General features: G+C 38.5%; 6 protein-coding genes across 6 annotated transcripts; 5 read left to right on the top strand and 1 right to left on the bottom strand.

Annotated features, from left to right (window-relative positions):
- Positions 1–8026: 8026 nt before the first annotated feature.
- On the top strand, positions 8027–9010 carry LOC308244240 (olfactory receptor 6C2-like; the record flags this gene model as incomplete). Its single annotated transcript, XM_080660212.1, is given in 2 exon segments — positions 8027–8434; positions 8438–9010. Coding segments are annotated over 2 exon segments (981 nt in total).
- Positions 9011–26650: 17640 nt separating this feature from the next.
- Positions 26651–27634, top strand: LOC308244239 (olfactory receptor 6C2-like; the record flags this gene model as incomplete). The annotated part of the gene is made up of 1 exon (XM_080660211.1): positions 26651–27634. The coding sequence occupies one exon, from the start codon at positions 26651–26653 to the stop codon at positions 27632–27634; it is 984 nt and encodes a 327-aa protein (XP_080516337.1).
- A 16293-nt stretch (positions 27635–43927) lies between these two features.
- Positions 43928–44896, top strand: LOC308244238 (olfactory receptor 6C2-like; the record flags this gene model as incomplete). Its single annotated transcript, XM_080660210.1, has 1 exon — positions 43928–44896. The coding sequence occupies one exon, from the start codon at positions 43928–43930 to the stop codon at positions 44894–44896; it is 969 nt and encodes a 322-aa protein (XP_080516336.1).
- A 15055-nt stretch (positions 44897–59951) lies between these two features.
- On the top strand, positions 59952–60902 carry LOC308244237 (olfactory receptor 6C2-like; the record flags this gene model as incomplete). The annotated part of the gene is made up of 1 exon (XM_080660209.1): positions 59952–60902. One exon carries the CDS (start codon positions 59952–59954, stop codon positions 60900–60902), a length of 951 nt encoding a protein of 316 aa, XP_080516335.1.
- A 13741-nt stretch (positions 60903–74643) lies between these two features.
- On the top strand, positions 74644–129472 carry LOC308244236 (uncharacterized protein; the record flags this gene model as incomplete). Its single annotated transcript, XM_080660208.1, has 3 exons — positions 74644–75574; positions 127283–127342; positions 128517–129472. 3 exons carry the CDS (start codon positions 74644–74646, stop codon positions 129470–129472), a joined length of 1947 nt encoding a protein of 648 aa, XP_080516334.1.
- On the bottom strand, positions 123009–123947 carry LOC308245266 (olfactory receptor 6C70-like; the record flags this gene model as incomplete). The annotated part of the gene is made up of 1 exon (XM_080662225.1): positions 123009–123947. The coding sequence occupies one exon, from the start codon at positions 123945–123947 to the stop codon at positions 123009–123011; it is 939 nt and encodes a 312-aa protein (XP_080518351.1).
- Positions 129473–144179: the final 14707 nt, after the last annotated feature.

Below are 144179 nucleotides of genomic sequence, written 5' to 3'. Positions count from 1 at the left end.
AGAGTAGCCAGAAATCTTTCCATCATACAACTATTGTTCTGCACTTGCAATGTGTCTCTTGAAATTGTTACGTCTTATTGTCTCCAAGGACATTATTCCCACTGCTCCCTCTAGGTATTTTGCCAAAATTCAGTGCATATTAAAATCATTCGTCATGTTTGAACTTGGTCACCAAGGGCCCTTTACTTAGCCACAAGAGGGCCCCTGTACATCCCTAAGAGTCTGAGATTATAAAAGTCATCTCAATCTTCCTTCACTGTGTAAAAATCTTTCCCAGAGAAATCAGAAATCATCTCTTTCAAAAAAAATACCTTATATTTCTCAGACATTTAAAATACATGACTTTTTGTTTCAGCTTTCCAATATAAGAAATTGTTCTCTAGGTTTAAAATGAAATGGAATCTTTAGTGAGAATCTTTTGGCACTTTCTACTAGAAAACAATTATCCGTGAATGCGTATGTCTTCATAAGAGGAGCATTTGGGCACGTTAACTGACCCCACTTATACTTTCAGTTTCACCTTCGGGACTACCAGGATTACACAGTCAACTGAAGCCTGGATTACCCTCTATAAGAGTAAGTATGTTCTTGTTTGGCAATTTCAGTTTCTTTCGTCATTCAAAGTTCTAGTTCTTTAGTCCTAGAAAATATGATTAATCAGCTTAAAAATCAGAGATGGCAATATTGGGTACCTCTGAAAAATAAAATAGATATTTCTAATGTTAATTTGTATTATAAAAAAGAAATCTGAGGGGGTTGTACTCATTTGAAATATTTATTACATGCATCACTAGAGAGTGGTCAGTACCTGCTCGCCCTTTGTGTTTGATATCTGTAGCACTACCTGTCATATCATAGATTCTCAATAAATACCTTCTGAATGAATGCATAAGTATTCATAGCAACATTATACACATTACCAGAAATGTTCTTATTAGAGATCAATGATTTCATCATATTTGAAAATATTCCTTTAAATATAATAAATACAAAATTCACCAAATGAAAGTAGTCTAGCAGAACATTCACTTAAATATTGGTATGATATGAGGTAAGTTTTGGAAAGGGAGAAGAGTTTAGGAATGTGGACAATGCTCTGAGTTAAAATGCCACAGTGAAGTATTGAGAACTGAAGAATTTTCTCAGTTTGGTTCAAAAGTTCAATTCCTCTATAACCCTATCTAAAAAGGTACCTGATTAACAGCTAATTATATCTCCCCCTCAGACTAGATTAGTGCTCCTTTTCTGCAGAGTTGCCTGTAAACCCTAGGTCAATGGTTGGCAAACTCATTAGTCAACAGAGCCAAATATCAACAGTACAATGATTGAAATTTCTTTTGAGAGACAAATTTTTTAAACTTAAACTTCTTCTAATGCCACTTCTCCAAAATAGACTCGCCCAGGCCATGGTATTTTGTGGAAGAGCCACACTCAAGGGGCCAAAGAGCCGCATGTTGCTGGCGAACTGCAGTTTGCCGACCACTGCCCAAGGTAATTCTCTGTCTCCAGCACTCTAATGCTGTTATTTGTTACTGCCTTGATTGAAACAACTTGCCTCAATTCACCTGACCTTAGGAAAACACACCTGTAGCTTTCATATGGGGTAGGATTGCTAGAAATAAGTGAAGCCATTAATATACCAAACTAATTAAATTTCTCATGGAAAATTTTTTCCTCTTTGAAATGCAGAGAAAACCAAAGACATAGACTCTTTACAGCTATTTACAAATGGAAATATCTGCCCATGTGATTAAGTATTAATGGGGGTTGAGAAAGAAATGTGAAGTGCCTATTGGCTCATGTTCAAAATTGCAGTCTCTAAACTCTGCCCTTAGTATTTCTTCACAGGACATTGAACAGGTTATAAGAGGCACCAAAATTCACAAGCTTTATAAAGAATGCAGGAAATCTCCTAGTCATTGTCGCTCAGCGGTTAGAGTGAAGGGTCTGGGGTTTGATTCCTGGTGAAGGGTGTTATCTGGGTTGCAGGTTCATCCCAGGCCTGAGACAGAGCACATGCCAGAGGCAACCAATGCATGTGTCTCTCACTCACTTCCCACCCCTCCCTCACTTCCACTCTCTCAACAAATCAATGGAAAAATATTCTATGGTGAGGGTTAACAAACAAACCAAAGGATGCAGAAAAAACAATAGTGTACTGGTCACTGATTAGTGCCCTCACACATTACAATAAGTATTACAGCAGGTTATGGGGGGTGGGGGGCTGAGGGGCGGAGGAGGAAGTCAAAGGAGTGAGAGCTTTAACTTCCTATCTGCCAGGGACTTTGCCTGGACTATAGCAATCAACAATCACAAGGATTCCATGAACTAAATATTATGGAGGAAACTGAACCCGAAGAGAAAAAGGGAAATGAGAACTCCACAGTCTAATTCCAGAGACTAAAATACCTTTAAAACACATTTTTTAAAAAATAAGGCAAATGTGATAGTCATTCTTTCTTTATTTCCAAAAACTTTTAAGGAACTCTTACTTTGCCCCTGGAGATAGGCTGGCTGCTTGGGACAAAACATTGTCAAAATAAGATTTGTTTGTACAGTTTGACAATTTAGTCATCAGAGGATAATAAATAATAATCATAGGCTACAATGGGAAGAGTAAGAAGAAAAGGTACATCTTTTTTAAAAAGTTATAGATTCTTGGTGGAATTAATGCCTAAACTAAACTTAAAATAGGGAAAGAGCTCTTAGAGACTACCAGTATAGAGATCTGTAAAAACACAGGGACCAACATCTGAGAATCTCCACAGGCAATTTTAAGCATCACCTTTAATGGAAACTGCTAGTAGATAAGTCTAGGGAAGCAGATTGAATCAGGAGAGATGACACCAGCAGCCCCACTCTATAGGTCATACTCTTAATCACTATGACATAGTGTCTCTTGCTGGTATATGGTATGAGCCAATGCAAGTACCCTAGTAGGAAAAAACAAGAAATGAGGGAAATTTTGTGGATTGATAGCAGAAATATTAGAAAGCTCTTCATATGCTAACTAAGAAGCTTAATTTTTATGAGGGCAAAAAGTGATTGAAAGAATTAAAATTAATGTTTCAGTTACAAAACTCCATTTCACTGTAAAAAAATAAATATTTTTATTAACATAATATGTCTTCCCCTCCTACCAAACTCCACCACCTCACTCTAGTGAATCATCTTCATGTATTTGTGCTGCCTCCCTAAACCCAGGTTCAGCTTGGTTCTGGAGCAATTACATCATTTCAATGTGATAAGAAGTAAAGATGTCAGTATCCATCCTCTGTTCTGGTCCTCAAACATCTATTCATGTACATCACAGCCTTGGATCTTTGTTTCCCTTGCCCATATTACTCTTAAGACCTAGTAGTTCTCTGTATAAGGTATAAAACACCGATAGTATTACTGTGTCAAATTGCCGTGCAGGAAAATTTGTCAGGTTTCTAAGGTTTGTCTTTAGTTTCACGTCACACTAGACAGGAGAACACCCTTTTGCTAATTCTATACCAATCTTTAGAATGGGACGACTATGTGACTTTCTAAGGCTTTTTTGCCTGAGTTCAAGGAGCAACTTAATTATCGTTCCCCTTAGATCTCTACAAGGAGAAGAAATTGCAGAAATCTATCTCATTTTTCTCTTTCTGCTATTCCCACTCCATGTTAGTGGATGACAGTAAAGGTCCCCAAACATAGAGATCCTATTCAGAATCACTAAATCCTCTAACCTATTCCTCAACTCTCTTATCCCCTGATACAGAATTTTTATAAATTCTCTAAGGATGAGAAATTTTGTTCTTACTCATTACTCTGGATAAAATATTTATTGCCTGGAATAGTTCATTAACCTAAATGGTTGCTGCATTTGAAACTCAAACCCATTAATGCATTCCTCTTTCTCCGCTTCTCAACTCTTACCTAAAGCCAAATTAATTAACTTCCATTTAACTGAGAGGTAGATCTAGAGTTTCAGAGAAATATATAGTATAGGGTAAATGTCAGTTCAAAAATATTGTCCACAACACATAGGGGAGAGTTAATCACATCTGGGCTTTAGAAAAATGATTCTGATTGCATTGATTTTAAAATACTGAATGGGAAAAGCAAAGATATATGTTAACCATATATTAACATGTTTCTGCAATATTTCAGCTATGAGATAAAGACACTGAGAGTAAAAGTAGTGTTGTGAGTGAGAGAATAAAGGGAACAAATTAAAAAGCAAACAGAAATGGCAAGACATGCCGACAACTGAAAATGGGAGTCAAGAAAATAGAACAATAAACAATGTATTTAAATGAGATTTATTGTTGGCAAGGAAGGGAACACAGTCATGAGTGCCACATGAAAAATCTTGAAAGATGCACAACTAGAGGACTCTCAATAGGAAATCATAAGATAAAATAAGAACGCCCAATGCTGAATAGTAATGAATGGTCGCCTAATTTCAGATGCAGTTGTACACATTTTATCTATGTAATCTAAATTTTTCATTATAACCCTAAGATGTACATATTATTTTATCTGAAGTTTGCGCACATACACACACAAATAAAAGACACAAGATAAAGAAATTAATCAAATTGCTCAATGACTCTCAAATAGAAAAAAGGAAAAGTGTAAGAAAAATGCATCTAAGTGATCTAGATGTCTAAGAATAAGTTGAAGTCAGAATAGTGTAACATTTTCCTGCAGATATAAATGCAGAGATCATCAGCCTACTTGAAATCACCTCACTTACTAGAACTTCCTAGAGAGAGGGCAGAGTAAAAGAGATATTGCCTAGAAAAAATAGTTCAGGTGCACCAACAAATTAGAAAAGGAAAAGGAGCTATGAAGGAGATTGGGGAAAAAATAGACAAAATGAGAGGAAGAAATTCAGGATCATGTGAGATGGTAGTTATTAAGCTGTAAAGACTTTCATAAGTTCACGGTTTTTATGCAGAAGAGAACTTGAGTTAAATCAAGTCTAAAGTTTGCTTAATGATTGAAACAAGAGGGAGGCTAGTGGTGATATTGGCTAGAGTAGTTTAAATGATGCAAAGACCTCATGACCTGATGTATAAGTCGTTAATAAGACAGAGAAAACAATTATCAAGCAGGTAAAATTTAAGAGAGAAAGTTGAAGTATGTTTGAGAAATTGCTAAACCTTGTTAAACCTGCTATTGCTAAATGATATTTAAAATGGGTGGTAGTGTGTATTTCCAGCTGAAATAGGCTGACCCAAAACATTAAAAAATCAAGATATTGCTCTTCAGCTCTATAAATATACTTCAAATGTTCCCTTATTTGTCTGTCACAAATTTTGAAGTAAATATATACAACAAAGAATGAAAATATGTCATTGTCAAAAGTGTTTAGAAAGAAATAATAGAAAAACATAAATAAGAAAAAAATCAATATCAAAGCTCTGGTCTTAACTCTAATGCTTTGATGGGAAAAGGACTCTCAAAATCTAGAGAATAATGAAACTATAGATGTACCACAGTTTTTTAATCCCCTCATCTGCTGATGGGCACTTAGGCTGTTTCCAAATCTTAGCTATTGTAAATTGTGCTGCTATGAACATAGGGGTGCATATATTCTTTCTTATTGGTGCTTCTGATTTCTTGGGGTATATTCCTAGAAGTGAGATTACTGAGTCAAATGGAAGTTCCATATTTAATTTTATGAGGAAAGAAAGCAGATAGTTAAAGGGAATTAGGGTTTTCACTGTCAAAGGAAAGGAATTTAAAAGGAAATTAATTAACCAGAGTATACAGTTCCAGATTTCTGCTTGCAAGCTGGGAAAATTTCTTTGTAGCACTAGGATAACTTAAAAAGCATTTAAATGTATAACACGGGTATTCTAACAGTAGAAGTAAAATATAGCCAGGGGTAATATTAATGATATAAAATACATATATTTGAAATAAATTTCCTGTGAGGATAACCCCAAAAGTTTGGATTGTAATATATTTAATGAATCTTTGAGAGCATGTATCCAATAAAAATATTTTAAACACACCTCAGAGAAACTCCACTGGATAAGTTGCAACAGAATAAACTATGTGATAAGCATTCATTCTTAGTTTAATTGTTAATACACATGTAAATTTTAATGCAAGGATTTTCTTAGCAAAGGCCATTGTTAGGTTTTTTTAGGGACTTTTCTGCTAGAAGCATTTCTGGAGTTCAGAAGTAGAGGAAAGTCAGAATAGTAGATCCAAAGCAACTTCTAGAAAGTAGGGGGAAGTAAGAATAGTAGATCCAAAAGCCATTTTCAGGACTTGCTTTCATTGATGTTTATAATATAACTAGAGGCCCAGTGTACGAAATTTGTGCACAGGGGGGTGTGTCCCTCAGCCCAGCCTGCACCCTCTCCAATCTGGGACCCCTCTAGGGATGTCCAACTGCCTGTTTAGGCCCAACCAGAATCGAGCCTAAATGGGCAGTCGGACATCCCTGTCACAATCCAGGACTGCTGGCTCCCAACTGCTCGCCTGCCTGCTTTCCTGATTGCCCCTAACCGCTTCTGCCTGCCAGCCTGATCACCCCCTAACCACTCCCCTGCCAGCCTAATTGATGCCTAACTGCTCCCCTGCCAGCCTGTTTGCTCCTAACTGCCCTTCTCTGCCAGCCTGGTCACCCCTAACAGCCCTCCCTTGCAGGCCTGGTTCCACCCAACTGCCCTCCCCTGCTGGCCATCTTGTGGTATCCATCTTGTGTCCACATGGGGGCAGCCATCTTTGACCACATGGGGGCAGCCATCTTGTGTGTTGGAGTGATGGTCAATTTGCATATTACTCTTTTATTAGATAGGAATAGAGGCCCAGTGCATAAAAATTAATGCACTGGCAGTGGGGGGGGGGGCGGCCCTCAGCCTGGCCTGCCCCTCTCACAATCCAGGAGCCCTCAGGGGCAGGAAGTGACCTGGCGGTCAGGGGAAGGCGATGCCCCCATCACACCTCTGCTTCTACCACTGCCGGCTTTGCAAGCCTCGGCCGGCCCTGGTTACCTGAGCCTCGGGCGGCCCTGGGCGCCTGGGCAGCCGCCATCCGACACTTGCCTGCACCTCAGACCTGCCCGGGGTAGCTGAACAGCCGATATCAGAGGCTTGCCTGCATTCAGGCTGGCCCTAGGTGACTGGGAAGCCGCCATCCGAGGCTTGCCAACACCTCCTGCCAGCCCTATGTGGTTGGGGGGCTTACGGCAAGTCTGGCCACACCTTGCACCTGCCGCCCCCCCGATTGGGCTGAAAGGACTGTGGAACTCCAGTGGAGCTGAGGGGACTGGGAGCTGCCATCTTGAGGCTATGGGCGCTCCCATCAGTGTGATGATCAATTTGCATATTCCCTCTTTATTAGATACTAGAGGCCCAGTGCACGTGCACAAGTGGGGTGTCTTGGCCTGGCCAGTGATCAAGGCCTATGGGGGGTGGGGGGCCGGCGGGCAGGAGAAAGGAACCCCGGGGTATTGGAAGGCCACAGGAAGGGGCCGTGGAGGTTGGCTGGCCAGTAGGGGAAGGGGCTGCGTGAGAGGGAGCCAGCTGGGTGGAAGGACCATGGGAGGGGGTTGGCCAGACTGGGGGTGGAGCCATGGGAGGCTGGCCGGCCGGCCCCCTCTATTGGAACCAACCAGGGAGACGAGCAGGGGGAGTGCACTGACCATTAGAGGACAGCTCCTACATTAAGCATCTGCCCCCTGATGTTCAGTGCACGTCATACAGACTGGTTGACTGGTTGTGCCAGTTGTTCCGGTCATAAGGGTCGCATACGCTTTTATATATATAGATTAGATAGGATATGTCAAAGCGACACCAACTACAGTTAAATTGTAATTACAAGCAGCAGTGCAAATATGTGATTTAATTATGAACAGTCAGTTTATGTGACACAAAGAGATAATCAAACATTGATATGTATCATATGCTAACTTCCACACTGATTTGGAATTACTCACTGATTTACTTCTCTTGAGGTTAGAAGATGACCAGGACTCTGGAGTTCCTCATATAAAGTCTTATTATTTGAAGCAGAATGAGCAAAATAATCAAGGATGAAAAACCAAACTACGCTAACAACTTTCATCTTGCTGGGACTGAACTATGACACGCCACTGAAAATATTGTTTTCTATCTTTCTATTTCTTTCCTACATGTTGAGTGTATCTGGAAACCTAACCATCATCACCCTCACTCTGATTGATTCCCACCTAAAAACACCTATGTATCTGTTCCTTCAAAATTTCTCCTTCTTAGAAATTTCTTTCACAACTGCCTGTGTTCCCAGATTCCTATATAGTCTATTATCTGGAGACAAGTCCATTACCTATAATGCTTGTGCCAGTCAACTCTTGTTTATAGACCTCTTTGCAGTAACGGAATTTTTTCTTCTGGCTGCCATGTCCTATGATCGCTACGTGGCCATCTGCAAACCCCTGCATTACACCACCATCATGAATAGCTGAGTCTGCAAGAACATCATTTTCTCCTGTTGGGTAGCAGCACTGATGATCATTCTCCCACCAATCAGTCTGGGTTTGGGCCTGGAATTCTGTGATTCAAACAACATTGATCATTTTTGCTGTGATGCATCTCCTCTCCTGAAGATCTCTTGCTCAGACACCTGGTTGATAGAACAGATGGTTATCGTGTGTGCCGTGTTGACATTCATCATGACCCTCATATGTGTGGTTCTTTCCTACATTTATATTATCAGGACTATTCTAAGGTTTCCCTCTGCCCAGCAAAGGAAGAAGGCCTTTTCCACATGTTCTTCCCACATGATTGTGGTTTCCATTACTTACGGAAGCTGCATCTTCATTTATGTCAAACCTTCAGCCAAAAATGAGGTAGCTATAAATAAAGGTGTTTCACTCCTTATTACTTCCATTTCACCCATGTTGAACCCCTTTATTTACACACTGAGAAACAAGCAAGTAAAACAAGCTTTCCATGACTCAATTAAAAAGATGGCATTCCTCTTAAAGATGCAGAGGAAAAAGGAGTCAGTGAATCCAATTAAAAGGAGAGATAAATAGGCAGAAAACCCCAAGATTCTAATATTATTTGTCTCTGCACGACTTATTCTCTAGTCATATGGGCATTCTCACTTTGTTGTTAGACTTGTTTACTGTGAATTCTGACTATTCAAATTTTTACTCCCCATTAAAATTAAATTCTAAGGTATTTATGCTTACTATCTGTCAGAAATTTCTGTTTTGCCAAACATTTTGGTTGCTATCCCTTGAAACACAGTAGAACACATTTTCTGCCATATTTGTACATTGTAAGATGTGACTATGTAGCCTATATTAAAGCTAACAGGATGGGTGTGGAAGCACTGTGCACTGTTTCTAGACCTGCACTATGCAAATATTCTATAGGTGATCCACCACCTATTTTACCCACCTACTGGTCAGATGTTCCTATTTCAATACCGTTGTAAGCTTCATGTTGATAATGAATGAGCTTGATCTTCTATCTCTGGTATAGTCTTCACCCAAAGGACAGGCTATCACAGCAAGTTTGATAAAACTTCTCCTCTAGTTCAACTCTAGTCAGTTTTCATCTGACTTGACAGGTAAAGTATCACATAGCTATCCTTGCCACTTACTAAGGGAGCAATACTCAGAGTTAGTTCTCATTTGGCTACATGAGTACAATAATGACCCATCCTCAAATAATGTTAGAAATACATTCTGTTAACATTTTTTAATATGCTTTCAGAGATCTGAAAGGAGACGCAGAGAGAGAAATGTCAATGATGAGAGAGAATCATTGACCAGGTGCCTCTTGCACGCCCCCACTAGGGATGGAGCCCATAACCCTGGCATGTGACCTGACCAGGAATGAAACTGTAACCTCCTGGCTCATGGGTCAATGCTCAACCACTTAGCCACACTGCCCAGGCCATACTGTTAAATTTTATGGTATATACATTATGTCTTGATTAATGGCATACTCCTACTCAGGAAGCCATAAATTCAAACCTGGCCCAGACAATCATATAAGGAAAAATTGTATTAGAAATAATATACACAAGTTTGTAATACCACCCACCCTTCTTCAAATCTCCTGTCTTATAAACCTTTCCAGTGAAGTCCCTTTGTTACTTCCTCTCATATTCACTGAGGTAGAAATTAGCTAAATAAAATTTTAGCTATTTAATATTTCTTAAATATATTTTTATTGATTTCAGAGAGGAAGGGAGAGGGAAAGAGAGATAGAAACATCAATGATGAGAAAGCATCATTGATAGGCTGCCTCCTACACTCCCCCTATTGGGGATCAAGCCCAAACCATGCAAGTGCCCTTGAGCAGAATTGAAACTGGGATCCTTCAGTCAGCAAGCCAAAGTTCTATCCACTGAGCCAAACCAGCTAGGGCTAGCTATTTAATATTTTTCAAGCACTGTTTAAAATAACCAGTGTTTACATTACCCTTTTCACTTTCTGATGAGTCTATCACTTTGAGAACATTATGGGGGTGGGAGGGAATGGCTATGTAATATTTTGTTTTTCTTGACCTTTTATGTACATTGGTAGAAGTAAAGGATGTGACTTTATCAGAAGAAGTATATTGAAGATACCCCACAAAGGTTTGTTCATAAAATATTGTTCCCGCTGTCAATCTCTTTCAGATTCCATGAGCTTAACTCAGGGAGTAAATTTAGCTCCCATGTACAAATATTTCCTATTTTATAGCACAATAACCAATACATCTGAATGCTTATAGACTGGGATAAATGGAATAAATCTGAAAATGTGTATGTGGAGCAAAAGTAGCTTTCTCACACCCAACAATTGATATTTCACTATTAAATCTTTGGTGACATCCTAATAAATAATTTATTTTCATATTATTCTGAACAAGTGTGTTTCTGTGGAAGTCCTTCAAATACAAAACTTCAAATAAATACTTTGCAGCCTTTTTAATAAAGAGTTTTTAAAATATGCAAAAACATAAATTATTTTAAAAAGTAATGAAGCATTCATAAATTAAGAACTATACCCAGGAATTTTTATGCTAAAGCGTTCAGTTCCCTGTGTTTATAAAGCTAAAATATAGAATTTTATGTTTTACTTTTTTAAATTGATCCTAGATTTTAAATATGCTTAATGAATATGCTCATGGATATACAAAATGTGTGGATGTACATATTCAAAATACTAGCAAGAGAAGAGAGAAACCAAGATGGCAGCATAGGTAAACACTTGAACTTGCTGCCTTGCACAACCACTTCAAAACTACAACTAAAAGCCAAAACGGACATCATCCAGAACCACAGGAAGGCTGGCTGAGTGGAAAGTCTACAACTAGAAGGAAAGAGAAAAGCACACTGAGACTCAGAGGAGGTGCAGAAATAAAGTGTAGAGGTACAGTGGCGGGTGCACCAGCAAGGGCTAGCAACTGAGTACACGGTTGTCTTTGTCAATTGGGAGGGAGACACAAGCTCCTGACTGCTCTGAACTACAGTTCCAGGCAAGACTCTGGGGACCCATACTCATACAGGGAGAAACTGGACTATCTGGCTTTGGGCGGAACTTGAGGGTGGCGTTCTCTCAGAGGTGCTTGCAGCGATTACTGAGACCCTGGGGCCACTTAGGGCAGTGCTGAGGATCAGCCATAGCTGTTTGCTCTGCCCTGTTGATTCCCTGAGACCCCGCCACACCCAAGCTGTGCACAGAGGCTTTTGCATATGAATGGCCTAGCCCAGTGGTCAGCAAACTGCAGCTCTCGAGCCACATGCGGCTCTTTGGCCCCTTGAGTGTGGCTCTTCCACAAAATATTATGTGCGGGTGCACATATACAGTGTGATTGAAATTCCGTGGCCCATGCGCAGAAGTCAGTATTCGGCCTGGGTGAGTCTATTTTGAAGAAGTGACTTTAGAACAGTCAAGGGACCAAAGAGCCGCATGTGGCTCACAAGATGCGGTTTGCTGACCCCTGGCCTAGCCTTTGCAATCTAAAATTACCTAACAAACTGCAGCTGGGTCATAGAGCGCCAGAACTTCCAAAAGAAGGCCCAAGGCCCCACAGCAGCTTGCATTGATTCACAGCTGGGCCTCATCTGGGCATCTGCAAACTGCAAACAAAGAAGAGGAATCTGCAGATCTCTCCATAGCTCCTGCTGGGTGGCCACAGGCAGAGGCTAAATTTGCACCTCCTTGGAGATCCAAGAGCCAGTGTACCCAGGGGTCAGAGTTGGACCATCCAGATTACAACTCCTCAGATCCATAAGGGACACACTCAGGGGCAGATTCAGTGAGCAACAAAGCTCCACTGAAGCAAGTCTTCCCCATAAAGGTGTCTCCAGCACAGAAGTTCTCCCATTGTAGACACAGCTGATCCTCACAGCCAATTGGCCTGGAGGTCAATTCCTCCCAGTGATACCAACAGCAATCAAGGCTTAACTACAACAAGACTGTGCACACATCCCACAAAGGGGTGCACCAAGAGTGTCCACCTCAGGTAACTGGGGAGGCTGAGCCACTGTGCCCTAGAGGACACCTAGCACACAAAGCCACCCTATCAACACAGGGAAGCAGCCAAAATGCGGAGACAAAGAAACAGGTCACAAATGAAAGAAATGGAGGAAAGCAAATGACTGGATATAGAGTTCAAAACCACGGCTATAAGGTTTTTCAAGAATATTCTAGAAACAGCTGATAAATTTAGTGAGACACTCGAGGATATGAAAAAGGACCAACTAGAAATTAAGAATACACTGACTGAAATAAAGAATAATATACAGAGATCCAACAGCAGACTAGAGGATCACAAGAATCAAGTCAAAGATTTGAAATATGAAGAAGCAAAAAACACCCAAGCAGAAAAGTAAAAAGAAAAAAGAATCCAAAAATATGAAGAGAGTGTAAGGAGCCTCTGGGGCAACTTCAAGTGTATCAATATCCGAATTATGGGGGTGCCAGAAGAAGAGAGAGAGCAAGACACTGGAAACCTATTTGAAGAAATAATAACTGAAAACTTCCCCCACCTGGTGAAAGAAATAGACTTACAAGTCCAGAAAGTGCAGAGAACCCAAAACAAGAGGAATCCAATGAGGACCACACCAAGATACAACATAATTAAAATCCAAGGGCAAAAGACAAAGAGAGAATATTAAAAGCAGCAAGAGAAAAACAGTTAGCTGCCTATAAGGGAGTACCCATATGACTGTCAGCTGATTTCTCAACAGAATCTATGCAGGCCAGATGTGAGTGGCAAGAAATATTCAAAGTGATGAATAGCAAGAACCTACAACAAAGATTACTCTACCCAGAAAAGCTATCATTTAGAATTGAAGGTCAGATAAAGAGCTTCACAGATAAGAAAAAGTTAAAGGAGTTCATCACACCAAACCAGTATTATACGAAATGCTGAAGGGTATTCTTTAAGAAGAGGAAAAAGAAGAAAAAGGTAAAGATAAAAATTATGAACAACAAAGTGACAACAAATACGTATCTATCAATATTTGAATCTAAAAATCGAGTGAATAAAAAATATGATGGACAGAATAAACTGGTGAATATAATAGAATCAGGGGCATAGAAAGGAAGTGGACTGACAATTCTCGGAAGGAAAGGGATGTGGGGGGTGCAGGAAGAGACTGGACAAAAATCATACACCTATGGATGAGGACAGTGAGGGGGTGGGAGGGAGTGTAAGGACAGAGGGTAGGGTGGGAACCGGGTAGAGAAGATCTATAGAGAGGATCTATGAGGGGGGGGGGGGAAGAGGAACAACTGTAATAATCTGAACAATAAAGATTTATTTTTAAAAAATACTAGCAAGAGCTATCTCTATACCAGTGGTCGACAAACTCATTATTCAACAGAGCCAAATATCAACAGTACAACGATTGAAATTTCTTTTGAGAGCCAAAAACCGACTTCTGCTCATGGGCCACAAAGTTTCAATCGCACTGTACGTGCGCGCACGTGGTATTTTGTGGAAGAGTCAAACCCAAGGCGCCAAAGAGCGGCATGTGGATCCCCGACCGCTGCTCTATACTATGTATGATTTTTACATGTATTTTATTTTTTATTATCATATTTATTTTTAACAATTAAAAATATGTATTTATAAGAACTGATAAATAAGGAAAATAACTCAGTATTAATTTTGAAAACCTATGGTGATGTGATTTTGCATATCTTCTGTTTCTGATGCTCAAGTCTACATCTGTGCCAAGAACACAGTTTCCACTGCTGCCTTTGGAACATTTCTTATGCCCACAGTTATTTACAAACTAGATTTTTGGTGACTTTTGAATCAGAGTCAGCAAGCATATGAGTATTTATTTACTTATTTACGGACTGAGTACATTTTTTTAAATGTTGTAGTGTGCCAATGGCACCATATCTTCAAATTCTCTTAAAAACCAAAAAGAGGTCCTACACACACTAGCTTTTTTACCCCTTTTTTCTTTTCATTTTTTATTTAAATTTATTGGGTTGACAGTGATTAATAAGATTGTATAGGTTTCAAGTGCACATTTCTATAAAATGTGATCAGTATGTTGCATTGTGTGCCCACCACCCAAAACCAAATCATCTTCCATCACCATATATTTGTCCCTTTACTACCCCACCCGCACCTCCGTTTCCTCTGGTAACCACCATACTGTTGTCTGTGTCTATGAGTTTTTGTTTGTTTCTCTGGTTTGTTCACTTGTTGCTTTCAGTTTTATATCCCACATATGAGTGAAATCTTTTGGTACTTTATCTGACTTATTTTGTTTAGCATAATATTCTCAAGATCCATTAATGTTGTCACAAACGGCAGTATTTTATCTTTCCCTATGCCTGAATAGTAATCCATTGTGTATATGTTCCACATCATCTTTATCCAATCATCTGTCAAAAAATACTTTGGTTGTTTCCATGTCTTGGCCATCGTGAATAATGCTGCAATGAACATGGGGGTGCATATGTCTTTGCAAACAAATGCTTTCAAGTTTTTGGGGTAGATATCCAGAAGAAGAAACTCTGGATCATATGGTAACTCTACCCTTAATTTTTTGAGAAAATGCACTGTTTTTCCATTGTGGCTATTCCAGTTTACATTTAGCAATGAGCAAAGGTTCCTTTTTCTCCACAACCTCACCAACATTGTTATTACTTACCTTGATGATAATAACCATCTAACAGATGGCTATTATGTGAGATGGTATCTCATTGTAGTTTTGATTTGCATTTCCCTGATAACTAGTGAAGTTGAACATGTTTTCATATATCTGTTGGCCATTTGTATGACTTCTTAGGAGAAGTGTCTGTCAGGTCCCCTGCCCATTTTATAATTGGATTATTTGTTTGCTTTTCTGTTTAACATTTTACTTAAAGGGAGTACAAGAAGATATTGCTTAGATTTAAAGTGAGATCAAGATCTTGTTGAGAGAGTCTGTAAAAGATTTTAGAGATAAAGAAATCCTGCCTGTGAGGTTGAGTGAGGCTTCAAAAAAATATGTGACTGGCCGTGCACCTACCTATCTCCGCTGACACATTCAGCTTAGTTTTTGTCACCCTGAGGAATTTTGGGATTAAGTGACTATCAAGACTATGATTGTCAGAAGAGTACTTTCTTTGTTGATTATTATCTACATAAATTATACAATAATGTTTTGCTTCTGAAATCTAAGGTGAGGTGATATTTCGTTTAAAATTCCTTAATAAATTAGGACAAATAACTGTTATTATTGTTGTTAATTCCCTTCTGTGGACATTGCTTTTCAAAGAGATTAGGAGGACATAAAGAAGGCCAAGAGACATATGAAAATACGCTCAAAGTCACTGATCATCTGAAAGATGCAAATCAAAACAATAACGTGGTACCATCTCACACCTGTCAGAATGGCTATAATCAACAAATGACAAGTGTTGGCGAGAATGCGGAGAAAAAGGAACCCTCGTGCACTGCTGGTGGGAATGCAGACTGGTGCAGCCACTGTGGGAACAGTATGGAGTTTCCTCAAAAAACTAAAAATGTAACTCCCATTTGACCCAGTGCTCCCACTTCTAGGAATATATCCCAAGAAAACAGAAACACCAATCAGAAAGGGCATATGCACCCCTATGTTCATGGCAGCACAATTTACAATAGCTAAGATTTGGAAACAGCCTAAGTGCCCATCAGCAGATGAGTGGATTAGAAAACTGTGGTACATCTACACAATGGAATACTAGGCTGCTGTAAAAAGGAAGGAACTCCTGACATTTGTAAGAGCTTCGATGGAACTAGAAATCATTATACTAAGCAAAATAAGTCAGTTGGAGAAAGTTAATATCACATGATCTCACTCATTTGTGTAATATAATGAACAACATAAACTGATGAACAAAAACAGATCCAGAGACAGAGAGGCATCTTTAGACCATCAAACCTCAGAAGGAAGGTAGGGGAGGTTGGCAGTAAGGGGTAGAGATCAACCAAAGGACTTGTATGCATGCATATAAGCCTAACCAATGGACACAGCAACCGGGGAGGGAGGGCAAGAGTAGGTGGGTTGGGGGCAATAGGGATATAAGGACACATATGTAATACCTTAATCAATAATATAAAATAAAAATTTACAGATTTTTTAAAAAAGAAGATATATGTAATATTTTAAACAAACTAATTAATTAATTAGTAAAACGAACATAATACCCAAATCAATCTATACATTCAGTACAATCTCCATTAAAATACCAATGGCATTTTCACAGATCTGGAACAAATACTCCAAAAATGTATGTAGAACCAAAAAAGACCCCAAATAGCTGCAGCCTGCTTAAGTGAGAAGAACAAAGTTAGGGGGATCACAATACCAAATATCATGTTATACCACAAAGATATGATACTCAAAATAGCCTGGTACTGGCACAAGAACTGGCATATAATCAATGGAACAGAGAAGAGAACCCAGAAGTCCACACAAGCCATTATAGTCAATTAGTATTTGACAAAGGAGGCAAGAGCATACAATAAAGACAATCTCTTCAATAAATTGTGTTGCAAAAATTGGACAGGTACCTGCGACTTCCACCATAAACAAGAATGAACTCAAAATGGATAAAAGACTTAAATGAAATACATGAAACCATAAAAATCCTGGAAGAAACCATAGGCAGCAAAATCTCAGACATCTCTCCTAGCAATAGGTTTCCAGATATATGTCCAAGGCAAGAGAAACAGAGGAAAAAATAAACAGGACTATATCCAAACAAAAAGCTCCCACACAGCAATAGAAACCACAACAAAATGAAAAGGGAACTCACTACATGGGAGAACATATTTGCCAATGAAATATCTGATAAGGGGTTAATTTTCAAAATAAATAAGGAACTCATACAAGTTAACATCAGGAAGACAAACGTTCCAATTTAAAAATGGGCAAAGGACATAAATATACACTTCTCCAAAGTTGACATACAGATGGCAAGGAAACATATGAAAAAATACTCAAATCACAAATCATCAGATAGATACAAATTAAAACAACAATGAGGTATCACCTCACACTTGTTAGAATGGCTACCATCAATAAGACAACAAATAACAAGTGCTGGCAAGGTTATGGGGAAAAGCAAACTCTAGTACACTGCTGGTGGGAATGCAGACTGGTGCAGCCATAATGGAAAACAGTATAGAGTTTCCTCAAAATATTAATAATGCAATTGCCATTTGAGCCAGTGATCCCACTTCTAGGAATATATCCTAAGAAACCCAAAACAACAATCAGAAAGAATATATGCACCCCTATGTTCATAGCAGTGCAACTTACAATAGCTAAAATCTAGAAACAGCCCATGTGCCCATCAGTAGACAAGTGGATTAAAAATGGTGTACATTTACACCATGGAATATTATAGAGCTGGAAAAAGGGATTTCTTACACTTTGAGACAGCATGAAGCGACCTGGAGAATATTGTGCTAAGTGAAATAAGCCAGTCAGAGAAAGACAAGTGTCACATGATCTCACTCATATGTGGAATCTAATGAACACAATAAACTGATGAACCATATAGATCCAGAGACACAGAAGCATGGAACAGAGTGATGATTCTCAGAGAGAAGGTAGGGGATATTTTTTTATAAAAAATTCAGACAAAGCAATTTTGTTGTCTTTTGTTAACACTGTTAACTATGAGTTGAAGAGTAGCCAGAAACTTTTCACCATACAATTATTGTTCTGTACTTGGAATGTGTCTCTTGAAATTGTTACATCTTATTGTCTCCAAGGACATTATTCCCACTGCTCCCTCTAAGTATTTTGCCAAAATTCAGTGCATATTAAAATCATTCGTCATGTTTGAACTTGGTCACGAAGGGCCCTTTACTTATCCACACAGAGGGCCCCTGTACATCCATAAGAGTCTGAGATTATAAAAATCATATTAATCTTTCTTCACTGTGTAAAAATCTTTCCCAGAGAAATCAGAAATCATCTCTTTCAAAATCTTCTTTAAAAATTACCTTATATTTCTCAGACATTTAAAATACATGACTTTTTGTTTCACCTGTCCAATATAAGAAATTGTTCTCTAGATTTAAAGTGAAATAGAATCTTTAGTGAGAGTCTGTTGGCACTTTCCACTAGAAAATAATTATCCGTGAACGTGTATTTCTTCATGAGAGGAGCATTTGGGCACGTTAACTGACCCCACCTATACTTTCAGGGTCACCTTCGGGACTACCGGGATTACACAGTCAACCGAAGCCAGGATTACCTTCCATAAGAGTAAGTATGTTCTTGTTTGGCAATTCAGTTTCTTTCATCATTCAAAGTTCTAGTTCCTTAGTCCTAGAAAATATGACTAATCTGCTTAAAAATCAGAGATGGCAATATTGGGTATCTCTGAAAAATAAAATAGTTATTTCTAATATTAATTTGTATTATAAAAAACAAATCTGAAGGGGTTGTACTCATTTGAAATATTTATTACATGCATCACTAGAGAGTGGTCAGTACCTGCTCACTCTTTATCTTTAATATCTGTAGCACTACCTGACATATCATAGATTCTCAATAAATACCTTCTGAATGAATGCATGAGTATTCATAGCAACATTATACACATTATTATCAGAAACGTCGTTATTAGAGATCAATGTTTTCATCATATTTGAAAATATTCCTTTAAATATAATAAATAGAAAATTCACCTGAATGAAAGTAGTCTACCAGAACATTCACTTAAATATTGGTATCACATGAGGTAAGTATTGGTGATTGGAAAGGGAGAAGAGTTTAGGAATGTGGACAATGCTCTGAGTTAAAATGCCACAGTGAAGTATTGAGAACTTAAGAATTTTCTCAGTTTGGTTCAAAAGTTCAATTCCTCTATAACCCTATCTAAAAAGGTACCTGATTAACAGCTAATTATATCACCCCCCTCAGCCTAGATTAGTGCTCCTTTTCTGCAGAGATGCCTGTAAACCCTAGGTAATTCTGTCTCCAGCACTCTAATGCTGTTATTTGTTACTGCCTTGATTGAAATAACTTGCTTCAATTCACCTGACCTTAGGAAAACACACCTGTAGCTTTCATGTGGGGTAGAGATTACTAGAAATAAGTGAAGCCATTAATATACCAAACTAGTTAAATTTCTTATGGAAAATTCTTTTCTCTTTGAAATGCAGAGAAACCAAAGACATAGACTCTTTACAGCTATTTACAAAGTGAAATATCTGCCCATGTGATTAAGTGTTAATGGGGGTTGAGAAAGAAATGTGAAGTACCTATTGGCTCATGTTCAAAATTGCAGTCTCTAAACTCTGCCCTTAGTATTTCCTCACAGGACATTGAACAGGTTATAAGAGGCACCAAAATTCACAAGCTTTATAAAGAATGCAGGAACTCTCCTAGTCATTGTTGCTCAGCGGTTAGAGTGAAGGGTCTGGGGTTTGATTCCTGGTGAAGGGTGTTATCTGGGTTGCAGGTTCATCCCAGGCCTGAGACAGAGCACATGCCAGAGGCAACCAATGCATGTGTCTCTCACTCACTTCCCACCCCTCCCTCACTTCCACTCTCTCAACAAATCAATGGAAAAATATTCTATGGTGAGGGTTAACAAACAAACCAAAGGATGCAGAAAAAAACAATAGTGTACTGGTCACTGATTAGTGCCCTCACACATTACAGTAAGTATTACAGCAGGTTATGAGGGGGTGGGGGCTGAGGGGCGGAGGAGGTAGTCAAAGGAGTGAGAGCTTAAACTTCCTATCTGCCAGGGACTTTGCCTGGACTATAGCAATCAACAATCACAAGGATTCCATGAACTAAATATTATGGAGGCAACTGAACCCGAAGAGGAAAAGGGAAATGAGAACTCCACAGTCTAATTCCAGAGACTAAAATACCTCTAAAACACATTTTAAAGAAAATAAAGCAAATATAATAGTCATTCTTACTTTATTTCCACAAACTTTTAAGGAACTCTTACTTTGCCCTGGAGATAGGCTGGCTGCTTGGGACAAAACAATGTCAAAATAAGATTAGTTTGTACATTTTGACAATTTAGTCATCAGAGAATAATAAATAATAATCATAGGCTACAATGGGAAGAGTAAGAAGAAAAGATACATCTATCTTAAAAAGTTATAGATTCTTGGTGGAATTAATGCCTAAACTAAACTTAAAATAGGGATAGAGCACTTAGAGACTACCAGTATAGAGATCTTTAAAAACAAAAGGACCAGCATCTGAGAATCTCCACAGGCAATTTTAAGCATCACCTTTAATGGAAACTGCTGGTAGATAAGTCTAGGGAAGCAGATTGAATCAGGAGAGATGACACCAGCAGCCCCACTCTATAGGTCATACTCTTAATCACTATGACATAGTGTCTCTTGCTGGTATATGGTATGAGCCAATGCAAGTACCCTAGTAGGAAAAAAGAAATGAGGGAAATTTTGTGGACTGATAGCAGAAATATTAGAAAACTCTTCATATGCTAACTAAGAAGTTTAATTTTTATAATGAGGGCAAAAAAGAGTGATTGAAAGAATTAAAATTAATGTTTCAGTTACAAAACTCCATTTCACTCTAAAAAAGTAAATATTTTTATTAACATACTATCAGTCTTCCCTTCCTACCAAACTCCACCACCTCATTCTAGTGAATCATCTTCATGCTTCCCTCAACCCAGGTTCAGCTTGGTCTGGAACAATTACGTCCTTTCAATGTGATAAAAAGTAAAGATGTCAGTATCCATCCTCTGTTCTGGTCCTCAAACATCTATTCATGTGCATCACAGCCTTGGATCTTTTGTTTCCCTTGCCCATATTACTCTTAAGACCTAGTAGGTCTCTGTATATAAGTTATAAGACACCAATAGTATTACTGTGGCAAATTGCAGTGCAGGAAAATTTGTCAAGTATCTAAGGTTTGCCTTTAGTTTCACGTCACACTAGTCAGGACAACACCCTTTTGCTAATTCTATACCAATCTTTAGAATGGGAAGACTATGTGACTTTTTTATTTATTTACAATTTTTATTTTTTTAATTTAATAAATCTTTATTGTTCAGATTATTACAGTTGTTCCTCTTTTTTGCCCCTGTAGCTCCCCTCCACCCGGTTCCCACCCCAACCTTTGCCCTTACCTCCCCCTCCACTGTCCTCATCCATAGGTGTACACTTTTTGTCCAGACTCTTCCGTACTTCCCACACCCCTTTCCCCCCAAGAATTGTCATTCCACTCCCTTTCTATGCCCCTGACTCTATTATATTCATCAGTTTATTCTGTTCATCAGGTTTTTTTATTCACTTGATTTTTAGAATCACTTGTTGATAGATATGTATTCGTTGTTCATAATTTTTATCTTTACCTTTTTCTTCTTCTTCCTCTTCTTAAAAAATACCTTTCAGCATTTCATATAATACTGGTTTGGTGGTGATGAACTCCTTTAGCTGTTTCTTATCTGTGAAGCTCTTTATCTGACCTTCAATTCTGAATGATAGCTTTGCTGGGTAGAGTAATCTTGATTGTAGGTTCTTGCTCTTCATCACTTTGAATATTTCTTGCCACTACCTTCGGGTCTGCATAGTTTCTGTTGAGAAATAAGCTGACAATCGTATGGGTGCTCCCTTGTAGGAATTTAACTGTTTTTCTCTTGCTGCTTTTAATATTCTCTCTTTGTCTTTTGCCCTTGGCATTTTAATTATGATGTGTCTTGGTGTGCTCCTCTCTGGATTCCTTTTGTTTGGGGTTCTGTGCACTTCTTGGACTTGTAAGTCTATTTCTTTCACCAGGTGGGGGACATTTTCAGTCATTATTTCTTCAAATAGGTTTTCAGTACCTTGCTCTCTCTCTTCTTCTGACACCCCCATAATTCAGATGTTGGTACGCTTGAGGTTGTCCCAGAAGCTCCTTACACTATCTTCATATTTTTGGATTCTTTTTCTTTTTGCTTTTCCGGCTGAGTGTTTTTTGCTTCTTTGTATTTCAACTCTTTGATTTGATTCTTGCGGTACTTTAGTCTGCTGTTAAGGCTCTGTATAATATTTTTTATTTCAGTCAGTGTGTGTTTAATTTCTAGTTGGTCCTTTTTCATATCCTTGAGGTCTTGCTAAATTTATTGGCCTTTTCTAGGATATTCTTGAAAAACATTATAACCGTGGTTTTGAACTCTATATCCAGTCGTTAGCTTTCCTCCATTTCTTTCATTTGTGATATGTTTCTTTGTCTCTGCATTTTCATTGCTTCCCTGAGTTGGTAGAGTAGCTTTGTGTGCTAGGTGTCCTCTAGGGCACAGTGGCTAAGCCTCCCCAATTACCTGAGGTGGACACTCTTGGTGCACCACTTTGTGGACTGTGTTCTCAGCCTTGTTGTAGTTAAATCTTGATTGTTGTTGGTATCACTTGGAGGGATTGACCTCCAAGCCCATTGGCTGTGAGGAACAGCTGTGTCAACGCTGGGAAAACTTTTGTGCTGGAGACAGCCTTATGAGACAAGACTTGCAAAATGCAAAAGCCTCTTTGCTCAGCTTGGATGGGGCAGAGTTTTAGGGAGGAGCAGACAGCCTTGGTTTCCCGTCAGCCATGCCCTATGAAGTCCCTGAGTCTCAGTGTCCTTCGGTAATCACTGCAAGCACCTCTGAGAGAGAGCCTCCCTCGAGTTTCACCCGCTGCCAGGCAGTCCAGTTTCTCCCCAAATGAGTTGGGGTTCCGAGAAACTTGCCCAGAACTGGAGTTCAGCACAGTCAAGACCTTCTGTCTCCCTCCCACTTTAGAAAGCCAGCCGCACACTCAGTCTCCTGTGCATTCAGCAGTCAGTCCTCTCTGTGAGTGTGCGCCTCCAGACCGCTGCCTTCCGCAGCTCCCGAGTCTCAGTGTGCTTTCTCTTTTCCTGACAGTCCAGATACCCCCCGAATGAGTCTGGTTTCCCAGCGTCTAACCCAGGACTGGAGTTCAGTCCAGTCGGGAGCTTCTTTCTCCCTCCCACTTTAGAAAGCCAGCCACTCACTCAGCCACACGTGCACACAGCCGCCCATCCTCTCTGCGTGCGAGTCTTCGTCCCTCAGCCTTTTGCAGCTCCTCTGAGTCTCAATGTGCTTTCCTCTTTTCTTCAAGTTGTAGAATTTCCACTCAGCCAGCTTTCCTGTGGTTCTGGATGGTGTCCGTTTTGTATTTTAATTGTAGTTTTGATATTGTTGTGCAAAGCAGCAGTTTAGGTGTTTACTTATGCCTCCATCTTGGTTTCTCTTTGACTATGTGACTTTCTAAGGCTTTTTTGCCTGAGTTCCAGGAGCAACTTAATTATTGTTCTCCTTAGATCTCTACAAGGAGAAGAAATTGCAGAAATCTTTCTCATTTTTCTCTTTCTGCTATCCCCACTCCATGTTAGTGGAAGACAGTAAAGGTCCCCAAATATAGAGATCTTATTCAGAACCACTACATCGTCTAACCTATTCCTCAACTCTCTTATCCATTGATAAAGAAATTTTATAAATTCTCTAAGGGTGAGAAATTTATTTATTACTCATTACTCTGAATAAAATATATATTTCCTGGAATAGTTCATTAACCTAAATGATTGATGCATTGAAACTCAAACCCGCTAATGGATTCCTCTTTCTCCTCTTCTCAACTCTTACCTAAAGCCAAATTAATTAACTTCCATTTAACTGAGAGGTAGACCTAGAGTTTCAGAGAAATACATAGTATAGGGTAAATGTCTGTTCAAAAATATCGTCCACACACAAAGGGGAGAGTTAATCATATCTGGGCTTAGAAAAATGATTCTGATTGCATTAATTTTAAAATACTGAATGGGAAAGCAAAGATATATGTTAACCATATAATAACATGTTTCTCCAATATTTCAGCTCTGAGATAAAGACACCGAGAGTAAAAGTAGTGTTGTGAGTGAGAGAATAAAAGGAACAAATTAAAAAGAAAACAGAAATGGCAAGACATGCCACAACTGAAAATGGGAGTCAAAAAAAAGAACAATAAACAATGTTTTTAAATGAGACTTATTGTTGGCAAGGAAGGGAACACAGTCATAAGTGCCACATGAAAAATCTTGAAATATGCACATCTAGAGGACTCTTTATAGGAAATTATAAGATAAAATAAGAATGCCCAATACTGAATAGTAATGAATGGTCCCCTAATTCCAGATGCAGTTGTACACATTTTATTTATGTAATCTAAATTTTTCATTATAACCCTAAGATGTACATATTATTTTATCTGAAGTTTGCACACATACACACACAAATAAAAGACACAAGATAAAGAAATTAATCAAATTGCTCAAGGACCATTGGATAGAAAAAAGGAAAAGTGTAAGATCAAACCATCTAAGTCTGATCTAGATGTCTAAGAATAAGTTGAAGTCAGAATAACATTTTCCTGCAGATATAAATGCAGGGATCACCAGCCTACTTGAAATCACCTCACTTACAAGAACTTCCTAGAGAGAGGGCAGAGTAAAAGAGATATTGCCTAGAAAAAATAGTTCAGGTGCACCAACAAATTAGAAAAGGAAAAGGAGCTATGAAGGAGAATGGGAAAAAAAATAGACAAAATGATAGGAAGAAATTCAGGATGTGAGGTGGTAGAAATGAAGCTGTAAAGACTTTCATAAGTTCACGGTTTTTATGCAGAAGAGAACTTGAGTTAAATCAAGTCCAAAGTTTGCTTAATGATTGAAACAAGAGGGAGGCTAGTGGTGATATTGGCTAGAGTAGTTTAAATGATGCAAAGACCTAATGACCTGATGTATAAGTGGTTAATAAGACAGAAAAAACAATTATCAAGTAGGCAAAATTTAAGAGAGAAAGTTGAAGTATGTTTGAGAAATTGCTAAACCTTGTTAAACCTGATATTGCTAAATGATATTTAAAATGGGTGGTAGCATGTATTTCCAGCTGAAATAGGCTGACCCAAAACATTAAAAAATCAAGATAGTGCTCTTCAGCTCTATGAATATTCTTCAAATGTTCCCTTATTTGTCTGTCACAAATTTTGAAGTAAATATATACAATGAGAAGTGAAAATATGTCATTGTCAAATGTGTTTAGAAAGAAATAATAGAAAAACATAAATAAGAAAAAAATCAATATCAAAGCTCTGGTCTTAACTCTAATGCTTTGATGGGAAAAGGGCTCTCAAAATCTAGAGAATAATGAAACTATAGATGTACCACAGTTTTTTAATCCTCTCATCTGCTGATGGGCACTTAGGCTGTTTCCAAATCTTAGCTATTGTAAATCGTGCTGTTTCTTGTTGGTGCTTCTGATTTCTTGGGATATATTCCTGGAAGTGGGATTACTGGGTCAAATGGGAGTTCCATATTTAATTTTTTGAGGAAAGAAATCAGATAGTTAAAGGGAATTAGGGTTTTCACTGTCAAAGGAAAGGAATTTAAAAGGAAATTAATTAGCCAGAGTATACAGTTCCAGGTTTCTGCTTGTAAGCTGGAGGAAATTTTTTTTGTGGCACTAGGATATCCTAAAAAGGATAAAAATGTGTAATAAAGGTATTCTAACAGCAGAAGTAAAATATAGCCATGGGTAATATTAACAGTATAAAATACATATATTTAAAATAAATTTCCTGTGAGGAAAACCTCAAAAACATTGGATTGTAACATATATTACTGAATCATCAAGAGCATGTATCCAATAAAACTATTTTAAACACACCTCAGAGAAACTCCATGGATGAGTTGAAACAGAATAAACTATGTGATATGCATTCATTGTTGGTTTAATTGCTAATACACATGTAAATTTTAGTTCAAGGATTTTCTTAGAAAAAGCCATTGTTAGTTTTTCTAAGGACTTTTCTGCTAGAAGCATTTCTGGAGTTAGGAATTAGGAGAAAGTAAAATAGTAGATCCAAAGCAACTTCTAGGAATTAGGGGAAAGTAAGAATAGTAGATCCAAAAGCCATTTTTAGGACTTGCTTTCATTGATGTTAATAATATAATATGTCAAACCAACACCAATTACAGTTAAATTGTAATTACAAGCCACAGTGCAAATATGTGATTTAAATATGAACAGTCAGTTTATGTGACACAAAGAGATAATCAAACATTGGAATGTATCATATGCTGATTTCCCCACTGATTTGGAATCACTCACTGATTTACTTCTTTTGAGGTTAGAAGATGACCAGGACTCTGGAGTTCCTCATATAAAGTCTTATTATTTGAAGCAGAATGGGCAAGATAATCAAGAATGAAAAACCAAACTACGCTAACAACCTTCATCTTACTGGGACTGACCGATGACACTCCACTGAAAATATTGCTTTCTATCTTTCTATTTCTTTCCTACATGTTGAGTATATCTGGAAACCTAACCATCATCACCCTCACTCTGATTGACTCCCACCTAAAAACACCTATGTATCTGTTCCTTCAAAATTTCTCCTTCTTAGAAATTTCTTTCACAACTGCCTGTGTTCCCAGATTCCTATATAGCCTATTATCTGGGGACAAGTCCATTACCTATAATGCTTGTGTCAGTCAACTCTTGTTTACAGACCTCTTTGGAGTAACAGAATTTTTTCTTCTGGCTGCCATGTCCTATGATCGCTACGTGGCCATCTGCAAACCCCTGCATTACACCACCATCATGAACAGCAGAGTCTGCAAGAACATCATTTTCTCCTGTTGGGTAGCAGCACTGATGATCATTCTCCCACCAATCAGTCTGGGTTTGGGCCTGGAATTCTGTGATTCAAACAACATTGATCATTTTCTCTGTGATGCATCTCCTATGCTTAAGATCTCTTGCTCAGACACCTGGTTGATAGAACAGATGGTTATTGTGTGTGCTGTGTTGACATTCATAATGACCCTCATATGTGTGGTTCTTTCCTACATTTATATCATCAGGACTATTCTAAGGTTTCCCTCTGCCCAGCAAAGGAAGAAGGCCTTTTCCACATGTTCTTCCCACATGATTGTGGTTTCCATTACTTATGGAAGCTGCATCTTCATTTATGTCAAACCTTCAGCCAAGGACGAGGTAGCTATAAATAAAAGTGTTTCACTCCTTATTACTTCCATTTCACCCATGCTGAACCCCTTTATTTACACACTGAGAAACAAGCAAGTAAAACAAGCTTTCCATGACTCAATTAAAAAGATGGCATTCCTCTTAAAGATGCAGAGGAAAAAGGAGTCAGTGAATCCAATTAAAAGGAAGGATAAATAGGCAGAAAACCCCAAGCTTCTAATATTATTTGTCTCTGCATGACTTATTCTCCAGTCATATGGGCATTCTCACTTTGTTGTTAGACTTGTTTACTGTGAATCCTGACTATTCAAATTTTTACTCCCCATTAAAACTAAATTCTAAGGTATTTATGCTTACTATCTGGCAGAAATTTCTGTTTTGCCAAACATTTTGGTTGCTATCCCTTGAAACACAGTAGAACACATTTTTCTGCCATATTTGTACATTGTAAGATGTGACTATGTAGCCTATATTATAGCTAACAGGATGGGTGTGGAAGCGATGTACACTGTTTCTAGACTTGCACTATGCAAATATTCAGTAGGTGATCCACCATCTCTTTTCCCCACCTACTGGACATTGTAAGCTTCATGTTGATAATGAATGAGCTTGATCTTCTGTCTCTGGTATAGTCTTCACCCAAAGGACAGGCTATCACAGCAATTTTGATAAAGCTTCTCCTCTATTTCAACTCCAGTCAGTTGTCATCTGAACTGATAGATAAAGTATCACAGGGCTATCCTTGCCACTTACTAAGGAGCAATACTCAGAATTAGTTCTAGTACAATTATGACCCATCCTCAAGTATTGTTAGAAATACATTCTGTTAACAATTTTAATATGCTTTTATTTTTATTTTTTATTTTATTGATTTCAGACATCTGAAAGGAGACACAGAGAGAGAAATGTCAATGATGAGAGAGAATTATTGACCAGGTGCCTCTTGCGCGCCTCCCACTATGGATGGAGCCCATAAACCTGGCATGTGACCTGACGAGGAATGAAACTGTAACCTCCTGACTCATGGGTCAATGCTCAACCACTTAACCACACTGCCCAGGCCATACTGTTAAATTTTATGGCATAGACATTATATCTTGATTATTGGCATACTCCTCCTCAGACAACCATAAATTCAAACCTGGCCCAGGACAATCATATAAGTAAAAATTGTATTAAAAATAATATACACAAGTTTGTAATACCACCCACCCTTCTTCAAATCTCCTGTCTTATAAACCTTTCCAGTGAAGTTCCTCTGTTACTTCCTCTCATATTCACTGTGAGGTAGAAATTAGCTAAATAAAATGTTAGCTATTTAATATTTCTTAAATATATTTTTATTGATTACAGAGACGAAGGGAGAGGGAAAGAGAGATAGAAACATCAAAGATGAGAAAGAATCATTGATAGGCTGCCTCCAACACTCCCCCTACTGGGGATCTAGCCCACAACCAGGCATGTGCCCTTGAGAAGAATGAAACCCGGGATCGTCCATCAGCAGGCCAATGCTCTATCCACTGAGCCAAACCAGCTAGGGCTAGCTATTTAATATTTTTCAAGCACTGTTTAAAATAACCAGTGTTTACATTACCCTTTTCACTTTCTGATGAGTCTATCACTTTGAGAACATTATGGGGGTGGGAGGGAATGGCTATGTAATATTTTGTTTTTCTTGACCTTTTATGTACATTGGTAGAAGTAAAGTATGTGACTTTATCAGAAGAGTTTATTTTATTCAAGATACCCCACAAAGGTTTGTTCATAAAATATTGTTCCCGCTATCAATCTCTTTCAGATTCCATGAGCTTAACTCAGGGAGTAAATTTCGCTCACATGTACAAAAATTTGCTATTTTATAGCACAATATCCAATACATCTGAATTCTTACAAGCTAGGATAAATGGAATAAATCTGAAAATGTGTATGTGGAGCAAAAATAGCTTTCTCACACTCAACAATTGATATTTCACTATTAAATCTTTGGTGACATCCTAATAAATAATCTATTTTCATATTATGCTGAACAAGTGTGTTCCTGTGGAGGTCTTTCAAATACAAAATTTCAAATAAATACCTTGCAACCATTTTAATGAAGAGTTTTTAAAATATGCAAAAACATAAATTATTTTTAAAAGTAATGAAGCATTCATAAATTAAGAACTATACCCAGGAATTTTTATGCTAAAGCTTATGTTTAGTTCCCTGTGTTTATAAAGCTAAAATATAGAATATTATGTTTTATTTTTATAAATTGCTCCAAGATTTTAAATATGCTTAATGAATATGTTCATGGATATCAAAAATGTGTGGATGTACATATTCAAAATACTAGCAAGAGCTATCTCTATACTATGTATGATCTTACATGAGTTTTCTTTTTTATTATCATATTATTTTTTACAACCAGAACCATGTATTTATAAAAATTAATAAATAAGGAAAATAACTCACTATTAATTTTAAAAGACCTATGGTGATATTGATTGCATATCTTCTGTTTCTGATGCTCATGTCTACATCTGTCCCCATGAACACAGTCCCCAATGCAGCCTTTAGGACATTTCTTACGCCCACAGTTATTTAGAAATTAGATTTATTGGGTAGTTTTCAGTCAGAGTCATCAAGGATATGAGTATTTATTTACTTATTTATGGACTGAGTACATTTTTCTTAAATGTGCCAATGTGCCAAAGGCATCATATCTTCAAGTTCTCTAAAAACCTAAAAGAGGTCCTACACACACTAGCTTATTTACCCTTTTTTCTTTTCATTTTTTATTTAAATTTATTGGGTTGACAGTGATTAATAAGATTGTATAGGTTTCAAGTGCACATTTCTATAAAATGTGATCTGTATGTTGCATTGTGTGCCCACCACCCAAAACCAAATCATCTTCCATCACCATATATTTGTCCTTGTACTACCCCACCCGCACCTCCTTTCCCCTGGTAACCACCACACTGTTGTCTGTGTCTATGAGTTTTTTATTGTTTCTTTGGTTTGTTCACTTGTTGCTTTCAGTATTATATCCCACGTATGAGTGAAATCTTTAGGTACTTGACTCTATGTGACTTATTATGCTTAACATGATATTCTCAAGATCCATTCCTGTTGTCACAAATGGCAGTATTTTATCTTTCCCTATGCCTGAATAGTAATCCATTGTGTATATGTTCCACATCATCTTTATCCAATCATCTGTCAAAAAATACTTTGGTTGTTTCCATGTCTTGGCCATCGTGAATAATGCTGCAAAGAACATAGGGGTGCATATGTCTTTGCAAACAAATGCTTTCAAGTTTTTTGGGTAGATATCCAGAAGAAGAAATTCTGGATCATATGGTAACTCTACCCTTGATTTTTTGAGAAAATGCACTGTTTTTCCATTGTGGCTATTCCAGTGTACATTCAGCAATGAGCAAAGTTTCCTTTTTCTCCACAACCTCACCAACGCTTGTTATTACTTGCCTTGATGATAATAACCATTATAACCGATGGCTATTATGTGAGCTGGTATCTCATTGTAGTTTTGATTTGCATTTCCCTGATAACTAGTGAAGTTGAGCATCTTTTCATATATCTATTGGCCATTTGTATGACTTCTTAGGAGAAGTGTCTGTCAGGTCCTCTGCCCATTGTATAATTGGACTATTTGTTTGCTTTTCTGTTTAGCATTTTACTTAAAGGGAGTACAAGAAAATATTGCTTAGAGTTAAAGTGAGATCAGGATCTTGTTGAGTGAGTCTCTAAAATATTTTAGAGATAGAGAAATCCTGCCTGTGAGGTTGAGTGAGGCTTCAAAAAAATATGTGACTGGCCGTGCACCTACCTATCTCCACTGACACATTCTGCTCAGTTTTTGTCATCCTGAGGAATTTGGGGATTAAGTGACTATCAAGACTATGATTGTCAGAAGAGGAAGCATTTTCTTTGTTGATTATTATCTACATAAATTATACAATGATGTTTTGCTTCTGAAACTAAGGTGAGGTGATATTTTGTTTAAAATTCCTTAACAAATTAAGACAAGTAATTGTTGTTATTATTGTTGTTAATTCCCTTCTGTGGACATTGCTTTTCAAAGAGATTAGAAGGACATACAGAAGGCCAAGAGACATATGAAAATATGCTCAAGGTCACTAATCATCTGAGAGATGCAAATCAAAACAACAATGAGGTACCATATCACACCTGTCAAAATGGCTATTATCAACAAATGTACAAATGACAAGCGTTGGCAAAGATGTGGAGAAAAAGGAACCCTCGTGCACTGCTGGTGGGAATGCAGACTGGTGCAGCTACTGTGGGAACATTATGGAGTTTCCTCATAAAACTAAAAATGTAACTCCCATTTGACCCAGTGCTCCCACTTCTAGGAATATATCCCAAGAAACTAGAAACACGAATCAGAAAGACCAATAAGAAAAGATATATGCAACCCTATGTTCATAGCAGCACAATTTACAATAGCTAAGATTTGGAAACAGCCTAAGTGTCCACCAGCAGATGAGTGGATTAGAAAACTGTGGTACATCTACACCATAGAATACTACGCTGCTGTAAAAAGGAATGAACTCCCGCCATTTGCAACAGCATGGATGGAACTGGAGAGCATTATGCTAAGAAAAAGAAGTCAGTTCGAGAAAGTTAATATCACATGATCTCACTCATTTGTGTAATATAAAAACAACATAAACTGATGAACAAAAACAGATCCAGAGACAGAGAGGCATCTTTCAGACCATCAAACCTCAGAAGGAAGGTAGGGGAGAGTGGCAATAAGGGGAAGAGATCAACCAAAGGACTTGTATGCATGCATATAAGCCTAACCAATGGACACAGACAACCGGGGGGTGAGGGCATGAGTGGGTGGGTTGGGGCAATAGGGAGATAAAGACACATATGTAATACCTTAATCAATAATATAAAATAAAAATTTACAGATTATTTAAAAAAGGAGACATAATTTTAAACAAACAAACATATTAAATAATTAATTAATTAATTAATTAATTAATAAAATGACCATAATACCCAAATCAATCTATACATTCAGTGCAATCCTCATTAAAATACCAATGGCATATTTCACAGATCTGGAACAAATACTCCAAAAATGTATATGGAGCCAAAAAAGACCCCAAATAGCTGCAGCCTGCTTAAGAGAGAAGAACAAACTTAGGGGGATCACAATACCAAATATTATATTATACCACAAAGATATGATACCCAAAATAGCCTGGTACTGGCACAAGAACTGGCATATAGATCATTGGAACAGAGCAGAGAACCCAGAAGTCCACACAAGCCACTATGCTCAATTAATATTTGACAAAGGAGGCAAGAGCATACAATAAAGACAATCTCTTCAATAAATGGTGTTGGAAAAATTGGACAGGTACATGCGACTTACACCATAAACAAGAATGAACTCAAAATGGATAAAAGACTTAAATGAAAATATGAAACCATAAAAATCCTGGAAGAAACCATAGGCAGCAAAATCTCAGACATCTCTCCTAGCAATAGGTTTCCAGATATATGTCCAAGGCAAGAGAAACAGAGGAAAAAATAAACAGGACTATATCCAAACAAAAAGCTCCCACACAGCAATAGAAACCACAACAAAATGAAAAAGGAGCCCACTGCATGGGACAACATATTTGCCAATGATATATCTGGTAAGGGATTAATTTCCAAAATATATAAGGAACTCATACAACTTAACAACAGGAAGACAAACGTTCCAATTTAAAAATGAGCAAAGGACATAAATAGACACTTCCCCAAAGTTGACATACAGATGGCAAGGAAACATATGAAAAAAAATGCTCAAATCACTAATCATCAGATAGATGCAAATTAAAACAACAATGAGGTATCACCTCACACTTGTCAGAATGGCTACCATCAACAAGACAACAAATAACAAGTGCTGGCAAGGTTATGGGGTAAAGCAAACCCTAGTACACTGCTGGTGGGAATGCAGACTGGTGCAGCCATTATGGAAAACAGTATGGAGTTTCCTCAAAAAATTAAAAATGCAATTGCCATTTGAGCCAGTGATCCCACTTCTAGGAATATATCCTAAGAAACCCAAAACAACAATCAGAAAGAATATATGCACCCCTATGTTCATAGCAGTGAAACTTACAATAGGTAAAATATAGAAACAGCTCATGTGCCCATCAGTAGATAAGTGGATTAAAAATGGTGTACATTTACACCATGGAATATTATGCAGCTGGAAAAAGGGATTTCTTACACTTTGAGACAGCATGAAGCGACCTGGAGAATATTGTGCTAAGTGAAATAAGCCAGTCAGAGAAAGACAAGTGTCACATGATCTCACTCATATGTGAAATCTAATGAACACAATAAACTGATGAACCATATACATCCAGAGACACAGAGGCATGGAACAGAGTGATGATTCTCAGAGAGAAGGTAGGGGATATTGGGGGGAGGGGAGGAGTGATAAACCAAAGAACTTATATGCATATATGCATAAGCCATGGATACAGACAATAGTGTGATGAAGGTCTGGAGGGTGGGCAGGGCTAGGTAAAGGGGGTCAATGGGGAAAAAGAGGGGGACATCGATAATACTTTCAATAATAAAGGTAAATTTTTTAAAAAAGAGGACTGCTGTTCAGTATCTGATAGATATTGAATTGGCTAATATCCAATTGTGCCCTAAAACTATGATCTTTAGGGTATGTTTTCTACTGAATACAAATCTATAGCTACTGTTTCACTTCACAGTGTCTGGAGTTTAGGCAAAAGCACATAGCCAAGTCAAATGCCTGAGCATTTTTCTGCATAATTAAATAATTTATTTATAGCTATTTTCTACAGCTATTATACTCATTAAGTCACTCTTCTGATTTATTTCTAAAATTTGGAAGACTTTTATCAATAATTTATTTGTGTAACCTCCTGGCCACTCTCCTACTATCCTTCCCCTGGGGTTGAAAACAGACTTACCCGAAAGGTGGATTGTGAAATACAATATTCCCTCTTCCTTTTTATATTGGGGTTTTTTCTACAGATAGATAGATGTCTAACTGTTCAAATTCATAAAACAAGAGTCTGCCCCAGTGGTGGGGTAGAGTTGGGTTTCTAGAACTGTCTATCTGAGACATAATGGCTAACTCGGGAGGTTCTTATCAGGATGTTCAAAGCCACGTTTTAAATATTTCTATCTATAATAAAATTGGTATTTTAATCTCCATATACTTGTCTACTTTTTGCTCTCTTCTTGACTCAAAACTCAAGCAAGGAGTAAGTGTGAAATTCCTTCAGATCCCACAGTGCCAATAGTGACACAGAGAGACCCAAACATAGTGTGTATATCATGCGGAATTATACATTGGAAGCAAAATGTGGCAATACACTTCAAAATTCTAATAGGTAAGTGGGTTTTACATCAGAAATTCCCCTTGTGATCATTTAAACAGGAAAAAAAATGATGTTTATTAAAAATAAGATTTTTTAATATATAAATATTAATAATGATTTTTGGAAAGCTTTATTATATAATGGCTTACACATAAAAAGAGTACAATACAGAAAAATTATGATACAAACATATATTTTTACTCTGGGAAAGTGTGAACAGTCGTCGGACTAGAAATTGTGTCTATATTACTTTCAAGAATTTTTTTTACTTATATTTTATTGATATTTTACAGAGAGGAAGGGAGAGGGATACAGAGCTAGAAACATCGATGAGAAACATCGATCAGCTGCCTCCTGCACACTTCCAATGGGGATGTGCCTGCAACCAAGGAACATGCCCTTGACCGGAATTGAACCTGGGACCCTTCAGTCCGCAGGTCGAAGCTCTATCCACTGAGCGAAACCGGTTTCGGCAAGATATTTTTTTTATAGAAAAAGCAGACAGACAATTTTGTTGTCTTTTGTTAACACTTTGTTAGAGTAGCCAGAAATCTTTTCACCATACAATTATTGTTCTGCACTTGGAATGTGTCTCTTGTAATTGTTGCATCTTATTGTCTCCAAGGACACTATTCCCACTGCTCCCTCTAGTTATTTTGCCAAAATTCAGTGCATATTAAAATCATTAGTCATGTTTGAACTTGGTCATGAAGGGCCCTTACTTATCCACACAGAGGGCCCCTGTACATCCATAAGAGTCTGAGATTATAAAAGTCATCTTAATCTTTCTTCACTGTGTAAAAACCTTTCCCAGAGAAATCAGAAATCACCTCTTTCAAAATCTTCTTTAAAAATTACCTTATATTTCTCAGACATTCAAAATACATGACTTGCTGTTTCAGCTGTCCAATATAAGAAATTGTTCTCTAGGTTTAAAGTGAAATAGAATCTTTAGTAAGAGGCTTTTGGCACTTTCTACTAGAAAACAATTATCCGTGAATGTGTATTTCTTCATGAGAGGAGCATTTAGGCACGTTAACTGACCCCACTGATACTTTCAGTTTCACCTTCCGGATTACAAGGTTACACATTCAACGGAAGCCAGGATTACCTTCCATAAGAGTAAGTATGTTCTTGTTTGGCAATTCAGTTTCTTTCATCATTCAAAGTTCTAGTTCCCTAGTCCTAGAAAATATGACTAATCTGCTTAAAAATCAGAGATGGCAATATTGGGTATCTCTGAAAAATAAAATAATTATTTCTAATGTTAATTTGTATTATAAAACAGAAATCTGAAGGGATTATACTCATTTGAAATATTTATTACATGCATCATTAGAGAGGGGTCAGTACCTGCTCACTCTTTATCTTTAATATCTGTAGCACTACCTGTCATATCATAGATTCTCAATAAATACCTTCTGAATGAATGCATGAGTATTCATAGCAACATTATACACATTATTGTTAGAAATGTTGTTAGTAGAAATCAATGATTTCATCATATTTGAAAATATTCCTTTAAATATAAGAAATAGAAAATTCACCTGAATGAAAGTAGTCTACCAGAACATTCACTTAAATATTGGTATCAAATGAGGTAAGTATTGGTGATTGGAAAGGGAGAAGAGTTTAGAAATGTGAACAATGCTCTGAGTTAAAATGCCACAGTGAAGTATTGAGAACTTAAGAATTTTCTGTTTGGTTCAAAAGGGCAATTCCTATATGACAGTATCTAAAGAGATACCTAACTAACAGCTAATTATATCTCCCCCTCAGAATAGATTAGTGCTCCTTTTCTGCAGAGATGCCTGTAAACCCTAGGTAATTCTCTGTCTCCAGCACTCTAATGCTGTTATTTGTTACTGCCTTGATTGAAACAACTTGCTTCAATTCACCTGACCTTAGGAAAACACACCTGTAGCCTTCATGTGGGGTAGAGATTACTAGAAATAAGTGAAGCCATTAATATACCAAACTAGTTAAATTTCTCATGGAAAATTCTTTTCTCTTTGAAATGCAGAGAAACCAAAGACATAGACTCTTTACAGCTATTTAAAAGGGAAATATCTGCCCATGTGATTAAGTGTTAATGGGGGTTGAGAAAGAAATGTGAAGTACCTATTGGCTCATGTTCAAAATTGCAGTCTCTAAACTCTGCCCTTAGTATTTCTTCACAGGACATTGAACAGGTTATAAGAGGCACCAAAATTCACAAGCTTTATAAAGAATGCAGGAACTCTCCTAGTCATTGTCGCTCAGCGGTTAGAGTGAAGGGTCTGGGGTTTGATTCCTGGTGAAGGGTGTTATCTGGGTTGCAGGTTCATCCCAGGCCTGAGACAGAGCACATGCCAGAGGCAACCAATGCATGTGTCTCTCACTCACTTCCCACCCCTCCCTCACTTCCACTCTCTCAACAAATCAATGGAAAAATATTCTATGGTGAGGGTTAACAAACAAACCAAAGGATGCAGAAAAAGCAATAGTGTACTGGTCACTGATTAGTGCCCTCACACATTCAGTAAGTATTACAGCAGGTTATGAGGGGGTGGGGACTGAGGGGCGGAGGAGGAAGTCAAAGGAGTGAGAGCTTTAACTTCCTATCTGCCAGGGACTTTGCCTGGAATATAGCAAACAACAATCACAAGGATTCCATGAACTAAATATTATGGAGGAAACTGAACCCGAAGAGGAAAAGGGAAATGAGAACTCCACAGTCTAATTCCAGAGACTAAAATACCTCTAAAACACATTTTAAAGAAAATAAAGCAAATATAATAGTCATTCTTACTTTATTTCCACAAACTTTTAAGGAACTCTTACTTTGCCCCTGGAGTTAAGCTGGCTGCTTGGGACAAAAAAATGTAAAATAAGATTTGTTTATACAGTTTGACAATTTAGTCATCAGAGAATAATAAATAATAATCATAGGCTACAATGGGAAGAGTAGGAAGAAAAGATACATCTTTCTTAAAAAGTTATAGATTCTTGGTGGAATTAATGCCTAAACTAAACTTAAAATAGGGATAGAGCTCTTAGAGACTACAAGTACAGAGATCTTTAAAAACAAAAGGACCAGCATCTGAGAATCTCCACAGGCAATTTTATGCATCACCTTTAATGGAAACTGCTAGTAGATAAGTCTAGGGAAGCAGATTGAATCAGGAGAGATGACACCAGCAGCCCCACTCTATATGTCATACTCTTAATCACTATGATATAGTGTCTCTTGCTGGTATATGGTATGAGCCAATGCAAGTACCCTAGTAGGAAAAAACAAGAAATGAGGGAAATTTTGTGGATTGATAGCAGAAATATTAGAAAGCTCTTCATATGCTAACTAAGAAGCTTAATTTTTATAATGAGGGCAAAATAGAGTGATTGAAAGAATTAAAATTAAAGTTTCAGTTACAAAACTCCATTTCACTCTAAAAAAATAAATATTTTTATTAACATAATATCAGTCTTCCCTTCCTACCAAACTCCACCACCTCACTCTAGTGAATCATCTTCATGCCTGCCTCAACCCAGGTTCAGCTTGGTTCTGGAACAATTACATCCTTTCAATGTGATAAAAAGTAAAGATGTCAGTATCCATCCTCTGTTCTGGTCCTCAAACATCTATTCATGTGCATCACAGCCTTGGATCTTTTGTTTCCCTTGCCCATATTACTCTTAAGACCTAGTAGGTCTCTGTATATAAGTTATAAGACACCAATAGTATTACTGTGGCAAATTGCAGTGCAGGAAAATTTGTCAAGTATCTAAGGTTTGCCTTTAGTTTCACGTCACACTAGTCAGGACAACACCCTTTTGCTAATTCTATACCAATCTTTATAATGGGACGACTATGTGACTTTTTTTATTATTTAAATTTTTTTTTAATTTAATAAATCTTTATTGTTCAGATTATTACAATTGTTCCTCTTTTTTCCGGTGTAGCTCCCCTCTACCCGGTTCCCACCTCAACATTTGCCCTTACCTCCCCTCCACTGTCCTAATCCATAGGTGTACGATTTTTGTTCTGTCTCTTCCCGCACCCCCCACACCCTATTCCCCCTGAGAATTGTCAGTCCACTCCCTTTCTATGCCCCTGGTTCTATTATATTCATCAGTTTATTATGTTCATAAGATTTTTTTATTCACTTGATTTTTAGATTCACTTGTTGATAGATATGTATTTGTTGTTCATATTTTTTATCTTTAGCTCTTCCTTCTTCTTCCTCTTCTTAAAGAATACCTTTCAGCATTTCATATAATACTGGTTTGGTGGTGATGAAGTCCTTTAGCTGTTTCTTATCTGTGAAGCCCTTTATCTGACCTTCACTTCTGAATGATAGCTTTGCTGGGTAGAGTAATCTTGGTTGTAGGTTCTTGCTATTCATCACATTGAATATTTCTTGCCACTACCTTTGGGTTTGCATAGTTTCTGTTGAGAAATCAACTGACAATCATATGGGTGCTCCCTTGTAGGTAATTAACTATTTTTCTCTTGCTGCTTTTAATATTCTCTCTTTGTCTTTTGCTCTTGGTGTTTTAATTATGATGTCTCTTGGTGTGGTCCTCTTTGGATTACTTTTGTTTGGGGTTCTGTGCACTTCCTGGACTTGTAAGTCTATTTCTTTCACCAGGTGGGGGAAGTTTTCAGTCATTATTTCTTCAAATAGGTTTTCAATATCTTGCTCTCTCTCTTCGTCCGGCACCCCCATAGTTCAGATGTTGGTACGCTTGAGGTTGTTCCAGAGGCTCCTTACACTATCTTCATATTTTTGGATTCTTTTTCTTTTTGCTTTTCCGGCTGAGTGTTTTTTGCTTCTTTGTATTTCAACTCTTTGATTTGATTCTTGCAGTCCTCTAGTCTTCTGTTAAGTCTCTGTATAATATTTTTTATTTCAGTCAGTGTATGTTTAATATTTAGTTGGTCCTTTTTCATATCCTCGAGGTCTTGCTAAATTTATTGGCCTTTTCTAGGATATTCTTGAAAAACATTATAACCGTGGTTTTGAATTCTATATCCAGTCGTTTGCTTTCCTCCATTTCTTTCATTTGTGATCTGTTTCTTTGTCTCTGAATTTCCGCTGCTTCCCTTAGTTGGTAGAGTAGCTTTGTGTGCTAGGTGTCCTCTAGGGCACAGTGGCTAAGCCTCCCCAATTACCTGAGGTGGACACTCTTGGTGCACCCCTTTGTAGACTTCGTGCTCAGCCTTACTGTACTTAAGTCTTGATTGTTGTTGGTATCACTGGGAGGAATGACCTCCAGGCCAATTGGATGTGAGGATCAGCTGTGTCTACGCTGGGAAAATTTCAGTGCTGGAGACAGCCTTATGAGACAGGACTTGCAAAATTGCAAAAGCCTCTTTACTCAGCTTTGATGGGGCAGAGATTCAGGAAGGAGCAGACAGCCTTGGTTTCCCATCAGCCTTGCCCTATGAGTCCCCTGAGTCTCAGTGTCCTTCAGTAATCACTGCAAGCACCTCTGAGAGAAAGCCACCCTCCATTGTCACCTGTTGCCAGACAGTCCAGTTTCTCCCCGAATAGTTCGGGGTTCCCAGAAACTTGCCCGGAACTGGAGTTCAGCACAGTCGGAAGCTTCTGTCTCCCTCCCGCTTTAGAAAGCCAGCCACACACTCAGTCTCCTGTGCATTCAGTAGTCAGTCCTCTCTGCGTGTATGCGCCTCCAGACCTCTGCCTTCCGCAGCTCCCGAGTCTCAGTGTGCTTCTCTTTTCTTGACAGTCCAGTTTCCCCCGAATGAATCCGGTTTCCCAGCGTCTAGCCTGGGACTGGAGTTCAGTGCAGTCGGAAGCTTCCTTCTCCCTTCCACTTTAGAAAGCCAGCCACTCACTCAGCCACCAATGCACACTGCCACCTGTCCTCTCTGTGTGCGAGTCTTCGTCCCTCAGCCTTTTGCAGCTCCTCTGAGTCTCAATGTGCTTTCCTCTTTTCTTCTAGTTGTAGAATTTCCACTCAGCCAGCTTTCCTGTGGTTCCGGATGGTGTCCTTTTGGTCTTTTAGTTGTAGTTTTGATATTATTTTACGAGGCAGCAGTTTAAGTGTTTACTTATGCCTCCATCTTGGTTTCCCTTTGACTATGTGACTTTCTAAGGCTTTTTTGCCTGAGTTCCAGGAGCAACTTAATTATTGTTCCCCTTAGATCTCTACAAGGAGAAGAAATTGCAGAAATCTATCTCATTTTTCTCTTTCTGCTATCCCCACTCCATGTTAGTGGAAGACAGTAAAGGTCCCCAAATATAGAGATCTTATTCAGAACCACTACATCGTCTAACCTATTCCTCAACTCTCTTATCCATTGATAGATAAATTTTATAAGTTCTCTAAGGGTGAGAAATTTAGTTATTACTCATTACTCTGAAAAAAATATTTATTGCCTGGAATAGTTTATTAACCTAAATGATTTGAGCATTGAAACACAAACCCATTAATGCATTCCTCTTTCTCCTCTTCCCAACTCTTACCTAAAGCCAAATTAATTAACTTCCATTTAACTGAAAAGTAGATCTAGAGTTTCAAAGAAAACATAGTATAGGGTAAAAGTCCATGCAAAAATATCGTCCACAACACATAGGGGAGAGTAAATCATATCTAGGCTTAGAAAAATGATTCTGATTGCGTTGGTTTTAAAATACTGAATGGGAAAAGCAAAGATTTATGTTAACAATATATTAACATGTTTCTGAAATACTTCAGCTATGAGATAAAGACACTGAGAGTAAAATTAGTGTTGTGACTGAGAGAATAAAAGAAACAAATTAAAAAGCAAACAGAAATGGCAAGACATGCCAACCACTGAAAATGGGAGTCCAAAAAAAGAACAATAAACAATGTTTTTAAATGAGATTTATTGTTGACAAGGAAGGGAACACAGTCATGAGTGCCACATGAAAAATCTTTAAATATGCACATCTAGAGGACTCTTTATAGGAAATCATAAGAAATAATAAGAATGCCCAATGCTGAATAGTAATGAATGGTTGCCTAATTCCAGATGCAGTTGTACACATTTTATCTATGTAATCTAAATTTTTCATTATAATCCTAAGATGTATATATTATTTTATCTGAAGTTTTCACACATACACACACAAATAAAAGACACAAGATAAAGAAATTAATCAAATTGCTCAAGGACCATCGGATAGAAAAAGGAAAAGTGTAAGATCAAACCATCTAAGTCTTATCTAGATGTCTAAGAATAAGTTGAAGTCAGAATAACATTTTCCTGCAGATATAAATGCAGGGATCATCAGCCTACTTGAAATCACCTCACTTACTAGAACTTCCTAAAGAGGACAGAGTAAAAGAGATATTGCCTAGAAAAAATAGTTCAGATGCACCAACAAATTAGAAAAGGAAAAGGAGTTATGAAGGAGAATGGGGAAAAAAATAGACAAAATGATAGGAAGAAATTCAGGATGTGAGGTGGTAGAAATGAAGCTGTAAAGACTTTCATAAGTTCACGGTTTTTATGCAGAGGAGAACTTGAGTTAAATCAAGTCCAAAGTTTGCTTAATGATTGAAATAAGAGGGAGGCTAGTGGTGATGTTGGCTAAAGTAGTTTAAATGATGCAAAGACCTCATGACTTGATGCATAAGTGGTTAATAAGACAGAAAAAACAATTATCAAGTAGGCAAAATTTAAGAGAGAAAGTTGAAGTATGTTTGAGAAATTGCTAAACCTTGTTAAACCTGATATTGCTAAATGATATTTAAAATGGGTGGTAGCATGTATTTCCAGCTGAAATAGGCTGACCCAAAACATTAAAAAATCAAGATAGTGCTCTTCAGCTCTATAAATATACTTCAAATGTTCCCTTATTTGTCTGTCACAAATTTTGAAGTAAATATACACAATGAGAAGTGAAAATATGTCATTGTCAAATGTGTTTAGAAAGAAATAATGGAAAAACATAAATAAGAAAAAAATCAATATCAAAGCTCTGGTCGTAACTCTAATGCTTTGATGGGAAAAGTGCTCTCAAAATCTAGAGAATAATTAAACTATAGATGTACCACAGTTTTTTAATCTTCTCATCTGCTGATGGGCACTTAGGCTATTTCCAAATCTTAGCTATTGTAAGTCGTGCTGCTATGAACATAGGGGTGCATATATTCTTTCGTATTGGTGCTTCTGATTTCTTGGGATATATTCCTGGAAGTGGGATTACTGGGTCAAATGGGAGTTCCATATTTAATTTTTTGAGGAAAGAAAGCAGATAGTTAAAGGGCATTAGGATTTTCACTGTCAAAGGAATTTAAAAGGAAATTAATTAACCAGAGTATATAGTTCCAGATTTCTGCTTGTAAGCTGGGGGAAATATTCTTGTAGCACTAGGATATCCTAAAAAGCATAAAAATGTATAACAAAGGTATTTTAACAGCAGAAGTAAAATATAGCCATGTGTAATATTAATGGTATAAAATACATATATTTGAAATAAATTCCCTGTGAGGAAAACCTCAAAAAGATTGGATTGTAACATATTTTACTGAAACTTTAAGAGAATGTATCCCATAAAACTATTTTAAACACACCAGAGAAACTCCATGCCTAAGTTGAAACAGAATAAACTATGTGATACACATTCATTGTTGGTTTAATTGCTAATAAACATGTAAATTTTAGTGCAAGGATTTTCTTAGCAAAAGCCATTGTTAGTTTTTTTAGGGACTTTTCTGCTAGAAGCATTTCTGGAGTTAGGAAGTAAGAGAAAGTGAAATAGTAGATCCAAAGCAACTTCTAGGAATTAGGGGAAAGTAAGAATAGTAGATCCAAAAGCCATTTTTAGGACTTGCTTTCATTGATGTTAATAATATAATATGTCAAACCAACACCAATTACAGTTAAATTGTAATTACAAGCCACAGTGCAAATATGTGATTTAAATATGAACAGTCAGTTTATGTGACACAAAGAGATAATCAAACATTGGAATGTATCATATGCTTATTTCCCCACTGATTTGGAATCACTCACTGATTTACGTCTTTTGAGGTTAGAAGATGACCAGGACTCTGGAGTTCCTCATATAAAGTCTTATTATTTGAAGCAGAATGGGCAAGATAATCAAGAATGAAAAACCAAACTACACTAACAACCTTCATCTTACTGGGACTGACCGATGACACTCCACTGAAAATATTGCTTTCTATCTTTCTATTTCTTTCCTACATGTTGAGTATATCTGGAAACCTAACCATCATCACCCTCACTCTGATTGACTCCCACCTAAAAACACCTATGTATCTGTTCCTTCAAAATTTCTCCTTCTTAGAAATTTCTTTCACAACTGCCTGTGTTCCCAGATTCCTATATAGCCTATTATCTGGAGACAAGTCCATTACCTATAATGCTTGTGCCAGTCAACTCTTGTTTACAGACCTCTTTGCAGTAACGGAATTTTTTCTTCTGGCTGCCATGTCCTATGATCGCTACGTGGCCATCTGCAAACCCCTGCATTACACCACCATCATGAACAGCAGAGTCTGCAAGAACATCATTTTCTCCTGTTGGGTAGCAGCACTGATGATCATTCTCCCACCAATCAGTCTGGGTTTGGGCCTGGAATTCTGTGATTCAAACGTCATTGATCATTTTTTCTGTGATGCATCTCCTGTCCTGAAGATCTCTTGCTCAGACACCTGGTTGATAGAACAGATGGTTATCGTGTGTGCCGTGTTGACATTCATCATGACCCTCATATGTGTGGTTCTTTCCTACATTTATATCATCAGGACTATTCTAAGGTTTCCCTCTGCCCAGCAAAGGAAGAAGGCCTTTTCCACATGTTCTTCCCACATGATTGTGGTTTCCATTACTTATGGAAGCTGCATCTTCATTTATGTCAAACCTTCAGCCAAGGACGAGGTAGCTATAAATAAAGGGATTTCACTCCTTATTACTTCCATTTCACCCATATTGAACCCCTTTATTTACACACTGAGAAACAAGCAAGTAAAACAAGCTTTCCATGACTCAATTAAAAAGATGGCATTCCTCTTAAAGATGCAGAGGAAAAAAGGAGTCAGTGAATCCTATTAAAAAGAGAGATAAATAGGCAGAAAACTCCAAGCTTCTAATATTATTTGTCTCTGCACGACTTATTCTCTAGTCATATGGGCATTCTCACTTTGTTGTTAGACTTGTTTACTGTGAATCCTGACTATTCAAATTTTTACTCCCCATTAAAACTAAATTCTAAGGTATTTATGCTTACTATCTGGCAGAAATTTCTGTTTTTGCCAAACATTTTGGTTGCTATCCCTGGAAACACAGTAGAACACATTTTTCTGCCATATTTGTACATTGTAAGATGTGACTATGTAGCCTATATTATAGCTAACAGGATGGGTGTGGAAGCGATGTGCACTGTTTCTAGACTTGCACTATGCAAATATTCTATAGGTGATCCACCATCCCTTTTCCCCACCTACTGGACATTGTAAGCTTCATGTTGATAATGAATGAGCTTGATCTTCTGTCTCTGGTATAGTCTTCACCCAAAGGACAGGCTATCACAGCAAGTTTGATAAAGCTTCTCCTCTATTTCAACTCCAGTCAGTTGTCATCTGATTTGACAGGTAAAGTATCACAGGGCTATCCTTGCCACTTACTAAGGAGCAATACTCAGAATTAGTTCTAGTACAATTACGACCATCCTCAAGTATTGTTAGAAATACATTATGTTAACATTTTTAATATACTTTTATTTTTATTTTTTAATTTTATTCATTTCAGAAAGTAGAAGCAGAGAGAGAAATGTCAATGATGAGAGAGAATCATTGACCAGGTGCCTCTTGCACGCCTCCCACTAGGGATGGAGCCCATAATCCTGGCATGTGACCTGACGAGGAATGAAACTGTGACCTCCTGGCTCATGGGTCAATGCTCAACCACTTAGCCACACTGCCCAGGCCATACTGTTAAATTTTATGGTATAGACATTATATCTTGACTATTGGCATACTCCTACTCAGACAGACATAAATTCAAACCTGGCCCAGGACAATCATATAAGTAAAAATTGTATTAAAAATAATATACACAAGTTTGTAATACCACCCACCCTTCTTCAAATCTCCTGTCTTATAAACCTTTCCAGTGAAGTTCCTCTGTTACTTCCTCTCATATTCACTGTGAGGTAGAAATTAGCGAAATAAAATTTTAGCTATTTAATATTTCTTAAATATATTTTTATTTATTTTAGTCAGGAAGGGAGAGGAGGCGATAGAAACATCAATGATGAGAAAGAATCATTTGATAGGCTGCCTCCAACACTCCCCCTACTGGGAATCTAGCCCACAACCAGGCATGTGCCCTTTAGCAGAATCAAACCCGGGATCCTTCAGTCAGCAGACCAATGCTCTATCCACTGAGCCAATCCAGCTAGGGCTAGCTATTTAATATTTTTCAATCACTGTTTAAAATAACCAGTGTTTACATTACCCTTTTCACTTTCTGATGAATCTATCACTTTGAGAACATTATGGGGGGGGGGGGGATGGCTATGTAATATTTTGTTTTTCTTAACCTTTTATGTACATTGGTAGAAGTAATGTGACTTTATCAGAATAAGTATATTTAAGATACCCCACATAGGTTTGTTCATAAAATATTGTTCCTGCTGTCAATCTCTTTCAGATTCCATGAGCTTAACTCAGGGAGTAAATTTAGCTCACATGTACAAAAATTTGCTATTTTATAGCGCAATACCCAATACATCTGAATTCTTACAGGCTAGGATAAAGGGAATAAATCTGAAAATGTGTATGTGGAGCAAAAGTAGCTTTCTCACACCCAACAATTGATATTTCACTATTAATTCTTTCGTGACATCCTAATAAATAATCTATTTTCATATTATGCTGAACAAGTGTGTTTCTGTGGAGGTCTTTCAAATACAAAACTTCAAATAAATACCTTGCAGCCATTTTAATGAAGAGTTTTTAAAATATGCAAAAACATAAATTATTTTAAAAAGTAATGAAGCATTCATAAATTAAGAACTATACCCAGTAATTTTTATGCTAAAGCTTATGTTTAATTCCCAGTGTTTATAAAGCTAAAATATAGAATTTTTTGTTTTACTTTTATAAATTGCTCCTAGATTTTAAATATGCTTAATGAATATGTTCATGAATATACAAAATGTGTGGATGTACATATTCAAAATACTAGCAAGAGCTATCTCTATACTATGTATGATTTTACATGTGTTTTCTTTTTTATTATCAGATTTATTTTTTTTACAACCAGAACGATGTATTTATAAAAATTAATAAATAAGGAAAATAACTCACTATTAATTTTAAAAGACCTATGGTGATATTGATTGCATATCTTCGGTTTCTGAAGCTCAAGTCTTCATCTGTCCCCAAAAACACAGTCCCCACTGCTGCCTTCAGGACATTTCTTACGCCCACAGTTATTTAGAAATTAGATTTATTGGGGGTTTTCAATCAGAGTCACCAAGGATATGCATATTTGTTTACTTATTTATGGACTGAGTACATCTTTTTCAAATGTGCCAATGTGCCAAAGGCACCACATCTTCAAATTCTCTAAAGAACAAAAAGAGGTCCCACACACACTAGCTTTTTGACCCCTTTATTCTTTTCATTTTTTATTTAAATTTATTGGGGTGACAGTAATTAATAAGATTGTATAGGTTTCAAGTGCACATTTCTATAAAATGTGATCTGTATGTTGCATTGTGTGCCCACCACCCAAAACCAAATCATCTTCCATCACCATATATTTGTCCCTTAACTACCCCACCCGCACCTCCTTTCCCCTGGTAACCACCATACTGCTGTCTGTGTCTATGAGTTTTTGTTTGTTTCTCTGGTTTGTTCACTTGTTGCTTTCAGTTTTATATCCCACATATGAGTGAAATCTTTTGGTACTTGACTCTATCTGACTTATTTTGCTTAGCATGATATTCTCAAGATCCATTCATGTGGTCACAAATGGCAGTATTTTATCTTTTCCTATGCCTGAGTAGTAATCCATTGTGTATATGTACCACATCATCTTTATCCAATCATCTGTCAAAAAATACTTTGGTTGTTTCCATGTCTTGGCCATCGTGAATAATGCTGCAATGAACATGGGGATGCATATGTCTTTGCAAACAAATGCTTTCAAGTTTTTGGGGTAGATATCCAGAAGAAGAAATTCTGGATCATATGGTAACTCTACCCTTAATTTTTTGAGAAAATGGACAGTTTTTCCATTGTGGCTATTCCAGTTTACATTCAGCAATGAGCAAATGTTCCTTTTTCTCCACAACCTCACCAACACTTGTTATTATTTACCTTGTTGATAATAACCATCTAACAAATGGCTGTTATGTGAGCTGGTATCTCATTGTAGTTTTGATTTGCATTTCCCAACTAGTGAAGTTGAGCATCTTTTCATATATCTGTTGGCCATTTGTATGACTTCAGAGGAGAAGTATCTGTCAGGTCCTCTGCCCATTTTATAATTGGATTATTTGTTTGCTTTTCTGTTTAGCATTTTACTTAAAGGGAGCTTAGATTTAAAGTGAGATCAAGATCTTGTTGATAGTGTCTCTGAAAGAGTTTAGAGATAGAGAAATCCTGCCTGTGAGGTTGAGTGAGGCTTCAAAAAAATATGAGACTGGCCGTGCACCTACCTATCTCCACTGACACATTCTCGTCAGTTTTTGTCACCCTGAGGAATTTGGGGATTAAGTGACTATCTGAGACTATGATTGTCAGAAGAGTATTTTCTTTGTTGTTTATTATCTACATAAATTATACAATGATGTTTTTCTTCTGAAATCTAAGGTGAGGTGATATTTTGTTTAAAATTCCTTAATAAATTAAGACAAATAATTGTTGTTATTATTGTTGTTAACTCCCTTCTGTGGACATTGCTTTTCAAAGAGATTAGAAGGAGGACATACAGAAGGCCAAGAGACATATGAAAACATGCTCAAACTCACTAATCATCAGAGAGATGCAAATCAAAACAACAAGGAGGTACCACCTCACACCTGTCAGAATGGCTATAATTAACAAATGACAAGTGCTGGCGAGGATGTGGAGATAAAGGAACCCTCATGCACTGCTGGTGGGAATAGAGACTGGTGAAGCCACTGTGGAGAACAGTATGGAGTTTCCTCAAAAAACTAAAAATGGAACTCCCATTTGACCCAGTAATCCCACTCCTAGGAATATATCCCAAGAAATCAGAAACTCCAATCAGGAGAGATATATGTAAGCATATTTTCATAGCAGCACAATTTACAATAGCTAAGATTTGGAAACAGCCTAAGTGCCCACCAGCAGATGAGTGGATTAGAAAACTGTGGTACATCTACACAATGGAATACTACGCTGCTGTAAAAAGGAAGGAACTCCTGCCATTTGCAACAGCATGGATGGAACTGGAGATCATTATGCTAAGCAAAATAAGTCAGTTGGAGAAAGTTAATATCACATGATCTCACTCATTTGTGTAATATAATGAACAACATAAACTGATGAACAAAAACAGATCCAGAGACGGAGAGGCATCTTTCAGACCATCGAACCTCAGAAGGAAGGTAGGAGAGGGTGGCAATAAGGGGAAGAAATCAACCAAAGTACTTGTATGCATGCATATAAGCCTAACCAATGGACACAGACAACCGGGGGGTGAGGGCATGAGTGGGTGGGTTGGGGCAATAGGGAGATAAAGACACAAATGTAATACCTTAATCAATAATATAAAATAAAAATTTACAGATTATTTAAAAAATAAGACATAATTTTAAACAAACAAACATATTAAATAATTAATTAATTAATTAATAAAATGACCATAATACCCAAATCAATCTATACATTCAGTGCAATCCTCATTAAAATACCAATGGTATATTTCACAGATCTGGAACAAATACTCCAAAAATGTATATGGAACCAAAAAAGACCCCAAATAGCTGCAGCCTTCTTATGAGAGAAGAACAAAGTTAGGGGGATCACAATACCAAATATCATGTTATACCACAAAGATATGATACCCAAAATAGCCTGGTACTGGCACAAGAACTGGCATATAATCAATGGAACAGAGCAGAGAACCCAGAAGTCCACCCAAGCCATTATAGTCAATTAATATTTGACAAAGGAGGCAAGAGCATACAATAAAGACAACCTCTTCAATAAATGGTGTTGGAAAAATTGGACAGGTACATGCGACTTACACAATAAACTAGAATGAAATCAAAATGGATAAAAAACTTAAATGAAAATATGAAACCATAAAAATCCTGGAAGAAACCATAGGCAGCAAAATCTCAGACATCTCTCCTAGCAATAGGTTTCCAGATATATGTCCAAGGCAAGAGAAACAGAGGAAAAAATAAACAGGACTACATCCAAACAAAAAGCTCCCACACAGCAATAGAAACCACAACAAAATGAAAAAGGAGCCCACTGCATGGGACAACATATTTGCCAATGATATATCTGGTAAGGGATTAATTTCCAAAATATATAAGGAACTCATACAACTTAACAACAGGAAGACAAACGTTCCAATTTAAAAATGAGCAAAGGACATAAATAGACACTTCTCCAAAGTTGACATACAGATGGCAAGGAAACATATGAAAAAATGCTCAAATCACTAATCATCAGATAGATGCAAATTAAAACAACAATGAGGTATCACCTCACACTTGTTAGAATGGCTACCATCAACAGGACAACAAATAACAACTGCTGGCAAGGTTATGGGGAAAAGCAAACCCTAGTACACTGCTGGTGGGAATGCAGACTTGTGCAGCCATTATGGAAAACAGTATGGAGTTTCCTCAAAAAATTAAAAATGCAATTGCCATTTGACCCAGTGATCCCACTTCTAGGAATATATCCTAAGAAACCCAAAACAACAATCAGAAAGAATATATGCACCCCTATGTTCATAGCAGTGCAACTTACAATAGCTAAAATCTAGAAACAGCCCATATGCACATCAGTAGACAAGTGGATTAAAAATGCTGTACATTTATACCATGGAATGTTATGCAGCTGGAAAAAAGGATTTCTTACACTTTGAGACAGCATGAAGAGACCTGGAGAATATTGTGCTAAGTGAAATAAGCCAGTCAGAGAAAGACAAGTGTCACATGATCTCACGCATATGTGGAATCTAATGAACACAATAAACTGATGAACCATATACATCCAGACACACAGAAGCATGGAACAGAGTGATGATTCTCAGAGAGAAGGTAGGGGATATTTTTTTATAAAAAATTCAGACAAAGCAATTTTGTTGTCTTTTGTTAACACTGTTAACTATGAGTTGAAGAGTAGCCAGAAACTTTTCACCATACAATTATTGTTCTGCACTTGGAATGTGTCTCTTGTAATTGTTGCATCTTTTTGTCTCCAAGGACATTTTCCCACTGCTCCCTCTAAGTATTTTGCCAAAATTCAGTGCATATTAAAATCATTCGTCATGTTTGAACTTGGTCACGAAGGGCCCTTTACTTATCCACACAGAGGGCCCCTGTACATCCATAAGAGTCTGAGATTATAAAAGTCATCTTAATCTTTCTTCACTGTGTAAAAATCTTTCCCAGAGAAATCAGAAATAATCTCTTTCATAATCTTCTTTAAAAATTACCTTATATTTCTCAGACATTTAAAATACATGACTTGTTGTTTCAGCTTTCCAATATAAGAAATTGTTCTCCAGGTTAAAGTTAAACAGAATCTTTAGTGAGAGTCTGTTGGCACTTTCTACTAGAAAACAATTATCCGTGAATGTGTATTTCTTCTTGAGAGGAGCATTTGGGCACATTAACTGACCCCACTGATACTTTCAGTTTCACCTTCCGGAATTACCAGGATTACACATTCAACTGCAGCCTGGATTACCTTCCATAAGAGTAAGTATGTTCTTGTTTGGCAATTTCAGTTTCTTTCATCATTCAAAGTTCTAGTTCCTTAGTCCTAGAAAATATGACTAATCTGCTTAAAAATCAGAGATGGCAATATTGGGTATCTCTGAAAAATAAAATAGTTATTTCTAATATTAATTTGTATTATAAAAAAACAAATCTGAAGGGGTTGTACTCATTTGAAATATTTATTACATGCATCATTAGAAAGGGGTCAGTACCTGCTCATTCTTTATCTTTAAACTCTGTAGCACTGCCTGTCATATCATAGATTCTCAATAAATACCTTCTGAATGAATGCATGAGTATTCAGAGCAACATTATACACATCACATTATTATAGGAAACGTTGTTATTAGAGATCAATGTTTTCATCATATTTGAAAATATCCTTTAAACATAATAAATAGAAAATTCACGTGAATGAAAGTGGTCTACCAGAACATTCACTTAAATATTGGTATCACATGAGGTAAGTATTGGTGATTGGAAAGGGAGAAGAGTTTAGGAATGTGGACAATGCTCTGAGTTAAAATGCCACAGTGAAGTATTGAGAGCTTAAGAATTTTCTCAGTTTGATTCAAAAGGTCAATTCCTATACAACTCTATCTAAAAAGTTACCTAATTAACAGCTAATTATATCTCCCCCTCAGCCTAGATTAGTGCTCCTTTTCTGCAGAGATGCCTGTAAACCCTAGGTAATTCTCTGTCTCCAGCACTCTAATGCTGTTATTTGTTATTGCCTTGATTGAAACAACTTGCTTCAATTCACCTGACCTTAGAAAAACACACCTGTAGCTTTCTTGTGGGGTAGAGATTGCTAGAAATAAGTGAAGCCATTAATATACCAAACTAATTAAATTTCTCATGGAAAATTCTTTTCTCTTTGAAATGCAGATATACCTTAGACATAGACTCTTTAAAGCTATTTAAAAGGGAAATATCTGCCCATGTGATTAAGTGTTAATGGGGGTTGAGAAAAATGTGAAGTACCTATTGGCTCATGTTCAAAATTGCAGTCTCTAAACTCTGCCCTTAGTATTTCTTCACAGGACATTGAACAGGTTATAAGAGGCACCAAAATTCACAAGCTTTATAAAGAATGCAGGAACTCTCCTAGTCATTGTCGCTCAGCGGTTAGAGTGAAGGGTCTGGGGTTTGATTCCTGGTGAAGGGTGTTATCTGGGTTGCAGGTTCATCCCAGGCCTGAGACAGAGCACATGCCAGAGGCAACCAATGCATGTGTCTCTCACTCACTTCCCACCCCTCCCTCACTTCCACTCTCTCAACAAATCAATGGAAAAATATTCTATGGTGAGGATTCACAAACAAACCAAAGGATGCAGAAAAAACAATAGTGTACTGGTCACTGATTAGTGCCCTCACACATTCAGTAAGTATTACAGCAGGTTATGAGGGGGTGGGGACTGAGGGGCGGAGGAGGAAGTCAAAGGAGTGAGAGCTTTAACTTCCTATCTGCCAGGGACTTTGCCTGGAATATAGCAAACAACAATCACAAGGATTCCATGAACTAAATATTATGGAGGAAACTGAACCCGAAGAGGAAAAGGGAAATGAGAACTCCACAGTCTAATTCCAGAGACTAAAATACCTCTAAAACACATTTTAAAGAAAATAAAGCAAATATAATAGTCATTCTTACTTTATTTCCACAAACTTTTAAGGAACTCTTACTTTGCCTTTGGAGATAAGCTGGCTGCTTGGGACAAAACAATGTCAAATTAAGATTTGTTTATACAGTTTGACAATTTAGTCATCAGAGAATTATAAATAATAATCAGAGGCTACAATGGGAAGAGTAAAAAGAAAAGATACATCTTTCTTTTTGTTTTTAATATATTTTATTGATATTTTACAGAGAGGAAGGGAGAGGGATAGAGAGCTAGAAACATTGATCAGCTGCCTTCTGCACACCTCCCACTGGGGATGTGCCCGAAACCAAGGTACATCCCCTTGACCGGAATCAAACCTGGGACCTTTCAGTCCGCAGGCCAACTGAGCCAAACCGGTTTCGGCAAGATACATCTTTCTTAAAACGTTATAGATTCTTGGTGGAATTAATACCTAAACTAAACTTAAAATAGGGATAGAGCACTTAGAGACTACCAGTATAGAGATCTTTAAAAACAAAAGGACCAGCATCTGAGAATCTCCAAAGGCAATTTTAAGCATCACCTTTAATAGAAACCGCTAGTAGATAAGTCTAGGGAAGCAAATTGAATCAGGAGAGATGACACCAGCAGCCCGACTCTGTATGTCATACTCTTAATCACTATAATATAGTTCTCTTGCTGGTATATGGTATGAGCCAATGCAAGTACCCTATTAGGAAAAAACAAGAAATGAGGGAAATTTTGTGGACTGATAGCAGAAATATTAGAAAGCTCTTCATATGCTAACTAAGAAGCTTAATTTTTATAATGAGGGCAAAAAAGAGTGATTGAAAGAATTAAAATTAATGTTTCAGTAACAAAACTCCATTTCACTCTAAAAAAATAAATATTTTTATTAACATAATATCAGTCTTCCCTTCCTACCAAACTCCACCACCTCACTCTAGTGAATCATCTTCATGCCTCCCTCAACCCAGGTTCAGCTTGGTTCTGGAACAATTACATCCTTTCAATGTGATAAAAAGTAAAGGTGTCATTATCCATCCTCTGTTCTGGTCCTCAAACATCTATTCATATGCATCACAGCCTTGGATCTTTGTTTCCCTTGCCCATATTACTCTTAATATCTAGTAGTTCTCTGTATATAAGTTATAAGACACCAATAGTATTACTGTGGCAAATTGCAGTGCAGGAAAATTTGTCAAGTATCTAAGGTTTGCCTTTAGTTTCACGTCACACTAGACAAGACAACACCCTTTTGCTTATTCTATACCAATCTTTAGAATGGGAAGACCATGTGACTTTTTTTATTTATTTACAATTTTTATTTTTTTTTAATTTAATAAATCTTTATTGTTCAGATTATTACAATTGTTCCTCTTTTTTCCACCCGTAGTTCCCCTCCACCCGGGTTCCACCCCAACCTTTGCCCTTACCTCCCCTCCACTGTCCTCATCCATAGGTGTACGCTTTTTGTCCAAACTCTTCCGCACTTCCCACACACCTTTCCCCTGAGAATTGTCAGTCCACTCCCTTTCTATGCCCCTAATTCTATTATATTCATCAGTTTATTCTGTTCATCAGGTTTTTTTATTCACTTGATTTTTAGATTCACTTGTTGATAGATATGTATTCGTTGTTCATAATTTTTATCTTTACATTTTTTTTCTTCTTCCTCTTCTTAAAGAATGCCTTTCAGCATTTCATATAATACTGGTTGGTGGTGATGAACTCCTTTAGCTTTTTCTTATCTGTGAAGCTCTTTATCTGACCTTCAATTCTGAATGATAGCTTTGCTGGGTAGAGTAATCTTGGTTGTAGGTTCTTGCTATTCACCACTTTGAATATTTCTTGCCTCTACCCTCGGGTTTGCATAGTTTCTGTTGTGAAATCAGCTGACAATCGTATGGGTGCTCGCTTGTAGGTAATTAACTGTTTTTCTCCTGCTACTTTTAATATTCTCTCTTTGTCTTTTGCCCTTGGCATTTTAATTATGATGTGTCTTGGTGTGGTCCTCTTTGGATTCCTCTTGTTTGGGGTTCTGTGCACTCCCTGGACTTGTAAGTCTATTTCTTTCACCCTGTGGGGGAAGTTTTCAGTCATTATTTCTTCAAATAGGTTTTCAGTATCTTGCTCTCTCTCTTCTTCTGGCACCCCCATAATTCAGATGTTGGTATGCTTGAGGATGTCCCGGAGTCTCCTTACACTATCTTCAACTTTTTGGATTCTTTTTTCTTTTTGCTTTTCCAGTTGAGTGTTTTTTGCTTCTTTGTATTTCAACTCTTTGACTGGATTCTTGCGGTCCTCTAGTCCGCTATTAGGTCTCTATAATATTTTTTATTTCAGTCAGTGTATGTTTAATTTCTAGTTGGTCCTTTTTCATATCCTCGAAGGTCTTGCTAAATTTATCGGCCATTTCTAGGAAATTCTTGAAACACCTTGTAACCATGGTTTTAAACTCTATATCCAGTCGTTTGTTTTTCTCCAATTCTTTCATTTATGATCTGTTTCTTTGTCTATGCATTTTCGTTGCTTCCCTGAGTTGGTAGAGTAGCTTTGTGTGCTAGGTGTCCTCCAGGGAAAAGTGGCTCAGCCTCCCCAATTACCTGAGGTGGACACTCTTTGTGCACCACTTTGTGGACTGTGTTCTCAGCCTTGTTGTAGTTAAGCCTTGATTGTTGTTGGTATCACTGGGAGGAATTGACCTCCAGGCCAACTGGCTGTGAGGATCAGCTGTGTCTACGCCGGGAAAACTTCTGTGCTGGAGACACTCTTATGAGACAAGACCTGCTAAATTGCAAAAGCCTCTTTGCTCAGCTTGGATAGGGCGGAGTTTCAGGGAGGAGCAGACAGCCTTGGTTTCCTGTCAGCCATGCCCTATGAGGTCCCTGAGTCTCAGTGTCCTTCGGTAATCACTGAAAGCACCTCTGAGAGAGAGCCTCCCTCGAGTTTCAGCCGCTGCCAGACAGTCCAATTTCTCCCCGAATGAGTCATGGTTTCCAGAAACTTGCCCAGAACTGGATTTCAGTGTAGTCGGGAACTTCTGTCTCCCTCCCACTTTAGAAAGCCAGCTGCACACTCAGTCTCCTGTGCATTCAGCAGTCAGTCCTCTATGTGTGTGTGCACCTCCAGACCTCTGCCTTCCGCAGCTCCTGAGTCTCAGTGTGCTTTCTCTTTTCCTGACAGTCCAGATTCCCCCCTGAATGAGTCTGGTTTCCCAGCGTCTAACCCAGGACTGGAATTCAGTCCAGTCGGGAGCTTCCTTCTCCCTCCCACTTTAGAAAGCCAGCCACTCACTCAGCCACCTGGGCACACAGCCGCCCGTCTTCTCTGCGTGCAAGTCTTTGTACCTCAGTCTTTTGCAGCTCCTCTGAATCTCAATGTGCTTTCCTCTTTTCTTCTAGTTGTGGAATTTCCACTCAGCCTGCTTTCCTGTGGTTCCAGATGGTGTCCATTTTGTCTTTTAGTTGTAGTTTTGATATTGTTGTGCGAGGTAGTAGTTTAGGTGTTTACATATGCCTCCATCTTGGTTTCTCTTTGACTATGTGACCTTCTAAGGCTTTTTTGCCTGAGTTAAAGGAGCAACTTAATTATTATTCTCCTTAGATCTCTACAAGGAGAAGAAATTGCAGAAATCTATCTCATTTTTCTCTTTCTGCTATCCCCTCTCCATGTTAGTGGAAGACAGTAAAGGTCCCCAAATATAGAGATCTTATTCAGAACCACTACATCGTCTAACCTATTCCTCAACTCTCTTATCCATTGATAAAGAAATTTTATAAATTCTCTAAGGGTGAGAAATTTTGTTCTTACTCATTACTCTGAATTAAATATATATTTCCTGGAATAGTTCATTAACCTAAATAATTGATGCATTGAAACTCAAACCTGCTAATGCATTCCTCTTTCTCCTCTTCTCCTCTCTTACCTAAAGCCAAATTAATTAACTTCCATTTAACTGAGAGGTAGACCTAGAGTTTCAGAGAAATACATAGGATAGGGTAAATGTCTGTTCAAAAATGTCGTCCACACCCAAAAGGGAGAGTTAATGATATCTGGGCTTAGAAAAATGATTCTGATTGCATTGATTTTAAAATACTGAATGGGAAAGCAAAGATATATGTTAACCATATAATAACATGTTTCTGCAATATTTCAGCTCTGAGATAAAGACACCGAGAGTAAAAGTAGTGTTGTGAGTGAGAGAATAAAAGGAACAAATTAAAAAGAAAACAGAAATGGCAAGACATGCCACAACTGAAAATGGGAGTCCAAAAAAAGAACAATAAACAATGTTTTAAATGAGATTTATTGTTGACAAGGAAGGGAACACAGTCATGAGTGCCACATGAAAAATCTTGAAATATGCAGATCTGAAGACTCTTTATAGGAAATCATAAGATAAAATAAGAATGCCCAATACTGAATAGTAATGAATGGTCCCCTAATTCCAGATGCAGTTGTACACATTTTATCTATATTATCTAAATTTTTCATTATAACCCTAAGATGTACATATTTATTTATCTGAAGTTTGCACACATACACACACAAATAAAAGACACAAGATAAAGAAATTAATCACATTGCTCAAGGACGATCGGATAAAAAAAGGAAAAGTGTAAGATCAAACCATCTAAGTCTGATCTAGATGTCTAAGAATAAGTTGAAGTCAGAATAACATTTTCCTGCAGATATGAATGCAGGGATCACCAGCCTACTTGAAATCACCTCACTTACTAGAACTTCCTAGAGAGAGGGCAGAGTAAAAGAGATATTGCCTAGAAAAAATAGTTCAGGTGAACCAACAAATTAGAAAAGGAAAAGGAGCTATGAAGGAGAATGGGAAAAAAATAGACAAAATGATAGGAAGAAATTCAGGATCATGTGAGATGGTAGAAATTAAGCTGTAAAGACTTTCATAAGTTCACAGTTTATATGCAGAAGAGAACTTGAGTTTAATCAAGTCTAAAGTTTGCTTAATGATTGAAACAAGAGGGAGGCTAGTGGTGATGTTGGCTAAAGTAGTTTAAATGATGCAAAGACCTCATGACCTGATATATAAGTGATTAATAAGGTGGAGAAAACAATTATCAAGTAGGCAAAATTTAAGAGAGAAAGTTGAAGTATGTTTGAGAAATTGCTAAACCTTGTTAAACCTGATATTGCTAAATGATATTTAAAATGGGTGGTAGTGTGTATTTCCAGGTGAAATAGGCTGACCCAAAACATTAAAAAATCAAGATAGTGCTCTTCAGCTCTATAAATATTCTTCAAATGTTCCCCTATTTGTCTGTCACAAATTTTGAAGTAAATATATACAATGAGAAGTGAAAATATGTCATTGTCAAATGTGTTTAGAAAGAAATAATGGAAAAACATAAATAAGAAAAAAATCAATATCAAAGCTCTGGTCTTAACTCTAATGCTTTGATGGGAAAAGGGCTCTCAAAATCTAGAGAATAATGAAACTATAGATGTACCAGTTTTTTAATCCCCTCATCTGCTGATGGGCAGGTAGGCTGTTTCCAAATCTTAGCTATTGTAAGTCGTGTTGCTATGAAGATAGGGGTACATATATTCTTTCTTATTGGTGCTTCTCATTTCTTGGGATATATTCCTAGAAGTGGGATTACTGGGTCAAATGGGAGTTCCACATTTAATTTTTGAGGAAAGAAAGCAGATAGTTAAAGGGCATTAGGATTTTCACTGTCAAAGGAATTTAAAAAGAAATTAATTAACCAGAGTATACAGTTCCAGATTTCTGCTTGTAAGCTGAGGGAAATTTTCTTGTAGCACTAGGATATCCTAAAAAGCATAAAAATGTATAACAAAGGTATTCTAACAGCAGACGTAAAATATAGGCATGGGTAATATTAATGGTATAAAATACATATATTTGAAATAAATTCCCTGTGAGGAAAATCTCAAAAAGATTGGATTGTAACATATTTTATGAATCCTTAAGAGCATGTATCCAATAAAACTATTTTAAACACACCTCAGAGAAACTCCATGGATAAGTTGAAACAGAATAAACTATGTGATACGCATTCATTGTTATTTTAATTGTTAATACACATGTAAATTTTAATGCAAGGATTTTCTTAGCAAAAGCCATTATTAGTTTTTTTAAGGACTTTTCTGCTAGAAGCATTTCTGGAGTTAGGAAGTAGGAGAAAGTGAAATAGTAGATCCAAAGCAACTTCTAGGAATTAGGGGAAAGTAAGAATAGTAGATCCAAAAGCCATTTTTAGGACTAGCTTTCATTGATGTTTATAATATAATATGTCAAACCAACACCAATTACAGTTAAAATGTAATTACAAGCCACAGTCCAAGTATGTGATTTAAATATGAACAGTCAGTTTATGTGACACAAAGAGATAATCAAACATTGGAATGTATCATATGCTTACTTCCACACTGATTTGGAATCAATCACTGATTTACTTCTCTTGAGGTTAGAAGATGACCAGGACTCTGGAGTTCCTCATATAAAGTCTTATTATTTGAAGCAGAATGGGCAAGATAATCAAGGATGAAAAACAAAACTGCACTAACAACCTTCATCTTGCTGGGACTGACCGATGACACTCCACTGAAAATATTGCTTTCTATCTTTCTATTTCTTTCCTACATGTTGAGTATATCTGGAAACCTAACCATCATCACCCTCACTCTGATTGATTCCCACCTAAAAACACCTATGTATCTGTTCCTTCAAAATTTCTCCTTCTTAGAAATTTCTTTCACAACTGCCTGTGTTCCCAGATTCCTATATAGCCTATTATCTGGGGACAAGTCCATTACCTATAATGCTTGTGTCAGTCAGCTCTTGTTTACAGACCTCTTTGCAGTAACGGAATTTTTTCTTCTGGCTGCCATGTCCTATGATCGCTACGTGGCCATCTGCAAACCCCTGCATTACACCACCATCATGAACAGCAGAGTCTGCAAGAACATCATTTTTTCCTGTTGGGTAGCAGCACTGATGATCATTCTCCCACCAATCAGTCTCGGTTTGGGCCTGGAATTCTGTGATTCAAACGTCATTGATCATTTTTGCTGTGATGCATCTCCTATGCTGAAAATCTCTAGCTCAGACACATGGTTGATAGAACAGATGGTTATTGTGTGTGCCGTGTTGACCTTCATCATGACCCTCATATGTGTGGTTCTTTCCTACATTTATATCATCAGGACTATTCTAAGGTTTCCCTCTGCCCAGCAAAGGAAAAAGGCCTTTTCCACATGTTCTTCCCACATGATTGTGGTTTCCATTACTTATGGAAGCTGCATCTTCATTTATGTCAAACCTTCAGCCAAGGACGAGGTAGCTATAAATAAAGGTGTTTCACTCCTTATTACTTCCATTTCACCCATGTTGAACCCCTTTATTTACACACTGAGAAACAAGCAAGTAAAACAAGCTTTCCATGACTCAATTAAAAAGATGGCATTCCTCTTAAAGATGCAGCGGAAAAAATGAGTCAGTGAATCCAATTAAAAGGAGAGATAAATAGGCAGAAAACCCCAAGCTTCTAATATTATTTGTCTCTGCACGACTTATTCTCCAGTCATATGGGCATTCTCACTTTGTTGTTAGACTTGTTTACTGTGAATCCTGACTATTCAAATTTTTACTCCCCATTAAAACTAAATTCTAAGGTATTTATGCTTACTATCTGGCAGAAATTTCTGTTTAGCCAAACATTTTGGTTGCTATCCCTTGAAACACAGTAGAACACATTTTTCTGCCATATTTGTACATTGTAAGATGTGACTATGTAGCCTATATTATAGCTAACAGGATAGGTGTGGAAGCGATGTGCACAGTTTTTAGACTTGCACTATGCAAATATTCAATAGGTGATCCACCATCCCTTTTCCCCATCTACTGGACATTGTAAGCTTCATGTTGATAATGAATGAGCTTGATCTTCTGTCTCTGGTATAGTCTTCACCCAAAGGACAGGCTATCACAGCAAGTTTGATAAAGCTTCTCCTCTACTTCAACTCCAGTCAGTTGTCATCTGACTTGATTGATAAAGTATCACAGGGCTATCCTTGCCACTTACTAAGGAGCAATACTCAGAATTAGTTCTAGTACAATTATGACCCATCCTCAAGTATTGTTAGAAATACATTCTGTTAACATTTTTAATATGCTTTTATTTTTATTTTTTAATTTTATTGATTTTAGAGATAGGAAAGGAGACGCAGAGAGAGAAATGTCAATGATGAGAGAGAATCATTGACCAGGTGCCTCTTGCACGCCTCCCACTAGGGATGGAGCCCATAATCCTGGCATGTGACCTGATGAGGAATGAAACTGTGACCTCCTGGCTCAGGGGTCAATGCTCAACCACTTAGCCACACTGCCCAGGCCATACTGTTAAATTTTATGGTATAGACATTATATCTTGACTATTGGCATACTCCTACTCAGACAACCATAAATTCAAACCTGGCCCAGGACAATCATATAAGGAAAAATTATATTAAAAATAATATACACAAGTTTGTAATACCGCCCACCCTTCTTCAAATCTCCTGTCTTATAAACCTTTCCAGTGAAGTTCCTCTGTTACTTCCTCTCATATTCACTGTGAGGTAGAAATTAGCTAAATAAAATTTCAGCTATTTAATATTTCTTAAATATGTTTTTATTTATTTTAGTCAGGAAGGGAGAGGAAGAGAGAAATAGAACAGCAATGATGAGAAAGCATCATTGATAGGCTGCCTCCTACACTCCCCCTAATGGAGATCAAGCCCACAACCAGGCATGTGCCCTTGAGCAGAATCAAACCCGGGATCGTCCATCAGCAGGCCAATGCTCTATCCACTGAGCCAAACCAGCTAGGGATAGCTATTTAATATTTTTCAAGCACTGTTCAAAATAACCAGTGTTTACATTACCCTTTTCACTTTCTGATGAGTCTATCACTTTGAGAACATTATGGGGGGGGATGGCTATGTGATATTTTGGGTTTTTTTACCTTTTATGTACATTGGTAGAAGTAAAGTATGTGACTTTATCAGAAGAAGTTTATTCAAGATACCCCACAAAGGTTTGTTCATAAAATATTGTTCCTGCTGTCAATCTCTTTCAGAGTCCATGAGCTTAACTCAGGGAGTAAATTTAGCTCCCATGTACAAATATTTCCTATTTTATAGCGCAATACCCAATACATCTGAATTCTTACAGGCTAGGATAAATAGAATAAATCTGAAAATGTGTATGTGGAGCAAAAGTAGCTTTCTCACACCCAACAATTGATATTTCACTATTAATTCTTTGGTGACATCCTAATAAATAATCTATTTTCATATTATTCTGAACAAGTGTGTTTCTGTGGAGGTCTTTCAAATACAAAACTTCAAATAAATACCTTACAGCCATTTTAAAGAAGAGATTTTAAAATATGCAAAAACATAAATTATTTTTAAAAGTAATGAAGCATTCATAAATTAAGAACTATACCCAGGAATTTTTATGCTAAAGCTTATGTTTAGTTCCTTGTGTTTATAAAGCTAAAATATAGAATTTTATGATACTTTTATAAATTGCTCCTAGATTTTAAATATGCTTAATGAATATGTTCATGGATATACAAAATGTGTGGATGTACATATTCAAAATACTAGCAAGAGCTATCTCTATACTATGTATGATTTTACATGTATTTTCTTTTTTATTATCAGATTTATTTTTTTACAACTAAAACCAAGTATTTATAAAAATTAATAAATAAGGAAAATAACTCACTATCAATTTTAAAAGACCTATGGTGATATTGATTGCATATCTTCTGTTTCTGATCTCATGTCTGCATCTGTCCCCAAGAACACAGTCCCCACTGCTGCCTTTAGGACATTTCTTACGCCCACAGTTATTTAGAAATTAGATTTATTGGGGAGTTTTCAATCAGAGTCACCAAGGATATGAGTATTTATTTACTTATTTACGGACTGAGTACATTTTTTTTTTAATGTGCCAAAGTGCCAAAGGCATCATATCTTCAAATTCTCTAAAAACCAAAAAGAGGTCCTACACACACTAGCTTTTTGACCCCTTTTTTCTTTTCATTTTTATTTAAATTTATTGGGGTGACAGTAATTAATAAGATTGTATAGGTTTCAAGTACACATTTCTATAAAATGTGATCTGTATGTTGCATTGTGTGCCCACCACCCAAAACCAAATTATCTTCCATCACCATATATTTGTCCCTTTACTACCCCACCCCCACCTCCTTTCCCTCTGGTAACCACCATACTGTTGTCTGTGTCTATGAGTTTTTGTTTGTTTCTCTGGTTTGTTCACTTGTTGCTTTCAGTTTTATATCCCACATATGAGTGAAATCTTTTGGTACTTGACTCTATCTGACTTATTTTGTTTAGCATGATATTCTCAAGATCCATTCATGTGGTCACAATCGGCAGTATTTTACCTTTCCCTATGCCTGAGTAGTAATCCATTGTGTATATGTACCACATCATCTTTATCCAATCATCTGTCAAAAAATACTTTGGTTGTTTCCATGTCTTGGCCATCGTGAATAATGTTGCAATGAACGTGGGGGTGCATATGTCTTTGCAAACAAATGCTTTCAAGTTTTTGGGGTAGATATCCAGAAAAAGAAATTCTGGATCATATGGTAACTCTACCCTTAATTTTTTGGGAAAATGCACTGTTTTTCCCTTGTGGCTATTCCAGTTTACATTCAGCAATGAGCAAAGGTTCCTTTTTCTCCACAACCTCACCAACATTGTTATTACTTGCCTTGATGATAATAACCATCTAACAGAAGGCTATTATGTGAGATGGTATCTCATTGTAGTTTTGATTTGCATTTCCCTGATAACTAATGAAGTTGAGCATCTTTTCATATATCTGTTGGCCATTTGTATGTCTTCTTAGGAGACGTGTCTGTCAGGTTCTCTGCCCATTTTATAATTGGATTATTTTTTTGCTTGTTTGTTTAGCATTTTACTTAAAGGGAGTACAAGAAAATATTGCTTTAAAAAGTGAGATCAAGATCTTGTTGAGAGAGTCCCTAAAAGATTTTAGAGATAGAGAAATCCTGCCTGTTAGGTTGAGTGAGGCTTCAAAAAAAATATGTGACTGGCCGTGCACCTACCTATCTCCGCTGACACATTCTGCTCAGTTTTTGTCATCCTGAGGAATTTGGGGATTAAGTGACTATCTGAGACTATGATTGTCAGAAGAGTAAGCATTTTCTTTGTTGTTTATTTTCTACATAAATTATACAATGATGTTTTGCTTCTGAAATCTAAGGTGATGTGATATTTTGTTTAAAATTCCTTAAAAAATTAAGACCAGTAATTATTGTTGTTATTGTTGTTAATTCCCTTCTGTGGACATTGCTTTTCAAAGAGATTAGAAGGAGGACATACAGAAGGCCAAGAGACATATGAAAATATACTCAAAGTCACTAATCATCTGATAGAAGCAAATCAAAACGACAATGAGGTACCATCTCCCACCTGTCAGAATGGCTATTATCAATAAACTAGAGGCCAGGTGCACGATATTCATGCATTGGTAGGGTCCCTAGCGGCTTGCAGCTGCCTGCCGGGGCCTCCCTTCATTCCATGCTGCCCCCTGGTGGTCAGCGCACATCACAGCGAGCTATCAAACTCCTGGTGCACTTGAGGGGGGGTGTCCTTCAGCCCAGCCTGCACCCTCTCCAATCTGGGACATCCCTCTCACAATCTGGGACTGCTGGCTCCCAACCACTCACCTCCCTGCCTGCCTGATTTCCCCTCGCCGCTTCTGCCTGCCAGCGTGATCACCCCCTAACCACTTCCCTGCCAGCCTAATTGATGCCTAACTGTTCCCCTGCTGGCCCGATCGCTCCCAACTGCCCTCCCCTTCCAGCTCAGTTGCCCTCAACTGCCCTCCCCTGCAGGCCTGGTCCCCACTAATTGCCCTCCCCTGCAGCCTGGTCCCCCCCAACTGCCCTCCCCTGCCTGCCCTGTCACCCCCAACTACCCTCCCCTGCCAGCCTGGTCCCCCCAACTGCTCTCCACTGCCTGCCCTGTCACCCTCAACTACCCTCCCCTGCTGGCCTGGTTGCCTCTAACAGTCCTCCACTGCAGCCCTGGTCACTCCCAACTGCCCTCTTCTGCCAGCATGGTTGCCCCCAACTGCCCTCCCCTGCTGGCCCGCTCACCCCTAACTGCCTTCCCCTGCCAGCCCACTCACCCCTAACTACCTCCCTCTGCTGGCCTGGTAGCCTCTAACAGCCCTCCCTTGCAGGCCTGGTCCCCCACAACTGACCTCCACTGCCGGCCGGGTCACCCCTAACTGCCCTCCTCTGGTGGCCTGGTCGCACCTAACTGCCATCCCCTGCAGGCCTGCTTCCCCCCATCTGCCCTCCCATGCCAGCCCGGTCTTCCCTAACTGCCCTCCCCTGCCAGCCCGATCACCCCCAACTGCCCTCCCCTGCTGGCCCAGTCACCCCAACTGCCCTCCCCTGCTGGCCCACTCACCCCTAACAGCCTTCCCCTGCTAGCCTGGTTGCCCCTAACTGCCATCCCCTGCAGACCTGGTCCTCCCTCCACCCCCCACAGCTGCCCGCCCTCCCCTGAAGGCCTGGTTACCCCCAACTGCCCTCCCCTGCTGGCCCACTCACCCCTAACTACCTTCCCCTGCTGGCCTGATAGCCCCTAACAGCCCTCCCTTGCAGGCCTGGTCCCCCCCAACTGCCCTTCACTGCCGGTCAGGTCACTCCTAACTGCCCTCCCCTGCTGGCCTGGTCATGCCTAACTGCCATCCCCTGCAGGCCTGGTTCCCCCCATCTGCCCTCCCGTGCCAGCCCGGTCTTCCCTAACTGCCCTCCCCTGCCAGCCCAATCACCCCCATCTGCCCTCCCCTGCCGGCCCGATTGCCCAAACTGCCCTCCCCTGCTGGCCCAGTCACCCCAACTGCCCTCCCCTGCAGGCCAGGTCACCCCCAACTGCTCTCCCTTGCCGGTCCAGTCACCCCAACTACCCACTCCTGCAGGCTCGGTCACCCCCAACTGCCCTCCCCTGCCGGCCTGGTCACCCCAACTGCCCTCCCCTGCCAGCCCGGTCACCCCTAACTTCCCTCTCCTACAGGCCTGGTCGCCCCCAACTGCCCTCCCCTGCATGCCTGGTCGCCCCTAACTGCCCTCCCCTACCGGCCATCTTGTGCCCACAAGAGGGTGGCCATCTTGTGTGAGTGTGTGACAGTCAATTTGCATATTACCTCTTTATTATATAGGATGACAAGTGCTGGTGAGGATGTGGAGAAAAAGGAACCCTCGTGTGCTGCTGGTGGGAATGCAGACTGGTTCAGCCACTGTGGAGAACAGTATAGAGTTTCCTCAAAAAACTAAAAATGGAACTCCCATTTGACCCAATGCTCCCACTTCTAGGAATATATCCCAAGAAATCAGAAATACCAATCAGAAAGGACATATGCACCCCTATGTTCATAGCAGCACAATTTACAATAGCTAAGATTTGGAAACAGCCTAAGTGCCCACCAGCAGATGAGTGGATTAGAAAACTGTGGTACATCTACACAATGGAATACTACGCTGTGGTAAAAAAGAAGGAACTCCTGCCATTTGCAACAGCATGGAAGGGCCTGGAGAGCATTATGCTAAGTGAAATAAGTCAGTTGGAGAAAGATAAATATCACATGATCTCACTCATTTGTGGAATATAATGAACAACATAAACTGATGAACAAAAACAGATCCAGAGACAGAGAAGCACTGATCAGACCATCAAACCTCAGAGGGAAGGCAGGGGACAGTGGGGGTAAGGGGGAGAAATCAATCAAAGGACTTGTATGCATGCATATGAGCTTAACCAATGGACACAGACACTAGAGGGGTGAGGGCATGAGCGGGGGGTGGGGGGCGGTAATGGGGAGAAAAGGACACATATGTAATACCTTAATCAATAAAGAAAATAATAAATAAATAAATAAATAAATAATAAATAAATAAAGAGATTAGAAGGGGGAAAGGAGAGAAATTGGGAGAGAGAGAAACATCAATGAGAGAAAGAGGCATATAAACTGGTTGCCTCCCACACATACCCTGCTCAGGGGTAGGGAGTGAACCTGAAACCCAGGTAAGTGCCCTTGACCAGGAATGGAACCAGGGACCCTTCAGTGCAGGCCAGCATCCTAACCAGTGAGCCACACCATGCTGGCAAGTAATATTTAAGTAATTAAATATATATATTAAAATTTATTGACACCTGCTTATGGATTAGTAAAATTAAATATATCTCAATGTAGCATGGTTTTTTAACATCCAGAAGCAACCTGTGTCAAAATGTTATTCATACCTGAAAACATATATCTAAAGAGGGAAACACATATATTGTAGGTGTGTGTATATATGTGTGTACACAAACACAGACATACACTTTCCTCAATAAAAGGACATATTTGTTAGTGTTCCAATAGTTTCTTCTCCTACTCACTTGTAAATTTAACAAGAATCATCTCTGCAAGAGAGATAGACATGGAGCCCTTACACTTGACCATCCATTAGTTTGTCAAAGTTGGTCTCTTTGTATGTAGGCAAGGAATAAACATGGCTCAAAGACAAAATATTTTTGCAATAAGGAACGCTGTTCTGCTGTGTGCCTATAGAGGAAAGCGAGTTAAGAAGAGATGAACTAAGAATAGGTTACCAGGCTTCAGATATATTTCATTTCTGTAACTCAGTATGAGCTACTGTGGTTGGTTTTTCTCTGTGGTCTTAAAATACTGCCTCTCAGCCGGGCTGGCATGGCTCAGTAGTTGAATGTTGGCCTATGAATCAGGAGGTCATGGATTCCCAGTCAGCGCACATGCCCAGGTTGCGAGCTCAATCCCCAGTGTGGGGTGTCGGAGAGGCAACCTGATGATTCCCTCTCAAAAAATACTGGCTCTCAGGAATTAACTTGGTTCTGTTTCCTTAACATGGTGTTTTAAACATTAGAGGCTGAACAGTGGAAGCTGAGCACTAAGTGGGGGAAGATTCCTGCCTTCACTTTAGTAAAATATGCCCTAGCCAGTTTGGAAGAGCCCCAGGTTCAGTTCCAGGCAAGGGCACATAACTTGGTTGCAGGCTCCTTCCTGGCCTGGGCCCTGTTCAGGGCTCGTGCAAGAGGCAACCTATTGATGTGTCTCTAACATCAGTGTTTCTTTCTGTCTTTCCCTCTCTCTTCCACTCTCTCTAAAATCAATGGGAAAAATATACTCAGGTGAGGATTTTAAAAAGTAATAATAAATAAAAGGAACTAAGTGAAACTATAAGGCCTCCACTAGATGCTTTATTATAAGCAATTTAGGAAAATTACAATGCAGATACAGAATATTTCAGTATTCAAGGGTGAGTAATTAGTTATATGTTAGGATCAAATAGGAAACAGCTAGTAATGAAAACAGAATTTCAAATCCTTGGCTTCTGCTTTAATATCTCAATGAGGTGTTTTGAGAAGATATGTGGCATCTTAAAAAAGAGAAAACTAAAAAATTAGAAAGAGAAAGGGAGCTCTCTCTTTGGTCATCAGAAGGAGCTCTCAGCATCAATGGGTCATTGCGTAATATAATTGCTAAAGGTTTAGCGATAACAACTCCACCAAAGCAAAACTTTGTCAATAGCTGCCATGTTCAGTCAAGGACATGGAAAACTTTTGTTAAAGATATTTTAAAAAGGGAGTGCCAATTGCATTGAGGGAGAAAGCTAGTGTATTGGAGGTCAGTAGGTTAAACATGCAAGTCACATATTGTAGGGTAAAATTTTTTTGAGTATTTGATTGTAAGTCTGGAATTTTGCTAAGAGTGTGATATAATTTGAATAAATCATAGTCCCAAATCTCAACAAAGTACTTCTTCCTGCTGAATGCTAACAGAGTAATAACCAGTGTTCCAATATGGCGCAAAAGAGAGGCACTTAACCCAGACAAGTGGCTCAAGATAATTTTTCAAAGGAAGTGATCCCCAAATCACTGAAGTATATTATCAGTGTTAGCAGTTGGCGACAGTGGTTGAATGTTAGATATTTTTATTACTATTCCCTAAATTGGATAATCCTGTTCCAGAGTATTCTCCCATCTAATTCAGAACTGGATTAACTTAGAGCATGTTTCCCTTTCCGGGAATCTCATCTTTAAAGATGATTTTTCCTTGTCTTCTAGCTTGCATTTATTCTGGTGAGGAATCTGTGATCATTCTTATGTCTGTCCCAGTAGCTGCTTTTTGAGGGGTTTTTAATCACTTGTTCCTAGGAATTTAATTTTTATTATCCTTGGTGTGATTCTTTTGTGTTTCTCCTTCTTGATGATTATCAAACTTTTTATTATCAAATTTGTACAGTTTCATTCATTTTCTTTAATTTCTTTGAATATTTTTGTCATCCCTGCCTCAGCTCTGTAGTCTTTCTTTATTCTCACTCCAATTACATGTGCATTAGATCAGTTAATATTGTCTTACAGGCTTTAAATCTATTTATATTTTCAGTATCTTCCCCTCTCTGTTTCAGTGTATCAGATTTTAGTTGCTCTATGTAAAAGTTCTTTTATTTTGCTTTATCTATAAGGCTATTAATACCATCCAGTAAATTCCTCATTTCTGGTATTGTATTTCTGAAAAATAAGTTCTCTCCTAGAATATGTTACCTAGAGTACAAAAATATTTTTAGTAAAACTATAATAGAGAATCTTCTTTAAAACTTATTAAAATGGCCCTAGCTGGTTGGCTCAGTGGATAGAGCATCAGCCTGTGGACTGAAGTGCCCTGGGCTTGATTCCAGTCAAGGGCACATGCCCATGTTGTGAGCTTGATCCCCAGGAGAGAGTGTGCAGGGGGCAGCTGATCAAAGATTCTCATCACTCATGTTTCTATCTCTCCCTCCCTCTCCCTTCCTCTCTGAAGTCAATAATATATATATATATAAAATTATAAAAGTTGAAGAATACATAATTTTTTATTTGATGAAAATAATTATATTCATATATCTATATCTATATCTATATATAGATAGATATAGATAGATAGATAGATAGATAGATAGATGATAGATAGATAGATATAATAGACTTACATGCTAAGTGTCCCTCCGACCATCCGACCAGTCGCTATGACAAGCACTGATCACCAGTGGGTGGGCGCTCAATGCAGGAGCTGCCATGATGTGCACTGGCCATTTACAAAGAAACGGCACCACAGACCTGGCGCCGACAAAGCAACACTGGGCTTCCCTCAAGTGGGGCACAGGCCCCACCACCATCCTGGAGTGACAGCCCACCAAATCACAGCCAATGCTGCTGAGACCCCGTGGCACAAATGCGGCCCACAGCCCAGTCCATCCCAAAAACAGTTGCTATGGGGATCGGGTAATGACGTCACATAGCAACGCCCAAATTCCTCTCCCTAGTGACAACTAGCCTCCTTGCAGTTTCTTCAGCTCAGGAACACGGCTTGCTTTATAGCCAGGTGCAAACATTTAACACTTTAACTAGATGTCCGTGAAGTGTTTTCCCATGCCTCATCTCATTTGATCCTCATAAAAGTCCTGGAATAAGTAGATAGGAGACTCAGTGGAATCCTATTTTCTTTTCATCAGTGGGAAAACAGAGATTTAGAAAGTTTAGACACTTGACCCGACTGTAAAGAAGTAAGAAATGGTGGACCTTGAAAATGACTTCATGTTTTCTAACTGCCCAGAATATAGCTCAACACTGCTGCAGTTAAATATTTTACCCTTTGTTCTCCCTCCGTGATCTACAATAATAATGTGCTTCGTGTTGATATTTATTGCTGTGCTGCTGACAGTTACCTGAAAGAGATGTTGGGGTGCTTTACTGGGCTGGGAAAAGTTTAGCTAAATCAGAAAGCAAGTCTAATTAAGCAAGTTATATATATATATATATATATATATATATATATATATATATATATATATATCGCTGGCGCCAATTGCATGGGTGTAAAAGGAATGCGAGAGGTGATATAACTATAGTTTTTATACATATTAAGAAAAGCATAAGGGATTGTTATTAAAAGTGCATATCATAAGCTGACAACTTAGGTAAAATTTATATTATGTAATAAATAAGATGTTTAAATACATAAACGTGTATGTTTCTTATTGTAGTAAAATATGCATAACACAGAATCTACTATTTTGACCATTTTTAAGTAAGATTCAGTGGCACTTAGTATATTTATATTGTTGTGCAACTATAAAAATATGTTTTGTCTCCAGTTATAAGACATGGTTGCAAATTTTATACATTTGTGAATAATGCAGTCAGTGTATTTGGAGAAAGAAAAATCTGGAAGGATAAGATCTATCTGTAAGCATTAGCCTTATACAGGGAGGGGCAAAAGTATGTTTACAGTTGTTCATATGGAAAATATGCCTGGGCAGTGTTACTCAGTGATTGAGCATGGATCTATGAACCGGGAATCCACAATTCAATTCCCAGTCAAAGCACATGCTCAGGTTTTGGGCTCATTCCCCAGCATGGGGGGTGCAGGAGTAGTCAATCCATGTTTATCTTGTATCAATGTTTCTATCTCTTTATCCCTCTTCTTTCCTCTCTCTAAAAAAAAAAAAAAAAAAAAAAAAAAAAAAAAAATCAGTTAAAACATGAACTATGTAATTTAAATGACACAGTTGTCCTCCCATTTTTCATAGCTATGCTATTTACCATAGCTAAGTGCCGGAAGCCAATTCCAGCATGTCAGCAGGGCTGAATCATCTGGAATTGCTGAGGGCATTTCCTCAAACCTGAAAAGGATGCATTAAATGATTGCTTGCTGCCAGACAGCTAAGGGCATCTTAATCTACATGTTATTGCCTCCTACTGGCCAAACACCTGAACAGCCATAGGCAATTTTTCCCAATCTGACAAAGGATTCTGTAGGAAACCCTACCCTTTGATGTGTATATCTCCACCTTGCCTTAGGACAAATTGTGTTAATAAAAAGCAAGAAATCCTGAGAGAAGAACTTAGTTCCTTTAGCTAAGTCTTCTCTGACTCCCCGTAATGCCTTTCAAAATTATGTTTCGTCTCTAGACTCTTGATTAATTTGTACACAGTGCCTTCTCCAGGTTCCTGAACCCTTCTAGATGCCAGATCAAGACCACTGGCAGCTAAGATCTGGAAACAGCCCAAGTGCTCATCAGTAGGTGAGTGGATAAAAAAGCTGTGGGACTTTTATACCATGAAATACTAGGCAGCAGTAAAAAATAAGGATCTCTTACCCTTTGAGACAGCATGGAGGGTCCTGGAGAGTATCGTGCTAAGCGAAATAAGCCAATCAGAGAAAGACAAGTATCACATGATCTCACTTATATGTGAAATCTAATGAACAAAATACACTGAGGAACAAAATAGATCCAGAGACATGGAAGCATGGAACAGAATGACGAATCTCAGAGGAAAGTGGAGAGTGGGAGGTGAAGGGTGGCAGGAAGTGAGTACTGAAAGAACTTATATGCATATATGCATAACCCATTGACACAGACAATATGCAGGGAGGGGACAGGAGCAAGGTGGAGGAGGTTAAAGGGGGGGGGGAACATCTGTAATACTTTCAACAATAAAGATACATTTTTTAAAAACAAAATAAATACTCCTGCAACATCTTCATATCTCCAAGGAGACAGTCCCACTAAAGCCTGTTTCATTGTGTATTCACCAAACTTCATTTCTCAGAAAATTAATTAGCAATTCTTGATTGTAGGTCACCAAGGACCATTTGCTGTTTTCACTTAATGACTTTTTCGGCAAATTAAAAAGAAAAGTCACATTTGACATCATAAAAGCATTTCTCTCTGTCTGGATTATTTAACTTATTATCACTTCCACCAGTGGAGAGAGTTCTCAGCATTTAGAGTAATTTTTTTTCAATGATGGAGACTATAGTCTTAATATTGCTATGTTTAAATAGCCAACAGAAGTTCTGATTTACTAACAGAAGAGTAAGTATGATAGTTTGTCTCTTTGATTTTGGGATCTAGATTATAATTTCCTCTGACAAGTAAATGGATTTCTGTGATAGTGGTAGTTTATATACTCCTAATGTGTTTAAGATATATTTATTAAATTCTTTTTTTGAGAATGAATTTCCTTCATGTGAATAAATATTGTCTGGGAGGTTTATGCATAAGACACATAAACAAACCTGTGTCTTGCTTAATGTGAGAAACATTCAGGGTAACTTTGTATAGACTATTCAACCTCAAATTAAAAATAATAAAGTATATTTATATAGAAATATACAAGCTTGCTCTTTGCATTCCTCTTCCCACCCCAAAAAGAATAACAAAATGACTGAAGTCACAGCATCTCATTACAGATTCCTGGGTCCATTTTGAGCATTTGTTTGGAAGATAAAATAAACATAAATCAATTAATTACATGTTCTGGTCAGTCTGTTTATTGACTTCTATTATAAAATAAATTGCAATATCATGGAGAAAACATATATTTTCAGCATTGAATAATGTTCAAAGTCTGAATGACAAGTCAGATTTTACAGTGGCACACATATGTGAGAGTGTAGGAGAAAAGACGGAAGGTAGGTGAGCTGCAAAAATAAAAAATAAACATATATATAATTTCTACATCTCAATTTGATATAAATACTTGATAGTTGTTGAATGAGTGACTAAATTTCCTAAAAGGATTCTGACTATTGAGTAACCCATGATCCTCATTTGGTGATTTTTCTTTATATTGGAAGCTTTGTGAACTGGATGGTCACTATAATTCTGCCCCAATATCCACAGGAACAGAACACAATAAGTTAAACAATAAAGTGGGCATTCTCATAAAACAAGTAAACTAGATACACAATGGGAACATATTTTTATTACTTTATGTCAGAAGATGTCAATATTTGACATATTGATTATATACTAGGAACATTTGAGTCCCTTCTTAGTGTAGTATCAATGAAGATAATTCATTGACTGGAAGATGAGGGAGGGAAGAGAAGACAGTCATCATTTGTCAGCAACAAAGGTAACACACATAGTCAGTAAAGGTAATGCACTTATTCAGAGCAAAAAAGATGGAGTGTGTAACGGGGAATGGGAGCAAGCCACTGTGTTTGAGGTTGGTAATAAGAATTAAGTTTTAGAACAGTTAAAATAAGCTATAATCTATCAGAAAATCTCTCTGAATATCGCATGCAGATTGGAAGAAGTCGGAAGTCCATGATGAGAAATGGTACGGTGACAACATTCATTCTGCTGGGACTGACAGATGACCCTCAGCTGAAGGTTCTGATTTTTATCTTTCTATTTCTCACCTACACCCTGAGTGTAACTGGAAACCTAACCATCATCACACTAACGTCTGTGGATTCTCACCTAAAAACACCTATGTACTTTTTCTTAAAAAATTTCTCCTTTCTGGAGATCTCATTCACATCTGCCTGTATTCCCCGGTACATGTATAGTATTGCAGCAGGTGACAAGGTCATTACCTACAATGATTGTTTCATCCAAGTGTTTTTTACTGACCTCTGTGGAGTGACAGAATTTTTTCTTCTGGCTGCCATGTCCTATGACCGCTATGTGGCCATCTGCAAGCCCCTGCATTATACGACCATCATGAGCAGCAAGGTCTGCCAGACTCTTATCATTAGCTGTTGGATGTCTGGTTTATGTGTCATAATCCCACCACTTAGCCTGGGTTTAACTCTAATATTTTGTGACTCTAACATGATTGATCATTTTACCTGTGATGCATTTCCCTTAGTGAAAATCTCATGCTCAGACACATGGCTCATCGAACAGACAGTCATAATCTGTGCTGTCCTGACCCTGAATATGACTCTTACTTGTGTTGTTCTGTCATATGCTTCCATCATCAAGACAATTCTGAGATTCCCTTCTGTTCAGCAAAGGAAAAAGGCCTTCTCCACCTGTTCTTCCCACATGATTGTGGTCTCCATCACCTACGGTACGTGCATTTTCATCTATATGAATCCTGCAGCAAAGGAGCAAGTGACCATTAATAAAGTAGTTTCACTGCTCATTTCTTCTATTTCACCTATGTTAAACCCATTTATTTACACACTGAGAAACAGTCAGGTTAAGAAAGCCTTCAAGGATTCCATCAAAAGAATTGTTTTGCTCTCTTCTAATAAAAGGAAATAATATTTTCAGACATCTCAAAAACAAAAATACATTGTATTTTTGAAGTTTATAATCTTGTTTGTTTTTTAACAATATATACATGAGTTACTTTAATTTTCTCAACATTTCTTTTTTTAATTTCTTTGTTGATTAAGATATTACATAGTCCTTATCCCCCCCCCATTACTCTCCCAACACCCCACTCATGCCCTCACCCTGCTGTTGTCTGTGCCTATTGGTTAGGCTTATAAGCATTCTTTGGTTGATATCTCCCCGTTACCCCCACCCTCCCCTACCTTCCCTCTGAGGTTTGACAGTCTCAACATTTCTTCAACTAAACTCCCATTGAACCCTGCTCAAGCCATTTTTGTATCTTCATTTTTTCAAACTAATATATGATAGTTTTCTATGTCAATTTATTTAAAATTTTTAAAATAAATTAACTTCCAAATACTATTTTAATATATGTAAAAGTCATTCCTTGGGAAAATATAGGGTAAAATGCTTCGTAGCTCTACTCAAAATGCACACAATAGTGATACCTAAACATGTGTAAGAGAGTAATTTTGTGTATAATGTCTAAAACAGATGAAAAATCACAAGTTAAAATACATGTGAAAGATTCATAGCACATCTAATATTGAGAAAACAGAGGAAAATATTACTACCATGAACACAGAAATACTGGATAAAAATGAGTAAATATTCATTTGAATCTATAGCTAAAATATTGCAAACTCATAAATAGGAGATGTCAAAATTATTCAACTCTTAGTAGAGCAATAATGTATAAAATGACTTGTGGGTGCTCAGAAGATTATAGACTGGGGATGGGAATAAGAGATTGCATTATGGATCGCAAAGGTTTAGGTTTAAAGTCTCAAGATTAGTAGAGCACTTGAAATGACACAATAGCTGCACATGCAATGAAAGTTTGAATTAGAAAACCATGCTAGTGTAAGTATTAAAATGCTTGGTTTATCTCTTCTTATCCACCCATCCCCACATCTAGGTATGTCAGTCTGTTCCATGCCTCCATGCTTCAGGTCTTATTTTGCTGGTCAACCCATTTTGTTCATTAGATTCCATAAATAAGTGAGATCATGTGGTATTTGTCTTTCTCAGATTGGCTTATTTCACTTTACATAATAGTATCCAGGTCCATCCATGCTGTTCCAAATGGTAAGAGATCCGTCTTTTTTACAGCTGCCTAGTATTCCGTTTTGTAAATGTCCCAAGCTTTTTTATTCATTCATCTACTGATGGGTATTTGGGTTGTTTCCAAATCTTAGCTATTGTAAATAACACTGCTATGAACATAGGGGTGCATATGTTATTTCTGATGGGTGTTTCAGGCTTTTTAGGACATATTCCCAGAAGTGGGATGGCTGGGTCAAACGGAAGTTCCATTTTTAAATTTTGAGAAAACTCCATACTTTTTCCCACAGTGGCTACACCAATCTGCATTCCCACCAGCAGTGCACGAGGGTTTCCTTTTCTCCGCATCCTCACCGGCACTTGTTGTTGTTTATAATAGTGATACACAGCTTAATTGTATTTCTTACAATTCATGCTGTCTTCAAAATGATGAAATTTGGCATATCTGTTTTTTATCCAGAGGGCATATTTACATATCCTGAAAACTCAAGAAACTTTAATAGAAAATTAATGGAATTAATAAGGGAATTTGATGTTTTAACTGAAAAAATTAATAAATATTTTAAAATCAGTGGACTTGAATAACAATAAACAACAGGAAATCAATCAGCAAATATTATTTCAGTCACACAGTCATAAAAACTTAATTACAGCCCTAGCTAGTTTGGCTCAGTGGATAGAGTGTCAACCTGCAGACTGAAAGGTCCCAGGTTAGATTCTGGTTAAGGCACATGCCCAGGTTGTGGGCTCGATCCCCAGTGAGGGGTGTGCAGAAGGCAGCCGATCAATGGTTATGTATCATCATTGATGTTTCTATCTCTCTCTCCTCCCTTCCTCCCTTCCTCTCTGAAATCAATAAAAATATATATTTTTAAAAAACTTAATTACTAAGAGAATAAATTTAACAAAAAGTACAGTATACATATAAATAAAGTATAATATCTATTTGAAAGTATGAAATGTGATTAAAACAAAAAAGAGCAATCAATATTCTTGGTTGGAAAATTTAAATATGAGCATGTATATGTGTGTATGTATATATTATTTAGGTATGGTAGAAACATTTATTTATTTATTTGTATGTAGTCACTAAGCACATAGAATATTAAAGGAAGGCAAATTTTAATGCAGGTTATCTGAAGCAGAAACTAAGAGATACAATCAGAAAGACAAAAGGAAAAAATCAAGCTTTATTCATGGTGGCCAAGACATGGAAACAACCAAAGTGTCCTTCAATAGATGATTCGAAAAAGATGTTGTGGTACATATATACAATGGAATACTACTCAGCCACAAGAAAAGATTAAATACTGCCATTTACAATATTATGGATGGACCTTGAGAATATTATGCTAAGAAAAATAAGTCAATCAGAAAAAGCTAAGAACCATGTGATTTCCCTCATATGTGGGATATAAAACAGAAACTCATAGACACAAACAACAGTTTGGTGATTACCAAAGGGGAGAGGACTGGGGAAGTAGTAAAGGGTAAAGAGGGCCAAATATATGGTGATGTAATGTGATTTGACTTTGGGTGGTGAACACACAATGCAATATATAGATGATGTATCATAGAGATGTACACTTGAAACCTATATAACCTTATTAACCAATGTCATCTAAATACATTGAATTTAAAAATAAGTAAACCCTAGCCAGTTTGGTTCAGTGGATAGATCATCAGCCTGTGGACCGTAGGGTCCTGGGTTTGATTCCGGTCAAGGGCACGTAATTTGGTTGCAGGCTCCTCCCCGCCCAGGCCCTGGTTGAGACGCATGTAGGAGGCAACCAATCGATGTATTTCTCTCACATCACTGTTTCTCTCTGTCTTTCCCTCTCTCTTCCACTCTCTCTAAAAATCGATGGAAAAATATCCTTGGGTGAGAATTTTTAAAAAATAATAATAGAAAGAAAGAAAAGAAGGAAGGAAGGAAGGAAGGAAGGAAGGAAGGAAGGAAGGAAGGAAGGAAGGAAGGAAGGGAGAGAAGGAGGGAGGGAGGGAGGGAGGGAGGGAGGAAGGAAGGAAGGAAGGAAGGAAGGAAGGAAGGAAGGGAGGGAGGGAGAAAGGAAGGAAGGAAGTATAATCCCAGTTATATACATTTTTTTCTTTTCAAATAGATTTCTATCTACACAATGATAAAATATCAAACATCTGTTACCAAGGAGTTGTAACTTATAACTGCCCTCCTCTGCAGGCCTGGTTGCCCCTAACTGCCCTCCCCTGCTGGCCCAGTCACCCCTAACTTTCCTCCCCTGCAGGCCTGGTCACCCCCAACTGCCCTCCCCTGCAGGCCTGGGTCCCCCTCCCAACTGTCCTCCCCCGCAGGCCTGGTCACCTCCTACTGCCCTCTTCTGCCGGCCCGATCATCCCTAACTGCCCTCCCCTGCTGGCCATCTTGTGTCTACATGGGAGTGGCCATCTTTGACCACATGGGGGCGGCCATCTTGTGTGTTGGAGTGATGGTCAATTTGCATATTACCTCTTTATTATATAGGATATATATACACATATATATGTTAAGATTATGTTTAAGTAAATAAATACCATGTATTGAGCCCCTGCTATGTGTCAGGCCTTGTGCTAAGTGATTTTCATGCTTATTTCAGAACTTGACAAACTTTTTCTAAGGGCCAGATAGTAAATATTTTACGCTTTGCTCTGCTGTTGTAGTGGGAAAGCAGCTGTAGACAGTACAAGTGTGAATGGCTGAAGCTGAGTTCCAATATCACGTTATTTATGGACTTTGAAACTTGAGTTTTACATAACTTTCACGTCATGAAATATTATTCTTTTGATTTTTAAAAACTATTAAAAATGTAAATGCCATTCTTATGTTGTGGGCTGCAAAAACATAGGGGGTGGGCTAGATTTGGCTTGTGGTCCATAGTTTGCTGACCCCTACTTTATCTCATTAAATCTGCACAATATATCTCACGAGGTAGTTATAGTATCTCATGTTATATATGAATATTGCGGAGGTTTAGTATTTCTGCTAATCTTTGGTAATCAGGTAACATCCCACCAAGAAGTTAGTGTGATTTTTTTTTCTTTTGACTAATGACATGTTCATGATGTGTAATAGAACAAACAGTTTCCATTGTTTTCTGAGAATATTTTAAATATCACCAATACAGAAGGAAGACACCTTTATCTTATTTTTCATGATTTCAAGCACATTGTTGATGCTTAAACTCTTTTATTATGACATATAACAAACACTTTGTTTTAGGCTTCTCTTCCATTTAGTTGTGTTTTATTTGGGCTAATGTTAAAATGTACTGATGTCTCCTGAATATACTTTGAGGAGAGAGGAGGGCGGTTCTGAGTGTTGTCTGAGTGATAGCAGGGAAAATCAGTGTGGGATGAAAACGTAGTCATCTTAAATGCAGTTAATCGAGAAATAGCTAAATGTAGACTATTAATGCATGTGCATGCACACACATATAGCGCTCTCTCTCTCTCTCTCTCTCTCTCTCTCTCTCTCTCTCTCTCCCTGGAGAGAGAATTCCCTTCCTGAACTTGACTAACCCAGAAAAGATATAAAAGGAGGTTTTCTCTATTTTACATTCTCAGTGTGCTGTATTACTGATGCCTCGGTGAGTTTAAATAAAACTGGACTCACAAGAATTCACATGTATTTCCAGCATATTACATTTTGCACGATAACAAAATTCCTTTATAATATGGATTTTTTGTTTAAATGGATTTAGATAGAATATGAGCCAAATAATATTCCTTGAAACACAGTCTCTGCATACAATAAAGGTCTGATCCATCATAGATATTAGGTTTAGCTCCCAGAATTCTCCTATATTTAAAAAACTTGAAACTTTTAATTTAAATGATAGGCAAAATTTCATAACGCATTCATTGCATATGACTAAGGCATTTAAACCAAAAGGGCTACAATACAGGGACAGGAGAATCTCATGTGCTAATGAACAACATATCTACTGTTTGCATGTTTGAAAAATCTAAATTGTCCAGCATGGCTGTGTCTAATTGTACATCACAATATCAGTAGGTAATTGTGCTTTCTATGAGAAAAATTGGTTCCGAAGTCAAAATGTCATCTTGCTGTTAAATAATCCCACAGATTACTAGAAACAGAGCTAGAGAAATTGTGTTAAGACAGAAGATGTGATATGAATCCTGCTCATTTCCCAAGACATGACTTCCATTGTAATGATCTACCTAGCACAGAAGCTTCCTTCTGCGGTCTCCGGCTCACCTGCTGCCACATGCACAACTCATTAACATTCGGTCAATACAGCACCATTTGTGCAGTTAACCTCTGAGCAAAGTGAGGTCATTACTTCATTATGATGAATTCTCTAATAACACAACTTGCATCAAGAATGAATATTTCTCTTTTCCTCATTTATGGTTAAATGAGTAGTTAGTGTAACACCAGGGATTCATTATATTATCGTTCGCCTGATCTTGTGTTGAGAATTCAATGGACTTAGAGGAAACTTCAGAACCCTCTTGCTAAGGAAGAGTTACATTTATCTTTGGCTACATCTACATCTACTTTAAATAGTAGAAAAACAACAATCCCTGGAGCCCGGGAACTGGTCTGGACGGAGACCTTTGTCTGTCAGGGCATCGCAGGGGAGGAAGACCCTCACACATGCAGAGGAGGACCCTCAGGATCTCTGCGATGAGGACAGATGTGGCCATAACAAGTTTATCTGTGAGACCAGATTCTTACTCAAGAAGCTGAAGCCGAGCCGAAGGAAGAACTTCAATATCTATCTAGAGCCGGCGATCCTGATGAAGTGTGGTGACCACCGGGTCCACCCGAGGCATGGCCCTTTGTGAGGAGGAGCAGGTGGAGTGCATTGGTGACACAGGAACGCGGCAAGATCCTGGTGTGCCTCGTGTACAGCACACAGCAGGGAGGCCTCATCGTGGGCATCCTACATTGCAGCATCTGGCCCCAGGGATGCCAATGGCTACTCAGATCCATTCATCAAGCTCTGGCTGAAACCAGACATGGGAAAGAAGGCCAAACACAAGACTCAAATTAAGAAGAAAATGTTGAATCCTGATTTTAATGGGGAGTTCTTCTATGACATCAAACATAGTGACCTGGCAAAGAAGTAGCTGGACATCTTGGCCTGGGGCTATGACATTGGCAAGTCCAATGATTACATTGGAGGCTGCCAGCTGGGGATCTCGGCCAAGGGAGAGTAAAACATGGGTATGAGTGTCTGAAAAACAAGGACAGGATTGAGCGCTGGCACCAGCTACAGAATGAGAACCACGTGTCCAGCCATTAGAATGGTGCCCAGGTCCCCAGCTCCATGCCTGTCCCCTGCCCAGACTAGCCTGCCCCAGCGGCCAGTTGCACTCTGGTCTTTCGCCACCTTCCCTGAGCCTTTGGGGCCTCGGGCTGAGTGGCTGGCTGCTGGCACTGCCCCAGGTGCAGGGCAGCATCCCAAAGGCTGTATAGGTGCCCACAGAGTGGCTTTCTCAGCCCCTGGCCTCCCCAGGTGGTTGCAGAAAGTATTTAGAAACCAGAGCTCTGGGTCGAGGGGGGCCTCTCCAAAGCCCCCAGCATTAGGTTTCTCCTTCCTTTGCTCTTAGTTAAATGAACCTACCGTTCCTGTTCCTGACACTTGATTCTGCTTCTTTTACTCTCTTGTGCTCTGTGTCCCACTCAGAATCATCTCGAACCTCTGTCTCTGTCTGTCTCTATGTCTCTCTATCTCTAACACCCTCTTCACCAATTGTATAGGAAGAATACAAACACCATTATCATGGATCTAAAACTTTAGTGACAGATCCTGATGCCAAAGGCTTTTATTCCAGCATGAATCATCCAGTCTTTTCCCTAAGAAAATATATATATATATTTTTTAACAGGAGAAAAAGACAGTAAGGATAAATATAAATTTGAGGTTGGATCTGGGCAATCTTCAGTGCCCTGTGAAAATCACTCCCTCTATCAAATACCCCACCACTATCTGTAGAAGTCATCATATGGACTCTTTCTCCAAACCCACACCTTTAACCTCCCCTAAAAAAAAAGAAAAAAGTGGAAAAAATATTTGGCATCAGGTATGGTCTAAATATGAATAACTTTGGTGGTATGAAAAAAACCAAAGGAACATACAGTCTAGTAATTCCATCATGGTTTTTGGAAATTGAGATTAAACTAGGTGAAAGTTCTAGCAACTTGTTCATTGGGATGAGAGACTTGAATCAGTTCATCCTGGTATTTTTAACTGAAGTGTGCAGATCTCCAATTTGAGCTCTATTTTCACAGTCTTGTACTGTAGCATCTCAGGCCCTTCAGTAAACTGTTGTCAACAGCTGCATTCTATGTAAAGAAGTGGTTCATTTTCTTATAAGTAGTTATTTGAACATTTAAAGTTAAGAATAGAATTGTTATAGAAAGACACTTTTAAGAGGAAAGGGAATTTCACTTTTAAAAACTATCTCTCATTATAAAGAACAATGGAATAAAAGGGAGGGGCAGCAAGGGGGAGAGGCAATGTTTCTGAGAATCTCTATTAACGTTTGGTGTCTGTGCCAATTACTATTTTTCCCCCAACAACTCTGGACTGTTGTTTAGAAATTCTATGGTACTTAGTGGAACACTTTACGAAGTTTTATTTCATGCTTCCATGGCTGTCTTTGGCATGAAAGTTTGAATTAATTTGTCAGGCTTATAATTTTTTACCAGGGGCAGTTGAATAAAATCCATAACTTTTGTCAGGGGCAGTTGAATAAAATCTATAACTTTTGTCAGAATTTGATACCAGGTCTGCCTGACAGAGAGCTGATGCTATTTCCATCATGACATACCTTATGGGGCCATTAATTCATAATACAGCCAAGTAGAGGAAGACAACAATTGTGTGATTATCTCAGAAAGAAAAAAACAAAGCAAATACTAAGAGACAAGAATTTAAAGTGAATAAAAATCAGTTGAACTTATAATTATACTAGAGGCCTGGCACACGAAATTCCTGCACAGGTACGGTCCCTAGGCCTGGCCTGCGATCAGGGCCGTCATCCTCAGCTGCCGCTAGCCGGCCCCACCCCCGCCCCCCGCCACCACCCACCCCTGGTTCCCCTTTTGCCATCGGGTGATTGGTGCCTGACAGCCGGGGGAAGGGACCAAGAGGTCGGCTGTTCCCGCCTGCTTGCTGGCCCCGCCCCCACCGCGGGTTGCTCTTTGTGTGTGGGGCAACTGGTGGGGTGGAGGCCTTGGCCTGGCACTGCCCACATCCCCTGCCACCTACCCTTGGTTCCCTGTTCGCCATCAGGCGATCGGAGCCTGCTGGCCGGGGAAAGGGACTGAGAGGTGGACAGTGTGCCTCATAGTGACTGGTCCAGTGGTCGTTCTGCCATTAGCATCAATTTGCATATTACTCTTTTATTATATAGGATAGAACATTATGTACTGAGACCTACACAGGGCATTCTTTAACCAGAGGACCCTTCAGTGCCCTAAATAAATGTTCAGATGTTTTCTAAGTGTAGATATTCAGAATGGATAGACTATCTTTTTCAGAACCCGGAACTTAACATTTAGGTGTGATTTTGGATTTTTAGGGGTGGGAGGTTACCTGGTATTAGAAAGTAGCAACACTTAGAAATGTATTAATATTGCAGTTCACTAACAATTTATGTGGCAAATATTGCATCCAAATAAGAAAAACTGGTGTGCCAGTTATCAATTTATTGCCTCTCAACTTCAAATCCATTCATCATTGTCTGCTCTATGAAAATGGAGTAGGGCCCTTGAAATAATCCTTTTTTGCCAGCTGGCATGATGTTAAACTTTGTCACTAGAGGGCGCTGGACAGATACTGGAGAAGAAAGGTGTTGAAGATGGTCACCTAGAGGACATGACTGTGGGTTGACCTGTAAGTTGGACCTGGGTGATTGGAGGCTCCTCCCCTATCCTTGGAAAGTACATTCTTCCCACCATTCCCAAGGTAGTAGCCATTTTCCATGATGCTAGGATATGGAAAGACATTTGGGTTGGTCTGCAAGAATCTGAGGTAAGAGTCTCATGTTCTACAGAGGGAAGGCAGGGAAGGATGGGTGGGAAGAGATCAACCAATGAACTTGTATGCATATATGCATAACCTGTGGACACAGACAATGGGGTGGTGAGGGCCTGGGAGAGGGGGTGATGGGAGCGGTCTGAAGAGGATAATGGGAGAAAAACGAGGACTTATGTAATACTTTCAATATTATCAATACATAATGATAAAAAAAAGAAAAGAATCTGAGGTAGACCTCACTGTCTTCCATGTCCCAGCTCATAAGGTGCTGACACCTCCTGGCAATTAGCTGATGCTCTAGCTTGGGTACCAGCCCTAGCAACTGACCCTTCAGTAGATACAACAGTTGGGTGAATAGGAAGAACTGTTACCATAGTGCCCAGGTGGGATGGCATATTATCAATGATGCCAGATGGCTTTGAAATACAATGACTTGGTTATGCAGTAAGAGTATGTCCTGTGTGTTCTAAACAACACCCAAGGCAACTACCCAAGTTATCTGGGGCCATTCACCAGAGTCCCCAACTGATGAAGGACTGGCAGATTGGTTTTGGCTCTCTCCCTCTGAATGTGGGTTCTAAATATGGTTTACACTGCTTCTGGTATAACTCAAGCTTTCTCCTGTCACCATGCAGACCAGACTACCACTATTAGGGGATTAAAGAAGCTGAGTACCATGTATGGATACTATCATCAAATAGATAGTGATTGGGGTCCCATTTCAAAAATCATAATATGCAAGACTGGGCAAAAATACATGACATTGAATGAAGATTCCATCTCCCCTATAACCCACAATCAGCAGGGTTGATAAAAAAGAACAGAATATTAAAACAGCAAATTAAATTAGCAACAGATTAAAACCACTTTGACCAGGTGGACTTAAATACTGCCTCAGGCTTTAATACTTAAAAAACAATCCTCACCTGAGAATATGTTTTTATTAATTCTAGAGAGAGGTGAAGGGAGAGAAAGAACTATCATTGTGAAAGAGGAACATCAATCAGTTGCCACCCATACTCACCTTGACTGGTGTCAAATCTGCAACCTACTACGGGATGACGCTCAGACCACTGAGCCACCAGCCAGGACCCAGGCTTAATACTTTGGAGTGATCAACCAGTAGGGCCTGTTGCTCCATATGTCAGTCTGTGGACCCCTGTCCAATACCAACAGCAGGACCTGTTGAAATACACTATACCTGAAATGGAACACACACCATTGAAAGGGGAAAAATGAAGGTCCTGGTTTGGCGTATTTCTATGTGCCTGCCATGCTGCCTCCCCTGGCCAGCATGACGGAACGCACAGCCAGGTCAAGTTCCTAAGGCTGCAGCCACACTAACATCTAAGGATCAGGCCACACATGTAATTATATATTTTATATATATTTTGATTGATTTTAGGGAGAGAGAAAGGGGAGGGAGAGAGAGAGAGAGAGAGAGAGAGAGAGAGAGAGAGAGAGAGAGACATAGATTGGTTGCCTCCTGCACATGTTCCTGTCTGGAATGGAACCTGCAGCGTGGGTATGTGCTCTGGCTGGGAATTGAACCAGCAACATTTTGGTGTGTCGGATGACACTCAACCAACAGAGCCACACTGGCCAGGACCACAAGTATAATTCTTATAGAAGGGGAAGACATTCCCACGCAAGTTTCTACTAAATATCTGCCTTTCTCACCTTAGACTTCTGCTGCTCCCGTGGTTTCCACTTTCAGATGGATACCTGATGGGTATACCTTTCTAGAGTGGGCCCACTTGTATGCCTGGCAAAGCAATCAATCCAACTGTTGGATATGTGGGTAGCTGTCCTCTCTAACTTGTTAGGATTGCTGAGGTGGACATTATCACTCTAGGGAGGGAACTGAAAGGCTCTAAAACAGTACATTAAGGAAGAACAAGCTAAGACTAGTACTTTTAACTCATTTGATATTACCAATACTGACCCAGAAACCTGGCCTGTGGCACACACTATCAATAGCAATTTTTTTCAGGGCGCTCTTCTCTGGGCACAATATGTCAGCCCTCGGGGTAGCAGCTGCTCCTTATATTGGCAATTCCTATATTCCCTACAGTCTTTTTCACTCTCATGCCCCACTGCTCTAATCTGTTATAGTTAAACTCTTCACTGTTAAAAGGACTGTGTGGTTTCTGTCTCCTGGTTGGACACTGACTGAGGGGGCTGAGCAGCAATGGTGCAGAGTTAGATAAAGTCTAGGCATTGCAGTGCTTTAGTCACCTAGGAAGTGTACAGATGGGCTTCGAGAGCTGGGAGGAAAGGATGTCTTGACAATTGTTAGAGTTTGGAATAGGAAGATGATTCAAGGGAAGGATGAATTCTTAGGTGGGGTTATTCATTCACTGCACTGTGGTGCTCCCATCTCACCCAGAGAAAAAGCCAAAGGCTGCACAGTGGCCTACAAGGCCTGACATGACCTGGCCATCCTCTGGCCTCTGTCCTTACCTTCACCTCCTCTCCTATCACTTGCAGCAGTGGCTCCAGCTACTCTTTGTGGTCCTTGAGCAGCTCAGGTATATATTTTATTTATAATTTTCACTCATATTTTTGGATATGTGTGTGTGTATATATATTATGTATGTGAGTTCAACCAGAATTAAAGGGATGACAGACTTGGTGTTATGGACAACTTTTTTGGTGGCCTCTACTTCTTGAATGAGGGATTGCTGTGATTGACTTGCTTTTAAGTGGTATTTTGCCCATGTTTTAAAATTAATTATTTCAGTGGACATTTGTCATTTTTGCCCCCTCCCATCAGCTATACCCTTCTTAATGGTACCCCAGTTTTGCATTGATGGGGCTATTAATCAGTGACATGATGGCTCCTGACCCAAGCCAGGTGGCTGGAAGGCATTTACATTCTTGGGAAGAGTGATGTGATGACCCCAAATGGCTGGCACTCTGTATCTTGGCAGCACTCCCTGCAGTGACCATTCATCAGGGGCTGCCTCTGTTTTTCTCTGGGGTTGCTTGAGTTTTGCACTTTCTGAGTCTGTTTATTCCACTTTTTTTTTTTTTCATTCTGTGAATTACCCTATCTTCTCATACTTTCTTTTTTTTCTGCTTAAGTTAGCTAAGAATTTCTATTTCTTGCAACCAAATCTTCACTGATAAAATAATTCACTGTATCATTAGAGGAAAGTCTGTATTTTATTTTACAGATTGAATACAATATGCCCGAGTTAGTTATTCTATAGAACATATACTCTTTAGAATACTTAATATTTAACATAAAAATAACAACTTTTGTTAGTGTATTTCAGTCCTGATAGAGTAAAGGCATTTAGGCAAATCAAGAAGTAGAAATGTTGTAACCTCTGCTCATGTTATATTAGACACAACACATTGTATTTTGGATGCCTCCTCTACATTTCTTGTTACCATCAGTGGTTTTAGAATGAGTGACTGATATACTTAAATACTGGTAAAGAAGGCCTCAGTGGCACTAACCCGTTTGGCTCAGTGGATAGAGCGTCGGTCCACAGACTGAAGAAGAGTCCTGGGTTTGATTCCGGTAAAGGGCATGTACCTGGGTTGCTGGCTCGATTCCCAGTAGGGGGCGTGCAGGAGGCAGCTGAGCAATGTTTCTTTCTCATTGATGTTTCTAACTCTCGATCCCTCGCCCTCTCTCTAAAAATCAATAAAATATATTAAAAAAAAGAAGACCTCAGTGATAGAAGAATGAGAGAATCAGTAGTAAATTTATGCCACAAAACAGCATGTTACAAACTGTTTCGCTACACAGAGAGCATCTTCATTCTATAATAGCTAGAATAAATTTTAAAGAATAATGGAGAAATGCTCCACATACTTTATTTTTAAAACAATAGCAAAGTATTTACTGGCATAATGAAAAGGTGAAAGAAATCTATTGGTGATGAGGTTAAGAAAGTTGGCTCATTTTTCAATTCAAATTAACTCAATACGTCATCATAACAAATATTGTAAGTCATTGTTAAAATGTCATAAAATCTGGAAAATAATATCTGATACCTATGAAAAACAAATTATTAGGAAAATGTTCTTGATAATAGAGAACATTTAACTTAAAAGTAAGTTAAGATCAAATAACTTACTTTTTTCCTGAAAAATTGATGTAGTATCACTTGTTTATTTTTGTTGCTTGTGTTTATGGTGTCATATTTGAAAAAATCCTCGCTAAGGCCAATGTCAAGGAGAATTTTCCCAATGTCTTCTTTAGGAGTTTTATGGTTTCAGTCTTACCATTAAATCTTCAATCCATTTTGAGTTAATTTTTGTGAGGGGTATAAGGTGGGGGTCAGTTTCATTCTTTTGCATGTGGATATCCAGTTTTCTCAACACCTGGATTTTTTAAAAATATATTTTTTTATTGTTTTTTTTAAAAAATATATTTTATTGATATTTTACAAAGAGGAAGGGAGAGGGATAGAGAGCTAGAAACATCGATGAGAGAGAAACATCGATCAGCTGCCTCCTGCACACCTCCCACTGGGGATGTGCCCGCAACCAAGGTACATGCCCTTGAATGGAATCGAACCCAGGACCCTTCAGTCCACAGGCCGACGCTCTATCCACTGAGCCAAACCGGTTTTGGCTATTTTTTTTATTGTTTAAAGTATTACATATATCTTCTTAAAAGTAGTACATATATCTCCTTTTTTTCCCCATTGACCTTTCTCCAGCCTCCCCTACCACCTGTCGCTTGCCCTCATCCCACGCCCCCCAGTGTCTTGAGTCCATTGGTGTGCTTATATGCATGCATACAAGTCCTTTTGTTGATCTCTTCCCCCGCCCCCCTCAACACTCCCCAGCCTTCCTGCTGTAATTTGACAGTCTGTTTGGTGCTTTACTGCCTCTGTATCTATCTTTTTGTTATAATGTTCTTTATTTTCCATAAATGAGTGAAATCATTTGGATTTTTCTTTCATTGCCTGGCTTATTTCACTTAACATAATGCTCTCCAGGTCCATCCATGCTGCTGCAAATGATAAGAATTCCATCTTTTTTATAGCAGCGTAGTATTCCATTGTGTAGATGTACCATAGTTTTCTAATTCACTCATCTGCTGATGGGCATCTTAGCTAAGGTGAATTGTGCTGCTATGAACATAGGGGTGCATATATCCTTTCTGATTGGTGTTTCTAGTTTCTTGGGATATATTCCTAGAAGTGGGATCACTGGGTCAAATGGGAGTTCCATTTTTAGTTTTTTGAGGAAACTCCATACCATTCTCCACAGTGGCTGCACCAGTCTGCATTCCCACCAGCAATGCACAAAGGTTCCTTTTTCTCTGCATCCTCTCCAGCACTTGTCGTTTGTTGATTTGTTGATGATAGCCATTCTGAGAGGTGTGAAATGGTACTGCCTTGTCGTTTTGATTTGCATCTCTCGGATAATTAGTGACTTTGAGCATGTTTTCATGTGTCTCTTGGCCTTCCTTCTGTCTTCTTTTGAAAAGATTCTATTTAGGTCCGTTGCCCATTTTTTTTATTGGATCATTTATCTTTCTTTTATTAAGTTGTATATGTTCCCTGTAGATGTTGGAGATTAAACCTTTATCAGTGATAACATTTGCAAATATGTTCTCCCATACAGTGGGCTTTCTTGTTGTTTTGTTGATGGTTTCTTTTGCTGTGCAAAAGATTTTTATTTTGATGTAGTCCCATTTGTTTATTTTCTCTTTAGTTTCCATTGCCCTAGGAGCAGTATCAGTGAAGAAATTGCTTCGGCATATGTCAGAGATTTCTCTGCCTGTGGATTCCTCTAGTATTTTTATGGTTTCCCATCTTATGTTTAAGTTCTTGATCCATTTTGAGTTTATTTTTGTGTATGGTGTAAGTTGGTGATCTAGTTTCATTTTTTTGCATGTATCTGTCCAATTTTCCCAACACCACTTATTGAAGAGACTGTCTTGACTCCATTTTATGTTCATGCCTCCTTTGTCAAATATTAATTGAGCATAGTGGTTTGGGTCGATATCTGGATTCTCTATTCTATTCCATTGACCTATATGACTGTTCTTGTGCCAGTACCAGGCAGTTTTGAGAACCTACTTTGTTCTTCTTTCTCAGGATTGCTGTTTCTATGCAGGGTCTTTTTTATTCCAGATGAATTTTTGGAGAGTTCTTTCTAGGTCTGTGAAATATGCCATTGGTATTTTAATGGGGAGTGCATTGAATCTATAGATTGCTTTGGGTAGTATGGACATTTTAATGATGTTGATTCTCCCAATCCATGAACATGGTATGTTCTTGCATCTGTTTACGTCTTCCTCTATCTCTTTTTTCAGTGTCCTGTAGTTTTCCGCTTATAGGTCTTTTACCTTCTTAGTTAAGTTTATTCCTAGGTATCTTAATTTTTTTGGTGCGATGGTAAATGGGATTGCTTTTTTAGTCTCTCTTTCTGTAAGTTCACTATTGGTGTATAGAAATGCCATAGATTTCTTGGCATTAATTTTGTATCCTGCTACATTGCCGAATTCATTTATTAAGTCTAATAGTTTTTTGATGTAGTCTTTCGGGTTTTTTATGTACAATATCATGTCATCTGCAAATAAGGACAGCTTTACTTCTTCTTTTCTAATTTGGATGCCTTTTATTTCTTCTTCTTGTCTGATCGCAATGGCTAATACTTCCAGCACTATATTGAACAGGAGTGGTGAGAGTGGGCATCCCTGTCTTGTTCCTGTTCTTAGGGGAAATGGTTTTAGTTTTTGCCCATTGAGTATGATGTTGGCTGTAGGTTTATCATATATAGCTTTTATTATGTTGAGGTATGATCCTTCTATTCCCACCTTGCTGAGAATTTTTGTCAAGAAAGGGTGTTGGATTTTGTCAAATGCTTTTTCTGCATCAATTGATATGACTATATGATTTTTATCTCTCAGTTTGTTTATGTGATGTCTCACGTTTATTGATTTGTGGATATTGTACTATCCTTGCATCCCCGGGATAAATCCTACTTGGTCATGGTGTATGATCTTTCTGATGTACTGCTGGATCTGATTTGCTAGAATTTTGTTGAGGATTTTGGCATCTATGTTCGTGAGGGATATTGGCCTGTAATTCTCTTTCATTGTGTTGTCTTTATCCAGTTTTGGTATTAGGGTGATGCTGGCTTCATAGAATGAGCTTGGAAGTGTTCCTTCCTCTTGAATTTTTTGGAATAGTCTGAGGAAAATAGGTTTTAGTTCTTCCTTGAATGTTTGGTATAACTCCCCTGTGAAGCCATCTGGCACTGGGCTTTTGTTTGTTGGAAGCTTTTTGATGACTGCTTCAATTTCTTCCATAGTTATTGGCCTATTGAGGTGTTTAGATTCTTCCTGATTGAGTTTTGAAAGGTTGTATTTTTCTAGGAATATGTCCATTTGCTCCAGGTTGTCCAGTTTGATAGAATAGAGGTGTTCATAGTATTTTATGACAATCCTTTGTATTTCGGTGGGGTTTGTTGTTATTTCTCCTCTTTCATTTCTGATTTTGTTTATTTAGGTCCTCTCTCTTTGCTTCTTGGTGAGCCTGGCTAGAGGTTAATCAATCTTGTTTATCCTTTCAAAGAACCAGCTCTTGGTTTTGTTGATCTTTTTTATTGTCTTTTTGGTCTCTATGTTGTTTATCTCTGCTCTGATGTTTATTATTTCCTTCCTTCTGCTTACACTGGGCTTTTCTTGTTGCTCTTTTTCTAACTCTTTGAGTTGTTGGGTTAGGTAATTTATTACCATTGTTTCTTGTTTTTTGCAGTAGGCTTGTAGAGCTATGAACTTCACTCTCAAGACTGCTTTCGCTGTGTCCCATAGATTTTGGATTGTAGTGTTTTCATTGTCATTTGTTGCCATGATGTTTTTTATTTCTTCTTTGATCTCTGGTAACCCAGTCATTGTTTAATAGCATGCTATTTAGTCTCCATGTGTTTGGTTTTTTGGATTGTTTTTATTGTAGTTGATTTCCAGTTTCATGCCACTGTGATCTGAGAAGATGCTTGATATGATTTCTATCTTCTTGAATTTGAAGAGACTTTGCCTGTGACCCAATATATGCTCTATCTTTGAAAATGACCCATACATTGAGAAGAATGTATATTCTGTGTCTTTGGGGTGAAATGTTCTGAAGATGTCATTAATTCCATCTGGTCTTGTGAGTCATTTAGGATTGATGTTTCTTTGCTGATTTTTTGTTTAGAGTATTTGTCCAATGATGATAGTGGGGTATTAAAGTCTTCTACTATGATTGTATTGCTGTCAATCTCTCCCTTGATATCCTCCAGGAATTGTTTTTATGTATTTGGGTGCTCCTGTATTGGGTGCGTATATGTTTACCAGAGTTATTTCTTCTTGTTGGATTGCTCCCTTTAGTATTATGAAGTGGCCTTCCTTATCTCTTTTTTTTTTTAATATATTTTATTGATTTTTTACAGAGAGGAAGGGAGAGGGATAGAGAGCTAGAAACATCGATGAGAGAGAAACATCGATCAGCTGCCTCCTGCACATCTCCCACTGGGGATGTGCCCGCAACCAAGGTACATGCCCTTGACCGGAATTGAACCCGGGACCCTCCAGTCCGCAGACCGATGCTCTATCCACTGAGCCAAACCGGTTAGGGCCCTTATCTCTTTTTATGTCCTTCATTTTGAGATTTAATTTATCAGGTATAAGTATTGCTACCCCAGCTTTTTTTTTTTTCATTTCCATTTGCCTGAAAAACCTTTTTCCATCCCTTCACCCTCAGTCTGTGTGCATCTTTTTTTCTGAGGTGGGTTTCTTGTAGACTGCAGATATATGGGTCATGTTTTCTTATCCAATCCGTTACCCTATGTCTTTTGATTGGACCATTTAATCCATTTACATTTAAAGTTATTATTGATAGGTACTTGTTTGTTGCCATTTTTATTCTTTACCCCTGTGTTCCTTCTTTGCTTCCTGTTTCTGTTTCTGTTTTTTTTTTTTTTTTTTTTTTTTTTTTTTACAGCAGACCCTTTAGCATTTCTTGCATTGCTGGTTTGGTGGTAATAAATTCCCTTAGTCCTTTTTTGTCTGTGAAGCTCCTGATTTCACTTTCAATTTTGATTGATAGCCTTGCTGGGTACAGTATTCTTGTATTCAGACCCTTCATTTGCATGACTTTGTATATTTCATTCAATTCCCTTCTGGCCTGATGTGTTTCTGTTGAGAAATCAGTTGCTAGCCTGATGGGGGATCCTTTGTAGGTAACTTTCTGTCTCTCTCTGGCCACTTTTAAGATTCTTATTTTGTTGTTGGTATTTGCCAATCTAATTATAATGTGCCTTGGTGTCAGTCTTTTGGGGTTCATTTGCTTGGGACTCTGTGAGCTTCTTGGATTTGTGTGAGTTTTTTCTTCCCTATATCAGAGAAGTTTTCTGTCATTATTTCTTCAAACAGCTTTTCTATTCCTTGTTAAGTTTCCTCTCCTTCTGGTACCCCTATTATGTGAATGTTGTTTTGTTTCAGTTGTCACAAAGTTCTCTTAGGCTCTCATCCTGCTTTAAAATTTTTTTTCCCCTAGAAGCTGCTCTATTTGGGTATTTTTTTCTACCTTGTCTTCTAGCTCACTGATGCGGTCCTCTGCTTCTTCTAATCTACTCTTCTTTTTTTTAAATATATTTTATTGATTTTTTTACAGAGAGGAAGGAAGAGGATAGAGAGTTAGAAACATCGATGAGAGAGAAACATCGATCAGCTGCCTCCTGCACACCTCCTACTGGGGATGTGCCCGCAACCAAGTTACGTGCCCTTGACCGGAATCGAACCTGGGACCTTTCAGTCCACAGGCCGACGCTCTATCCACTGAGCCAAACCGGTTTTGGCCTAATCTACTCTTGATGCTTTCTATTGAGTTCTTTACAGCAGTGATGTCATTTTTCACTTCTTCTTGGTTTTTCTTCATTTCCTCTTGGTTCCTACACATATTGTCGAATTTGTTTTCCATTCTTTTCAGCCACCTTATGACCATTTCTCTGAATTCTTTCTCTGACAGGTTGCTTGCCTCCATTTCGTTTACTTCCTTTTCTGGTGATGCCTGCTTTTCTTTCATATGCTGGCTGTTTCTTTGTCTCCCCATGGTCTCTCTTCTCCAGGTGTCTGGTTATGTAGTTCTCTTTCTCCTGCATTGATTTAAAGGCACAAAATACAATACAATAAGGTACAACACACAAGGCACTGAACACAAATGTATTCACGATATTAATAACCCCAAATAAAGATGACCACCAGAGAAAGGAGAATTAGAGGATAGGAGAGAAAGAGGAAGAGAAAAAAAAGAAAAGAAAAAGGAGCGCAAAAATGAAATTGGGAAAAGGAAAAAAAAGAGAGAAAAGAAAGAGAATAAGAAAAAAGAAGGGAAAAAACAATATATATCGGGAGAAAACTCCAATAGAACAGCCACTAATCCCAACAAATGCCAGGAACAAGTATCTGGAGATGAATGCAAACTACAAACAACAACTAATATCAAGCAAGGCGAGGGAAAATAAAAGCAAAAAACAAACAAACACAAAACAAAAAAAGAAAAAGCAAAACAATCTCACAAACAAGCATAAAAAATTGACATAATCAACAATTGAGTAAATAGCAACAAAAGGACAGAGAGAAAAAAATTTTGGATAGTGAAGAAAGAGAAGAGAGAGGTATGTATGGTCTTGGAGCAGGGGATTGGAAGTTAGATATATAAGTAGGGTGAAATTTTAACAGGGGGTAAAAAGAAGGAATAGGGAAAATCTAAAGCAGGAATAGGGTAAGAGAAACAGGACAACAAAAGGGGGAAAGTGAGGATGAGAGTATTGGCATAAATGTAAGTTGAGATAGAGTAAAATGATGCTAAAGGAAAGATGAAAATAGAATGTAGAATACTAATCCCAAAGTAAAATAAAGAGAAAATAAAATGACACTTTTTTTAAAAAAAAGGTAAAATAGTAGTAGTAGTAATATTGATAGAAAATAAAAATTTAATAATTAAAAAGGTAAAATCAAGTGAGAAAAAAAGAAAAAAATTTAGTTTCTTAAGTAAGAGTTGAAAAAAATAAAAATAAAAATGTGTAGTAGTGAAGGTTATTCACTTCCTCTACCATTCTGTTTGGCACGCCTGTTTCCTAGTCAGGACAGTTTTGAAGTTCCCTGCGTTCCACTGCTCCTCAGTGTTGTAAGCCAGTCCTGATTTTTAAGCAGGCAGTACCTCTCTATTTCTCCTTTTCCTTTATTTGTTTTTACACAAGAGTCAATTTGTGATTCAACCCCTGGGTAGCAGTGTTTCTGAATTGACCTCTAGGTCTATAGGTCCTCTCTAGCTAGTGTTTAGATTTGTTTTCCCTGTGGCACTTAATACCAGTTTGGTGGAGTGGGTTGCCCCAGAGCTGGTTCTCTGATGATTATTCCCGGCTCTGATCCCCAAGAAAAACAACTTTCCCCTGCAGTCTCTTAGAGTGACCCCAATTGGGTGATCCTATGTATTGGGCTTAGTAATCAGAAGTAAGGATTTAAAGAGGAAGAAGAAAAAAAAAGAAGAGCCAGAGTAAGTGTGCGAACTCCAGGGCTGTGTGCAAGTCTGTGTAGTCTTCTTCCCCCTTGGGTCTAAGCAGCCGGCACACTTAAAAAAATTTTAGGATGTCCTTTTGTGCCCAGATCAAAATGGGTTGCTTTTTAGAGTTCCCTTCTGTTAGCAGCTCTGTGGACCCCCTTCCACATTCGCGGATCACGCCAGCCCCAACGGCAGCGGATTTTTCTGGTCGCAGACTTCCCTCAGTCCTCCAGCTCCCTCAGTGCACGCCTTTCTCTCTCCTGCCGGGACCAGAGACCTCACCTTATCCCAGGTGAAATCTGACCTTTCCGTGGTGGAATGTAGAGCTCCTCTGAATCCGCGTGCTTGCGCCACTCGGGGACCGATGTTCTCAGGTTCGCAGCTGTTCGGTGGGTGTTGTAGTTGTAGATTCCCTGGGCTTTTCAGGTTCCCAACAACATCCACTTTCCTCTTCAAGATGGCGCAGTCTCCACGTCCGATCCGGTCGCTCCGGGAGGGAACCCAGCAGCAGTGGGGGCTGCCTGGTCAGGGGACCCCCGTCCAGCAGTCCCCCCATCTCCTGGAGTATAGCTGTCCCTCAACTCACCAACAAATACTCCCTGTGCGACCACACACTCTCCCTTTGTTTTCTCACTCACACACTATCTTGCAGTCTGCCTTCCCAACAGCAGCCATCTTCTCCTCCCTAAGGTAAAGCTTTACTCTTATGTGCAGACTGTAAGGTTTCTAATATCTCCAAGTTAACTGTGGAAACCATTGATCCTACCAGGTAGACCAGAGCCAGCACAGTAGTATATGATAGACTTTGTCTGGGGACATCCCAGTTTCTGCTCCACCTCTGGTGTTGAAGACCCCTGTTTCCTATACAGCTGGTGCCAACACAGTGACGAGAAAGAAATGAGCTTGCATGCACTGGAGAATGAGACTCTCCAGGAGTGCTGTGAGCAGAGTCAGATTGCACAAGACACAACCCAGCCCTGCCCAGTGAGGCGCCCTGCGATAAACCAGCGGCTGCGATTATTCGTGATGGGGAAAGAAGGAAGAAGAAAAACACCTGGATTTTTAAAATTAAGAACTTTCTCTCACCCTAGCCGGTTTTGCTTAGTGGATAGAGCATCGGCCTGTGGACTGAAAGGTCCCAGGTTTGATTCCGGTCAAGGGCATATGCTTGGGTTGTGGGCTCGATCCCCAGCGTGGGGTGTGCAAGAGGCAGCCAATCAATGATTCTCTCTCATCATTGATGTTTCTATCTCTCTCTCCCTCTCCTTTCCTCTCTGAAATAAATAAAAATATATTAAAAAAAACCTTCTCTCATCAACAATTTGGCTACTCTGAGGAGAGTAGTGCCCCTGTCTTAGCGGTGGCACGTCATCAACTGGGTTCTGGAAGGGCACTACGTTGTGACCAGGGTCTCACTGAGTCTTCTAGGAAAAAAGTTTCTTCACCTTTTGACTTCATCATTTTCCCCCCTACTGGAACTGAAAACACCACACCGTCCATTGTCCTTGTCTCTTCCTTTCTCTTCAAACACTCATGCACGGAAACCCTTTATTCTTTAGCAAATTAAACCAAACCGCAAACAAACAAAGCAATCTTTCCACCCATCCTTCCTATCAACTTGTGAAAATAAGTTTCTGGAAGGATCACTAGCTTGTCAGTTCCACAAAGAGAGAGATCTTTGTTTCTCAATAAATTTGATGAGCAAATTTATTACCAGAGAGTATCTTGTTAAAATGCAGATTCTAATCCTGCAGGATGGGGAGGGGGAGGGCCGACGATCTGCGTTTCTCACAAGCTTCCAGGGTACGCCCTTGCTGCTGGTCTCAGTGCTTTGAGTAGTGAGGAGCTAGTGTATAAACAACCAGCTGGATGTAGTCACAGCAGAGTTTTGATACAAAAACCAAATGTGTAGGGCTCCGGCACAGCATGTGGTGGTGCAGGCTTCTTTGCTGGGCTCTCGGCGTCCCGCTCATCTGCACCTGCCAGGTGACCTGCTCTGGGAGGTTTCTTTCTGCAGTCAGGGTTTAGAGCTCCAATCTCTGCTTATAAGCTTTCCCCACATCCTAAATCAGTTCTCAATCACAGCTGTGCATCAGAATCCCTGGTGGAGCTTTTTTTTTTTTTTTTAGTAAAAAATGCAAACTCTCTGGGGTGGGACCCAAGCATTTCCATAAAAACAATCTCCCCAGGAGATTCTATTGTGCAGCCAGAGTTGAGAGTCAATGTGTTAAATACCATTTTATGTTGCTAAAGAGATTTCCTTCCTCAAAACAAACAAACAAACAAACAAACAAACAAACAAATACAATTGGCTCTGCAAAAAGCCTGCTGTTAATCCTTATGAATTAGGGAATTCCTACTCAGGCTGCTTAGGGGTTTGGCCTTGTCTCAGCGCTCAGTTCTGGGTGGGTTATTGATTCTGCTCTCTTTATATGCCTGCTGACCAAATGGAAGGACTTTTTTTAAAAATATATATATTTTATTGATATTTTACAGAGAGGAAGGGAGAGGGATAGAGAGTTAGAAACATCGATGAGAGAGAAACATCGATCAGCTGCCTCCTGTACACCCCCCACTGGGGATGTGCCTGCAACCAAGGTAAATGCCCTTGACTAGATGAGCCAAACCAGTCAGGGCTGGAAGGATTTTTATTCCACTCTCTTTCACACGACAAATGACATTCCTGCAGTCCAAGCTAAAAACAGGACATTCCCATTAGGCAGGAACTGGGATACCAGGAGAGACCCCATGCTATTAAATGGCTGGTGGTTTATGTTCAGATGGTCTGCGTTAGGTGTTTTTCCTGATATAGGCAGTGGGCAGAATTTTTAGGCCCACCAGAACAGAGGCGGCAAAGTGTGCTGGAGACACCAGCCAGAAGGTGGGAAAGAGGAATGGAAAGGGCAGTTGCTAGTGAGGATTTAAAAGGCTTTGAAAGGTTGCCAACTGAGAAACGAGTTGTGCTGCTGCCCGATTATCCACCTATGTTCTCTGTCCATGGGCTCCATGCACCAGAGAAATACATGATTTGGAAAGCACCCTTTTGGACTGTTTGCCAGAGTCTAACATTAACTATGCTGAGGTTCATCCATTCCATTTTTTGGAGGCATCTCTTTGTGTATTGAGCACTGAATTTAAATGCTTTTGTTTTTTAAAATGACATAAATAAATTCCAGCCCCCCCCCACTTTCCTGGGCCAAACAAATACTATATGTTGTTCTCAAACCTTTCCCTCGTCAGGAGAAAAAGAAAAACCCTATTTAAAAAAAGGGAAAAGATATTGACTCAGAGATCCTGCCTAATTGAAACTGTGTTTGTAAAGGTCTGTCAAGCCGTTCTCTGAGAAGAACAAATTTAAAGTCATTTTGGGTTTGAACTGTATGTTTCAAACCCCAAAACTCAATCATTTCTCTGTGCCTGGAGAGGCACTGGGAGGTAAACTGGCCGGGTATAAATCAAGGCATCGTGCGCCTGGACAAGGGAACTAACTGCTAAAGTCAGGACTGAAAATGGCGGAAGGAGGGGAAGGAAGAGAGCAGAATTGGAATGAATCCAGTGGTTAAACTCTAGAGTCAGGGTCTTTTAGATCTGTGAGGAAAGAAGACAACTTCTGGTGAATGCCTTTGTGAGGAAGCAACATGCCCCTTGAAACTGCCTCACTTCATAGAATTGCCTGGTGGAGCCTTTTGTTATTTATAGTCTTCAAAAATGCCAGGCTAAGGTGTGTGTGTGTGTGTGTGTGTGTGTGTGTGTGTGTGTGTGTGTGTGTTGAAACATACAGAAGACCAAAGGATACCAAGATTTGCACAGGAAATTGACTTCGTTGCATTAAGCGGAGGAGGAGAGACTGATGTTTTTGAGCATTTCTGGTGCTCTATAAGTTACTGCATTAGTCTTTATAACACCTCTGAGGTTGATAATAAGAAAGATTAAACAGTTATTATTATTATTATTTTTCATTTTTAATTTTTTATTGATTAAGGTATTACATGTGTACATATTTTCCCATTGCCCCCCATACATGCCCTCACCCCCCAGTGTCTTGCGTCCATGGGTTATGCTTATATGCATGCATACAAGTCATTTGGTTGACCTCTTATCTCCCACACCCCTCCCCAACCTTCCCGCTGTAATTTGACAGTCTGTTTGATGCTTTACTGCCTGCATATCTATCTTTTTGTTCATCAGTTTATAATGTTCTTTATTATCCATAAATGAGTGAGATCATGTTGTATTTTTCTTTCATTGACTGGCTTATTCCACTTAGCATAATGCTCTCCATTTCCATCCAGGCTGCTGCAATTGGTAAGAATTCCTTCTTTTTTATAGCAGCATAGTATTCCATTGTGTAGATGTACCATAGTTTTCTGATCCAGTCATCTGCTGATGGGCACCTAGGTGTTTCCAAATCTTAGCTATTGTAAATTTAAACAGTTATTATTAATCAGGAGAAATTTTAGTGTGAAATTCAAATTGGAAGTGAACTTGATAGATGGAAAATTTTGTCTTTTCTCTTTCTCCATTTTCCCTTAAGAATGTCAAAGCAGAATGGCTTTGCATGGCTGTGAATGTATTTCCAGGTATTTGCAGAATGGCTATTCATTTTATCTTTCTGTTGCTTCAAGTAATTTCTTTAGCAAATCTTATTTCCTAACAATAACTTCTCCTCCCTCTTCTCCTATTTTCCTAATAAGAGCCAGGTTCACTTATATGGAAGATGCAGGTAACTGTCAAAGAAAAATGGAGAACCTAAATTGGTTCTCTTAAATCATGGATTATCAAAGCAAATAGAGCCCTGGGAACTTCCCCTTCCCATTTTGTTACCTGGGCTTTTGGGAGGGGGTGTTTTCTCAGAGGAGACTGGGAAAATATTGTAAGGTTCTGGCTTATAAAACCGCTGAGTTGGGTATGACTAGAATGAGACTTGACTCCCAAGGCTGGACCTCATCTATACTAATAAAAGGGTAATATGCTAATTAGAACGGGTTGACCCGACATCTTCTGGATGTCCGACTTCCTTCTGGATAGTTAGGGGGTGACCAGGCCAGCAGGGAACCATTTAGGGGGCGATCAAGCCAGCAAGCAGAGGCAGTTAAGGGTGATCAGCCAGGCAGGTGAGTGGTTAGGAGCCAGTGGTCCTGGATTGCGAGAGGGATGTCTGACTGCTGGTTTAGGCCTCATCCCTGAGGGTAATATGTTAATTAGACCAGACATCCCCTGAGGGGTCCTGAATTGGAGAGGGTGCAGGCCGGGCTGAGGGACCACCCCCTCCCTCCATGCATGAATTTCATGCACCGGGCCTCTAGTTGTTTTAATAAAATCTAAGATTTTTTTCTTGACCAAACTGTGTTTTAACAAATATATATATTTTTAATTTATTGGGGTGACATTGGTTGATAAAATTATGTAGGTTTCAAGTGTACAATTCTATAATACAGCATCTGCATATTGTATTGTGTGTTCACCACATTTTGTCTGTTTTTAAGCCCGGAAAGACTCTGACACCTAAAGGAAAGCCTAGAGCAATAGATGCAGAATTTGAGGCTCAGAAAGTGTATTTATTAGTTTGCTAGCATTGCCATACAAAATACCACAGACAGGATGGCTTAAACAATATAAATTACTTTTCTCTCAGTTCTGGAGACTGGAAATTCAAGATCAAGGTATTGGCAAGTTTGGTTTCTCTTGAGGCCTTTCTCCTTAGCTTGTAGATGACCACCTTTTCATTGTGTCCTCATATAACCTTTCCTCTGTGTGAGTGTCCCCCTAGTGTCTCTTTCTCTTATTAGAACAACAGTGATACTGGATTATGGCCTACTCTTATTACATTTAAACTTAACTATCTCTTTAAAGGCCCTATTTCCAAATGCAATCACATTCTAAGGTACTAGAGGTTAGGGTTTCAATGCATGAATTTTAAGGGAATACAAGTCTGTCCATAGTAACAAAGTTAAGTGGCTATTGTCACATAACTGGAAAGAGATAGAGTTGGGACAAGAACCCAGGTGTGTTTGACTGTAAAATCTGTCCCCTTCTATACCACACCTAAATTTGTAGGGCTATTTCAGAGTCGAGGCATCATGGGTCAGAAGATTGCATTAATTTAGGTTTTTAAGTCTTTTTACTATATCCCCTAGCCAAGTTTCCAAGACCCATGAGGTGTTTTAGTAACAATCAAGACATGTTTCTGTACTTTGTTATTCTGCTAGTGTGATTCTGATGAAGAGTGTATCTAAACTCACCCACACTCACAAATAAGCCTCTCCCCCCGAACCACATCTACACACAAAAACTATACACTCACAAATACTATTTTAATTTAGTAAGTACAAATCTACTGGTATTAAAACTCTAGTAATCTTAGGCAACAGCTTTTTATTAGCCGTTACACTTGCTTACAGATGATTTGTTCAATCAAAGCTATATTAGTTATCTACTGTTGTGTAACAAATGATCTAAAAAACCCAAAGCCTTATAACAAAGACAAACATTTATTATCTTTTACAGTCTCTGTGGGTCAGAATTTGGTGTGTGTCAACTTGGCTAGGCTAAACTGTATGCCTTAGACATCGCTTTCTAGTATGTTTCTTGACAGGGTGGGCTACTGGAGATGTTGTCTTATGAGAGTTGGAGGATAGAAAAGAAGCCACAACCATTCCATAGTGTGTGCATACTCACCTTCTCCCTTCTATTTAATTGAGCACTAATCTATGTGCTACTGTGGAGGGATTTTGCAGATGTAATTAAAGTCCCTAATCAGTTGACTTTAAATTGGAGAGATTTTCTTGGGTGGGCCTGACTTATCCAGTTGGAAGGGAGATTATTCTTGGTGAGTATGACTTAAATAATTGGAAGGACTTGTAAAAGAAGGTTCAGGCCAGAGAGAGGGGGTAAGTGAGGGGAGAGAGTTAGAGAGAGAGTGAGAGAGCAAGAGAGACAATAGCTGTCTGTAGACAATAGCTTCTGCCTGCATCCATGGAGTTCCACCTTGTTTGCTTGCTTGCCATATTCTCTTCCTGACTGCCTATGTGTCCTTGGGGTTCCAGCCTGCTTATGATCTTTCCTTCCTGATTGCCTATTCTGTGGACTTCAGACTTGCTGAGCCAGCCCCTACAATTTCATAAGCCAATTTCTTATAATAAATCCATATATTATCTACTGGTTTCACTTTTCTGATTGAACCCTGACTAACACAGAGTAATTATGCGGGTTGTTGTGCCTTGAGGTCTCTCATGAGGTTGTAGCCAAGATGTTGGCTAGTGCTTCAGTTGTCAAACGTTTGACTGGGACTGGAATCTGTTTCTAATATGCTCATTCATGTATCGGGCAAGCTAGCGTTGACTGTTGGCAGGAGGCCTCAGTTCTGTGTCACATACACCTCTCCACAGAGCTGCTTGAGTATCATCATGACATGGCTACTCACTTCCCTCAAAGTGAGTATCCAAGAGAACAAAGAAGAAACAGAAATGTCTTTTATTATCTAGACTTTGAAGTCACATTGGTTTCTATTGGTCACCCAGACCACCTGAAACAATGTGGAAGGGAACTATGCAAGGGAATGAATACCATAAACAAAGATCAATAGTAGTCATATTGTAGGCTAGCCCCACAAAACCTTTTTTAAAAAAATTCTTTATTGTTGAAAGTATTACGTATGTCTCCTTTCCCCCCATTGACCTCTCCCTGCTTGCTCACCCCCAGCACATGTCCTCCCCCAGCACATGTCCTCACCCCTCCGACTGTCTATGTTCATGGGTTATGCTTATATTCATGCATACAAGTCCTTTGGTTGATCTCTTACCCCTGCCTTCCCTCTGTGGTTGGGCAGTCTGATTGATGCTTCTATGTATCTGGATCTATTTTTGTTCATCAATTTATGTTGTCCATTATATTCTACAAGTGAGTGAGATCATATGATATTTTTCTTTCTCTGACTGGCTTATTTAGCTTAGCATAATGCTCTCCAGGTCCATCCATGATGTTGCAAATGGTAAGAGTTCCTTCTTTTTTACAGCAGCATAGTATTCCATTGTCTAGATGTACCACAGGGTTTTAATCCATTCATCTGCTGATGGGCACTTAGCTGTTTCCAAATCTTAGCTATTGTAAATTGTGCTGCTATGAACATAGGTGTGCCTATATCCTTTCTGATTGGTGTTTCTGATTTCTTGGCATATATTCCTAGAAGTGGGATTACTGGGTCAAATGGAAGCTCCATTTTTAATTTTTTGAGGAAACTCTGTACTGTTTTCCACAGTGGTTGCACCAGTCTGCATTCCCGCCAGCAGTGCACAAGGGTTCATTTTACTCCGCCTCCTCACCAACACTTGTAGTTTGTTGATTTGTTGATGACAGCCATTCTGACAGGTGTGAGATGGTACCGCATTGTCATTTTGATTTGCATCTTTCGGATGATTAGTGATTTTGAGCATGTTTTCACATGTCTCTTGGCCTTCTGTCTGTCCTCTTTCGAAAAGTGTCTATTTTGGTTCTTTGCTCATTTTTTGATTGGATTGTTTATCTTCCTTTAGTTAAGTTGTATGAGATAGTAACTCATTCATTGTTGAAAGCTTCTTTTCAAAAGGATGTCCCCGACTCATCTCAAAGCATGTTCTGCCCCAGACTTGGAGTGAGTCATTTGATTAAGGAGCTCTTTTCCTTTTAGTGAGAAGTTGTGTAAACCTGGTACTAGGGGTGCCTACTGCTACTGCAATATTTTGGTAAGGTTATTTTACCACATGCTCAATAAGGCAGCAAATAAAAATGGCTGGATGTTCCATTTTTAATTCAGTCCAATCTGACATACTAATCCATGTTATATAAACCACTGAAGTAGAATGTCAGACAGGAGGTCTTTAAGGTGGAATGGGTCACCACTAGGTTACATTGCAGACAGAGTTCTTAGAAATCAAACTCCAGTGATTGCTAACACAAGGCAAAAGTGAAGTGGATATCACTCTTTGACACCTCCTAGCTTCCTTATCTGTGCCCTTCCCCCACTTTCCTGTGTCCTCATCTCTTCTGGCTCAGTGTTTTCATGTACTGATATCTTTCCTCTCACTTAAGAAAATTCCGAAGATTGGAAGATGGTGACTGGCAGGAAGGTAGGGAGGGAGAGAGTGTGAGAGAGTGAGGGAACCATAGAGGAGAGTGTAGACATGTGTGGTGTGTGTGTGTATGAGCTAGGGACAGTTAGATTTTGCAGGTCCTCCAAGGGGCTGCCAAACCGGGCAGTCTTAGATGGCGGAGCCCCATGCACAAAGCGGACACTTCTGGGCGGCCAGTGCAGGCACAGAGACCACGCCATCTTGAGAAAAGAGCTGCCTGAGACTAGGATCCTGGTCTCCGTACCACCCAGTCACGTCTCAGATGCAAACCAGGACCCTGCAGCCACTGGGGACAGAGAACTGTGACCACAGCTCAGACCAACAGACAACAAGAATCCAGACTTCCCGGCCGCAGATTTCTGTGAGTAAAAGAGCCTATCCTCCTCCACCCAGGATCGCGGATAGTGCCATAGTAACTGATAGACCCACCCCTTGCTCGGGCCGCAGCGCCCCTACGGGAATTGGAGTTTGGGAGTGTGCGCACGGACCGCAGTGCTGCTATGGGAATTTGAGCACAGAGACTGGAATCTGCTCCCTGCAACGCAATCGGGTGATCAAACCTGAAGCCCACGCAGGGCGGCAGTGCCACCTGACTTCGATTCTGGGCAAGCGCACATGGAAGTCTGTTTTCTGCAGTGCACATGGAAGTCTGTTTTCCGCAGCGCACATGGAAGTCTGTTTTCAGCAGTGCAGGCACGCCACAGTGCTACTGTGCAACCCAGTCCCCTATGGTGACCGGGACCCAGATTCTCCCAGCAAGAGGTCGCACTGAGCACCACTGACTTGACTCTGTTTCCTACTGTGTGCACCTGGGATCCCTGACTCACAGCACATTCACACTAAGAGCCAGTGACTCCAATTCTTGGTGCATGCACACACGGGAACCCTGATTCTCAGCAAGAAGCTGCATGAGGCAAAAGAGACTCTGATACTCGATTCTTGGTGCAGACACAGGGGAACTCTGACTCTTGGCATGTGCTAGGGGACTCATTTTTGGCACACGCCAACAGCACAGTGCAGGCGGGGTCCATGATTCTACGTGTGCAAACGAGACCACACTGAACGCTGGTAACACTGACCCTGGGAGAGCCTGGTTCTCACCAACCCATGGCAGCCACACGTTCTAGTGTTGGAGCACTACAGTGACACTCGGGTGGTGCAAAGCTCCCATGGCACATGGCCCAGGTCCACGCAACTCGAAGTTTGAACCTTCAGGTGATAGTCAGAATGGGGAGATGACACAATCACCAGAGGAAAGAAAATCAGGAGTCGCCAAGAAAGGAAATTAGTGAAATTGAAGCATGCAACATGACTGAAAAAGAATTCAGAGTAATGATCATGAAATTCATACATTGGATGGATGAGAAAATCAACAACCTATGCAAGAATCAGGAAGAAATGAAAAGTGATATAGCTACAATCAAAAACACCATAGAAAGTTTCAACAGTAGACTAGAAGAAGCAGAGGACCAAATTAGTGAGTTAGAAGATCAGGTACAGAAACACGCCCAATCTGAACAGCAACTGGAGAAAAAAGTTAAAAAGTAGGAGGAAAGCCTAAGGGAGCTTTGTGACAACATGAAACGAAGTAACATACATATAATAGGGCTGCTGAAGGACAAGAAGAGCAGCAAGGATTAGAAAATCTATTTGAAGAAATAATGACAGAAAACTTCCCGGATATGGGAAAGAAAAAAGTTACGCAAGTACAGAGAGTCCCAAGTAAGATGAATCCCAAAAGACCCACACCAAGACACAACATAATTACAATGGAAAATATTCAGGACAAAGAGAGAATCTTAAAGGCTGCAAAAGAGAGGCAGAAGGTTACATACAAGGGAGCTCCCGTTAGATTATCAAATGATTTCTCAACAGAAACACATCAGGCCAGAAAAGAATGGAAGGAAATTTACAAAGTGATGCAAACCAAGGGACTGAATCCAAGAATACTCTATCCAGAAAGGCTATAATTCAAAACTGAAGGGGAAATAAGGAGCTTCACAGACAAAAAAAAAAAAAAAATGCTAAGAGAGTGTATCACTACAAAGCCAGCAGTGCAAGAAATGCTACAGGGACTGGTGTAAAAAGAAGAAATAAAAAGGTAAGAAGGAACACAGACACAAAAAATAAAAATGGCTACAAATAAGTTCCTTTCAATAATAACTTTAAACATAAACGGACTAAATGCGCCAATCGAAAGACATCGAGTGGCTGAATGGATAAAAAAACAGGACCTATATATATGCTGTCTAAAAGAGACCCACCTCAGAAGAGGGGACTCATACAGACTGAAAGTGAAGGGATGGAAAAACATCTTTCAGGCAAATGGAAATGAAAGAAAAGCTGGGGTAGCAGTACTTATTTCTCACAAAATAGACCTCAAAGTAAAGGCCATAACAAGAGATAAGGAAGGCCACTTTATAATAATAAAAGGATCAATACAACAAGAGGATATAACCCTGATAAAAATATATGCACCAAATGCAGGAGCACCCAAATACATAAAAATCTCCTGGAATATATCAAGGAAGAGATCTACAGCAATACAATCATAGTAGGGGACTTTAATACACTACTGACATCACTAGATAAATCCTCTAGACAAAAAAATCAGCAAAGAAACAGCAATACTAAATGACTCACTAGATCAGATGGACCTAATTGACATCTTCAGAGCATTTCACCCCAAAGCCACGGAATATACGTTCTTCTCAAGTGCACATGGGACTTTTTCAAAAATAGACTACATATTGGGTCACAAACAAAGTCTCCCCAAATTCAAAAAGATTGAAATCATATCAAGCATTTTTTCAGACCACAATGGCATAATATTAGAAATAAACTACAATAAAAACATTCCAAAAAATTCAAACACTTGGAAGCTGAATAGCATGCTATTAAACAATGATTGGGTTATCAATGAGATCAAAGAAGAAATTAAAAACATCCTGGAGACTAATGACAATAAAAACACAACAATGCAAATACTATGGGACACAATGAAAGCAGTCCTGAGAGGAAAGTTTATAGCTCTACAGGCCTACCTCAAAAAACAAGAAAAAATGGTAATAAATCATCTAACTCAATAACTCAAAGAATTAGAAAGAGAGCAACAAGGAAAGCCCACAATGAGCAGAAGGAAGGACATAAGAAAGATCAGGGCAGAAATGAATGACATAGAGACCAAAAAAACAATACAAAAGATCAACAAAACCAAGAGCTGGTTCTTCGAAAGGATAAACAAGATTGATGAACCTCTAGCCAGGCTCACCAAGAAGCAAAGAGAGAGGACCCAAATAAACAAAATCAGAAATGAAAGAGGTGAAATAAGAACAGACTCCACAGAAATACAAAGGATTATTAAAAAATATTATGAACAACTCTATTCTAACAAACTACACAACCTGGAGGAAATGGACACATTCCTAGAAAAATAAATCTTCCAAAACTCATTCAGGAAGATTCTAAAAATCTCAATAGGCTGATAACTATGGAAGAAATTGAAGCAGTCATTAAAAAGCTTCCAGCAAACAAAAGCCCAGAGCCAGATGGCTTCACAGGAGAGTTTTACCAAACATTCAAGGAAGAACTAAAACCTATCCTCCTCAGACTATTCCAAAAAATTCAAGAGGAAGGAACACTTCCAAGCTCCTTCTATGAAACCAGCATCACCCTAATACCAAAACCAGATAAAGATAACACAATGAAAGAGAATTACAGGCCAATATCCCTCATGAATATAGATGCCAAAATCCTCAACAAAAATTCTAGCAAATCGAATCCAGCAGTACATCAGAAAGATCATACACCATGACCAAGTAGGATTTATCCCGGGGATGCAAGGATGGTACAATATTTGCAAATCAATAAACGTGATACATCACAAAAACAAATTGAGAGATAAAAATCATATAGTCATATCAATTGATGCAGAAAAATCATTTGTCAAAATCCAACACCCTTTCTTTATAAAAACTCTCAGCAAGGTGGGAATAGAAGGATCATACCTCAACATAATAAAAGCCATATATGACAAACCTACAGCCAACATCATATTCAATGGGCAAAAACTAAAACCATTTCCCCTAAGAACAGGAACAAGACAGGGATGCCCACTCTCACCACTCCTGTTCAACATAGTGCTGGAAGTACTAGCTTTTGCAATCAGACAAGAAGAAGAAATAAAAAGCATCCAAATTGGAAAAGAAGTAAAACGGTCCTTATTTGCAGATGACATGATACTGTACATAGAAAACCCTAAAGATTCCACCAAAAAATTATTAAACTTAATAAATAAATTCAGCAATGTAGCAGGATACAAAATTAATGCTAAGAAATCTATGGCATTTCTACACACCAATAATGAACTTACAGAAAGAGAGACTAAAAAAGCAATCCCATTTACCATCACACCAAAAAAATTAAAATACCTAGGAATAAACTTAATTAAGGAGGTAAAAGACCTATATGCGGTAAACTACATGACACTGAAAAAAGAGATAGAGAAAGACATAAACAGATGGAAGAACATACCATATTCATGGATTGGTAGAATCAACATCTTCAAAATGTCCATACTACCCAAAGTAATCTATAAATTCAATGCACTTCCCATTAAAATACCAACAGCATATTTCACAGACCTAGAACGAACTTTCCAAAAATTCATCTGGAATAAAAAAAGACCCCGAATAGCTACAGCAATCCTGAGAAAGAAGAACAAAGTAGGTAGGATCTCAATACCAGAAATCAATCTGTATTACAAAGCCACTGTTCTCAAAACAGCCTGGTACTGGCACAAGAACAGACATATAGATCAATGGAATAGAATAGAGGACCCAGAAATCGACCCAAATCACTATGCTCAATTAATATTTGACAAAGGAGGCATGAACATACAATGGAGTCAAGACAGTCTCTTCAATAAATGGTGTTGGGAAAATTGGACAGATACATGCAAAAAAATGAAACTAGACCATCAACTTACACCATACACAAAAATAAACTCAAAATGGATCAAGGACTTAAACATATGATGGGAAACCATAAAAATACTAGAGTAATCCACAGACAGAAAAATCTCTGACATATACCAAAGCAATTTCTTCACTGATACTGCTCCTAGGGCAATGGGAACTAAAGAGAAAATAAACAAATGGGACTACATCAAAATAAAAAGCTTTTGCACAGCAAAGGAAACCATCAATAAAACAACAAGAAAGCCCACTGCATGGGAGAATATATTTGCCAATGATATCAATGATAAGGGTTTAATCTCCAACATTTACAGGGAACTCATGCAGCTTAATAAAAAGAAGATAAACAACCCAATTAAAAAATGGGCAACTGATCTAAATAGACACTTTTCAAAAGAAGACAGAAGGAAGGCCAAGAGACATATGAAAACCTGCTGAAAGTCACTAATCATCAGAGAGATGCAAATCAAAACGACAATGAGGTACCAACTCACACCTGTCAGAATGGCTATTATCAACAAGTCAACAAATGACAAGTGCTGGTGAGGATGCAGAGAAAAAGGAACCCTCGTGCACTGCTGGTGGGAATGCAGACTGGTGCAGCCACTGTGGAGAACAGAATGGAGTTTCCTCAAAAAAACTAAAAATGGATCTCCCATTTGACCCAGTCATCCCACTTCTAGGAATATATCCCAAGAAACTAGAAACACCAATCAGAAAGGATATATGCACCCCTATGTTCATAGCAGCACAATTCACCATAGCTATTTGGAAACAGCCTAAGTGCCCATCAGCAGATGAGTGGATTAAAAAAATGTGGTACATCTACACAATGGAATACTACTCTGTGGTAAAAAAGGAGTTCTTACCATTTGCAACAATATGGATGGAGATGGAGAGCATTATGCTAACTGAAATAAGCCAGGCAGAGAAAGATAAATATCACATGATCTCACTCATTTGTGGAATATAATGAACAACATAAACTGATGAACAAAAATAGATCCAGAGACAGAGAAACATCAATCAGAAAGTCAAACCTCAGGGAATGTAGGGGAGGGTGGGGGTAAGGGGGAGAGATCAACCAAAGGACTTATATGCATGCATATAAGCCTAATCAATGGACACAGACAACAAGGGGGTGGGGGCATGAGTGGGAGGTGGGGGGTAATGGGGGAATAAGGACACATATGTAATACCTTAATCAATAAAGAAATTAAAAAAAAACAACGAACTAATATCTAGGCTGCATTCTGGCTGTAAGTCTCAGGCAAATGTAAAACATCTGAAAAAATTCATGAAAAGAACTCTGATTTATTAAGTCTTGTCTATATGTTATGGGCGCTTGTCTGTTGATTGTTGTTTTATCTGTCTTTGCTATTTATTGTTAGTGTATTAAGCATGCCTTTAACTTAATTTAATAAGGAAAGAAACCTACGTGGCCAGGCCACTTACTGAATTTCCCCAGAGAAAACAGGATGTGGGGATGGGGAGACACATGTCCGATGGCACATTTCCTAGGAGACAAAGGGATGTAGAGTTAAAAAAAAAAAAAAAAAGGCCCCAGCCAATTAATTACTAGGACTTTTGGTGATCCTGTAAAATGGACGCCCACTCTTGAGAGTGCTATTAAAAGTCTCATTTTCTCCATGTTTTTATTTCCTAGTTCGTCATTTGACATTTGGATGGATAAGACATTTCTCACAATTTAAAGAGATACGTCTGGGATTTCTGTACCTATGAAGGAAAAGTGCTAGCTTAAGAGAAGGCGCGCCCCGCCACGTTTTGGGTGGCCTCTTGACTGAGCCCCTTCTCTTTACAGATGCTATAGAATAAACCCAAGATTGTTTTTCTTTAAAAGATGGCAAAAATGGCACAAGAAAAATATACAGGCTGGGTTTAGGCAGCAAGATTAGTGTTTCCATAATAAACACTAATTATTGTTCTTGAACGATAATAGACTGCATTCCAAGGTTAACATTAAAGCAACTGAAAGTCAGTAAGTTATCTCTGTTACAGAATTTGCCAAAGAAAATGCCTTGGGTAATAATAATTGGCTTTAAAATCTCAAAAATGTTAAAACATAAATAAATAAATGTAACTAAAATGAAGGATTTGTGGTGGACCTTTTCAGTGATAATTATAGGTATATTCATAGAGGAGGTCCAGTCACTCAAGAGGATATTGGCTATGCTCTCTGTTGGAGGAAAGGGCCAGTCTCAGAGAAACCGCAGCAGCAACCTTAGATGTTATTTCTAAGGAAGAATGTGGCAGTTTTAAATTCAAGCGGAGTGATGGGGAGGCCTGCTTCCCTCCTTCCCTTCTAAACATACTTTTCCAAAGTCTTTGGTAACTCAAAACTTGGGAGTTTGCTGAATTAAATAATAAAAATTATTAAATATCTAGGTATTTTAAAATGACAAATACTGAAATATTAATCTGAGTTTGCCTCACATAAAAAACTTAGAGGACAGAATTGAATCTACTAGTTAAATATGTCTTGTATTTTTGAAATATATCTTTTAAAATGTGAAGGTATTACTAATCTGACAAATACTAAATATTTAACTTGCCACCTGAAATTTGAGGCTTCAAAGAGTTGAAAGTTCAAATTAAGTTGGGAGAAATTATATGGTGGTGATAAAAAAAAAATGCATAAAGTATAGAAATTCATTTTTAAGAAAAATAATTCTTGCATTTTTTCTGGAGAAATTAGTAGTTCAAAATATATTGTAGTCCTTATGTGTACTGTATGTGTGGTAAAATTTCAACCTAGGATATAATATTTTATTGGCCTAATTTAAAAAGGAGAATTAATTTTATGGTCTAAACCAAATTTTTAATATAAAAACCAGTTTAAATTTAATATCTTTTAGAATAATTACAAAAAGTATATTAGATAATTTTTGAACCCAAAAAGACTATATATTTGATAGTCTTCAAGTTAAATTTCAAGACTTTAACCAAGAAATAGCTTTGGGACATTTCAAGAGTCCTGGAATGATTCAAGGATTTATTCTCTCTTCTTAAAAGAAATATTTTTGAACTAAATTAGGCTGATTTAATATACTTGAAATCATGTGGAAAATTTTATCAAATAAAAGTTAATAACTGTATTCTATTTATATACATATATTTTAAATGTTATAAAGGTTTCAACCTCTAAGCTTGGCAGGACAACGTTGCTGAATACTTCTTAAGCAGAACCGGATTATTCAGCAATGGAATTTTAAGATAAGAAGCCTCAGACATCCTGCTTATTAGCTAGGCTGGAGGGTGGGACAGCATTTGTACTTCATAGGTCAAATGTATAAGTTCATTTACTTTACTTTTTCAATAAAGATGCCTACTTTAATTACTTAATAAATTAGCTTTTTACAACATAATCAAGGTCTCATATAAACTCATTTATATGAGAAGCCAATATTTTATGAGCAAATTGGTTCTAACAAAGTCCAAAGTAAAATTTGCATACATATGCAAATGAGCACTAGCCAAAAAGAATGCTGTTTAAAAGTAAATTTTAAGCTTAATAAAAAGAAGAAATTTTAAAATCTCTTCCACTACTATTTACAAAGTAAACTAAAAGTTATTATTCAAGCATTAAATCTCACCATTAATAAGACACCATAAGTATAAAGAGAGTTACTTTTACTTGATATGTATGCATTGCAGTATTGGCCAGCCTACCTCTCTCCTATTGGTATTTCTAAAAAGCAACCAAATTTGTTGCTCTGTTTGAAAGAAAGAAAAAGGCTCATGAAGGAAACAAAAAAGGGGGGAATAGTGGAGGAATCTCCTGTAAGTAAATTACATCAAGCCTTAATTACCTTAATATTTTTCACTTTAATTTTTTTTCCTTGTAATGCTGATGGCAAGACACCCAATGAATTATACTGGTGGCAGAATAAGCCAAAGAAAAATGGTCTGGTTAAATGGGAAGATCCTGAGTCTGGTATATGGAAGGGTTCCTTTATTAACCTTTGGTCAAGGATATGCTTGTATATTTCCAGAAAACTCCTCCAAGCCCGTGTGAAAACTTCAACAATGGATCTGAGAGAGAATCTGTTCATCCTGTACCTGTGGCTGCAGACGATTGACTACTCCAACCACAGATAGCAGCAGCCCCAAGCAACTCACTGACAAGACAGAGGAGAAACAGTCCAGAGATGGGGGATGGTAAAGACGCCTTGCCGTGCTAGCGGTCATCAGCTGTGCATTTGTGCATTGGCACAGGTTGTCCTGGACAAAGCCAAAGAAGGTCGGACCTGCATTGCCATTGCCCACCATTTTTCCACCATCCAGGACTCGAATATCATTGCTGTCATGTCACAGGGGACAGTGATTGGGAAGGGGACTCAAAGAACTGATGGCCCAGAAAGGAGCCTACTGCAAACTAGTTCCTTAGATGCCTGACAACAATTTAAAAGGACATGAAAGAACTCAATCCTTTTCATTGAATCTAAAGGTCTTAAAAGGACTTAAGCTCTGCAAATGGCATATACCTTCCTAAATTTATTAAGAAAACAAAAAGGGGGAAATGCTGGAGGCTAAGACCAAAAAGTAGTTAGCATAATTATGCAAGAAGTCCGCTAGAAGGCTAATGGACTTTGATATTCAGCAAGGGCTGAAAATCAGCATTATATTACCCTGCTGCTGGCTGAATGGCTGAAGGCCATCCCCTAACCTGATAATCCTTTATTGTTTACCAAACCTTACTATTGATATACCTGTTTGCTTTGCTAAAGGACAAATGTGTATTCTAGTAATAAAAAGGTGATGGGTCCGGAGATTCAGGGAGCATCTCCGTTAGAGAGTAAGGTCTCCACCTGGCTCCCCATGCCTTCTAAATTTATATTTCTTGTCTAGTATATCCATTTGTGCATCAGCCCCTTCTCCAGACCTTGAACCCTAGCTGCAAATGGATGCAGTGTTCACAGTGTTCAATAGCTTTCAGTCATTTGTAAGTAAACTACTCACAGATGAAGAACTGAATTGGTAATTTTGGTATAGTCCATCATGACTGCATTTATAAGGCAAACATACTAGTCATATTATATTTTGAGAATGGTTGATTAAGTGCAATCCTGTTTATGTAACATTTTTTTTAATTTAAACTTAAATGTTCCTAAAATATTAAAAGTACTCCATATGCCCTTTATCTAGAGTCATAATTGCTTATATTTTATGTGATTTATCATATCATTATCTTTTCCCCTCTCTCATACATATGTACATATATATACTTTATATACTATACTAGAGGCCCGGTGCATGAAAATTCATGCACTGGAGGGGGGGGGGTGTCCCTTAGCCCAGCCTGCCCTCTCTCACAGTCTGGGAGCCCTCAGGGGCAGGAGGTGACCTGGTGATCAGGGGAAGGCGACAACCCATCACACCTCTGTTGCTGCCACTGTCAGGAGCGCAAACCTTGGCCGGCCCTGGTTACCTGCACCTCGGGCCGGCCCTCAGCGCCTGGGGGGCTGAGGGGACTGGGGGACTCTGGAGGCAGGTGCACAGAGCAGCCAGGCCTGCCTAGTGGCGAGCCCAGGCTTTGCCATGTGCGTGCCGCCCTGGCGGGACTGAGGGGACTGGGCGCTGCCATCTTGTGGCTGTGGGTGCTGCCCTCTTTGAGGGAGGGGCAGTCAATTAGCATATTCCCTCCTTATTGGCTGTGGGTGCCACCATCTTTGTGATGGTGTGAGGTCAATTAGCATATTCCCTCTTTATTAGATAAGACTAGTGGCCCAGTGCATGAAATTCATGCACAGGGGGAGGCGGGGTGCCCCTCAGCCCGGCCTGCACCCTCTCCAATCTGGAACCTCTTGGGGGATGTCCAACTGCCCGTTTAGGCCCAATCCCACAGATCGGGCCTAAACAGGCAGTCGGACATTCTCTTGCAATCTGGTACTGCTGGCTCCTAACCGCTCACCTGCCTGCCTGCCTGATTGCCCCTAACCACTCTGCCTGCTGGCCTACTCGCCCCCAACTGCTCCTCCTCATCAGCCTGCTCTCCCCCAACTGCACCCCCCTGCTGGCCTGCTTGCCCACAACTTCCCCCCACTGACATCCTGCTCGCCCCCAAGTGGCCCCCTCACTGGCCTGATCACCCACAACTGCCATTCCATCCTTGCCTGATCACCCATAACTGCCCTCCCCTCTTGGCCCCTTATCACCTCTACCTCAACCCCACCACCATGGCTTTGCCCAGAAGAATGTCCAGAAAGTCTCCTGGAATGTGTCCCAGTCTAATTAGCATATTACCCTTTTATTAGTATAGATAGAGTCCTGTTGCATGGGTGGGGGCTGTCTGCTTTGCCCTGAAGGTTGTCCCGGATCAGGTGGGGGTTCCTTGGGGGGCGGGGTTGCCTGGGTGAGGGTCCTGTGGTGGTTTGCAGGCCTGCCATGTCCCCATTGGGGTGGGAGTCCCCACTGGGGATGGTGCCAGCCTGGGTGAGGTGCTGGGGCCATTTGCAGGCCAGCCATGCTCCCATGGATGAGCGGCTGAGGGCTGTTTTCAGGTTGACCATACCCCCTTCAGGGTGGGGGTCCCCACTGGGGTGCCTGGCCAGCCTGGGTGAGGGGCTGATGGCTTTTTGCAGGTTGGCCACACCCCCCAGTGGGGACCCTCACCCTGATAGTGGCATGGCCAGCCTGGGTGAGGGACTGAGGGCCATTTGTAGGCCCCTCTCTTGGCAGCCAGCTCAGGCGACCCAAGCCTCCCACTCGCTCTGGTCTGCTCCGTGGCCGCCGCACACAGGCCCCTCCTTCGGCGGCCGGCCCAGGCGGGTGGGAAGCTTGGCTTCCTCTGTTGCCGGGAGCGACCCAACCTCCCACTTGCTCTGGCTGGCTCTGTGGCTGCCACCATCTTTGTACTACTAGTTTGCATATTCCCTCCTGATTGGCTGTGGGCATTGCAGAGTGATGGTCAATTACCATATTTCTCTCTTATTAGTATAGATATACTACATGTATATACTTTTTATAGTACAGAGTATATATTATATGTGTATACTTTTTATACTATAAATATACATATACATTTTTTTCTAAACCATTTAATAGTAAGCTATACATTGTATCTCTTTATGCCCACCTACTTCACTACCTTAGGGTATTTTTTTTCTGAGATCATTGAATTGCAAAAACCAAAGAATGATGGTCAAAATCATAAACTCTGGCATGGATATATTTTCTAATCCATAGCCATATTAAAATTTGATAACTTTTCCTAGTAATGTCTTTTGTATCTTTTTATTTTCTTCAGATCCAACATAATTCAGCATTTAGTTCTCATTTCTGTTTAGTTCATTTAATCTAGAACAGTTTCTCAGCCTATCTTTCACCTTATTGTTTTGAAATGTTTGAAGAGTACATGTTATTTCAGCTCATAAGATTTTTTTTCAAGGTTAGTATGAGGTTTTGATTTTTTTGCAAGAATAAAATAGAAGTGATGTTAGATCCTTGTTAGTCTATATTATCAAGAGCCATATAATGTTGGTTTTTCCACTGGTGATTGTAAACTGACCATTTGGTTAAGGTGGTCTCTTCCAGATCCTTCTATATTACAGTTACTATTTTCTTCATGTAATAATATGTAATTTGTTAAGAGATATTTTAAGACTATGTAAATATCCTGTTTCTCATGAAACTTTCATTCACTAGTTTCAGCACCCATTGATAATTTGCTAACTTAAACATTACTTCTATATCGAATAGTTAGTATATCTAGTCGATATAGATAAAAGCCTTAGAGACTAGCCGACCACCCCACCAGCTGGTAGCTATGATGTACAATGACCACCAGGGGGTAGATGCTCAATGCACAGGCATGGAAACATGGAGCAGACTGATGAATCTCAGAGGGAAAGGGGGAGGAGGGAGGGCAGGAAGAGATTAACCAGAGATCTTATATGCATACTAGAGGACTGGTGTACAGATTTGTGCACTGGTGGAGTCCCTCGGCCTGGCCCGAGGATCGGGCTGAAACCGGCTCTCCGACATCCCTTGAGGGATCTGGATTTCGTGAGGGTGCAGGCCAGGCCGAGAGACCCAACCGGTGCATGGGCCTCTAGTTTTGCTATAAAGACAATATTTTTCCAGTGTATATTATTTATTTATTGTAAAGCAGAATTGACTAAAAGATTCTTAGTTTACTCAATAAGTTATAATCCATTAATATTAACATTTTATGTTGATATAAAAATTATTCAAATATGGTTAAGTCAGAACCTCATTTACTTAGCTTCTGAACTTTGTTTATATGTACTTCTAAGTTTTTGAGTACTTCCCTATAACAAAATAATTTAAGCTCTCTTTTACTTTTCTTGATTTAGCCCTAAGACAACCATTTCTCCAAGAATCTCAGATTTCTTTCAGTTAATAATGATATTTAAAAACCAAGATGTGGGTACTAGTTATATTGGTGGGTTGTTGCTTGTAAGCCCTCTCAGAAGACAGTGTGCATATATACTGTATATAGACATTTATGTATGTATTTATATATATATATGATGTGTTCATATTGATACCTCTAATTCTAATACAACACTATACAGAGTACTTTTAAAAACTTTCTGTCTGTGCTTGTGATTTCTTACTCTTAGGATGACAAACTTCAGTATCATTTTCTTCAATGCCAACTTGCATAAGCCTTGGGTATAACAAAGCATTTACAGAATTGATAATCCATACCACTATAATAAGCTAATATCTAGAATTCAATTTTTTAACAATGCTTTCTTAAGTAAAATTTATATTAACTGAAATGCACAAATATTAAGTATCCATTTTGGTGAATTTTGAAAAATATAAGCTATATTTCTATTAATTGGAAAGATTAATTGATTGCATGTTACTACTTTGAGATGTGAATTACTTTTGGTATAATTTCTATAGGAAAAAAAATTGTCTATTGAAAGCGCCTATATGTCAGAGACCACTATTAAAAACTACTTCAATGCTTTATTGCATAAAGCAACCATTTACTATGCTCACAGATTCTGTCGTCAGGAATTTATACAGAGGGTATAGCAAGTCTTATTTCTCCTTCCTGATGTCTGAGGGCTCACATGAAAAACTTGGAAGACTGAAAACTGGAGTCACCTTAAAACACCTCCCTCACATGTCTTACAGCTGAATCTAGTTGTTAGTTTGAGGCCTCAGTTTTTGGTTTTTTAATATGCACTTCTCTATGTGTTCTCTTCTTAGAGACAGTTTGTGGTTTTTCCACAGCATGGTGGTTGGATTTCAAGGATAAGTGTCTCAAAATAAAGAGATCTAGACAGGAAATGTATTCGTTTTATGATCTTGCCTTGGAATCACATGACATCAGCTCTACTAGTTGGCGTAGTCACTAGCTTCTGCCCAAATTCAAGAGAAACAATTTACCCTATCTCTTCTTGGAAGGAGGGTCAAAGTCATATAGTAAGAGAATGTTGGATGGAAGATACTGTTGTGTTACTGTCATTTACGAAAATCTTATCTGCCACAGAGGTGAATGTGGAATACAGAACACAACACATTGCTTTATTTCTTATCTAATGAGGCTGTACAGATAACAAAAACTTATGGGGAGTTTATGCAGCATACCACTCCATCTATTTACATCCTGCAGTTATTCTAGGCATATTGGCAGCAACAATCATTATCTTTATGTTTGAGAAATAGTCTTTTTAACTGCATATATCTTTCTAAAGATCTTTTTCTTATTATGTTATTGTGAAAATAGAAGTCCACTGATAATCTAGTAATAAACTTTAGTTAACCCATTCATATTTTCCTATTGTCATGAAAATTAATAAATATTTTTAAAAATATTGACTAGGGAAATGTATGATAACTCTAAACATAGACAAGAACAAATATCACTGGCACACATAGAAGATAATCTTGTGCTAATAGCTTAATCACCACTATGGCTTAAACCAACTGTTATAATGGCATCTACATTAGGACAACTATATAAGAGTTGTGGCATCTTTGTGTTCTAAGAGCTAACACTTAAAGAAGAAAAATATAATTTCCTACTCAAGTTTTGGAGGAAATAAGACAGTTTTGTCATTTTTTTCTTTTTATTAAATTTATTAGGATGACATCCTATCTAATAAAAGAGTAATATGCAAATTGACCTCCACTCCAACACACAAGATGGCTGCTTCCATGTGGTCAAAAATGGCCATCCCCATGTGGACACAAGATGGCCACCACAAGATGGCCAGCAGGGGAGGGAAGTTGTGGGCAATCAGACCAGCAGGAAAGGGCAGTTGAGAGGGACCAGGCCTGCAAGCGAGGGCAGTTGGAGGTGATCAGGCCTGCAGAAGAGGGCAGTTGGGGGTGACCAGGCCTGCAGAGGAGGACAGTTGGAGGGGGACCCAGGCCTGCAGGGGAGGGCAGTTTGGGGGAACCAGGCCTGCAGGGGAGGGCAGTTGGGGGGAACCAGGCCTGCAGGGGAGGGCAGTTGGGGGGCACCTAGGCCTGCAGGGGAGGGGAGTAGGGGGTGACCAGGCCTGCAGTGGAGGTCAGTTAGGGGAGACCAGGCTGGCCAGGGAGGGAAGTTAAGGGTTACTGGGCCAGCAGAGGAGGGCAGTTGGGGGCAGCCAGGCTGTCAGGGGAGGGCAGTTAGGGGTGACCAGGCCTGTAGGGGAGGGCAGTTAGGGGCAATAGGGCTAGCAGGGGAACAGTTAGGCGTCAATCAGGCTGGCAGGGGAGTGGTTAGAGGGTGATCAGGCTGGCAGGGGAGTGGTTAGAGGGTGATCAGGCTGGCAGGCAGAAGCAGTTAGGGGCAATCAGGCAGGCACGTAGGTGAGCAATTGCAAGCCAGCAGTCCTGGATTGTGAGAGGGATGTCTGACTGCACTTGAGGGGTCCCAGTTTGGAGAGGGTGCAGACTGGGCTGAGGAACACCCCCCACCCGGTGCATGAATTTTGTGCACCAGGCCTCTAGTTAGTTAATAAAATTATACAGGTTTCCAGTGTACAATTCCATAGTATACCATCTGTATATTGCATTGTGTGCACACTACCCAAAGTCAAATGTTCCATTACTATATATTGGATCCCCTTTACCCTTTACTACCTCCCCGCTCACTTCCCTCTGATAAACACTATACTGTTGTCTGTGTCTATGACTTTTTGTTTGTTTTTCCAGTTTTTTCACTTGTTGCTTTAAGTTTTATATCCCACATAGGGATGAAATCTTATAGTACTTGATTTTTTCTGTCTGACTTAATTATGCCTAACATAATATTCTCAAGGTCTATCCATGTTATTACAAATGGCAGTATTTCATCTTTTTATGACTGAGTAGTATTCCATCGTGTATCTGTGATAGGGGCAGAAATAGAATATTAGGAACCAGCTATAATTGTAAGAAATATTAATCAAGTTCTGTTAACTGTGATTGTTTTATTCTAATTAAAGAAGGCACATTCTAACCTGGTTGGCAGCTGACTGAGGGACCTGGGAGCTCACCTGAAAATGCAGCCCATCCTCCTCATCAGGGAGCTGCTTATTCTCATGGAAAGATTAACAACTTTGTTGCAGAAACCAGAGCTGCCAGCCCTTTGAAGACCCCCAGGCTTTTGAAAATTCCCAGCCCTTTGGTTATCACTAGCCCTTTAAAGACTCATTGACTAAACCCTCATTTATGATTCAATCCTGTTTCTGCTAAATTGGCTCAAGTAGTACCAGGCAGCATGGACCCATTGATTGTCCAGCTACATATGTACCACATCTTCTTTATCCAATCATCTATCAAAGGATATTTTGGTTATTTCCGTGTCTTGGCAACCGTGAATAATGCTTCAATGAACAAAGGGGTGCATATGTCTTTGCAAATAAATGCAGTTTTATTTTTAAAGCAGTCATTTGAATTTTGAGAAACTGATATTTTATATCATTGAGAGCAGGAAACAACACAGAATTAAAAACTAATAATAATATAACAGGTCATAAAATTCATCATCTATTTCTGCTTATTTAACATATTATTTGGCATGTTCAAGAGATTAAACTTGCTTATATGTTCTTGAAAATTTGTGTGAGAAATCAACTACTTGTCTATTAAATCATGTTTTATTTTTATTGAAATTTTTTAAATCTACCCAAATAATAACCTAAATAAAATCACACAAATGAAATGTATGATTCATTTAAAAGGAAATTATGCTTTATTACTATGTTGACAATTGATATTTCAAAAGATCACTTTATAAAATAATTCTTTAAATTATTATTTTAAAGTACAAAATCTCTTGAAGCACCTTAAGCATTTTTCATAATGGCAAATTTCATTTTATCTAAACATTTTAAAGAACATGGCTTTTAAATAAAATATGGCATATTTATTTACAGCTCTTAGAGAACTTATAGTCTATAATAAAATCAAAATTATTCATTCATTTTATTCTAACATGCTTTTAGAGAAAATAAATTTTGCAATTCTATATTTCTAGCATAGTAAGATTTCACTTTGAAGAAAAGAACATTAAATTCAGAACGTATACAATAGAGAGAGTTTCTAAGCTTGAGTAAACTAAAAAAATCTAACTAAATTACTAGAGATTAATTCTTAAACTAGAAGAGGCAAAATTGGTTTTGTTCCATGTTACTTTATGTTTTATGTTAATTCTTTTAATAAATAATATTACTTGTCTAAAGCAGGAAGAACCTTTCTAAATACATCTCTGAAAGCTTGTTTAACTTGCTGGTTCCTCAGAGTATAAATGAATGGGTTCAACAGAGGAGAAACTGAAGTATGGAGCACAGCTACTCCTTTGCTTAAAGTGGTTCTTTCATTTGCTGATGGCCTTATGTAGATGAATATACAACTACCATAAGTGATGGTTATAACAATCATGTGAGAAGAGCAGGTAGAAAAGGCTTTTTTCTTTTGGTGAGCTGAAGGGAATGTTAGGATTGTCTTGATGATGTAAGAGTAAGAAAGGATTACTAGTAACAATGTGACAATAAGGGTCATCACAGCTAAGAAAAAAGTAATCAGTTCCACTAAGTGTGTGTCTGAGCAAGAAAGCTGCAAGACAGGAGAAATGTCACAAATGAAATCATCAATTATATTTGAAGCACAGAAATCCAAATTAAGAATCAAAATCAATAAAAGGAAACTGACCAGGAATCCAGTTGCCCAAGAACTGAGTATAAGCTGATGACAAACTCTGCTGCTCATGATGGACGTATAATGCAAAGGTTTGCAGATGGCAACATAGCGGTCATAGGACATAGCCGCCAAAAGGAAAAATTCTGTAGCACCCAAGAATATGTAAAAAAATAACTGAGATATACAACCATTATAGGAAATGGTCTTTTTTCTGGTTACAATGGTGATTAGGAATCTGGGGATGCAAGCACTTGTGAATGAAATTTCCAGAAAAGAGAAATTTCGGAGGAAGAAATACATTGGGGTCATGAGATGGGAATCCAGTAGACAGAGGGCAATGATGGTTAAGTTTCCTATCATGCTCAACATATAATTCAGAAATAGAAAGAAAAAAATTACAATCTGTAACTGTGAATTATCTGTCAGTCCCAGAAGGAGAAACTCTATCTGCTTTGTATGATTCTCCATTTCTCTTCTGAGATTTCAAATTCTAGAAATAAAAAGATACAAAAATAAGAAACTACATGAATAGTTTTATAACCTGGGAATAATATATAAAAGTATCCATATTCACAAACAGACTCATTTATAGGGTAATACTCTGTGATTTTGAACATATGATCCAGAACTATGCAATAGAAACTATTTTAAAAATCACCATTGAAGTCAACTCAGTTTTTGAAATTGACCAGCAAAATCCAAAATAGTTGTGTGAGTTTTATCCTTACAATAAAACTTCTAGACGTTTGTAATTAATTTCACATGTTTCCATTTGAGAAATAAGTTAGATAAAATATTGGTTTGAAATTCAAAGGTAATCCATTCATTTTTAATTATTAACTCCATAAAAATAAAATTATACCAGTATATAATGAATTAAGATCCATAGTTAAATTCTAAAAAGTTTTGATTTCATATTTTTGCCCTTGACAGGAATCAAACCTGGGACCTTTCAGTACAGGTGCTAGGAGCAGAAATAGAAGAGTGGAGACTGGCTATAATTATAAGAAATATTAATCATGCTCTGTGAAATATTAATTAGGCTCTGTTAACTCCACTTGTTCTGTTCTGATTAGAGATAGCACATTCTAACCTGGCTGGGAGTTGAATGCCCCCGGGCATGGGAGTTAACCTCCTTTCCCAAGAACTGCCTATCATCATGGAAAGAGTAACAACATTGTTGTTTAAACAATCTGGTCCTAGAGGTGCCTTCCCCTTGTGACCCTCCCACGCCCAATCCTTATAGCCTGTAACCGTTATACCTTGTCTGCTTCCCCATGCCTATAATTCCCACTTTCCCATGGAACCTTTGTCCTTTTACCCAATAGAAGCAGCTGCCTTATGGGGGTGGGGTAGAGCAGAGTTTTGTGGATAACCTGCTGCTCTCCCATCCTGCCAGCATAATTGGAATAAACATTCATGTGTGATTCAACCCTGCTTCTGCTAAATTGGCTCAAATCAACTGTTTGCCCAGTTTCATTTTCTGGCGACTCTGGTGGAACCAAAAAGCGGGGGGGGGACTTCTCTGGGGTGAGTTGCAGAGATCCCATTTGCTGCTTGCACTTGGGGTTCCTGGGACTGAGGCCTGGACTCTTTTATTCACAACTGCCAGGAATTTTCCTGTTTTGAGTCCCAACTACAGCCTCAGTCATCCCTGTCATCTCACTTAAGACCTAAATTGAATCGAGGTTTCTATAATTCTGTAACGAGGGGCATCTGTTGTATGTTGCTCCCCCATCTGATTTAAGCCTGATCAGCTCCTGGTTGCCAGTGGCCTCTCAAGGTCCTTGCCTGGTCTCCACATCCAATCCTAATGAGCTTAGGATGGAGACAGGGCCCTGCATGGCCAAGGGCATTCTTTTAAGTGTGTCTAGAGAACTATAAAAGAATGGTGCACTTAGCTTGAGGTACAATATTTTCTGCCAGGCTAAATTGTCCATCTCATATTCCCACATTTTATTATTAACTAACATAAACTTTACTTTTTCTTTCAAATCTTTATCTTGGATTTCAAGGCACAAATGTGTGGTAGGTCACATGTCTATTAGGGAAATATATACTGAATTCTCTGGAGACGTAGTAAAAACTAATTTTTAAAAATATATATTTATACTTTAAAAGTAATTTAGTGCCTGGGGAGAACACTTCTATAACAACATATAAATTAGTTTGCTTTGGGAAATGTTGTTCAAGAATCTCATATCCACATGAGAATTCTTTGTAAACTACATAATTTTTCTTTAGAGCACAGAAAACATAAATCTACCTGGGATCAAGTGTTGATTAATCTGTAATACTTAGAATATTCAACACATAATGGGAAATTTCAATTCACTAGCCTAAAAATCTGTAATAAAATAGTTAATCAAACTTTTTCTAAAGTATGGCCTAAAAACAAAATCATAGATTGTAGAAGAGAGTGAAATCCATTTAGAAAATGGAACATTGGTGTGTTCTGTTCAGCTGATGATAAGAGATCTAAATATTGAAACAAGAGACTTTTTGTCCGAATAAATCTTGGGTATATCTTATTTTAAAAAGTGAGTTTTTAACTGTTTTTGGTAGACTTGAAAAGATGAAAACAATATTTCTCAAAAGTAATGGCAATGTTTCCGGTTAGGTATATTTTATCTCACATTTGTTCTATTTTCACCTTTAACCTTATTTCCTCCTCAACCTTTTAAATTTTAACATAGGGAAAATGGTGAAGACAAATGAAATATAATGAATGTTTAGTATTGAAATCCTTTTTCTTTTTGAAATCTATCTAATATTGACAATATCTAATACAAAGAAATATACCTGCATTCATAGGCCTGACTTCTAATGATTTCATTTTGTCAACTTTGTTGTTGTTTATGTTACAGTGTATGTTGGGAGATAGTTCGTGTGCACAACTGTGGAAGTTGGACAAAGAAATTATTTGACGTGATAAAATTCTTATTTGGGTGATTTAAATATAACTTTTCTACAGTGTTGCCATTATGGTAAGTTGTGTAAATGAGGAAAATTTTGTAACAGGCAGCTTCACAATTATCTGCATGTGGAAGGAATGTCCAGGGAGAAAGGCTAGTTTGTTTTCACTCATAAATCTCTACATGTTAAACATACATGATTTTGATAATAAAACTCTAATAATTTCCTTTAATGAAATCACTCTTCACTTTATCTCTGTTCAGGCTGTTTCCTCTCTAAGAAATGAATACCTTCTCTCATTTTTTTATATTCTAAGACCTAACTTTAAATCCAACTTTCCTCCTGTGAACTCATCTAGATATTATTGAACCAACAATTATTTGTCCTTAAAAGTTTATTTTTATTTTTATACATGCCTTTTTAATGATAATTCATGTTTTAAATAAGTTAGAAATAATAATTTTTGTATTCTCAAACAGAAAACATTATTTAATCACAAGGCCTTAATCATTTCATGTGATAGATGATGAAGATACTGAGGAAAGAATTTTTTGTAGAGATATGATTAAACTTTTTTATTTTAAAGAAATAAGCTATTATCTGGCCCATAGTACTTTGTACAAAATGCTGTACTTTTAAGGAGACAACTTTGGAAATCTTAATGCTGATGTCCAACTTAGTAGCTGTGCAAACCTGAACAATCTGTCTCTCTTAATATATGCCTCATGTTGAGACTAGTCATCTATAGATATTTCTTTAACTGTGTGTTTGCCAAACATTTGAATAGTTTTATGATAAGAAAATATATACATCTTAAAATTTGTGTCACACTCTTCTGTGATTTATTATGTGTTTGAAATTTGCCAAATAATCCTCTTCTCTTTCAGGCTATGATGATCTCAAAACTGTTTCTGTTTCAGTCTGTATTTTAGACAAAGAACAAAAAGGTAAGTATAAGAAAGGCAGCAGATGGAGAGAAGTTGCATTGGTAAATAGTTCCTCTTTACAATTTTTACTTACTAATTTACATATTTTTAATCTTCTTTTTACTTTTCCCCTCAAATTCACTATCCTATCTCTCAAAAACCTTTCTTACCTCTCTAGGCTCCCATAAAGCTTTATCTTTGTTCTTATCTTTCTCTTTACTCTTTTCATCTCGTATGATTTAATGAATCCATATTTATATGCTTATCTCTGCATCTTTTTTAAATAAATTTTTAAAAATTGTTTTTAGAGAGAGAGAAGAAGGTGAAAGAAATATCGACTTGTTGTTCCACTTATTTATGCATTCCTTGGTTGATTCTTCTATGTGCCTGCCCTGACTGGGGATTGAACCCCCAAACTTGGTGTATTAAGATAACACTCTAACCAACTGACCTACCCAGCCCCGGCGATTTCTCTCTGCTTTTATATTTCTTATTCTCACTTTTTACTAAACAAAACTGTAGTTTCTTCTTACACAGACTGACATTACCAGACTGTGCTTGCTGATTTTGTTCTGGGGTACAAATTGGTAAATTCTGGCTTACAACAGAGATTGAGGGGATGGACATACTATCGCGAACAGAATTTTTCCCCCCAATACCTCCTAATCACTTACCTGGAATTGGATCTCATTAACCATGAAAATAAATGAGACAAGAATCAGGCATTTGAATTTACTTAGTTGAGTAAAATAGTAAAATGTATACTAAACCTGTTTATTGATGATGGCTAGGTTTGTGGTAAGTGTATGTGTGAGGCAAAATATGAGCTTGTAGTGACATCATTTTGATTCCAGCATGAAAATTTCTTATTCAGACAGGAAATGGCAAGCTACCCCGACTCTTGCGTAATAGCAAAAGAGAAAAACCATTTCCCTATGCTTTGAAAGTCTCTCTAATCCCTCTAATTTACCCACACAAAAACAATCAACAATTACTATTGCTATATAGGTTATTCTCTAGTACAATTTCAAACTACAGTTTTAACTATTTTTCCCTGCCAACACCCATTTTTAAAACATAAAAGAGCAATGTATTTTTCTATCTGAAACATCACTTTGCTAACTTGACTTTCAACACTAGTTATCGTGGTTATTTTTCCATTGGGACCATCATTTTCTTCTTTGTCCCTATTCAGATATAGCAAGTATAGTAATGGGAAATAATACGGCAGTGACAGTGTTTATACTGGCAGGTTTGACTGATGACCCACAATGCAAAGTTGTGTTATTCATCTTCCTGCTTCTCATTTACATGCTAAGCATCACTGGCAATCTGATCATCATCACACTCACCCTGGTGGATATTCACCTCAAGACCCCCATGTATTTTTTCCTTCGGAATTTTTCCTTCTTAGAAATTTCCTATACTAGCACATGCATTCCTAAATTTTTGGTTACTATGGCAACAGGGGACAAAACCATTTCCTATAATTGTTGTTTCACTCAGGTGTTTTTTGCCTTCCTTTTTGGAGCATCTGAATTTTACTTGCTGGCAGCTATGTCCTATGACCGCTATGTTGCCATCTGTAAGCCCCTGCATTACACAGTCATCATGAGCAATAAAATCTGCACACAGCTTGTCCTCAGTTGTTGGCTTGCTGGATTTTTGGTCATCTTTCCACCACTCATCTTAGGCCTGGACCTTGACTTCTGTGCCTCCAATATTATTGAGCATTTCTACTGTGATTCTATTCCTCTTATGCAGATCTCCTGCACAGACACACAGACTCTTGAGCTGATGGGATTCATCTCTGCTTTGGTGACACTTGTGATCACATTGATAATGGTGATAATATCATATGCCTTTATTGCCTTGACCATTTTAAAATTCCCTTCAATTAGTCAGAGGAAAAAAGCTTTTTCGACATGTTCTTCTCACATGATTGTGATATCCCTTTCTTATGGCAGCTGTATTTTCATGTATGTTAATCCATCAGTCAAAGAAAAGATATCTTTTTCCAAGGGAATTTCCGTGCTCAATACTTCAGTTGCGCCACTTTTGAACCCTTTCATCTACACTTTACGGAACCAACAAGTGAAAAAAGCCTTCATGAGTATGATCCACAGGGTTATTTTTTTCTCAAAGAAATGAATGTCCTATTGCACTCCCTATACAAAAGAAATGAACAAAGGAGGCCCTAATAATAACAATATATCTAATAGTATCTTCCATACATAGTTTCTCCTTTTTCCCCTTTCTTTTCTAGGATGTTTACCTTTATCTCTTTGAAGCTTTATTTTCATAGAAATCATTGTTCTACATTAATTTTCTTTACTTTCTTTAATAGAGATATTTTTTCTGACCTCATTTTCTTTCCCTCTGGACATGTAAAAGAAATTGAACTAAATTTTTAATCTGTCTTTTTTGGTCTTTCAATTCTAATTAGTCAAGACTATGAAATATTATTTAATTTGAACTATATTTAATGTTGCATGCAATGCAAAGTTTACTACTGTACTTTATTTGTGATCATTGGTAACCTAGTTAAAACTAATATTCATTTATATTTTCTGTAATACTACTGATTGGTGCACTTTCTATTTAAAATAATTAAAAGGAAACTGTAACAGATTTGCAAGAGTGTTGATGCTCATCTTTGAAAATGTTTGTTTATTAAAAATATGATTTTTGTTTTAAAGTACATTTTATAAAACTAGTTATTTATAAGAAATATTTGAAAAATAGCAAAGAAATGAAATAAAAGATAGGAAGGAAGAAAACTTTATATAGTATATTCTTGACTAGACAATTATATAAGTTTATGTAGCATTTGTAGAATGAACAGGATCTTAAATATATTTGTATCATAGATATGATTTCAGGGAAAATGGTTACTTAAACAATTTATTATATTTTTTCTTGATAATTTTGTTTGTATATCCATTTTGATAAAGTTGATTTAATAATCCTAAAACATTATCAAAGTTTTAGAAATTTTAAGAGCAAGGAAATGAGAAAAAATATGTATGTATAATTTTGAGCCAATCTAATAAAAATAAAACCTGAGTTTCTCTTACTATTCTGATTAATTTTGATTCTGTTATATCTCAATAAGGATGAGTTTGCTTATAACATTTAAGGTAAACCACTAATTTATCATTGAGCTATTCTGAAATGTTTTACTTAATAGATATTTAAATGTCTACCATCTACCGGGTTTCCCCGAAAATAAGACATCCTCCGAAAATAAGACCTACTTACAGGTTTCCTTCTGAGTGAAATATAAGGCATCCCCCGAAAATAAGGCCCAGGCTCTGTTTCGGAATGAAAATTAATTTACCGTAAACTGGTCGCTAGGGCCGCCCCGACTGGCGTCTAGCAACCAGTGACGTTACGCGGAGTCCTGACGTCACTGCTGTGTGGAACCGGAGTGGAGGTCGGAGTGAGTGGTGAGCGAGCGTGGGGCGGGAGAGAGGAGGAGACTTTCTCAGATGCGTGTAGAAGAACAGGAGGATTAGAGCGGACGGGACGCGGCGAAGGTGGTGAGTGCTGGTCTGTCTCTGGTGACAGTACCTGATGCTCGCGGCCGCCTTCATGACTGAAGGTTCTCAGTCAGTGGCAGACCCTGCTCCAGTCCAGATCCAGGCCCCAGCAAGCCCAGTGACAGTCCCCAGGCAGGCCCCAGGGGGTAAATGTCTGATAAAGGGGTAGGAGGGATACTGGTGAAGGTGTTCAGTGGCACAGGGGTGGGGGGAGGGGGATCACTTAAAATGACACAGGAGGATCAGAGGGGGCAATCAAAATGAAACAGGAGGATCAGAGGGGACAATCAAAATGACACAGGAGGATCAAAAGGGGTTACTAAAATGGTAATCCCCCCTCTGATTCTCCTGTGCCATTTTGAGTGATCCCCCTCCCCCCACCTTGATACCCCAATTCCTTTTTTTTTACCCATAGAAATGAGCACAAAAAGAAAAAGCTACTCCGTGGAGTACAAGAAAGGAATCGTGGAAGACTCTTGGGGCCAAAATCTTACTCCTTTCTGCAAAGAGAAGATGTTGAGTATCCGATTGGTCCGAAAATGGTGAGCAGAGTATGGTAACCTCATGAACAAGTGGACAAGGGAAATGCTAAAAAGCGCAAGTGTGGATCAGGTTGGCAACCATTATTTTCCGAGCTGGAAGACCTGATCTGTGAATGGGTTGTTGACAGGAGAGCAAAGGCTTTGGTTGTGAATAGGGCTCAGATTCAAGAATTTGCCCTTGCAATGGCACCACAGTTTGACATAGCCCCCGAAGACCTCAAAGCATCACAACACTGGCTGGATAATTTCCTTCAGCGAAGTGAACTGTCTTTAAGAAGATCTACAACATTGTTTAGGTTGGAAGATACTCAAGTTATTAAGCGAGCACTTGCATTCAAGTCCTTTATTGATGATGCTGACTTCTCTAAATACAATCTTTCCAACATGATTGCTATGGATGAAACTGCAGTGTTTATGGGCCAATCATCTCAAACAACAATTGAACAGCGGGGTGCCTCCTTAGCATACATTCCCTCCACTGCTTACCAAAGTGAACGTGTTTCCTGTATTTTGGCAGTTCGTCTGGATGGCACTAAAATCCCACCTTTAATCATTTCTAAGGGCAAGAAGGAAAAGATTGAACGTGTTTTGGGCGTTTTTATTCTTGAAACTGAAAAAGCCTGGGCCACACATGCAGTTATAAGGAAGTGGGTCGATTTAATGCTGCCGCTTGTTATGCGAGGGAGCCAAAGAGGTCTGCTTGTCTGGGATGCAGCCAGCACTCACCGCGCTAAAGACATGAAGACATTTCTTCACGAAAGAAAAATAGATCAGATAATGATTCCTGCAGGAATGACAGCCTATCTCTAGACTCTTGATATTGCAATAAACAAGCCATTCAAAGACAATTTGCGCATGGAAATTAATGACTACATTGAAAATAGAATGCAGAGAAATCAGCGTGGAAACTTTGTGAAACCTAAACTGCAAGAAGTTGTGACTTGGGTGAAGAATTCATGGGAGAAAATCACTGACAGTTGCATTGCAAATGCACTGCGAGCAGGCTACCTTGACAATAAGTACTCATTTAAAGACAGTGCTATTGCTAAACTTGAGAGATTTGGTCCACTGATTCTGAAAGAAATGGAGTCACAAGAAATTCACCAGGAAATTCAGGAATTGGATTGTTATGATGATGTTCCAGAAGATGATGACATGATTGTCATTGAATAAATGAGTAAATTCTTGATACTGTAGGATTCACAGTTTGTCTGTTTTGTGTTGACAACTACTGTACTACTGTACTGTATACAGGTAATAAATTTCCTTTATTTTCATTTAACAATAAATGTGTACCGTATTCTTCTTCATGGAAATAAGACATCCCCTGAAAATAAGACCTAGTGTGTCTTTGGGAGCAAAAATTAATATAAGACACTGTCTTATTTTCGGGGAAACACGGTATTAATTATTTACCGTAGAGGATTTTTTTAGTAAAGATCACCAATATTTTTTAAGGAGAAATCATCTTGGCATGTGATTAGAGTCTGTAAAACGTACAGATAATTCTCCCATAAATGTAAGTTCTAGGCATAAATGTGGTTTATTTCTGAATATCTCAAATGTAAGTTCCTATGTTTTAGAATATATTTATCATCTGTAGTGCTCTCTTTTTCCCAACATGGCATAATCACTATAATCAGATTGTCTAAAAAGTTTTAATTTTAAGTTAGTCAGTCATAATTTGAAATTTTTAGTTATGCATGTTCTTTTTTTCTTATTTAATTTACTAGAATTTTTCATTATTCATGATATTATTTACTAAACATTGAATTAGGTTTTCCATTGTGATCAAAATACTTGATATATTCCTTTTCCAATAAATATAATTTCTTGCTTGTTTTGTAATCTGAATTTGAAAAGTATTATCCTTGTCTACATTTAGCTGTTATTGCCTTTATCACCTTTTACTTCACATTCTCTTCTCAGCCATCTTTTACTGGTTTATAAGCCACCAATTCAGTAACCTCTTTTAAACCCTGCCTTTCCAGATTAGTCATCTTTTTTCAGGAAGACTTTGAGATATGTAGAATTGAAATGCACAACAACAATAACATAAATGACAAGAAGAGATAAATTAAGCTAAAATAGTCTAAGGTTTTAATAATCTGAAAACTAATTTAGGTAAGAATGCATGCTGTCATCTCTAGGGTAATGTCTGAGAAATAATTAAATATAACAAAGAAATCAATAGAAGTAAAATGGAATAATAAATGTTTATTATCCCAAATGAAGGCACATGAAAATGAATATAAGGAATAAAAACAGGTCAATGAAATTAATAAAAAGTAACAAGAAGGTAGATATCAGTAACTATACTGAATTTACATGGATGAAACATTTTTCAAACTAATTTTCACTTGAATTATAAAATTATATGATGATTAAGTTTTAATATAAAAAATCAGAATGGAAAATTATGTAACATGAACATATTAACCAAAAAACATTAGTTCTAGCTAGACTAATGGCAGATACACTAGACTTTACAGAAAAAGGCATTAGTATTGATAAAATGGGATCTTTGAGAAACAGAACTAATCCATAAGAAATATCACTATCTGAAATAAGCATACAGTGCCTGTATTAATCAGGGTGCTCCAGAGAAACAGAACCAATATGAAATTTATGATAAGGAATTGCCCCACTTGATGATGGAGGCTAAGAAATCCCACAATCTGCTATGCAAGCTGGAGACCCAGGAAAGTATTGATATAACGCTGAGATCCAGGGAACTGATGGTGTAAGCCCCAGTTGAGGGCAAGAACAGAGAGCAAATACCACCTCACCCCTCTGCCATTTTGTTCTATTTGGGTTTTTCAGGGATTGGATGATACCCACCCACATTTGGGTGAGGAAAATCTGTTTTATTCAAGCACAGAATCAAATGCTAATCACATCTGGAAACACTCTCACAGAAATAATATGTAATATGCATATCCTATTCCCTAGTCAAATCCTATATAATAAAGAAGTAATATGCAAATTGACCATCACGCCCTCACAAGATGGTTGCCTACAACCAGGCCAGCAGGGGGATTAGTGAGGGACGACCAAACGACTGAACAGAAGGCTGCATAGGGCGACCAGGACAGCAGGGGTGTTAGTGAGGTATGACCAAACAACTGAACAGCAGGCTGCATAGGGCGACCAGGCCAGTGGGGGATCCATGAGGGCTGACCAGGCCAGCAGAGGAGCCATGAGGGGCGTCCAGGCTGGCAGGGGCAGCAGTTGGGGGTGACCAGGCCAGTGGGGGGGGGGCAGTTAGGGGCGACCAGGCCAGCAGGGGGGTGCAATTGGGGGTGACCAGCCTGGCAGGGGGCCTGTGGGGGTGATTAGGCTGACAGGGAGGACAGTGAGGGGTGACTAGGCTGGCAGGGGGGGGCAATAAGGGGTGACCAGGTCAGCATAGGGGCACAGTTGGGGGCAACCAGGCCAGCAGGGGGGGCAGTAAGGGGTGACCAGGCCAGTGGGGGAGGCAATAAGAAGCAACCAGGCCAGCAGGGAGGGGCCAGTTGGGGGCGACCTTGCCGGCAGTGGCTGACAGTTAGGGGCGATCAGGCCGGCACGCAGTGGCAGTAAGAGGCAATCAGGTTGGCAGGGGGGGCAGTTAGGAGTGACCAGGCTGGCAGGCAGGTGAGCAATTAGGAGCCAGAAGTCCAGGAGTGTGAGAGGGATATCCAACTGCTGGTTTAGGCCCGATCCCGGGGACATCCAGCAGTCAGACATCCCCTGAGGGGTCCTGTATTGGAGAGGGTGCAGTATGGGCTGAGGGTACCCCATCCCATGCATGAATTTCATGCACCGGGCCTCTAGTCCTATATAATAAAAGGCTAATATGCAAACTGATCCAACAGCAGTGTTGCTATGACATGCACTGACCACCAGGGGGCAGATGCTCAACATAGAAGCTGCCCCCTGGTGGTTAGTGTGCTCCCACAGGGGAAGCGCTGCTCAGCCAGAAGCCAGGCTCACGGCTGGTGAGCACAGTAACAGTGGCAGGAACTTCTCATGCCTCTGCTGCAGCACTAAGGATGTCCAACTGATGGCTTAGGCCCATTGGGAGCTGGCCTAAGGCAACAGTCGGACATCACCCAAAGGTTCCCGGACTGCAAGAGTGTGCAGGCTGGGCTGAGGGACCACCGCTACCTCCAAGTGCATGAATTTTGTGCACCAGGCCACTAGTTGATACATAAAATTAAACATCTCAAGTCCAGACCTTGTCAATTTGACTCTCATAAACATTTTCTTAAACCTTACTTAGTCTCCAAATAAAGACATAATTTCATATAACATCATAGTCAATCCTGTATATAGTAAAAACACACTAACCCTAGCTAGCTCAGGGCACATCTTCAATGTGTTTGGAACACAAGTAATTTTAATCAATAAAACTTAATTATCCTAAGTGTCAGCTCAATTATATACATGCTCAGATTTATTATAACAGATCCAAATACAATCGTGTTGCTTATAGGCAGGATGCATTGTGAAAATGCATTACATGATTTCACCAATATGTGAACATCATAGAATGCACTTATACAAACCTTGATAGTAATGAAGGCATAAGACAGACTGACCTATCTTGGGGAGTGGGGGCATTGGAGATAGGGAGAAATCTAACAAAGGCTTTATGTACATATATTCCTAACCAATTGGTAGAGACAATAGTGTGGTGAAGGCCTGGGGTAGGACAAGGGCTGGGAGGAAGAGGTAAAAGTAAGGGGTGGGAATTGGGGCACATCTGTAATACTGTTAACAATACCACCCACAAAAAATCCCCTGATGCCCCAGCTGGTTTGGTTCAGTGGATAGAGCGTCAGCCTGTGGACTTGGGGGGGTGGGGGGGGGGTCCCGGGTTCAATTCCAGTCAGGGGCACATGCCCAGGTTGCAGACTCCATCCCGAGAAACGTCATCATTAATGTTTCTAACACACTCCCTCTCTCTCCCTTCCTCTCTGAAATCAATAAAAAATATATTTAAAAACAATTCCCTGATAATTCTGGAAAAATTCTTTTTTTGTTTGTTGTTGACCAGAGGTAAGCCCTGGTCGGCTTTTGTTTTATTATTTGTTTTTTGTTCGTTCGTTCATTCATTCATTCATTCATTCACGTAGTTATTTGTGACACTATTACAGATGTCCCCCATTCTCCTATTCTCCTTTACCACCTCCATCCAACCCTCCACCCCCTCCCTCTGGCTATCACCACACTATTGTCTGTGTCCATGGCCTATGTGTTCTTTGGCTAATTAATCTCTTTACTTTCTCTCATCCAATCCCTCCCAATCCCCTTCCCCTCTGACCTTTGTCAGTCTGTTCCATGGAAAAATTCTTAAGCTCTCTATGGCTCTTTATCTTCATCTGTATAATGGAAATGAGAGATAAAATTACCAAGTTTATGAAGTTTTGTTCATGTAACTTAGAACAATGACTAGCACATATGTAAAGTATGAAAAATTACATAGAATATATGTGTAGTTATCACAATGCTCTTGGCACATTGTAAATGGTCTTTCACACGGGAGAAATTTATGTTTTAATTTATCTCTTTCAAAATTGATTCAGCTCATGAAAAAATAGGAGTTTGACAATAATTTTTATGTGACTATTTTTAATTTCATCTCCATGATGCAATCATTCCCTATAACAATTGTATGTATAGGAACATTAACTCTTGTGTTTCTTTCATGAAAATAGCATTCTAAAGAGGTTATTTTTACCTAGAATATAGTTTCTTATCATTTAACTCTGGTAAATGCTTATTTTTGTCTTAAGCCTACTATGATACCCTCAGAGTATGAATAAATCCTTCCCCTGGACTCCAGTCAACTCAGTAACAAGTGACATTCTAATTATTTATTTATATTGCTATAAAATTAAGTGACCTATAAAATTATTGAGGTTATGGATTTCACCTTCTTTCTTGCGTTTACCCCAGTGTACTCTCTGTCACCCAGCAGAGTATATTGACCACTTATAATGATAATTAAGTACAATTAAATATCAGATTAATAAAGTAATACATATTTGGCATGACACTATATTAGTATCAAACCCATCACCATCAACAAAACCCCTTAACATTACCTAAAACACAGTTCACATTAAAATTTCCTGGTTGTATCTATTGTGTATATGTTTACATATGTGTGTGCATGTAGACTGGTTATTTGTCCTTTAGAATACCCCACATTATGAATTTGATTTATTGCTTTCTCTCTATGTAAATCTTATTGCATTATATCCTTAAGCACACACCTAGTGATGCCATAAGTGTCATTGGCTACATGTAGTAGCTTCTTCCCATTTCCCCTATCTAAATAGTTAACGTCTTTAATAAATGTTGCCATTTGTTATTTCCTTAAGTGTTTTGTTATTTAATTAGGTGTTGAAAAATGCTTATTTTCCAATTTAATTTTTTATTCTTTATGTGTATTCCAGAATTATTCTATACAAGAAACTTAATTTACCTAATTACATTTATTTAATTACTCAAGTTATTTGCATAAGAGAGGAAAAATAAATGTGTCTTCCTATGTATTTACCTGGCACCTTAATAACCACAAATGTTTACAATATGTTTTCTTTTTTCATGAATTCATGGATTTTCATATATTTCTGGTATGATTCTAAGAATAAAGTTCAATTATGACTTATAAATATACAATTGCTTGGACAATATTTGCTGAGGACTGTTCTATAGCCACTGAAACACCAGAGCAGAACTGTTTTCAAAAATATATATTTTATTGAGTTTTTACAGAGAGGAAGGGGGAGGAACAGAGAGTTAGAAACATCTATGACCAACATTGATCAGCTGCCTCTTGCACACCCCTGCTGGGGATGTGCCCGCAACCAAGGTACATGCCCTTGTCTGGGATCGAACCTGGGACCCTTCAGTCCACAGGCCAACGCTCTATGCACTGAGCCAAGCTAGTTAGGGCCAGAGCAGAACTCTTGGCACAGAAAACAGTAAATACAAAGTCAATTATTTGAAAAGGTAAATATAATTAATGTATCTCTAGTTAGAATTATCAGAGAAAAAAATGACACGGTGCAAATTACAGATTTTAAAGTTTATAAATTTGATATTAGGGACAAAATTTTTATCTTCTACTTTTCTAGGTTCTTCTGACTGGTCAAATTATTAAAATGACATGAGATAGATTAACAGGCTAAAATAAAATTTAATTTTATATATACATACAGGCTATGAGGCCTATAGGCAGTAGAACAATTGAGGCTTATATTATTCTAAGCTAAGGAGGAATGGGTTGGGGCCTTGGACTTCAAAGAGGAGGAAGATAATTTACAATGAGATGAGAACAAGTGTTTGGTAAGGAAATATTTTGTCCTGCCATATGGAGAAGTCTTTCTTATGTAAAAGAAAGTAATCTTTGGTACTAGCTGCCTTCCTGGTGCAGGCTTTATATATAAATTATTTTAGGCAGAAAAGAAGGGTGTTAAAACCTCTCCTCGAGTTTGTTGGGCCATGATTGTCCTCAGCTCAAAATAATTCACAAGCCAAAATGGCACTTTCTGAGGTGAACTGCTCTGAACCCCATCACTACTATAAGCACATTTATGCAAAAAAAGAATATTTTTTAAAAAAATGGACAGAATCCTTGTAAAACACAAAAGAATAAAGCTCTCAATAAAAATATAAAACCTGTATAGCCCTATATCTGTTAACACAGTTGATATGTAATTTCAAACCTTCCTACCAAAAAAAAACTAAAAAAAGAAAGAGATCTAGACCTAGATGGCTTCCCTAGTGAATTCTACCAAAAATCTAAAAAAAAATCAATTATATGCACAGTCTTTCCATAAATGAATAGGAGAGAACCCGTTGACATTATTGTTTAACCAGCAGTTCCAATGTTAATGGAGAGAAGCATGTCTCATCTACCCTGGTTGCTGCTGGGGGTGGAGTTCTTGCAATAGCTCAAGAAAAGGAATTTTCTAGGACTCGCAAGGAAGGATGCAATATGGTAGAAAGCTTTATTTCCATGGAATTCTAGCCTTTGATTTCCAAAGTCCCATTTCCCTTCGTCCAGTAATAGAAGAAGTGTAGTTGGGGGTTCATTAGAGCGACAACCAGGGTCAATGGCCACAGTCTCCATTCCATGTTGCAGCCAGGTCCACTTCAGCATCAGGTTAATTCAAGTCCATTAGTCCATTGCATGTGCAGGGGAGTGCGTCTTCCCTTTACTCCTTTCCTGTTAAATAATAACTGATTATTACTGCATTATCATTTCCACCTTAGAGAATTTAAGAAAGAAGTGCAAAGTAAGCATAAAGCAGCTGGAGGGAAAGATATAATAAATATCATAGCAGAATCAAATGGAATTAAAAACAGAAAAAAAAGCCAACAAAGAAAAATCAGAGAAACCAAAGATTTTTTTAAAAAAAACGATTAATTAAATTGATAAATATCTAGTAAGTCTAACCAAAGAAAAAGAGAAAATACACACACTGCAATCAGGAATGAAGGAGAATGCATAACTATGATTCCACAAACATTAAAAGAAAAAAAAGGAAAGTTACAAACAATACTATGCTCATAAGTTTGATAACTTAAATGAAAGGGACTAATTTCTAAAACATAAAAAAACAAAATTCATGGAAGAAAACATGAGTATCTCTGTATCTATTAAAGAATTTTAATTTATAGTTAAAATTCTTCTAAAAATAAAACTCCAGTTTTAATTGGTTTCACTGGTAAATTCCATTAAACTTGTAAGGAAGAAATTATACCAAATCTGTACAACTCTTCCAGAAATCAGAAGAATAGAGAAAATTTACCAACTTTTAAAATAAGACTAACTACCTAATTTGAAACCAAGAATAATAAATTAAAGAAAATTTCAGCCTAATATCTCTAAAGATAGATGCAAAAATTCTTAATAAAATTCTATTAGTAATTCAAATATAGTAATACTAGATACCTGGTGCACAAAATTAGTGCACGGTGGTGGGGGTGGGTGTTCCTCAACCCGGCCTGCACCCTCTCCAATCTGGGACATCCCTCTCACAATCTGGGACCACTGGCTCCTAACCGCTTGCCTGCCTGCCAGCCTCCTCACATCCCAATGGCTCCCCTGCAAGCCTAATCGACACCTAACTGCTCCCCTGCCAGCCTGATCACCCCAACTGCCCTCCCCTGACATCCTGATTGCTCACAACTGCCCTCCCAGGCTGGCTTGATTGCTCCTAACTGCCCTCCCCTGCCAGCCTGATCGCCCCTATCCACTTCTGCCTGCCAGCCTGGTTGCACCTAACTGCCCTTTCCTGCTGTCCCGATCACCCCCAACTGCCCTCCCCTGCTGCTACTCGCCTCCTCCACCGGGACCAGCTTCCTCTGCGCAAGGTGGCAGCGACACTGGGACTGGCCTCTTCCACACTGTGCAGAGCTGAGGGACCCCCAGGTCTCACCAGGCGGAGTGGCCACTGGGCCATGTCTCCACTGTGTGTGCGGCCATCTTGTGATGACATCACGTGAGGGTGTGGTGTGAGGGCAGGACACTACCTACACTTTTTATGTATAAAGGATAACACATCATAATAAAATTTGATGTTATGTACCTTTCAGTAGACATATAAATATAAATTAAGTAAACCAAAGCCCAACTTTAGGTAGCTATTTCATGGAAAAGGGTATATGTACAACTGCAATAGAATAAGGTAAAAGAACAAACTTTTAGAAGAGCAAAGAATAGAAAGCATCTAATTCTTGTTTTGCAACCAAGGAAGATTTCAAAGATTACATGACATTTAGATGAAACCTTAACAAAGTGTGTGTGTGTGTGTGTGTGTGTGTGTGTCTGTGTGTGTTTGTGTGTGTGTGCTGAGAGACAGAGAGAGAGAGAGAGAGAGAGAGAGAGAGAGAGAGAGAGAGAGAGAGAGAGAGAGAAGAGAGAGGCATTTACAAGAAATGGTGAACAGTTTGATAAGATCAGAGCAACACTTGCACAGGACCTAGTTCCAGAAACCATGCTCTGCACTCAGATAATTCTTTAAGAGAAAAAACTGTCCAAAACATTTATTTTCTTGAACATTAATGGAAATGTTCTATAATTTTTTTATTCAATTTATTAGCCACTAGACATATTTGACTATTGAGTTCCTGAAATAATATTAATATGGCTACCTAGTTTGTTTAAATTCATTTGTATAAAGATGAATTTGTATTTTATTTAATTCATATTTAAATTTAAATGTCCAGAAAGGATGCTACCTATTTAACAAGTAAAATATAATTACTGTGACAAAGATGAATCACAGGGCATTATGGAAACATATAAGTGTTTGAGAAAATCAAAGAATGAAGAATAATCATAAAGAGAATAAATTTAAAGTAGAATTATGTTTTTTTAAATTTCTTTATTGATTAAGTTATTACATAAGTGTTCTTATCCCCCCATTATGCTCCCCCACCGCCTCACTCATGCCCTCACCCCTCTGGTGTCTGTGTTCATTGGTTAGGCCTATATGCATGCATACAAGTCCTTTGGTTGATCTCTCCCCATTACCCCCACCCTCCCCTACCTTCTCTCTGAGGTTTGATAGTCTGATCAATGCTTCTCTATCTCTGGATCTGTTTTTGTTCATCAGTTTATGTTGTTCATTATATTCCATAAATGAGTGAGATCATGTGATATTTATCTTTCTCTGACTGGTTTATTTCACTTAGCATAATGCGCCCCAGTTCCATCCATGCTGTTGCAAATGGTAAGAGTTCCTTCTTTTTTACTGCAGCATAGTATTCCATTGTGTAGATGTACCACAGTTTTCTAATTCACTCATCATCTGATGGGCACTTAGGCTGTTTCCTTATCTTTGCTATTATAAATTGTGCTGCTATGAACATAGGGGTGCATATATCCTTTCTGATTATTGTTTCTAGTTACTTGGGATATATTCCTAGAAGTGGGATCACTGGGTCAAATGGGAGTTCCATTTTCAGTTTTTTGAGGAAACTCCATACTGTTCTCCACAGTGGCTGCACCAGCCTGCATTCCCACCACCAGTGCAAGAGTTCCTTTTTCTCTGCATCCTCGCCAACACTTGTCGTTTGTTGATTTCTTGATGATAGCCATTCTGACAGGTGTAAGATAGTACCACATGGTTGTTTTGATTTGCATCTCTCTGATGATTAGTGACTTTGAGCAGGTTTTCATAGGTCTCTTGGCCTTCCTTGTGTCTTCTTTTGAAAAGTGTCTATTTAGATTAGTTGCTCATTTTTTGATTGGGTTGTTTATCTTCTTTTTTTAAGTTGTACGAGTTCCCTGTAAATGTTGGAGATTAAACCCTTATCGTTGATATCATTGGCAAATATGTTCTCCCATACAGTGGGCTTCTTGTTGTTTTATTGATGGTTTCCTTTGCTGTGCAAAGCTTTTTATTTTGATGTAGACCATTTGTTTATTTTCTCTTTGGCTTCCATTGCCCTCGGAGCAGTATCAGTGAAGAAGTTCCTGCGGCATATGTCTGAGATTTTTCTGCCTATGGATTCCTCTAGTATTTTTATGGTTTCCTGTCTTATGTTTAAGTTCTTTATCCATTTTGAGTTTATTTTTGTGTATGGTGAAAGTTGGTGGTCTAGTTTCATTTTTCTGCATGTATCTGTCCAATTTTCCCAACACCAATTGTTGAAGAGACTGTCTTGACTCCGTTGTATGTTCATGCCTCCTTGTCAAATATTAATTGGGCATAGAGGTTTGGGTAGGTTTCTGGGTTCTCTGTTCTATTCCATTGATCTATATGTCTGTTCTTGTGCCAGTACCAGGCTGTTTTAAGAACAGTAGCTTTGTAATACAGCTTGATATCTGGTATTGAGATCCTACCTACTTTGTTCTTCTTTCTCAGGATTGCTGCAGCTATTCGGGGTCTTTTTTTATTCCAGATGAATTTTTTGAAGGTTCGTTCTAGGTCTGTGAAATATGCCATTGGTATTTAAATGGGAAGTGTATTGAATCTATAGATTGCTTTGGGTAGTATGGACATTTTGATGATGTTGATTCTACCAATCCATGAACTTGGTATGTTCTTCCATCTGTTTATGTCTTCCTCTATCTCTTTTTTCAGTATCGTGTAGTTTTCCGCGTATAGGTCTTTTACTTCCTTAGTTAAGTTTATTCCTAGGTATTTTAATTTTTTTGGTGCGATGGTAAATGGGATTGCTTTTTTAGTCTCTCTTTCTGTAAGTTCATTATTGGTGTATAGAAATGCCATAGATTTCTTGGCATTAATTTTGTATCCTGCTACATTGCCGAATTCATTTATTAAGTCTAATAATTTTTTGGTGGAATCTTTAGGGTTTTCTAGGTACAGTATCATGTCATCTGCGAATAAGGACAGTTTTATTTTTTCTTTTCCAGTTTGGATGCCTTTTATTTCTTCTTTTTGATCGCAATGGCTAGTACTTCCAGCACTATGTTGAACAGGAGTGGTGAGAGTGGGCATCCCTGTCTTGTTCCTGTTCTTAGGGGAAATGGTTTTAGTTTTTGCCCATTGAATATGATGTTGGCTGTAGGTTTGTCATATATGGCTTTTATTATGTTGAGGTATGATCCTTCTATTCCCACCTTGCTGAGAGTTTTTATAAAGAAAGGGTGTTGGATTTTGACAAATGATTTTTCTGCATCAATTGATATGACTATATGATTTTTATCTCTCAATTTGTTTTTGTGATGTATCACGTTTATTGATTTGCAAATATTGTACCATCCTGTATCCCCGGGATAAATCCTACTTGGTCATGGTGTAT

This window comes from Plecotus auritus (assembly GCF_963455305.1).
Source record: "Plecotus auritus genome assembly, chromosome: 3".
Lineage (NCBI taxonomy): Eukaryota > Metazoa > Chordata > Mammalia > Chiroptera > Vespertilionidae > Plecotus > Plecotus auritus.
Note: the sequence above shows the minus strand (reverse complement) of the source record. Positions and strands in the feature narration are given on the sequence as shown.